The sequence below is a fragment of the Bos grunniens genome, chromosome 8 (genome assembly GCF_055505025.1).
Source record: "Bos grunniens cultivar Pamir isolate PY7600 chromosome 8, Bosgru_T2T1.0, whole genome shotgun sequence".
Taxonomy (NCBI): domain Eukaryota; kingdom Metazoa; phylum Chordata; class Mammalia; order Artiodactyla; family Bovidae; genus Bos; species Bos grunniens.
The window spans coordinates 21,004,559-21,148,737 of NC_141172.1; the positions used below are offsets into that span (position 1 = coordinate 21,004,559).

Sequence of the window (144,179 nt, forward strand, 5' to 3'; positions counted from 1 at the left end):
AGCACTAGTTCTTAAGAGAAAGTAAAAGCAGACAAATGAGATAGAATCTTGTGTTGGGGCTAAACATACATTCTTCTGGGGATGTATTGTTTTGAATGAAAAGGCCTAGATTGCTTTGAACTCATATTAGACAGTGAAAGTTTATTCTGATGTTAGATCTGCAGTATATAATGGATTATATTTTTAAGAAGCTTTGACATTTCTTTCATACATATTAGGACCCATTTCAACTCTAAAATCAATTCAGGTGAAGAGGGTCTTGTAACATAATAAATATACAGTGAATTGCTTATGTGTATATTGCATCTCAATTTTGTTCTTATGGTGATTTGTTCAATTAGTGATAATGTAAGATGATACTGCAGGAACTGGCAACCCACTCCAGTATTCTTGCCTGGAGAATTTCATGGACAGAGGAGCCTGGTGGGCTACAGTCCATGGGGTCGCAGAGTTGGACACATCTGAGTGACTGACACACAAGATGATACTGAGTATTGATTTCACAGACTTTAAGGCATCATGATTAATTTGTTAGAAAATTTGAACTTATCAGGTTTCTTAAAATTATGAGATTTATCAGTTAGAATGCTTACTTTTCCCCAGTGTCATCTTAGTTAAGCTGCATAACCAGGTTGAGCCTCAGTTTTCTTATTAAAATTAGGATTATAGTTTTATAATGTTATTGTGAGGATCGCAAGTGACTGGATCTTGAACTCTGCCTAGAAGAAGGAGCTCTGTGATTAGTTTTTCTTCTTCAAAAGAGATAGTGAGATAAAGTATCAATGTATATTTCAGATGCTAAAAACAGAGTTTTAAAATATTATGTTTTATATAAGCAATAACCACATTTTTATAACTTCAGAGCAAATAGGCTACAACAAATTCATTATTTTTTATACTCCAATTAAGAACAATAGACACTAAAAGGTGTATTATTGTTTTTCTTTTTAAATTAAAGACATGTTCAGCAATCGTGTTCACCCACAATTTCCATGGTTGTGTAAATTGAATAAGCAATGAAAAATTGTTAAGAAAAGGTTTTAAGCAAAGATGTTTCCAAAAGTGAAGCAATGTCTTCAAATGATGTCACAGGATGGCTATTTGTCCACTTAAGTGTAATTTTGTTTTTCTTCCACTCCCAAGTTTAACCTCCTTTTCCCTTATTTCCCCTTTTTACCCAAACCTAATTATAGATTGGGGTGGTTTATGTTAGATAAATAGAAATAATCATAACTTCATTTTAATTTGCCTCTTGATCACTTTGTTAGGGAATCTGATACTAGAATAAAAAATCTTGCTCCTGACCCTATCTTCAAGGTCTAACAAAATGCCTGGCACATGGTAGGCATTCAGAAAAAAGTGATTGAATGTAGGATTGACATGCATCTGGTATGTGCTGGTATGACCAGGTTTATTAAACAGGGATACAGCTCAGAACTAGCAGTGGTGTGCGTGCGTGCCAAGTCGGTTCAGTCGTGTCCGATTCTTTGTGACCCCACGGACTGTAGCCCACCTGGCTCCTGTGTCCATGGATTCTCCAGGCAAGAATACATGTCCTCCTCTAGGGGATCTTCCCAATCCTGGGATCAAGCCCACGTCTCTTAATGTCTCTGACTTTTTCAGATGGGTCCTTAACACTAGCACCACATGGGAAGCCCCCTGAGCTAGCAATAAATAGCTATTACCCTGTGGCCCCTCCAGCGTCCCTCGTATATCCCTGGCCCCTTACCTGTGGACATCCCCTGACCCTGGATTCAGTATTCAGGGAGTGGGATACTTTCTAGGCCTCACTCCCAACCTCTGGTCACCCTCAGCTCTGGTAGGCCAGTGCTTATGTCGCATTGTGATATATCTTTAATATAAATCTTCAATTAAATTAATATTCTATGTGTTGGTTTAACGATATCTACCAGCCTGATGGGCTTCCCTGGTGACTCAGTGGTAAAGAATCTGCCTGCAATTCAGAAGACACAGTTTCTATCCCTGGGTTGGGAAGATTCCCTGGAGGAGGAAATGACAATCCATTTCAGTATTCTTGCCTGGAGAACCCCATGGACAGAGGAGTCTGTGGGCTATAGTCCATGGGGTCACAGAAGAATCAGACACGACTGAGCGACTAAACAATAAAAGCCCTAATATAATAAAAAGTGGGAAAAGTAGGAGGTGGATGAGTGGAGGATTCTGAGGAGGATGAGAGTGAAAAAGGAGGAAAGTTGAAAACAAAGGGAAGGTAGAAGACTCAGGTGACCTAGAAAAGAACCAGGAGGAAACCTAATGTAAGAAGATCCACCTGCAAGGATCTGTTTCACACAGTCACCTTTCTCAGTGCACTCCATCAGTTCAGACCGTCTTCCCAGGATGGTGAGGGAAAGCTCTTTGGAAAGTATATAGTACATGTCTAGAACTGTAATTACTATTTGCAATGCTGACACCATTGTCTGACAAAATATTGTGCCAAACATTTCCCTTCTTTTGCCCTTGGTATTGGCTTACGTTAGGTAAAATAGCATTAGTCAGATTCATATCCAGCCTACATGAAATCCTATTACAGTGTACTCCAAGGCAGGGGGAATCTAAATTGTTTCATTGTGCTTGTATTCCACTGTATTAAATATTGCTGAAAATCTGGTACTTGTGAATCTTTTGGTGTTTTGTTGAAAGGTCTTACACACTAGTTTAGAAAGCCTTAAAGAACTGCTGCTGAATGTGTGAACTGCTTTTGTCTGGATCAGAGCTGAGTTTTGAAAACTTTGCCCTGCTAAACTCCAGAAAAGTGAAAGGAAGTTCAAAGGTCAGAAACGTTTGGGAAGTACAATGTGTGTTAGAATATTCAATTTCTGAGAAGGCATGTATTTTTTTTTAATTAACTTTTTTAACACCAAGTTTCCTCAAACTTGACTCTCGATTTTTTCATGGAACATCTAACATGGGATAGGAAGTTTGAGAAATGCAAATGCTGGCACAGGGTATTCATTTTTGGATCTGTAGAGGATCTGCCATGCATTTGGAGATAGGCCAGGCTGGCAAAACAAAGACAAATATGGCCCAGTGTTGTCCCTGAAAGGCTAGAAGAGGCGATATAAAGCAAATGATCTCACAGAGTTGTTTTGGTTTGTTTTTTAATTGTGGGAAAACAAGAGACAAAGCAACTGAGCAGGAAAGAAGGGAGGTTAGGACCCTGTCTGGAAAATTTTCCTGGTGATAAAAGTTTTGCTGTTGAATATATTTGTGCAAAGGTCAGATATTGGAGATTTATAAAATAGCCAGAAAGAGAATAAGACGATCCTTTCATGCTTCCTCTTCTAAAATAATTTAAAATACACCCCAGCATTATTAATGCCTATTTCAGGATGTTGGATATGTGTTTACATGTCTTCCTTACAACAGGTCACTCTCATTTCAGATAGTTTCATGGAGGGCAAGTAGTGGCCATAAAGATAATCTGCATTTGTTTTCCTTTCACACAAATACACACCCACAATTTGGGTCTCAATTGGACATCTGCTTAGATCCTAGCTCTCTTTGTATGGCTGGACAGGGATTTAATAAATGTGCTGGGTTTCCCTGGTCGTGAACTTGTTTTTTCCTGTATCCAACATGCACACTGGCATGGGCTTTATTAACTAGTCATTCAGTGGATAGGCAGTGGGAATAGACTGGACTCGATGTGGTTCCAAATGTTGCTGGCTTTTTCAGCCTTAAAATCAACTGCCCAAAGACATCCAAACGTCTTTGGTGTGTTTCATACATAGCAAATACACTAGGTGTGCAGCAGCGCCATGACAAATGCTGAAGGGAAATGGTGTGTGTGTGTGTGTCGGTGTGTGTCTGTGTGTGTCTCCCCCAACCCCCGCCTCAGAAAAAGAGATGGTGTGCCCTCCACTCTACCAGTCAATTCATATACATCATTTTCTTTACATTTTACAACAACTGTAACAGGTAGGTATTACAGGGTTTTTGCCATTTTTACTGGCGTGCAAACCGGAGAACAAAGAGGTTGGGGGGTTATCCCAGGTAAGAGGTGGAGTGAGAAATAAAACAGGAGTTGTGCTTCATTCCAAAGCCTAAAAACATTTTCCACTTCATCCACTACAATGCTAGAATAATGGGATGACTAAGACATATTTTGTATTATTCTAAAATAATTCTAATTTAGGGTGCTAAATTGACAAGAGTTATTTTAAGCAAGATGTATTAATACTTTTTTTCCTAATAAAATCAGCATAACATTACTTACATTGTTCCAAATGGTTCTAAACAGAGTTCGTCATTTCTTTACTTTTCTCCTTTTCTCTGATAAATTCGTTCTTTGAAATAATCAATCCACTTCCTTTTGAATAAGGAGAGAATGGGCTAGAATTTAGGGTGGTACTTGGAACTCATCAATGTATGCCCTGTTACTTTTGGGAGACACACACACACACACACAAAGGGACAGGTTTTCCAGAATCTTTAAGTTGACCTTTAATATTTAATGATTTAGAAAGTTTCATCATTGAAAATATTTTGCCTAGACTACTGATTAAAAGACAAAGCACTGAGTCTGAGGTTTCTTTTTATGGTACTGACCATATGCTGTCCATAATGAAACAAAAGGAATGAAAGTTAAAATAAGCTATGTCTCAAATTGATTTTTTTTTAAGGAAAAAACTTAACTTCTGAGGAATGACACAATGAAATAAGATTTAGAGGGAAATAAGATGTACCAATGGTTCTTACGGAGAAGGCAATGGCACCCCACTCCAGTACTCTTGCCTGGAAAATCCCACGGATGGAGGATGCTGGCGGGCTGCAGTCCGTAGGGTCTCGAAGAGTCGGACACGACTGAGCAACTTCACTTTCACTTTTCACTTTTCTGCACTGGAGAAAGAAATGGCAACCCACTCCAGCGTTCTTGCCTGGAGAATCCCAGGGACAGGGGAGCCTGATGGGCTGCCGTCTATGGGGTTGCACAGAGTTGGACATGACTGAAGTGACTTAGCAGCAGTGGTTCTTAATTAGGGGCAGCTCCTTTGAGAATTTGGTGAACACTAACAACTCTCTTTTAGAAAAATAGAAATATACAGTCACATTTTACATTCAGTGCATGTTAGTCCCTGAAACTCACCTATAGACCTGACTTGGAAGCTTTGATGTAGTCCTGAAGACCTTGAAAAATAAACAAACAAAAATATGTCTAGAAAGAAGGGCAAACGTGACATAAGTTCTCAAGATAACTTCGTGTCTCTATTAATCTGTGATTCCAACGGCTCAGTTTTTAATGTTGATCTAAAATCCTTGCCCCAAGAATCTTGTTTCCTATTTGAGACCTTAATAAAAATTCCCAGAGTATTAATGGCCTGAAGACTTCTGCCTTTCTCCTGTAAGAAAAGCCAGGGAACCTAAACCACAGGATTGGAAATGTTTGTATTAACTCCAGAATTTCTGTAGTCCAACATTTTCCAAATATTACTATGTACACACATCATCTGGGGATCTTCTTAAAACATATCATCTGGTTCAGAAGATCTGGGGATGGGATCCAGGATTCTGCAAATTCCCAGGTGATGTTGATACTATTAGTCTATGGGGCACACTTACTGTTAATAGTAAGACTGGTTCTTATCTTTACTGCAAAGCACTTTAGAGCAGCCCCTCCCATCCTCCTGTCTTACATATCTTGAGCTGTCCCATCTCACCACTCAACTAGACCCAAAACCTATACAAAGAGGAAGATGTCACCAGGTGTTACGTAGAGAGAGTAAACTGACTTTTTTCTTTTGTATAAGACCAACAATGATCTGAGTGATCTGAGTTTTGTATTAAATAGTTCTCTATCTACTTCTGTGGTACTTAAGGTTTGTTGTTGTTCAGTCGCTCAGTCATGTCCAACTTTTTGCAACCCCATGGACTGCAGCATGCCAGGCTTCCTTGTCCTTCGCCATCTCCCAGAGCTTGCCCAAACTCACATCCATTGAGTTGGTGATGTCAACCAACCATCTCGTCTTCTGTCGTCCCCTTGTCGTCCCCTTCTCCTCCTGCCTTCAATGTTTCCCAGCCTCGGGGTCTTTTCTAATGAGTCAACCAGGGTGGCCAAAGTGTTTAAGCTTCATCTTCAGCATCAGTCCTTCCAATGAATACTCAGAGTTGATTTCCTTTAGGATTGACTTGATCCGAGATGGATTACAAGTAACGTATATGAATGATTTATCTCTCTAAATGAGAGAAGACTTAAGATTTTCCCTTTAAAATCATTGCTTTCAAGAGAAGAGCAAGAGGTGGAATCAGAGTTACCAAGTACAGAAAATTACACTATCACAATTTAATAACTGATGCCAAGCCCATGCATAATTGTATCATCAATGTGTGTGCTGGAGTTAAGAATCACCATTCTTCTTTATAGATACCACTGCCATCCTTTGAATCTTCAAAATATGAATGAGTCAAAGATAAGCAAGGCCACTGATCAGAAAGATAGATTTATTTCTGAGCCAGAGAGTAACTTCCTGTATGTTAGCAACTGGTGAAAAATTTGTAGCAACTGGAGTTATTATATTTTAAATTAAGAAAAGTTTAGTAATAGTTCCTAAAATGGGGGGGTTGCACAATCCAAGAATATGTCACTTCGTGTTCGAGAGAATGAAAATCGTGACTTTCAATAAATGTTCTCATCAAAAAAATATAAGGATCGTATTCAGTTTATTTTTAATAATATAAATACGTCTTTCACTATCCTACTTTATGTAAGTTAGGTGAAACAAAATTTGTTTTGACTAATTGTTTAAAGAAAATAACACGACCATGCAAAATGATAGTCCAAACTCAGCATAGAATAAAATATATGTCATATAACATTTTCAGCTTGTTTGTTTGTTTTTTGGCCATACCACGTGGCTTGTGGGATCTTAGTTACCTGACCAGGGATCGAAACCAAACCCTTGACAGTGAAAGCCAAGGGTCCTAACCACTGGACAACCAGGCAATTCCCAGCTTGTTTCTGTTTTAACTAGAGTATTTACTTGAAAAGCATGGCATTGTTTCTTTTAGAAATATTCACTTCCCCTGTCTACATGCACCAACGATGATTCCTTCCTGCCTCTCTCTACAGTTAGAACTCTTACCCAGAAAGTTAGCAGGCATGAGATCGCAGGCACAAAAAACTACGATGGAAGACAACAGAAGTATTAAAAACTGTGGAAGAACAAATGGGGAATCACAAATAATTTTCAACCTACTTCAATGTTTTACTTACCATTGTTATATTCTCTTATTTCAATTTTTATTGTAAATTATGGAACATTTCAAAATGTCAGATACCCATATACCCACTATCTAGTTTCAACAGACATTAACTTTTGCAAGTTTGGGCCATTTATGACCGCATTCTGTTACTCCTTGGTTTACTGTGATATTATGTGTTTGTCTCAGGGAAAATAGCTTGTTTGCTGCAAATTGAAGTCTAAATGATAATCCTTTTTCTGTGGGCTTAAGATAGTTTTTGTTTGGGTTGATACTATTTGAGATGAATTATCCTTTCTTTGGCTCTTTTCTAGTCATGGTGCTTTGATACATAAATTTAGTTAAACAATTGTATAATCTTTTCTATAACATTCTGGGCTTATGGAAGTTTAAAAATATGATCGACAAATGAAATGCTTACACTTGCTTATTCAATATCTTTTTCTATTGGATTTACATAAAGTCTTACCTAGTGGAACCCACTTATAATGAAATCTTTTTTCCTTTTTACATATATTTAAAACAGCTATTTGAGTTAGATGATTCTGTGCTTTCCATGATAAAGTTAGTGGGTTTCTTTTTCACTTCAAAAAAGTGCTTTTAGTTTTGAGTTTTCTATGAACAAGTTTCACTATATACATATATATATATAAAACATGTATTATATATATTTAAATATATTTTAAAACACTTAATTGTTCATAAGATTCAAATTCATAATCTTTTCTATCTCAAGGCATATTTTTCATGATTTGCAAAATATCTGACTTTTCCCTTATACTGTGACTATAAATTTTGAAAACTCAGTTTTCAAGAGCTATCAGGAATATTTTAATATAAATAAACTTGTTAATTTTTGTTCTTTATTTCTTGGTCAAGAGGGTCAAGATGGCTTAAGATTTCTGTTCTTTAAAACAGAATTCATGAAATCACCTGTTTTAAGCTGACGTACAAATCAGTTTCTTTGATTCCTATCTGTTTACTACATTACCCATGAAATACTACTGACCTCTCAACTCAAAATACACACGTAAGTGTAGGACATGACAAAAGGCATAAAATATATTTTATTCAATTGTAGTTTATAAAGAAATGTTAAAATTTGAATCTTTCGTATAGCCCTTGAGTTCAAGTGCTCTTGCAAATCTAATTTATGTAATACATAAACTGTTTAAATTGCATTTGACTTATCTTCTATAGTTGACTAAGGAAAGGATCCTTTAGGAAGTGCCAATTCATTAGGGAACATCTGATAAATATTTTTCACTTCGATTGAATGACTTTTTACATGGAGATATATGCCACCATAAATGAAATACCACTATGAGGGAATCAGACTGACCTTTGCCAAAAATTAATTACGTTCTCACACAGAAACAAAATCTCCCCGGACCTCCGCCCCCATCCTATCTAGGTGCAAGACGCCATGCTTGGCTTTCAGAGGATATATAGGTATTCAGAAGTAGATAAGTAGGCCAGTCAGAATTTCCTGCTAGGTCATCTGGCGAATTCTAAGTACCGCTCAGTATTTGCTTGAAAATTTCCGGAGATGAGCAACTTATTACAGCCTTTACCTTCAAGGAATTAAAACCCAAGTGGAAAGGGTTAGGGAAGCATAAATCCCTCTGATTCTAGACGACAGTACTGAAAATGTATACAGAGTACAATAAAAATAACTACTGTGTTTGGAGACGGCCCGCCGCATTTCACAAAGCGCTCTCACCCAAAGGCAAGGCCTATAAAGAGGTTCAGAAAGACCAGGCTGTCCAAAAGGGGGCGAAATCAAATCTGGACGAGGGTGGGCACCTGGAAAAATTGCACGGTGGAGACGGCATCGGAGACGGGCCTCGAGGCACCTACAGCGTTGCGCATAGGGGACAGGCCACTCGGGATGGAAAGCTCCCCGCTTGTTCTAACGGCAGTTACACCAGGGGCCCATTCTACCAGCCAGGTTTTTAGAAGACCCCTGCAAATGCAGGGGTCCGACCTAGGAGGCATTTCCGCTGTGCATTTGGCTAAGTTTGGATTTGACGAGCGCACGGGGGAGCTCGGGCTCGCGCAGGTGGGCACTCTCTCCCTTCCTTAGCTCTCCTGACTCTCCGCGAGACGCTCCCACCCGAAAAAAGCGGCCGCTCCCCCGCAACAGATTCCGGCACCCTGGAGAGGCGCTGCAGTGTAGAGAGACCTGGGTCCGCCCAGCCCCAGGGAGGAGGCGCAGCGCCCAGCTCACGCACCGGGCTCTGGGAGCCGCTTCCCGCCCCCTCCCTCCCACGGCGGCGGCGGCGGCGGCGGCGGCGGCAGCAGCGGCCAGAGAAGGGGGCGGGCGAGGGGCGGAGCCTGGGAGGAGCGGCGACGGCGGCGGCCCGGGCGGCGGCGGCAGGTGTGGACCAGGCGGAGGTGTGGGGTATCCGCTCGCGCCCGCGCTAACGAGAGGCCGGGACTCTGGGGTCTGGGCGACCTCCCTGAAGGTGCTTCGCGTGCCGCTTCGACCCGCGCAGAACTTGGGGCGCGGGCCAGGGACGCTCTGGTCCGCGTCCGGCGCCGAGAGGAGAAAGACGCGCGGACCGAGAGGAGAAGCGGCGACCGGAGTGCGGCGGAGGCTGAGGGGAAGCAGGATGCCGCCCCTGTTTGGGCTCCCTCCTCGCCCCCGCGAGGCCGCGCGGAGCTTCATCGCCCCAGCCCTGCCGGCAGGTAAGCGAGGAACGCGCGGGAAGCCAGGCGAACTCCGAGTTGAGAGGGAGCTTCGGGGCCTGGCACACGGCAGTGCGCGCCCGGGTCCGAGGGCCGCGGGCGCCCGAGCGAGGATGCTGCGGCAGGGTCCGGCGCTTCCCGGGACACCGCGGCCCTGGCTCTGCGCAGAACCGCCGCCTCCTCTCGCCCACATAGCAGGTTGTTTCCCTGGCAGGATCTCCGAAGTCCCAGGTTCTTCGCTCTCTTCCCCTAAACCGCGAAGAAGGAAATATGTGGGTTCAGGGGCGAGTGCGGAGCGAGAGCTTTCAACCAATAATGTTTCACGAGAGCCCAATTGCTATTTAAAATTACTGCCGCTTTACAACTTACGCGGCTTTCCCCTCTTACAGTGAAGAGAAGTTGGGCGTGTGTGTTACATCCCTTCCTGGTAGGATTAGAGTTTGTTTTCGCCACGTACAGGTGGGAAAATGATGCGTTGTAAATCCTGGCGTTTCCAGCAGTACTTCACTCCTGGAAGAGCCAGCGATCCTACAGCGAGACAATGGCTGTCGCGAAAAACATGACAGAGACGTTCGTTTAATGCCGCTTTGGCAGGGGAGAAGTTAAGGAAAACTTGAGCGTAAGTGACCTGTTAACCGGGTTCTTGCGGGACCGTTTTTGTTTCTGCGTAAGTGGTACTAGGACTACGAGTGACCGGTCAAGACCTACACTTGGGTTGGAGTTGAGGCTGTGGTTGAACACCCCTCATCATTTTCTGGAGTCGGGCCTTTCAGCTATGTTCATTGAAATCCAGGCAGCTTTGAAGTGAATTAGGAAAATGATCCTATTTTTTTTCCTCTGGAGTTTATTACCTCTTCATTAAAATGTTTCTCTCATGGACAAAAATATGAACAGTATTCTGCTTTATACTTTCTTCTAAATAAATGTTGCTTGAATCCGTAAAAATTTGATTGGAAATTGACAGCCAAGTTTAGATTTAGTTGTTGTGAAGTTTTGTGTTTGGCTGGGGAAGGGACTGACTTTTAACTTACTATTCAAGCCTAATACTGATTATTTTTTCAAGCCTAATGCTGCTTATTTTTCATGGTCTCCAGACATTAATCCTTAAGTGAAGGCCTTTATCTTGATTTTAAGAGATGGATATAAAAGTAACAGTGGTTTAAGCCCGTGCATAAAAACTATTGCCGCCCCCACTTCTTTTCTTAATTTTTGATAGAGCCTTATGAAAGTTGAACAACTTCCGTAACTTAGGGTGTAAAAAACCGCGTAAGTAGAATTTTAGACCCCGAAATGAAAGTTTTTTATTTGTGTTTATCTTCGTAGAATTATCAGACTTTATGAAATTATCAGCATGTGATGTTTATCTTTATTCATGCCATATTAGGACTTGGTTGTAGATGCGGAAATATTGTCTACATAATAGGTAAATGTGGGGAACCCTCAAGAAGCTCCTTTAAAAAGTACAGTTATTCACTAGGTGAAGTTTTATAGCTCTGAAAAGCCTGCATCAGACACAAAGCTTGGACTGATGATATGAACTGTTGGCTGTTTTTGAAATTTTAAATAGATGATTAAGAAGGGAGGTATAAAATGCTTTATTCTTGAGCATGTTTTTTAAAACCCAAGTGGGAAGAAAAGTTAAAGGTATTGTTTTTGTACAGTGTAATAACTGGATAACTATTTTAGAAGCTCTAGAACGCTTGAGGAAGTAAAATTAAAAGGTAGCGTAAAATTATGTATTTGTACTTTTAGAACTTTAATGAGAATGCATACTTGTAAATCTCAAATCCTCAAGTGAACAGTATTAAACTGAATGAAATAGAATTTTTCTGCATATGATTTTTACTCAGGTTAAAAAATATTTATCTTGATTTGCCTTAAAATTTTTAAGTTATAGTTACATTTTGTCGATAGCTATTTTGGATAATTCCAAGTACTTTAAATCATTTACATTGACAGTTTTCTTTATTAATAGATTTGTAAGATGTCTTTTACTTAGGACATTGATACTTAATGACAGTAGGTGTCATTAATTTTTTATGTAATTTACATTTACATTTTATGTAATTTACATTGCCATGGTTTTTCTACATTTAGTGTATCTAGGTAGTTTTAACATATAAACATCCATGGGGTCCCACCAAATTTAAACTGTAAGAAAGAAATAGATTAAATTCCTGATTACTAGCATTTCAGGAATGAAATCTAGCTTTAAGACCAAATGGCTTTTTGAAGACATTTTAGAATACATATAAAGATATGATTTTTAGAGTTCTTTTCTAGTTCTTTGAAATCTTAAATTAGCAAAAGAATCAATAATTGCATTTTAACAGTTTCTTCCTGTATTTAATAGATTGTTTCCTTAGGAGTAAGCTCCCAAGTGTTTTAAACATTTGTATGAGAACAAGAAAGTCTGTTTTGTGTTGAAACGTATTTCTATAGACTAGGAAAAAAACCAACTTGTTGAGTCTAGAGTAGGTCAGTCTTAAATAAGAAACAATGAAATGTGAACTTTGTATTCTGAAGTGTATTTTCACTTGAGTACTTTAAAATTTTGTCCTTTTTTTAAAAACCTTTGTATAGAAAGTAAACCAGTTATTGCACTGGTGCAGTATAAGCTCCTTAATGTGTTTGCTTTATTCAAGAGTACGGAGACTTTTTTCTCTATATCTTATGTGTGTAGTCCAGGCAATCATCAAAATATTTTTGGTGAGGAATGAAGGGGGCTGGAAATCCAAGTATGATTATGATGTACATGTGTGTTGGTTTGAAGCAAGGAAAGGGTGAAAAAGAAGAGTTTGGGGTCAAAATTTATACACATCAATCAGATTCCCTAGTGCTTTCTTCTTCATTGTCTGATTGACTCTTTAGCCAGTTTGTAGTTACTGAGGCTAAAATACACAGTGGATACCAAAAAATATAAACTGGTTTGAAAATCCTTTCTCATGGCTTGATCAAATATTATCTATATATCACTTTCCAAGCTATTCAACAGTTGAGGACAGTTTATAAATTAAATGTATTATAAAAGTTAAATAATTTCCATTTGAGAGAAATGCCCCTTTTGAGGGACTTTTTAAAATCGCAAATAGCACCAATCCTTTGAGTAAAATAAGAATGGTTATGTTAATTACAAATTATATTTTTAGAAAGGGAAAATGTAATTTTTATTGGCCTTGGGGGCATTCAGTTTGTGGCCCAGTTTCCATTTCTCTATCTGCCCTGCCTCTTACAAAGCATCGGGTACTGAGAGAGGAAAGACTGTGAGGAGAAAATTAATGAAACAAGCTATGTGGGCTGAGCATAGTTCTGCCCTGTAAGCCTGTGTCCGCATGAATTCAGAACCAGAAGAGAAATTCTGAGAGTCAGATTCCCCACTGTCCTCTTACACTGATTCCAGTGGCAGGAAAGGGAGTAGCCATCTTCTGCCATTTACAAAGCCAGCTTCAGATCCACAGCAAATCAAACCCACGAAATCTTTTAGTCTTGTCTAGTTCAGCCCCACTTCCTTGCCAAGGGCATAACAGCTGAAGTTAAAAGACTTACATTCAAACAAGAAAATTAGTGCCATTTGTTTATAGGCAGTAGCCTTGTTCTTACTGCTTTCAACCTTAATTGGAAAGAAAAAAAAACAAAACCCAGAATATTATTTGATTATAAGTTTTCCAGGGTAGTATGCAGGAGACTGTGGCTTAAGAATGCAGTTAGGTTTTTCACTTATCTTGAATTACTTATGGTTTACATTGTAGTTCTCTGGTTTGTGTGTGTGTTGGGGGTGGGGTGGGGGTTACAATTTGAAAGTGGCGAAAAGTACAATAAAATGGTACATTTTAATATAACCGAGATGATATGGCATTGCTCATGTAAAAGCTGTTCCAATACTGCTGAAGTAATTCTCTGTTGGACTTTCTTCCTTGTATTGTAAATGTAAGTTCTTTGCTTAGAAATAATCCTGATTCTGAGAAGAGTAGCAGGAAAGGAAAAGAACTATGTCTAAAAACCAGTGTCATCTGACAATGGACATTTTAAGTTGTCTTTGTCAAATTTCAGGTGGACTTTGGCCTCATTAATAAATTGGATATGTATAAAATACGATAAATCAGCTCGGAAAGGCCTTTATCAGAAACTTGTATGTATGCTTTTCTAGTTGATCTAAATATGACATCCAGTGGTCAGTAAAGGCCAATTATTATTAGACATTTGAGGTGAAACTGTTTTGGAGTTTAAAAGTTGATGCAAGTAAAGAATTGGTCCCCCTTACAAAGCCAAACTGGTAAAATCTTTCTAAAATAAAATAGCCCGAGATTTGTGAATTACAGTGCATGTTTGAGTGAAAATTCAAGTCATAAAACCATTATTAAATAACCTTGTGGAGTTCTGGTAATTTTTTCCTTGTTTAAATCTGACCTTTTACCTATCATCTCGACTTAATTAACTTTAAAAAAAAGTCTCAAGAAACAGTAAGACTAAAGCAATGAAGGGTGTGAGAGCTCTTTGTTGTAAAATCTACCTAGAGTGAATGAAAAGCCTTATAAACTAGCATTTAACTGGCTTTTTACTAGAATGGATTTTCAAGTAACTAACTGGTAATACTGTCACTTGACATTTCCTTTAAATATTCTGTGCTATAACTCAAAACTGATTTCCTTTTTATAGGTAAGAATGGAACTCTATTAAATTTAAAAAAGCAAAAGAAACAATTTATAGCTTACAGCCTGACTTCTAATAGTTTAAAATACTGCTGCTGCTGCATGTTGGCCAGCACCCTAATAATAAGATTCTATGTTGTTTTATTATTTATTTTTGTTTTTTGAATTAGGATTTTTTAATGAAAAGAGTAACATTAATTTCCTTCTTAAGTGAATATCTTTGTGTATTAACTGTCAGTTATAACACCAATAGTTTGAATTGTAATTTGAAGTTAAAAAAATTATAGGTTAGTACCTGGATTGATGTGTGCTAAGTAGCATTTTAATTGCTTCTAATAATTGAATAATTAAAATTTTATTATAGCTTTTTAATATCTGGAAACAAATTACTAGTTTCATACCAAAGAGGAAAAAATATGACATCTTAATCTTTAAATATTAAATTAGCCAAATAATATTTTCTTTCAGTATTGTGGCTTTTCAATCAAAAGTACTAAAAATATCTTTGTCAACAAAAGAAGGCTATATAGAAAGGTAATGAAAAGAAATATAAAATAAGAGACTAACCAACTGGATTTTTTTAACAGTCTGGAGAAATAGCAGTAAATCATATTTATTGATGAAGATGAGCTAAGCTTTTGACAGAAGTCAGTTTCCTTTTAAAATAAATGTATTTAGTACTTGGTAACAGCTCATGTTCTCTTTTCCTTTTTTTATTTAACACATTGTGGCAAAGAGACCAATGATACTAGAAAAGTAATTTATCAATCAGTTAAGAACACTTCTAAAAACATTTTTTTGAAAAGTAAATCTTCCTTCTAAAGATGTTCATTATACTAACCATTAAGTGTTAGCAGAAAATTTTTGCAAAATTTAGTGAAGAATGCATGATATAAGAACTATATATTTCAGAAAAATACATGGATGGCTTTATTAGCTCACCTAAAAATGTAGATTATACTGGGAATATTAGACTATAAATGGAATAGCATAGTTTATTATTGCTTCTTTTATTTCAGAACTCTCATGTTAATCTAGAACTAACACAAAACTTTTCCAGAACTGCCAGGGTTGGGGTTCATCTAGATCTTTTCTCGAAAACAAATATTAAAATGTGTCCAATTCTTCTAATTACCAAAGCAATAATGATGACAATTATAGCTCTCTTTATTAATCATTTTCTGTGTGCCATGTTTTATTCCATGTGCTTTATCTGAATTACCTGCAGTAATCTTCACAACAGCCTTACTGTTGCCAGCCCAATCTGGGCACCATGACTATTCCAGTTTTATAGACAAGAAAACCATGGCCTGGTGAGAATAAAGGGTTCAAACAGCTAATAAAAAGTGTGACTCTGAGATACAAACTAAACTCTTTCCTATGCCACCTCTCTGTTCTTGATTACTGTGCTGTACTTCACAGTTATTAAGCAGAATATTTGTGGAATTCTTGTAAAAAAAAAACCTGGGAGTCATTTGTATAGCAGTTTGAATGTTCTCAGTTATAGCACTTTTTTTCCCTTTACTTTTTAGAACTAGTTCAAAGCCTTTCATGTCCAAGTTTGACAGATGACATAGAAGAGATACAGGTAACAATGTTTGTGACCAAAAGAAATAGGTAGTATCTTTAAAGAACTAAGCCTGACTTTTAGATGACTTGTAAATTTTCTCTGAAAATCATTTCAAAAGCCTGTATAGACAGTTTTTTTGTGGTGGTTTTCTGGAACCGTGACACTGGAATTGCAATATAGTTAAAACCTCTGGAACCCCTAATCCATGAGAGGTGTTCAGTGAATATTTTTTGAAACAATGAATGTAGGGAATGAGTGAAAAGAAGACATTTCTTTGTCCAGGAAAGTTGTAATATGCGTTTGTGTGTTGAACTGTGGTAGACAAGTTGTGGGTAGTTTACCATTAATTGTGCAGCTGGTACTGCACCTTCTTGAACTTCAGTTTCCTCTTTTGGGAAATTGGAGTAATTACATCTTCTTCAGTTATTGTTGTGAACGTTAAGTAAATGATCGTTCACTCTTCTTTATTGTTAAACCTGACCTTTTGTGTGGGTACAAAGCCTATAGGAGATGTGAGGATTGAGGAAAATCTGTCAGAGCCTGCCATAATTAAGGCATGAGTTTAGAGCAGAGTTCCTATAACTGAACCCACCAGAGAAAGAGTAAAGGAATGAGGTGAAAAGTGGGCTTGAGCAGTGGAGGAAGGGACTTGTGTTCCAGTGCTGAATCTTTATAGTATTGACTTGTGGCTTTAGGTAAGCCACCTGAGCTGTTGATGTGTAAACTGCGGGCACACCTCAGGGCTGTCTAAGCGTCTCTGAAGTGTGGTCCATCTTAACAGCTCTGCTTGCAAAGTTTCAAGTGCCTCCTGCCACAGTACCTCTTCTAAGGAACTTACGGGAACTCCCCTTGAGAGAAGACTACCATTCCATATACACAGCCTCCACACCCTCCTGTCTCTCTCTTCCTTGCTTTGTTTTACAGGTTAGCACTACTTGGACCTAAAGCTTTTCCTTTAGCACCATTCTCCATTTCCCTTGGCTTCTTCCACTGCTCTCTATGATGGCAAAAGAGATAGGGACTTGTTAATTTTTTACTTTGTAAAAGTTAAAGATCCTGTACTCCTGAGCAGGATAATTGCAAAGGCCCCTTGTCACACCAGCATTTTGTGGTATCTGAAATTCAGTGTAGGGACACAGGAAAAGAGCAAAAAGATCAGGCTAAAGAGTGGACTGAGTCAATTTGCAGGCTGAACAAAACAAGGATTAAACCACAGAGAAACAAAGAGAACTTTAATAATAAAAAAAGAAAAGAGTTCAGAGGTCAAAACAAAAATGTTAAGGACAAAATTAGACAAATTAAATTTACATGAAAAGAAAGTAAAAATGTAATGGAATTGAATGGAAATTAATGGGAAAGTGACATTTAAATAGTAAAAATAATTAAAACTCTATCTTTTTTTCATCAGAATTCCTATTTTGAGACCCATTGGAGCAGAGTGGTTATAATCCAGAAAAGCAGACCTTTTATGTGCATGGGAAAAAGAGGTTATGAGGCAAATGATATAAAAAAAACATTCTGGGACACTGCCAAATCCAAGCATTTCAAGTGAGATTTTTGACAAAAGAAATTCTAAAGTAAAGCTATTTAAAAGTAGGAAATCATTTTCTGTTTTGTGTCTGAAATGAAAAACAGGGACTACACACACAGATTGAAAGTCACCTGAAATTTAAAATATTAAAAAAAAAAAAAGCCAAACAGACAAGTTTGTCACCAGAGATACTTCAAAAAAATCTTTGGAATCCAAAAGCTAATATAATAGAAACAGTATGACAAGAACAAAAGAAACTTAGAGAAATAATAGCAGATGATGAATTCTGTTTAGGTCAGCGGGAACCAACGTAGCTGCTAGAACCTGTGGTACTTTAGAAAATGATACTGCTTCTGCTGCCAAGTCGCTTCAGTCGTGTCCGACTCTGTGCGACCCCATAGACGGCAGCCCACCAGGCTCCCCGTCCCTGGGATTCTCCAGGCAAGAACACTGGAGTGGGTTGTCATTTCCTTCTCCAATGCATGAAAGTGAAAAGTGAAAGTGAAGTCGCTCAGTCGTGTCCGACTCCTAGCGACCCCATGGACTGCAGCCTTTACTAGTTTATGCATAATCATGTATGAGAGTGAACACAGAGGAAATTAGTGAATGTTACTAGTTACCTGCTCAATCTAGCAGTAACTTAGTTAAGTAGGTTACTGTGGATAGAAGACTCTTTACATTGGTTTTTGCTGTTTCTCTCCTCCACCCCCACTTACAGATACCACTCAGGGGAATGGCTTGGACTTTAATGTTGGGAACCTTGTGTTTGAGTCTCAGCTCAGCACTTAATTTCTGGCTCTGTGATTTGAACAGGTCTTTTAAAAGCTCTCTGCCTCACTTTTTACGTTCGTTAAATTGTGCTGTGTGCTTAGTCGCTTAGTCGTGTCTCTGACTCTTTTCAACCCCATGAACCGAAGCCTGCCAGGCTCCTCTGTCCATGGGGATTCTCCAGGCAAGAATACTGGAGCAGGTTGCCATGCCCTTCTCCAGGAGCTCTTCCCAACCCAGGGATTGAACCTAGGTCTCCTGCATTGCAGGTGGATTTTTTACCATCTGAGCCACCAGGTTAATACTAATCTAATACCTTCCTCACGGGGCTGTGGTGAGAATCAAATGAGCTCATGTATTTTGTAAGTATAATTGGATGATTTACTGTAATAGAGATCTTTCTGAAATTATTTCCAATGAGAAAGTGTAAGTTGCTCAGTTGTGTCCAACTCTTTGCGACTCCATGGACTATACAGTCCATGGAATTCTCCAGGCCAGAATACTGGATTGGGTAGCCTTTCTCTTCTCCAGGGAATCTTCCCAACCCAGGGATCGAGTCCAGGTCTCCCACATTGCAGGTGGATTCTTTACCAACTGAGCCACAGGGGAAGCCCAAGGATACTGGAATGGGTAGCCTATCCCTTCTCTAGGGGATCTTCCCAATCCAGGAATTGAACCGGGTCTCCTGCCTGCACAATGATAACTTTTGATAGTAGTCAAGATGGTAGTGGTGATAAAAAACATTTCCTGAGCACTCCCTGTGCCACAGGCACTGTCCTACATGCTTTACATAATAAGACTCTAACCCTCACAACAACTGCATGAAACGAGTACTGTTATCATCTCCGTTTTACAGATGAGGAGACTGAGGCCAGAGAGGCAGCTGGAGTATAGCAGTTGGGTTGCCCAGATAACCATGTCACCTGTAAACCAAGTTTTCCCAACCTTGGCGCTCTTGACATTTTGACCATATAATTTGTTGTTGTGGGTGCCTGTCCAAGCCTTGTAGAATCTGTAACAGCATCCTGCGCCTTTACTCAATTGTGTCAACCAAAACTGTCTCCAGACATTGCCAAATGTTCCCTAAATTGCTTCCGGTTAGGAACTACTGTTGTAAACTTATAGCAGAAATTACTTTTTCAAATAACCTTCTTAGTAACTCTTACAGTGACTCATGATTGTGATTGGGCAAATTACACATTGTGGATTTTGTGACTTTATCAAGCTGTGTACACTTGTGTGGGGGTGGATGTGAGTTACACTTGACCCATGCTGCTCTCTTCTATTCCCTGTCTTTATACTGCCTCTGATGAGAGCCCAAAGGCTAAAATTGCAATTCTGCCTGTAACTTCTTTTAACTGCCCTACTGCTGCTACTGCTAAGTTGCTTCAGTCGTATCCGACTCTGTGACCCCATAGACGGAAGCCCACCAGGCTCTCTTGTCCCTGGGATTCTCCAGGCAAGAACACTGGAGTGGGTTGCCATTTCCTTCTCCAGCGCATGAAAGTGAAAAGTGAAGGGGAAGTCGCTCAGTCGTGTCCGACTCTTAGCGACCCCATGGACTACAGCCTACCAGGCTCCTCCATCCATGGGATTTTCCAGGCAAGAGTACTGAAGTAACTGCCCTACACACCGCCAAATCATATATTGTTTCCCCTTGCACTTGACCCACATAAACACACACACAGAGTCTGTTTTTTTTTCTCTGTTAGAGGACTTAACACATTTGAATTAGTCTGCAGTAAGAATTTATGTCTGAGCCAAGATTAACAGCTGCCAAAAAAAATATACCCAGCAATGAAAAACTCACAGAGATTCAGTGAAGAAAAAATAATGTTATATGATGAAGTATATGACTAAGGTATTGGGTTTTATTTTTGCGGTATGATAACGTGTTACATTCACATACTTCAAATGGATTCAAGGCTTCTGGTCATTGTTTCTTTGTAACTTAATATGCCATTTTCAGGAGTAGCTGAGGTGTAATAAAAAGAGCAGTGAAATACCTAGGTTTCAGTACTGTCTCTGCCAGACACTTATTGTGTGACCTCACCTCTTTTTTTTACTTTACCCCACAAGTAAGATGGGGTAATGCTATGAAACTGATCATGTTGAAAGGTTGAAGTGAGAGCATAGATGTACCGATATCCAGCCCAGGTCCTGACCTGTCAGTTTTCTCCTTCCTTCCAGGACCAATTTATCAAGGAACTTTGCCATGGTTTTCAACTTTATAATCCATGGTTTACAACTTCAAAAAATTGGTAATTCTTTCATTGTGAACCAGTTGTCTTTGAAAGTAATAGAGATAACATCAACTAGCCTATTGCAGATTACTATTACAAGATGGGATTTGTAAAGAAGGGAGGGTACATACAGTATTCTAAACCACTGAATCATAAAAACTTTACACATAAAGATATAACAAAGTTGCCAAGAGAGGGAGAGAAAAGATTCATAGAGGAACTCTTAGAGCCAAACCTTACCCTCTTAATCCTAGTGACCATTTACTGATTCATCTTTTAGTGGGTATTTGTGTGCCAGTCACAAAGCAAGTGCTAAGTATATGAAGAGAGCAAGTAACTAAAAGAGCTACTCTAGCTCTACACCCTGTCCCTTTGGAACTTAGATAGTGACCGTGTCATGTCTTTGTCCCGACTCCAATTGATATTTGCTGCCTAGAACACGAGTTTGGAAAGAGTCCTGAGACTTGACTCATTGGAAAGAATGCTGTAATCCATTAATATGTCTCCCTCGAACAAGATAAAGGCAGTGGAAGCACAGAATTTAACAGTCCTCTGGCAGAGAGGTTTTTGAAGTGTGGGCCTGATCCCTTTGTGTCTCATGAGATCAATTACGTACGTCACCATAAGGATTATTTAAGAATGGAAGTAGTGAAATAGCAAAGTGCATCGCACACAGTGGTTCTAAGTATTGCTTTGTAAAACTTTTGTTTTTGTAACGTGTCATGTATTGTGTAACAGGTCATGATGTGAAATGCATTTCCCACAGTGGGTCACATAAAAATGTAATTCTCATGGTTTCATGAACGCCTACTCCTTTTTCTCTGTGTTTCATACTAGTTTTATTTTTCTGAAATTACCTCATCTGTTTGATAATGTATGTCTGATTAAAAGCAGAACTCATAGATTCTAGTATTCGTTCTTCAAAACATGGTTTATCCTTTGATTCTACTCTTACTAGACTCTTAGTATTTTGTCTGAGGTGATTAATAATTTTATTTATAGTCAGTTCTGGTGGGACCCAAAATAGCCAAGTAGTTAGAAGCATAGGCCCTGGAATGAAGCTTGCTTAGTAATGTAGATCATGCCACTTTGAAGCTTTGTGAACTGGAGAAGCTACTTGAAACTTGAATTCTGTGACCATCACACATCATACTTACTTTTTACACACATGCAGATCTTGTTTCAGAATTCTTTGGTTACTACTTAGGGAAACATATATGCTCTCCTATTGCATGGCCAGATCATATCACATGGCAAGAATTTGTAGAAACAGCATCAGAGTTAAACTGGAGAAGTAAAAATGCTGCTATTTATCACATACTGAGAGCATGTCCACCATGAATGGTCACAAACTACCAATACCATTTTAGTACTTGAGCCAGCATTTTTTTAGTTCAGTTCAGTCACTCAGTCGTGTCCAACTCTTTGCAACCCCATGAATTGCAGCACGCCAGGCCTCCCTGTCCATCACCAACTCCCGGAGTTCACTCAAACTGACGTCCATCGAGTCGATGATGCCATCCAGCCATCTCATCCTCTGTTGTCCCCTTCTCCTCCTGCCCCCAATCCCTCCCAGCATCAGAGTCTTTTCCAATGAGTCAACTCTTCTCATGAGGTAGCCAAAGTACTGGAGTTTCAGCTTTAGCATCATTCCTTCCAAAGAACACTGGTTCTGTTTAATTCCGAGAGTGGAGGGAGATAAATGGAAGTCTGTATTAAAGATAACAGAATATGGAAGGAAAGTATTTGGAAGCCTTGAGGAAAAAGGATTGAGAACAAGAAGGTAACAAGCAGGCTAATCTGAAAGACCACACTTTGCCTCTCTTCCAATAATAGTTTCAAGCACAAAATCATCACTTGAAAGTCCCACAGTAATGCTTATAGTAAGAGAAAACCCTGCTGCATGGCTTGCCTGCCTACTCCTTGAACAAGAATTAGATATTTAAAACATACTTTTAAAATAAATTCATTGAAAGCACCTGAGCTGGAGCAAGACCGAACTGGGTTTGAATCCTGATTTTGCCATTTCCCAGCTCTTTGGCCCTTGGCAGATCGCTTCAGCCTCTGGAGCCTCAGTTCTATCGCATGTGAAATGGATATAATACCATATTTCACAGGGTGATGATCAAGATTAACTGAGAGTGGTTATGTAAAATTCCAAGCATGCGATGAGTGGCCAAAAAATGTTTTCCCCAACCTCCTACCCTCTCAGAAAAAGTCAGATTTACTCCAGTATTCTTGTCTGGAAAATTCCATGTCCGTGTGAATATGTAGAGATTACAGACAAGAACAATGTTTGAGGACATAGGGCAAAATGTTCCAAAAGAAATTTTAATTGCAAAGTAATTGAGCCTTTGACATCTTTCTGTGCATGGACCGCCGGCTTTGTCACAGTTGTCAGGAAGAGAGGAAAAAGTACTCTGAGGCTGTCCCCTCTACAGCCTGGCTTACTCTCTGTTGTATAGCCTACCACATACTAGATAAGCAAATCGTATCATGCGCGTTTAATGTGAATTTGGCATTTCTTGTAGGTTAAGCGGTCTCACAGATGACTTGTTTTTACTTCTCTGAATTTGTTAACTAAGGAAAATAGACTATCCCCAATCTAGTCCAATAAAAATCTAGTCCATCCAAGCTTTCACATCCTAAGAATCCTGTGATTCTTCCTTTAATTGAATCATAATCTACAGTATCCCTATTAGCTTTTCTTCTAGTTTGTATCTTCAAGACTTTTCAGCTTCCAGTTGGCTTGAGTGGTAACTATACCTATGATTAGTAACAAGAGAAATTATATCGCACTTGACTCTTCTGATCCCTGCCTCCTAAAAATTCTTGTTCTTATATCTCAGTAATTTCTGATGGGCAGGGCTTCTTTTTAAGAAGTCCGCCAAGTGACAAGACACACTTGCCTGTGAGCACAAAAAGATGGTGTATTTGTCAAAACAGGCACTGTTATGCTTGCATTTTATAAAACCTCCTGAGAAAATGCACCTCAGGGAACGGGCGCTTTAAAAAGTCAACGTTCATTCAGCTTCCTGGGAAGGAAGCACCCAAGACCGACCTTGTTTGCCAGGGCAAAATATGCTACACCAGGATTTTTCTCACCGTTCCAGGAATTTTCTACCCTCCATCCATGAATGACTTTGGTGTATATTTTATTTTCTGCTGGCTCCTCTGTAGATCGGTATTAACTTGTCAAACCTTTCAAAGCTTTGCAGGACTTTTAATATGAAAATATTCTGCTTGGTTAGTTATTAGCTTGAAAGACATGGGAATACTAACTTTAGGTTTTGAAATTACCACCCTTAGTATTGTGGAATACTTCATCACCACAGGTAAAATTCTAGTAGGACTGATGGAGGAAGAAAGCGAATGTTATTCCAGTAACACAGAAGATAGCTATTTTATCATCTTCCTGGACTTGGGAATATATTTAGTAATTAAATTCAAATCTGCAGTGTTTTATACTATTTAAATTTATGAATTAATCTAATTTTACTTTTTAAGGGTTGCTAATTCAGAAGCATAATCTTTAATACAGATGATATGAAATTTTTACAGATTTATTAGCAAAATACTGCAGTTATGAGTCCTAAAGGAGTAAATGCTTTTTAAAATTTTATTCACTTAGCCAGCTTCTCTCAGATCATTACAAGCAATGTGCTTTTCACTGAATTTTGGTTATAACTTTAGGAAATGCCTGCTTGGTACAGACAAAAGCAAAGTAAATGCTAATATACAAAAACAACATTTTCTAAGTAGACCTAAAATTTTTAAATGTTTTAAGTTTCTTTAAACCTGTTGACCATCCTTTAAAATCTTTAAAAAAGTTTTTTTTTGGCAGCATCAGAATGAGAGAAGATTTAAACAGTTTGGTTTTTGCTTTTGCCAGAGGGCATTTTATGCTAATCAAGTTAGTAAATTGGAAGGCTATCAGGAGTTTGACAAACTGAATGCAGTGAGACATTTTCTATAGAAATCAAGCCTCACAAGTAATTTTCTACTGATAGGTTTTCTAATGTGCTCAGTCTCAGTAACGCTCACACTTTCTCTGCCAAGGGCCCCTGACCTCCATAAACAGCTATCGTGTACTCACTTTGTAAATCGTATGTGTGCACACACACAAACGCAAGTTGTATGAAGGCTACACAGTGCAAAGGCTTAATGTGCCGAGGTACCGCCAAGAGGGCAGGCATCTAACCTCAACGTCATCACAGTTTATGACTTCCTACAAAGAAATCAATGGGTTCTTCTAAATTATTAGATTTCCACTATTAAATACACGAGGAGTTAATCTTTTGAGAGAGCATTCTTTTAAAGTCTGTTAAAGTGTTAAATATATAATTTATCAAATTTCCACAGCCAGTCTGAATCATGGTGTTTGACAGTTTGACACACAGAGAAAATAGGCTGAATTCTAACACTTGGTTATCTGGGGTAACACAGATGTAGTGCTATGGCTGGGTGGAGGGATCTGCATTGATGATACAGTCCATGTCTCCAGGTTTGGATTAATGGGAGTTGTGGCCTGTGATCACAGGGCCTTGAGAGTCAGAGCTGGGACTTAAATCTGGTCCATTTCCTTCATGCTGCTTTTGGATGCAGTGGTTCTTTCACATCCAAAATAGTGCTTTTAAATGGGCCTCATGCCTGAAAGTTCTGGAGAGCAAAATGTGGTGTGAAAAGTGCATTTTTATTTTGGCCTGACTTTGCATTTACTTGAAAGAAAATACAGACTATATGCTTATATCTGTACCGCCTCCTCACTTTGAGGGATATTGAACTGTGGATTAAAAAAATAATGAAGATGCACCAAAATTATAGAATAGTAGCTCCCTGTGGTTTTATTTTTAAAAAATAATTACTACTTGTGACACATTTTATCTTCAAAGTGCTTGGCAAATATTAATTAACTTTCTAAAAGTTTAAAGGAACTCAAGTCAGCTTGCTTTTTTATAGAGAATATTCCATTGAAGTCAGGTGGCATAAGATTGAGCTATAATTGAGCTGTAATAGAATTATTGAAAGATTCTTAATAGGATGCCTGGGCTTCAAAGACAGAAGATCTAAGTAGAGTAAAGTAATAAACATCTAAGAAAGTAATTTGGTTTGTACTGAAGAAAAACTGAATTTATTCTTTTGGCCAAATAAATTTATGCCCAAGTGAAATCCGCTAATGGGTGAGAGACGGACTGAACTTAACTTGATTCCTGCATTGTCCAGGAGGCTATAGAGTGACCCTTGACCTGATACCTATATTAAACATTTTTAGATTTTGGTCCACATAGGCATATTATTAAATAATTACTTTTTTCATACTTAGGAAGTAGCAAAAATTAATAACCCTAGAATTACCCCATTCTAATAAAAATAAGTGGTCTAAAATGGTTAATATTGGAAAATATTTTAAAAACAACAAATAAAAGTATTTGTCAATTGTTATGATAAATTCTACAAGACCCAGAGTTCAGGACATCCTGTAGTTTTAAAAGAATTTAATTCCTGTGTTGAATTTCCTTGCTTTCGTTGACGGTTTCACCTTTAAGGTGATTATTCCAATATGGCACACATTATTTTCTGATTACTTGCTCCCCATACTGCTTAGATTTACGGCATGTCCCATTCCTACTTGCCCCGTACACACGCACATGCACACTCATACACACGCCGCCGCACCCCCATCTCTGGACAGATATAAGCAGAGAGTTAATATTTAATTCTTGTTAGGAAGAGGGAAGTTCTGTGGTAGATAAATAAATCCAAAACTCTGGACACCATAATTCATCTTAATCCTTTCCATGTAATGAGAGCAACTGATAGAATACAATATGAAAAAAGGGAAGGGAAGATTTCATATAAACAGAACAATATAAAATTAACTAACCTTGAAGGTGTAATTTCAGAGATGTCTAAAATAGCTGTTACTTCTCTGGGCTTTAGTTTTCTTATTTGTGATATCGTCTTGGTTGGGAGGAAAAAAACAAAAAAACAGAACTAACTCAATTCTTGTCATATAGTATGTTTTTCATAAATGTTTACTCCCTGCCCTCAAAGTCAAGATCCTTGCAAGTTTCTATTTTAGGAGAAGGAGCAGAGCTAATTCCCATTAGGTCCTGACTGTTTCATGCCTGGGATCATTTGCATGGACTGTTTTTCTCCTAAAAAAGTTCTATCCTGCCTTATCTGGTTTTTGAACTGTTGTTTAGTCTTCACAGCCCTGCTCAGTGATTACTTCCTCTGTGAAGCTCTCCGTGACCTCCTTCTAGACAAAAGTCATCTCTCCTTTCCCTGCATTCTAAAATCTTCAGCTGTTTTTGTTCTTGCCTGTATTAGTATGATGTGTTATTTTTAGTCTGTCCACCTTCTCCACTTGGTGGTTAGCTCATCAGTGCTGAAGTGTGTCAGTTCTTTAATCTGGTCTATAAAGGTTAAGCAATAAATCTTAGTTGAGATGGAATGAAGTGAAAATGTTCACCATAATCACTAAATGGCTTTAAGATTCAATATAAAATGTAATGTATCAAGTTTTTTTTTTTATACTGTACCCCATTTTTTTAAAAAGTTATTTTGGCTATAATAATTAAATTTATTTGCAAAAATTTTGGAAAAAATATTTTTAAAGAAGAAAATTAAAATAACTTATTATTTCTCTACTCAGATAAACATTATTAACATTTTTTCATATATCCTCACTCTTTGTACTCTAATTTAATTGTATGTAAACACACATGTTTAACCAAAATTGGAATTTTACAGCTTGTACTATTTGTAACTGCTTTCTTTTCTCCAAGTAGTTTGTAATTATCTGCATGTATTAATAACTGTTCTTTGAAGACATGAACCTACTATAATTTGTTGTTGTTGCTGCTGCCGCTGCTAAGTCGCTTCAGTCATGTCCGACTCTGTGCGACTCCATAGATGGCAGCCCACCAGGCTCCCCCGTCCCTGGGATTCTCCAGGCAAGAACACTGGAGTGGGTATAATTTGTTGTTGGCAATACAAATTTTGTCCAATTATTTTTGGTTTGTGTGTTTGCTGTCATAATGCATTCTACAATGAACAGCATTATATACAGGACTCACAAATGTTCAGCTGGTTTGGCTATACTTGCTGAGATACTGAAATATTTCATTAGTGATGAAAAAGTAGTCACTACCCTATCCATCCTGCGTCCCCTTTCTCTTGACCTCTCATGATCTAGTTTAATGCCTCTCCTGGCCAGTAGCAGGCCTCTGGGATACAGATGATATCCATTCTGATTAGTCTTGACTCTGGTATATCTCTTCAAAATAGTTTATAACACCCCTGAATCTTTGCATACATCTCTGATATTGCTTGAAAAATAGGAAAGTGAAAATCTTTGGCCAACAAATATGTCAGGAGCCTGTCTGGAAACAGATCACTCAAATTAGGGTAATTCTTGTTGGGTTCAATAAAGGAATTGTTTAAAAGAGAGGGGGCAGAGTAAGAAGGTCTTGTAAAAACAGAGATGGTTTGCAGTCCTAGACAGGAAGGTGAGGGGTGGGAATAACTGGAACCTGCAAGAAGAGAGCCACTTTGAGAGGACCTCTGTCTTTGCACTAACCTGTGGCTTTGGGCCAAGGTGCACAGTTGATCTGTGGCAGCCTTACAGCGAGCAAGCCAGGGGAATGTATATCCCAGTTTCCCTCTCTTCCTTCCTTCTGATCTCCTTTCAGGGCTCCTCAGTGCTGTCCCCAACAGGAAGTCAGAGGACAGGGGAATTGTTTGGATAGTCTGTTACAGGTCAGCCTGGGCAAGAGGGTAGGGTGGAGAGGTGATTTGGAGAGGTAAACCCAGAAGACAGCTGGACCATGTATAGCCTCTTTATTCCATAATGTAAATTTGTCTCCAGAAAATAGTGATGTTTTAAGGGCCTCAAATGTAGGCTGTAATCTGAGCATGAGTTGATTACATTTACTTTAGATAATCTGAATTGACTCATAAAGGAGTGAAATCTGGTGCAATGGTGGGAGGGAAGAATCAAAGGGATATTATGTACCTGGGAGATGCAGGGAGAGGAAAGACCAGTGAGGTTGAGGGAGCATCTTGAATAAACTCCTCCTGCCCCCAGAGTTGACCTGTGTTCTGCTCTGATTTCTGCCTTCGGTTCCGCCCCCCAGGGGACTCAGATCCTCAGATGATTTGCCTAACATCACCAATCATTATCAGTTCTTTGTGGAGGCATCCCTCTTTTTTTCTCCACTCAGCATCATTGGTTCACCAGCTTGTTAAGCTGACCGTGATGTAACCATCCATCTGTCTTAAAGCCTTCTGTCTGTGGTTCTCTCCCTGCCCGCACATGATAATCACATATGGAGCTTTTATAAATATACCAGTGTTCCAGCCCTATCTCTAGAAAGTCTGATTTATTCACTGTGCTCTGAGGTCCAAGAGTCAGCTTTTTAAAGTTCAAAGGATTCTAGTAAACTGCAAGGACTTGTGAACCCATGTTCTGTTGGAAGCTCTGAAAGCCCTAAAATTCCCAGAAAGGAGAAGAATTTTCTTAGCATCAGTTCCAGGCTTGTACCCTCACTGATCATGAAATGCGGAGGAAATGAAAAGTTAGCTTCTTCTCTGGAAGATTGGAGTCTAATCTTCTGATACAGAAATTGGGACAAAATTGCTCATAGTTATGCTGCTTTTAAGACATTTTGTAAATCAGAAGTTGAGTGATAAAGCTCAGTGCGTGCTGTGTGTTAAGTTGCTTCAGTCACATCTGACTCACTGTGACCCCATGGGCTGTATAGCCCACCAGGTTCCTCTGTCCATGTCTCAACTCTATTGAGAAGCAATTATCTGTGCTTACAAATGTGATAGGAGACAAAGAGTTGTATTTTCACAGGATATATTCATTGATATTCTGTCATATACTCTAAGTGGTTACTATATATGAAAAATAAATGTAGTTCTTAACATTTAAATTTATTGGGAAAATACACATTTTTCCAAGTGCTTGTGGCTTTAATGTTTCTGATATGGCTCAGTAGAATTGTCTTAAGTTACAGAGTAAATTTTTAGTAAGATTTCTAAGGCATAATGTAAATAGAATAGTATTTCTAAAAATAGGCATTTCTTTCAATAAATATGATGAAGGTCTAAATGTGAAACTGTATTTATTATATGAAGACATTTTTGTTATTCATTATCTCATGTGTTAAATGAAGAGCAATGAGTTGTATTTTTGGTTTATGTTTTCTTTTTACCAACTTTTCTTTTGAAATCCTTGTGCCCCTGGGTCTGTTCTAACCATCCCATTGTGTTTGAAAAGTGCCTTGTCACCTGTTTGCTTCTTTTCAGAACAGTCCAGCCTAATTCTTTGTTCAGGTCTTTAAAAAGTCATCGTCCTTGCAGTAGCAGATACTTTGCAATATAGTAAACAGAATAGTTTGCATTTTCTTCTGGATATCAAACACAATAGAAACAAAGTTGAAATTACCTAGTTAAATTGTCCATCCCTTTTAAAGTATTTATAAATTATGTCTCTAGGAGAGAAAGCTAATTGTAGATAAATAAGGCAAAAACTCTTTTCTTTCTGTCTTAAAAGTGTAACGTGTTTGTTTACCTTAGAATGCCACATACTAGTTAATAACTGTCATCAGGAAATGAAATTATTTTGATTTTGCGTTTAAGTTTCTGAGTGAACAGTTATTACAGGCTGACATCAGTAACAAGATATACATAGGTATTTTAGTAAAAATAATTTCTGTAAATATGAGCAGAAACATCATTAGGAATATGTAAGTGGATCTTCACTGTAATAAAAGATAAACATATTTGTAATAATATACCCAGTTCTATGAAAAACAAAAATGTCAAGGGCAAGGACTCCCTCACCATCTAGGGGGTAAGCACTTTTTCCTGTGGTTATATCAGATTACCAAATGCTGGCAGAAAGAGCAGCATAAAAGGCTAGTGATGACAATTAAAGTATGATGTTGCTTCTGTGGCCCAGAGGGCAGCCCCTTCAGTACACAGCCAAGTTCTTTACTGTTTGGACTTGCCTCCTTTTCACTGAAACTAGTCTTGTGTCTTTGGTTCTCCAGGTTTTCTTTTGTTCTCCTTGGTTTTTTTTTTTTCTTTTTTCTTGAACTTATTTGAGTTTTTTATAGACATTTACTGGGAAAATAACATACACTTTAATAAGGTTTTCCAGAACACCTCAAGTTGTTTAGAGGAAATGTCTGAAAATAAACATATTTACTCTGATTCTTGTTTAACACCTATTAATATTTATCTTCCCTAAGTAGGTATTAAAGTGAAAATTTTAGCCCTAAATGAAAAATTGGAGATACGTTTAGCAAAAGGGCAGTACAGCTGGAAAAAGTACAAAGGAAAAACGTATTATATTGTTTTTATTCAAAACAGAACTCCTTTTCATGAATTGGCGTTAGGTTAGAAGGCATCAGTTTTATATATTCTCTATAAAGAGAATAAAAAGGGAATGTTGATGTTACCTTGCAGGGCTTTTAGGAGGATTGGAAATAATCCAATGACATATATAAAAGCTGAGCATGGTGTCCGAATAGAGTAGAAACAAATGACAAGCACTGTTGTTGTTATCACTGCTGTTCTTCCCTACACACTGTTCACCTTGCCACCCACTACCCCAGATTACTTGTGGCCCATGCTATATGACCTTCACTCCAGTCTCCCTGATGTTCAGTTCAGTTCATTTCACTCAGTCGTGTCCGACTCTTTGTGGCCCCATGGACTGCAGCATGCCAGGCTTCCCTGTCCATCACCAACTCCTGGAGCTTGTTCAAACTCATGTCCATTGAGTCGGTGATGCTGACCAACCATCTTCTCCTCTGTCATCCCCTTCTCCTCCTGCCTTCAATCTTTCCCAGCATCAGGATCTTTTCAAATGAGTCAATTCTTTGCATCAGGTGGCCAAAGTATTGGAGTTTCAGCTTCAGCATCAGTCCTTCCAATGAATATTCAGGACTGATTTCCTTTAGGATGGACTGGTTGGATCTCCTTGCAGTCCAAGGGACTCTCAAGAGTGTTCTCCAACACCACAGTTCAAAACATCAATTCTTTGGTACTCAGCTTTCTTTACAGTCCAATTCACATCCATACATGACTACTGGAAAAACCATAGCTTTGACTAGAAGGACCTTTGTTGGCAGAGTAATGTCTGCTTTTTAAAATGCTGTCTAGGTTGGACATAGCTTTTCTTCCAAGGAGCAAGCGTCTTTTAATTTCATGGCTGCAGTCACCATCTTCAGTGATTTTGGAGCCCAACAAGTCTGTCACAGTTTCCATTGTTTCTCCATCTATTTGCCATGAAGTGATGGGACTGGATGCAGTGACTCCTTGATGTACTCAGGCCACATTCCTTCCTAAAGCCCCCTTCTGGAATCCAGCTTTTCTTGGAGCCTTGGTGGTCTCTGGGTCTGAAAACTGCTCTGTCATCATTAGTGGCTTAGGGCATTGGATTTTAATTAGAGCAGAAGTATACACAGATTGGGCCCAGTTTGTCAATCTTCCAGTAGCACCAAAATCACCTGCAAGGGACCATTAAAAACAAAAATGAAGGAACCCTCTGGTGAATATGTGTAATAACTTGGCATTCCTTAGTCTATTCCTTTGTTAGAATAGAGCATTTATCATGACATGCAGCAGCAGCAGTATGGCACTACCTATGCAGTCTTAAGGATGAATTCTGGTTTTCCAGGTAAACCAAGAGGCGAGTTAGGAGGGTGCAAAGAACTGGAGACTTAGCATCTAATGCTCAGCATTCTCCCACACTTATAGATGATGGAGATACTTAAGAGCCCTTGGTTTTTGGTTTACTTGGAAGAGTTTCCTGTAATGTGTTCTTTGTGTCTGACTTTGGTGGTAGTTGGCTCACAGGTAACCATCTAGCATATTTAATATTTTTATTATATTTAGTTGGTATCCCAAAGATGAGTGACAAAGAAGTAGACTGAGTCATTTATAGATTTACTGTGAATCAACTTGGTGGATCATTTCTTTGAGATCAGAATGCTCCCTTTTGGATGGATCCTTTTTTAACTGTGAAGCAGAATGATCATTTAGAAGAATATTTCAGAGACAGATGAAATAATGTGAGCACAGTGGAGCTGGGGGTGTCTCTGACATGCTAGGGAGATAGTGAGATAAATCTAGCTGCAAAAGGAGAGCCATGTTGGTAGGTGGGAAATAAAGCTGGTGAAGTTGGAATTCAGTATGGGAGCACAGATACAGTGCATGGGGGAAGACATGCTGATTCTGGCTATACCATTTACTGGCAATGTGATTATAAACTAGTTACTTAACCTTTCTGAGGTTTAGTTCCCTTATGCATAAAATGGAGATAATTTACTCAACTACTCTTTAGTTTGGAGTTAGGATTTAATCACAGAATAGATGTAAAGTATTTGACACTTAGCATACTCTAAATTCATCCTCCCTTTGGGAAACTCAACATTATAAAGATTTTTTATTGATTTACAATAGTATATTGATTTCAGGTATACAATACAGTGATTCAATATTTTTATAAGATTTTGTTTTTTTAAGATATGCACTATATCAGATTTTTAAGGGCGGGGGCTATCCAATAGTCAAAGGGTTCCCCTTGGCTGGGCTTCTGCAGGTACCCTCTATCACTGGTAAGTCACTCATCCCCATTGTAACTTAGAACTAATCCACATTCTCTGTATTTTCATATTTTCACACATGAAAATAATAGCTCACCCACCATCAGAATGCTCCAGTCTGTTTCTAGAAGTGTTGATAGGTTTGTATGGATCTGTCCCTAGTCTCTTATAACCCCAGCCCCTGTAAGACCAACAGCACACAATTTTAGGTAAATTGGGATTGGGATTGGGACTGGGATTGAGGTAGCAGTCCAAGGCCATGAAATCAAGAAAAAGTAGAATGACTCATGCTCACATAAAGTAATGAACTGTTGTAAAAAAAAAATTTAATAAAGGACATGTTTTAAGGGCTGGGTTAAGGACTGAAATCTTTAGGAAAAGATGCCAGTTATCAGTTCAAGCCAGTGGTTTTACACTGATGTAGACCACAGTGTGGTGGCTTTCACAGTGCTCAAAGGGATAACTGAATCATGACCTTAAACAATTAGATTAAAAAAAATAATTGCAATAAATGAAATTCTAGGAATATGGAGTTAAAGGTGAATATAAGGGAGTAAAGCAAGAGTGCCTACTTCCTGTATGTTCTAAAGTCTCCTTCAATTTTTAGGTCTATGGAAAATTTGTTAAGCAAGAAAGGATTCATCCTTAGTCTCTTAAAACTGATTTCAAATGTGTCACATACACTCTTTATTTCCTTAAGCCTAATTTCCTTTAAAGGTTTAATGTAGTTCAAGAAATTTCCACAGCAGGGCTGTATTTTGTCCTCTAACAAAGACCGAGCATGGCTTTCCTTGAGATTGCTTTGGCCCACAGAAGGTAGATGAACTTTTCTAGTGCAACAGATAACAATTTACCATTCAAGGAACATCAGTCTTGGAGTAATTGATACCACAAATTTCTTTACATTGAAGTTCCAGATGGTGGCTTTATACTGGATTAACTCATGATCTCTGTAATTAGGAGTCTACATTTTTAAAATATTTGTCCTCTTTCAGCATTCCCAATCTCAGTGAAAGTCACCACTTCCCATCAGGAGCACAGACTAGGACTTTGGGTTTTTCTTGGTTCTTCTACTTCGTGAGGCCCTCAAGTCCTCAAGCAAGTTTTCTCTGTTCTGCCTCCCAAGTATAGCTGGGATCTGTGTTCTTATTTCTCCTAATCCAAGCTGACACCATCTCTGACTGGACAACCTTGGTGGCTCATAGCTGGTCCCTGTACATCCATTCTGGCCCCTTCCATCCATTCACCATTAATGAGCAGCCAGAGTCATCTTGACAAATCACAAGTCTGGAAAATAAAGACATAAAAGGTGTTAAAACTTAGAGAAAAAAGACTTATATTTTTAAAACAAGTCTATGCTGTTGCTTCCTTACAGCTCTTTGGCAGTTTCCCATTGCTCTGATAATATAACTTATATTCTTACTATTCTCTTATTCAACAAATACTGACTGACCTTTCTGCTAAAGGCCTTTTATCACATTGTGTTCTGGGTATGCAGAGATAAATGAGACTTGCCTCCTACCCCCAAGGAGCCCATCATCTAGCAAAACAGTGCTCGATCAAAGTTTACTCATTTATTAATAAAAATTCACTGAAATCCTACAATTTACCAGCAGAGTGCTAGAAGGAACTTGGGTGTCAGTTGACTTTGCTATGCCTTTAGTGAAATGAACGATTCGAAGAAACATGGCCTGCACTGCTCTCAGGATAATTTTGACCCAGACACATAATCATTATTTATGTCACCTGTCATCAGACAATAATACTACCTAGCAAACAACCAAAAAAAAGAAAAAATCCAAAAGAGTTCAGCAGAAGTGTTTATTTGCTCTCATATCAGGGATGGTCAGCTAAGCATCTCTGTTCATCTTGGTTGGGCATGCCCACATTGCAGGGTTGGCAGGCTGTTGTCTGATCTAGGCTGCCCTTAGCTGGAACAAGCAGGAAGGCTTTGTTCTATGTTCCTAATTTTTCTGTAGAGCAGCCTAGGTATGTTTTCATGGCTAAGGCTCAATAGAGAGCAAGCAAGGCTAGTCTCACAGTGGTTTTTAAGCTCTGCTTGCATCCTATCTTATTAACGTAACTTGAGTCAGAATGGGTGCTGCAGAGTTACATGGCCAGGATGTGAATACGGGGAGAATTGAGGCCATGATTGTAATCTGTCACAATGCCATGTTTTCTCTTAGTATACTTTGTATGTAGCTTGATCATAGGACTTACCACTAAGTTGAAATATATAAGGTTTTACCCCTCCCCCAACTTGGGAAACTCATTGTGGACAAACACTCTGTCTTTAGCATATAATAGATGCCCAACAAATGTTAAAGTAACAGAATTATTGGTAGATTCACTTTGGGCTATTTATTTAAGATAATTAAACTTTCTCAGCCTCAGCTCAGTCTTTTATAGAGGATAATAATACCTACTACAACGCACCTTTCTGAGGATTAAATAGGGGAAAAATGTAAAAGTGCATACCATTTCCTCAAGAGAGTTTTTTCTTTCCTCCTCCCCACACCTTCCTTTCTCACTGTGTTTATATGAATTTGGAAGAGTAATTGATTTAATCTTGGCCTATTTTATACAAAAAGTTGTAGGATAACGATCCCCCTATTAAAACCATCTTCCATATCTTCTAAAAACTAATTTTGTATAATACACCCACTCCAGTGTTCTTGCCTGGAGAATCCCAGGGACGGGGGAGCCTGGTGGGCTTCCGTCTATGGGTTCACACAGAGTTGGACACGACTGAAGCGACTTAGCAGCAGCAGCAGCATCTCCTAAAGAAGTTTGGTCCCTTGAAAGCTTAAGCCTTTGAATCATTTGCAGTATAAGGAAGAGATAGATTTCTTCTTATTCCCGCAGAGAACTTACACAAAGAGAAAAGGCAGTTTGGAATGGATGGAGGACTATAATGGGTGGGAGGGGTTCTTTAATGGAGAACAAGCCTGGTAGGTGCCACAGTGTGTGTGTGTGTGTGTGTGTGTGTGTGTGTGTGTGTGTGTGTGTGTGTGTGTGTGTGTGTGTATGTGCGTGCGTGTGTGGTGGGAGGGGATGGCAGAGGGGTGAATGAGATCTTCCAGCAGGAAAGCCAGAGACTGGTGAGGAGGGCAAGGAATAAAAACCCAACCCTTACTGCCAGTTCCTCTTTAATTTAGTGGTTACATCTTGGGGGTTGTTTCTGATGCTTGATATAGATATTCAGTTGTGTTTTATTAATATTTCTAAATTTAAAATATATGATTTTTATTTATTTATATTTAGTTACATATTTTTATATAGTCTGGTTTTTATACATCATTATATATGATCATATATAATTAAATATATATAACTATAAATGTATATGTAATTATATATATGCATGACTTTTCCCCAGATGCAGGGCAGACACACATCTGGCTTCTATCAATTGGGGAGTAGCTTTAAACACATCCTGTCAAGTTGTCTGTTCCCAAAAGCAATACCAACACATTCACTGAATGTTATTTTTTCTCCACAGTGATGTTCTTGATTGGACCACAAATTTTTCCATAATACTGTACTTGAAAAATAGGACATTCTAGCTCTTTATACATAATCAGCCCTCCACCTCCAGCCATTTTTAGAAAACTTTTTTTTTTCTTTTAATGAAGCGTTAAGTAGACTGTATTCCAGCTCTGGAAAAGAAAAAAGAAAAAACCACATTGAGTATTAGTTATACAATTTTCTTTTGGTTTCTGTGATTGAGTTGTTCTCATTTTCTATATCTGAGTACTAATTGAAGCTGGTATAGCTAACTGCCTCCTGTCCCCCTCATGTCTGAGACATGCTGGATCTGCTGCCAGAGTGGTTGTAAATCAGTTATTCACAAAATGAAATCAGATTATTCATTTAAATGAATTTAAAGTTAGTTAAAATAGTTTGAAAATTCCATAATTTAAACTTTATTTTGTTAATTTTACTACTGAAAGGTTTAGGAGGTTTAAGGTGTTTTTAAACATTATTTTTATTCTTTTTTTTTTTAGGGGAAAAAACAAACAGGGCCTGCATTTTCTCCGGGGTATTTCATTGACAGTAGTTTTCAGAGTTTAACCTTGACTGCTAAAGGCTATAATCAGGTACCCATAATATTTTTCCTGCTTTCCAGTTGTAACATAATTCATGGTTAGGCTGTATTTTTGCAAGAAATTTGTCTTAAGGTGTATGTGGTGAGGAGGTACCTGTTACCAGTGTTTGATGGAAGCCGTATTCCCTGGATACATCAGAGAAATTAGCAAAAGGACCCAACTTTTTTAAAAGCAGCAGCTTCTTTAACAGGAGAAGGACATGCCCATGTTCTAGACTTTTAAATTATAAATTGAGCAATTATTTGAGAACTTACAAAAGTAAATTTCTTCCTGTTTTAAAAAAATGCAAGTAAATAAGGAAGAGGAACATAGGACAAGTTATTATTTCATCCTATCTTTCCCTTGAAGTGATCTTCATTTAAAGCAGCCTGTGTGAATTCTCAGGTATCTGCTGTATCTGACTGGTACATCAGATAGTTGCTGACATTCAGTTTTCTTTTGCATGTGCAAGATGAATCTGAAGAAGTCACGGGGAATTATTGTTTTCAAATACATTGTGTGTTCCTTCTAAAATGATTAATCTACATCTGTCTCTGAATTATGAATATTAGGAATATTCTTAAACTAAGCTTTGGGGAGAAATTTGATTTAATTAAATCTTCTTGATTCAGTGGTACATTTTATAACCTAATCTATATTGTATTTACCATTAATTTTGAACTAATGTTCTGTGCTTGATGAACCAAAAATTCCTAAATACCTTTACATTAATAGATCATAGTCAACTTGAATTGTAATCTAGAATTTCAGAATTTCAGTTAGTACCTCTTCCACCAGTTCCCTAGCCCCAGGACAATTTTTACAGGGTCTTGTGCAATAGAACCCTCATTACCTCCTGTCCTCCCACTAGAAATGCATACCACAGAGCGCACATGGGTAAGTGAACATATGGGTAAGTGAATGTGTGTTCACTTACCTAGCTTCAGACTTAGGAAACAATAAGCTTTGTTTCTGGCAAATGCAGTAGATATTAATCAAGTTTAAGTGAGCATGATTCTTTCTTAGCTGTACCTTGGTAGCACTGTGCAGCTGAATGTTTTATCTTTACGTGGGTATATCTTAGGTTCATTTTTTGGTAAATAATATTTATTAGAAATGTATATAAAGAAGAAAACTAAATAATGCTGTCACCCGATTACTTTAAAAATAATAAACATTATTTAAAATAATAAAGCATTCACGTACCCTTCAGGAAGAAATTTATATGTACACCCCAGGCTATGTCTGTGATTATGCATACTTTTTCACTTACACAAAAGTTCTTATACACCACATCATTATTTTTATGCTATGATCTTATGTAAGAATGATAAAATACATGATCGTGAGACTGTATCATAATTTATAGTCATAATTTAGCCAATATCAATCATGTTGATGGACATTCAGGTTGTTTATAGTTCTTTGGCTATTAAAATCAGTGTTTCAGTGAACATCTTTGCACATAGAGTGGTGCTTTTGCAAATGCACTCCTGGATTACGTTCCCAGCTGGGAGTTATTGGCTCAGAGGGGCCCTGTTCTTCAGAGCACATAAAGCAGTGAACTATACATCGCATGGTGACAGTTTGTTATTGTTTGAGTACATCTAAGTGGCAGGAATTGACCAATAGAGTTATTAGAGTAAAAAATTAAACTGTACTGAGAGCCACTGGAATGTACCTTGGGCGGTAGATATAGTGGTAATCACCTATAATTAACTGTCATCAACTTTAGACTTTACTGGCTTAAAATTTTTGTCAGAATTCCTCCTCACCACCCCTGTTGTCTCATAAGCAGTCAGTAAATATTCTCAGGGCTCATTTTAGATCAAAGGCCTTGAAAAAAAAGAAACTAAGCCACAACCTTCCTATGCTTGAACTACATCTTCAAAATCGGATGCTCTAAGACTTGTGATGTAATATTCAGAAACCAGTTTGCATTTTCAATTAACAAATGTGCTTTGCCTCCCTCAGGTGGAAGGGAAGATTTTGGAAAAGCAAAACACCGAAGAGTCTTGGTGTTGCTCCTGTAACTTGGAACTGGAGAGGAGGCAAGATGCTGGCATAGCTGTTGAACTGCGAACCTGCTATGCCAACATATTGCCATCTCTCTTGTCCGAAAGCAGCCATGGCCACCTGCATGCCGCTCCCCCATGCAGTGCTCTGGAGGCGTGCCCTTCCCTGGATGTGGGTTGCCAGGATGCAGCCCCACTCACCTCTGTGACCTCACCTGCCATGCTCTGAGTCTCTTCATTTTAGCCTTGCTGGCCTTTCTGGCTGATCTCTGAACACATCCAGGATGTTCCTGCCTCTTCCTCTTCAGTTGGGTCTTAATAAGAACATTACTTCCTCAGGGAAGCCTGCCGTGATCACACTTTTCAACAGCTGTCACATTCCCGTTATCCATCTTGCTTGAGTCCTGCCCTATGTTTTCAAAACATTGATCATTATCTGAAACACATTTGTTGGCTGGTTAAGTGTCTTCATCTCCCTCATTAGACTGTAAGCTCCTTGAGTGTTAGGGACCCTGTGTCTTGATCAACCCCAGTATTCCCAGACCCTGACACATGGTAAGCCCTTAATACATATATTTGAAACTCCATCCTAACTTTCTTTGCAGGAAAGATGTTAATCTCTTCCCATTATGAATGCTTTTGGTAAAACCCTTCCAGGCTTGCAAATCTAACTCCTTAAAACAGTCCCAGCATAGAGTCAGTCCTCCATATTCAGACTGAAATTTGATCGAAAGTTGATTGAACATGCAAATGCAGAGCACTAACTGTATTACATCATTTTATATAAGGGACTTGAGCATCCATGGATTTTGGAATCAGTCCCTGCCCCCCATATACTGAGGGATGACTGTGTCTATCATTGGGTCCATAGACTCATGGAAGTCAGCACATGATAGTGGGGAAAGCATGGGCTTCAAAATAAAACTTATGTTCGAATCTCACCACTGGTGTTCTTGGACAGTCATTTAACCTTTGAACTAGAATTTTCTCAATTGTAAATTGAAGATAATATTACTAACCCTTCAGGATTCCTAAGACAAAGAAATGAGATGTTTTAGCCAGATGATTCTTTCTTTGTGTCTAAAAAGTGACTGTCTAAAACTCCTGAGGTATGTGTAGTAGTTGTAGTAGACACCCAACACATTTTATTTTACTACCAAGAAAAGTTAACTTTTCTCTAGCTAGAAACAGGTGGTCAGCCATGGGATGTGTGGAAGTGTTCTGCCAAAACACATGAGCTTTTCTCTTGAGAGACAGAGGTTCTGAAAGGCCAAGGAATTCATTGTCCAGTGTCTCAGATTCTTCTCCTCTGTGGTTTGCTTCTCACTCCTCTAACTTCTTGTATTTCTAGAGTTGCTCATTGGCTGTGGATCTCTTTTAAAAGCAACTTTTACTGATTCACTTAACAGAATAAAAATATGTGATAAATGCTGCTTGATGATCCTGTTTTTAAGCATTGAAGTTTTAGTAAAAAAAAGTTCTGCTTTTAATAAACTTAATTTTATTTTGATTTTGATGCTTTTCCAAGAAATAAAATAACAGTTACTTCTTGTGACTTATTTATCGTTACTCTTGGTATTATAACTACAACATCCAGAAAGTGTTTATTATACATTTTTGTCTTGCCACCTCAGAGTATATTAATCTCAGCTGTGAATTTAACAAAAATATACAAAGTATGGCAATTTTAGTTTACAGGTCTTGTAAAAGTTCTGTTGATACCTGAGGATGATTAGAGACATTTTATAAATTCAGTATGATAAGTAACTTAAGTAATATTATGGTACCTTCCTAACCTGAACTATGTACGGATTTATCATCTCAGTATTGATGGTTTGTGTATGTATCACCTTTTTTTGTTCTTTGAATTCTTCAAGTTATCAGCCAGAAATAAATGCACAGAGCAGCCAGCCCTCAAGGGTCATTATGTAAGCTAATATTGCCCATGACTTTTTTTACCCCCAAACTTAGAATGTTTACTTACACTGCACCTGGAATAAAAATAGATACGATGGATGACTATCCATTCATTCTTTTAAGAATCTGCACAATAGCCGTAGCTAAAATCAGAGATACACCTCACCTTATTCATTCTTTATCTTGCTAGTAAAGAAAATGGATGCAGAATCAATAGGCTAGGACATTCTGTCTATTCTAGAACTGCTGTTGTATAATACTTTTTTTTTAACCCGTAACTTAGTTCTCAAAACTTGTTTTGTGAGCTTGTTTGGGCTGTTTCTACCTTTCTCAGAGTTCTGTTATACTCATCTACATCCATTGAAAGATATCCACTACCCCCTTGATGTCTTGATGAGCTGGATCTATGATGGAAATGAACCCTAAGTTCACTGAGATGACTCCTTAACATCTTAGTGTGTTTTACTGTAATTCGATAAACACCCAAACTGTGATTGATTTTAAGAGATCATGGGGGGAAAAACAAAACTTGAGCTCTAGGAATATCAAAATGAGAGGCTAAAAAATTAATTTTCTTAAGTATCCAATATCTCCTCAAGTCAGTGGTTTTTAAACTTTAGTGTTGTATTATCAATCACTAGGAGAGCTTGTTTAAAAAAAAAAAAAAAAAAACATGTCCCAAACCATCCCCTGGACATTCTGATTGAATAAGTCTTGATTGAGACTCAGGAATCTTCATTTTTAACAAGCACCTTTTCTTGATGCAGTTTGACAGTGTACCATATTTCAAGAACATTTGTCTTAAATAAATCCTGAACCACAGGGCAGATTTTTTAAAATCATATGCAATTTCCAGTATGGAACTTGGGCATGGTCATGAAAGCAGGCTGCTTTCCCACTGCATCTGTGCTTATGGAAAACTGGAGCAGTGTTTTGTAATTGTGCTTCATACCCTGAGGTTTCTTATATAAACAGGCCATATAACTGCATACAGGAGCACCATCAGCTGCAGATGTGCTTCTGTGGGCTTGTTTTTAACTTCAATTATTTTTTCTCTGCTGGATCACATTACAGTTTCCAAAATGTTTTTTTCTTTTCTAATTGACTTGATATTGACCAAAATCCTATGCCTCTAACTATACATTCTTCTTAAGATTTCTGTTAAATTGCAAATGATATGTGAGCTCCTGGAGGCTAGAAACTAAGTCTGATTATGCAGAAGGGAAATTTTCAACATTTATAGGACTTCTATGGTGGTAATCTTTCTATAAACTAAAGGATTACATCTTAATTGACCTATTTCTTTGGTTCAGACTTTTGTGGACTTTTTTTTAAAATGGAGACCTCTTTTTCTCTCTGAGACAATATGGTGTAATAGAAAGAACTTCATAATATGCAAAAAGAACTAGGTTCTAATCCCAGTTCTGTTATTTTCTAACTGTATACATGAATTTGGACAAATCATTTGATCTGTTAGCTTATTTGTAAATTGGGGTAATTGTAGAAGACGATATGCTACACTAGAAAGAAAAAAGAAAAATACAGCTACAAACTAAGCATGTAGGCAAGTTGGAAGACAGTCTACAAAAAATAGTTGGAGATTTTCAGTAGTAATTTACACTTTGTTAAGTGTTTGGTTGCTTTATGTTGTTACTGTCCAATTTAAAAATCACCTAAAAATTGTGATTTTGAATTAAAAGGCAGAAGTTTGTTCTCATTTAATCTGAATCACTTATTTGCTAATTCCAATCAAAAAAGAAAAAAAGGTGATATTGTAGTTAGTTTTATCTTGAAGATCCAGCTTCTCTTATCGTGTTTTAATACTGGTTTATTTTACTGGCCTTCAAATAATGATAATAATAATTCTATGACTCCTATACATTTCTCTTATCTCATTGGCTTATTATGAAGTTCAAATTATGAAACTGCTTCAGAAATGGGATGAAGTCGTATGAAGTCCTAAGATACTGTTTATAAATTCTTTCCAACCTTCCCTTTCTCCCTTTATCCATGTAAAAGTTTGCTTTTGGAATGATTGAAATTTTAATAAAATTGAAACATTTTATTATGAACCTGGCTATAGCATTTTAAATCATAGGGTTCTCATTATTTGTCAGTATATCTATAGCAGCAGAACTAACAGCTCTGCTCATCTGGGAATGCGGAGGCAAAAAGACACCTAGAGCGTCCATTGCAGTGGTTTTCCTGTTCTGGCCACACATGTCTCCAAACAGACCAGAGTACCACTTTTAGTTTCACTGAGACTTTGATCATGTGTTTTATTCTCATACAAAGATTTTATGTACTTATTTAATGTATATTAGAAAAATACATGTTAGAGTTTCCTTTTGAAAGTAAATTTGTTTTAATGTTTTAAGAGTTTTAAAATGTTATATTTATGATAAGTGTATATAGCAAAGATTGTGGAAGCACTGCCTACATACCTAGATTTTGAAAAATGGGAGTGTGGGTAAGCAAAAACCTGCTCTGGAGCAGCAGGGGAGAACTTTATGGATTGCCTGAGATGTTTCCTAAAGTCTCCTCAAAGCGTGGTCCAAACTGAGAAATGTATGTGTTATTCATAGATGAAGAAAATTTTAGTTTTGAGTTTGAGTTTTGAGTTAATAGACTTTGCCAGTGCATTGCATATATGATTGTATAATTAGTTACTGTCAAGAACTACTAATATTTCCCTGATCTAAAGATAATACATGTTGTGTCTTTGAAAGCAAAGCCCAATTGGTAACTTATTTAAATTATATGCAGAGTACATCATGAGAAATGCTGGGCTGGATGAAGCACAAGCTGGAATCAATATTGCTGGGAGAAATATCAGTAACCTCAGATATGCAGATAACACTACCCTTACGGCAGAAAGCAAAGAACTAAAGAGCCTCTTGATGAAAGTGAAAGAGGAGAGTGGAAAAGTTGGCTTAACGCTCAACATTCAGAAAACTAAGATCATGGCATCCGGTCCCATCATTTCATGGCAAATAGATGGAGAAACAGTGGAAACAGTGGCAAGCTTTATTTTGGGGGGGCTCCAAAATCACTGCAATGGTGACTGCAGCCATGAAATTAAGACACTTAATCCTTGGAAGAAAAGTTATGACCAACCTAGACAGCATATTAAAAAGCAGAGACATTACTTTGCCAACAAAAGTCAGTCTAGTCAAAGCTATGGTTTTTCCAGTGGTCATGTATGGATGTGAGAGTTGGACTATAAAGAAAGCTGAGCATCAAAGAACTGATGCTGTTGAACTGTGGTGTTGGAGAAGACTCTTGAGAGTCCCTTGGACTGCAAGGAGATCCAACCAGTCCATCCTAAAGGAAATCAGTCCTGAATATTCATTGGAAGGACTGAAGTTGAAACTCCAAATACTTTGGCCACCTGATGCTAAGAACTGACACATTTGAAAAGAGCCTGATGCTGGGAAGGATAGAAGGTGGAAAGAGAAGGGGATGATAGAGGATGAGATCATTGGATGGTATCATGGACTCGATGGACATGAGTTTGAGTAAGCTCTGGGAGTTGGTGATGGACAGGGAAGCCTGGTGTGCTGCAGTCCATGAGGTCACAAAGAGTTGGACATGACTGAGTGACTGAACTGAATTGAAGAAAGTCCATTTATACGTTGAATATCCAATTGAGCAAATATTTGAGGCTAAGTGTGTGGTCTTTTTTTAGATAAAAGGATCCTTAGTGTCCAAAGGTGGCAGTTTCCATTGACAGAGCAGGCACATCACCTGTGTTTATGCAACAAAAGCAGATGCCCTTTCTTAAGTAGTCTAGAGAGCCTTCAAAGTCTTAAATTGGAAGATGCCACTGAGAGATTGGCCTTACACTGCCTGTGTATGTCATGAGAATTGCAAATCAGAAAATGTCAGCAAAGATAATTTGCTAAATTTCAGATTAAAATTCTAGAGGTCCAAAAAGATGTGTCCTGAGGAGATCATCAAGCGTGTGTGAGGAAACAAAACTAGGATGGCATTACAGGAAGATGGGAAGCAGGCCACCTTCATAGCATTTTTTGGAAATATGTTCTATCTAATTGCTGAAAAATGAATGACTTGACATGCTGATTCCAAATTAATTACCTGGCTTTTAAAAGAATTTATAGAAGAGCACTTGGAATTTCTGTGACCAAGATGGTATCTGCCTGTGTTTTCTCACCTGCCTTTTCACTTGCAAATCTTTCCTGATTTCTAAAACTGTGTAAGGGATCCATATAGTAGACTTCGGTGACTAACCGTTAAAAAATAGGTTGACTCTATTGCTGTATTGTGGGGAGAGAGGTGAGGAGAAAGAGAAAGGAGGTAATTTGAGGAAGATCAGTTTCTAATCTTAGAAGAATCAGCACTTCAGAATGAAAAAGAAAAAAATGAAGGTAAAAATTTAACTGGTAACAAGGCCACAGACTGAAAACTTAAACCATTTTTAAAAAGAATACAGTTAGTTTACAATGTTGTGTTAGTTTTAGGTGTATAGCAAAGTGATTCATTTTATCTGTGTATATATAATCAGTTTTATATATTTTTTTATCAAATTCTTTTCCATTATAGGTTATTACAAGATTGTTTCCTGTGCCATTGTAGGTCTTTTTGTTCATTATTTTATATATAGTAGTGTGAGTCTGATAATACCAAACTCCTAATTTATTCCCCACCCTCTCCCCACTATACCGTTTTGAAAAAGCAAGAGAGTTCCAGAAAAACATCTATTTTTGCTTTATTGATTATGCCAAAGCCTTTGACTGTGTGGGTCACAATAAACTGTGGGAAATTCTTAAAGAGATGGGAATACCAGACCACCTGACCTGCCTCCTGAGAAATCTGTATGCAAGTCAGGAAGCAACAGAACTGGACATGGAACAACAGACTGGTTCCAAATAGGAAAAGGAGTACATCAAGGCTGTATATTGTCACCCTGCTTATTTAACTTATATGCAGAGTACATCATGAGAAACGCTGGGCTGGAGGAAGCACAAGCTGGAATCAAGATTGCCGGGAGAAATATCAATAACCTCAGATATGGCAGAAAGTGAAGAAGAACTAAAGAGACTCTTGATGAAAGTGAAAGAGGAGAGTGAAAAAATTGGCTTAAAGCTCAACATTCAGAAAACTAAGATCATGGCATCCGGTCCCATCACTTTATGGGAAATAGATGGGGAAACAGTGGAAACAGTGTCAGAAATTTTTTTTGGGGGGGAGGGGCTCCAAAATCACTGCAGATGGTGATTGCAGCCATGAAATTAAAAGATGCTTACTCCTTGGAAGGAAAGTTATGACCAACCTAGACAGCATGTTAAAAAGCAGAGACATTACTTTGCCATTAAAGTCCATCTAGTCAAGGCTATGGTTTTTCCAGTGGTCATGTATGGATGTGAGAGTTGGACTATAAAGAAAGCTGAGCACAGAAGAATTGATGCTTTTGAACTGTGGTGTTGGAGAAAACTCTTGAGAGTCCCTTGGACTGCAAGGAGATCCAACCAGTCCATCCTAAAGGAGATCAGTCCTGGGTGTTCATTGGAAGGACTGATGTTGAAGCTGAAATTCTAATACTTTGGCCACCTGATGCGAAGAGGTGACTCATTGGAAAAGACCCTGATGCTGGGAAAGATTGAAGGTGGGAGGAGAAGGGGATGACAGAGGATAAGATGGTTGTATGGCATCACCGTCGATGTACATGGGTTTGGGTGGACTCTGGGAGTTGGTGATGGACAAGGAGGCCTGGCGTGCTGTGGTTCATGGGGTCGCAAAGAGTCGGACATGACTGAGCAACTGAACTGAAGCATAAATTTGTTTCCTATCTAAATCTATTTCTGGAAAACCCATCTTTTATAATTAAAATCACTAGCGTCTATAGATGAATAGTTTCCCTAAATTTAATGATTCTGCATCACTGCCTTCAGTGACTGTAAAAACTCTAGCAGTTTTTTGAGAATTATAGAAGTCTGGTGCTCAACCTTCTGTGTCTTGGCCTAGACTTCCTCAGTTTTTTATTTATCATTTAATACTTATTAAGCACATATCATGTACCAGATACATAGTCAGTACCTTCCCATGGCTTACAGTTTAAGGAAAGAGATAAGCCGTTACAAAGTTTGATTATTATGTGTGCTTAGTCACTCAGTCATGTCTGACTCTTTGTGAGCCCTTGGACTGTAGCCTGCCATTTCCTCTGTCCATGAGGATTCTCCAGACAAAAATACTGGAGGGGTTGCCACGCCCTCCTCCAGGGGATCTTCCCAACCCAGGGATCGAACCCAGGTCTCCCGCATTGCAGGATTCTTTACTGTCTGAGCCACCAGGGAAGCGCAAGAATACTGGAGTGCCCAACCCAGGAATCGAACCAGAGTCTCCTGCATTGTTGGCAGATTCTTTACTAGCTGAGCTACCAGGGAAACTGATAGGATAGTACTTTTTTGCATATGGAAACATGACAGGGGAACCTGATTTAGATAGAAAATGATCAAAGAATTACATTCCAAGGTAGAGGTGTTGTAAGTTTAGTCAGAGACTCCTAAGGGTGCTTTGTGAAGGGAGAATGCCTGTGTTACTTCTGTATATGTCTTCACAGTACCTAGTAGAAAACCTTACACATACAGTACGTTTGATGAATCTGCCATGATGGTTGTATAATGTACAAAGTACTTCCAAGGGATCAGCTTTTATTAAGTTATAAAACATACACATGGAAACACTACAGTTGCTGCAGGCCATCTGCTCACTGAGAGCTCATTTCCTTGCCCAGGCATTTGGGGAGTGCTTTATTATATAAGCTACTGCTGTGGTTAAGCTCTACTGATTTCAAAGGTCAGAGTCTCAGGTTACCTCAGGGAGAAGGGGTCCAGTGTAAGGATTCATGACTGCAACTAGACAGTGTCAAGAGTCAAAGCAGCTATAAGGGAATGCCCATTTCTTCACCTGTTGTTTCCTATGTGTGTGTTGCTCATGGCTTCCTCGTTCTCTCTGAAAGTCTACTCCCATTTTCTTCTTCAGTGCACTTTTCTCAGTTCAGTCAGTTCAGTTGCTCAGTCATGTCTGACTCTTTGCAACCCCATGGACTGTAGCACGCCAGGCCTCCCTGTCCATTGCCTACTCCCGGAGCTTACCCAGACTCATATCCATTGAGTCAGTGATGCCATCCAACCATCTCATCTTCTGTCCTCCCCTTCTCCTCTCCTCCTGCCTTCAATCTTTCCTAGCATCAGGGTCTTTTCCATTGAGTCAGTTCTTCTCATTAAGTGGCCAAAGTATTGGAGTTTCAGCTTCAGCATCAGTCCTTCCAATGAATAATCAGGACTGATTTCCTTTAGGATGGACTGGTTGGATCTCCTTGCAGTGCAAGGGACTCTTCAAGAGTCTTCTCCAACACTTCTCTAATTACTCATTTCTCTCTCTCTCATAGCTTTGGTTTAGAAGGAGCTGCTATGTGAGTGCCGCCACCTGCTCCTACAGACTGTCTGCACCACAACCGTTTAGCTTCACCTCCCACTGTTAATTGTAACAGGGTCTCCAGGTATCCCAGTTCTAATTCCCAAGAGCGAGAAGCTGATGGGTTCAGCTCTCCTTTTGTACCTGACCACATCACAGGGTTCTAGTGGAGCCACTTCTTGTGTCACGTACCACCTCTGCGTGGCTACCTAGGACATAGACATTGTGGGCAGAGGGTCTCTTCATAAAGGGTGTGAGGAATGTCTGCTTACACTCAACAAATGCCAGGACTGAATATTAATATATCTACATATGCTTAAAAGTTTAGAATTATTTTCCTACTGTAATATATCCTAATCACACACTAACAGAAACACTAAAATAATTTTATTGGTTAAAAAATATATCCCCAATTCTTGGCTTTCCCTTCCTCTATTTCTCCTCTATGTCATAATGAACTTTGTTCATCAAACCACCCATTTATGGGACTTCTTCACACACTTGCAAGATTTAAGTATGCAGATACTCCAAAAAGTCTTAACCCTTAAAGATTCCTTGTCTTTCCTTTTCCTCGTCTTTTCATGATATAACCCACATCAATTCCCATTTTCTGGTGTTTGTCCTCTGTCTTACCATCCTTCATCATTGCTGTCAAGAATTTTGAATAAACTCTGAAGTACATGTGAGACTGGAACTCTTCATGTTCTACTTTAGATTAGATCTTTTAATGCTAAACTCAAAAATAATGTTCAGTGATTGAGTTAAGGAAATCATAGGAAGAAAAGGCTTTTCTAGATTAAAGAAGTCAAGTCTAATATCTTGTGAATTTCCAAAACCTTTCAACCTTGATTTAATTCTGAAGTTATGTAATACAGAGTATTACATACATATCAGCAAATGATAGGCCCCATAGAAAAATAGCCTGTTTCTAATTTAATCTCATCTTCCACTTTTCTTCATGTGCTGAAAACATCCTTTTATGGCTATAGCCAGAAAGAGTTTAGCATTCCTTTAATTTTTTTAAGCATTAATGGACTGAGATTTTAAAATAGTAATCAAGTAGTGTGCTGATATGCAAAGGCTTCTATGGCATTTCTCTTGCGTTTAGCTAATATTTGTAATTCCTTGTTAATGCATGTTGGTTTAAGGGTTTATTCTTCAGTTCCTCTTAAAAGATGGCAAAATTACAAGAGAATCTGAAAGCTAACAACTTAATTTTTCTCTCAGGAATGCCAAGAGGAGTGACAATTTAGAAAAACACTGATGTAAAAATCAAAACCAGTCTCTAAGCAATCAAATGAAGAGTAGATATCACTGCTGTTATTGACAGGCAGTCAGTAAATATTTGTTAAAGTGACAATTTTCATTAAGTAGGTCGTATCAAACCCTCACTGTCTAGATTTTGAAAAAGTAACAAGTACTTAAAAAACAAGTTCCTTTTAGGAGGAACATCAAGAGTAATTAAGGACAGCACTGCCTTCCAGAAAAGTATCAAAATTAACTGTGTAGTACTTGCTGAAACGTCATCCTTTGAAAAGATGGCCAAGGGTATCAACATTGCCTAAAGGGCCGGCTCTTCTTTCCCACAGACAACAGCCAGAGTCCTCATTTTGTTTGAAGCACAGAAAGATGCCTGGGTACCTTTCTCTTTATTTATTTAAGCTCAGTGGTCTTAGTCTATTGTTTTCTAATGCCTTTAAGGGAGAAAACATGTAGGAGTCATGGTGTTATTATAAGAACTTCATGAATTATTGCTATAACAACCTTTATATGTTATGGACAAATCAGAAACCACCTTGAGATATCAAGATAAATTGCTGCCCACACTACTGGTTTAAGACCAATTTATGATGAAGATGCTTACAATTTAGAAAACTGTTCATTAACTTACTGTATATGCATTGAGAAATGCTTGCCATTATTTCATTTTAGCAGTAGATCATCTAGCTTTAACTTGCAAAATCTTTGTTCTATTGAGTCCAAGAACCAGTGGTCTTCTTTATCTTGAAAATAAAAGTGAAAGTCACTCACTTGTGTTCAACTCTTTGCAACCCCATGGACTGTAGCCTTCCAGGCCCCTCTCTCCATAGAATTTCTCCAGGTCAGAATGTTGGAGTGGGTAGCTGTTCCCTTCTCCAGGGGATCTTCCCAACCCAGGGATCGAACCCAGGTCTCCCATGTTGCAGGTGGATTCCTTACCATCTGAGCCATTAGGGAAGTCCTTAATTATTAATAATTTTAAAATTAATAAGTCTAATATAAAATGTTTAGGCTTTCAGAAAATTGAGTGCTTTTCTTGTTTAGAAGAGTGGTTGTGCCTATACTTAGTGAATTACAAAATGCTTTGTACCTATTGCCCTTCTTCATGCCCTTGGTCTCCTGCCTTATTTCTCCCCCACCATACATATCTGCACTTTTTCTTTTCACATCAGTGTGTGATTTTCTAATTATGGCTGAGTAGACATGAATTAGAGATGGAAAAGTTCAATTTTACTAAAATTAAAATTAAGCACTATAGTTTTTAGCCTCGTACCCTTCTTTGGGGATTAAAAAAAGCAATATTTTTCTTAAACTGTGTGGGATGGTAATGTGAAAATACAAAAAATGTGGCCATGAGCTATGATTCAAAATTATATGTTTTTTAAAAGTCCATGTAACAAATATAATGTGTTTCCTTGGTTTCTGAAATTCCTCCAAATAACCTCAGAGTTATAGTAGTACAATACATTATATTCAACTCTCTATCCCAGTAACAGCTGACTGGCAGTATTTCATAGTGTCCATTTTCCCCCTTCTTATGATCGAAGAAGGCAGTGGCACCCCACTCCAGTACTCTTGCTTGGAAAATCCCATAGACGGAGGAGCCTGTTAGGCTGCAATCCATGGGGTCGCTAAGAGTCGGACACGACTGAGCGACTTCACTTTCACTTTTCACTTTCATGCATTGGAGAAGGAAATGGCAACCCACTCCAGTGTTCTTGCCTGGAGGGTCCCAGGGAGGGAGCCTGGTGGGCTGCCGTCTGTGGGGTCACACAGAGTCAGACACGACTGAAGTGACTTAGCATAGTGTATGATATAAGATGCTTTCTTTTAAAATGCTGTTTTCTGCCTTGTACATGGTATTATGAGTCCTGAGAAGAAAATCTAAAAAAGAGGGGATATATATATAAACATTTTAGCTGATTCACTTTGCTGTACAACAGAAACTAACACAACATTGCAAAGCAACTATAGTCCAATAAAATTTAATTTTAAAAATTGAAAAAATATATTGATGAAAAAAATTGAAAAAAATATACTGATGCATACTAAAAAAAAAAAAATCCTAAGGATGTCAGAAACTGGTGTAACTAAACCATTTGGAAAGTATCAGTACACCGCCAGCAGGGGAGTCAGTTCATTTCAGGGTGATCTTAGTCTTGTTCTGACTTTCAGGATGGGTGAGATGAGCAGGAAGAGTCTCCATTTATATTCCCAAGGCTAATGAATGGTTTCATTTTATGACCTGGCTGTATTTGCTACCCAGTCACAGTGACAAAGAGGACATTTGTTTCTGAGTCTGAAGACTTTTTATAAAACCTTTATTTATACCCCAAAGGGGAGAACTGTCGCCACACAAGATACTTATCAAAGACCCTGTCATTGTTCAAGTTCGCTCCACCCACGCCTCAGTTGCTACCTGTTGTTGGCTGTGTGTTACCATTTCTAAGGCATCTCATCTTGAATTCCCAGAGGGGCCACTCTGGGGAAGCAGTCTCCCCATTTTACATCTTTAGAATGACCTTCCTCATCTTGCATTCACATGTGACCCAAGGCCGCACAGATTAGGTTTCCTGACTTAGTAGGTTGCTTCCCTGGTGGCTCAGCTAGTAAACAATCCACCTGCAATGCAGTGAAGTTTGACAGTGATAGATGGATCAAACTGAGGTGCCCTCAGGAAGTTGATTATGAAGATAAATTGACCCAATGTTAATAAGAATTTAAGCCTAGAAAATTGACATTGAATTTAAGTAAATCTGTTCAGTGTTTCTGCCTCCATGTTCTTCTAGGCATAGATTTTCAGCCTTCATAAAGAACTTTGCAAATCTACTACTACACCTTTAGTGAGATTTTTAAGTTACAATATCTTGTCTTAGTTTTTAGTTTATTTATTTAGAGGAGCACATTGTTTACTTGAGACAACACTTCTTATCTTAGCCTACAAAGAGTATTTTTACTAAATTCAGGTGAACTTGTGTTCCTGGCATGGCAATTTATAGACCACTTAGATACCCTACCAACTCATTGGTCTTTTGACAATACTCTCACCAATCTAAGAATTTCCTGGAACCACTTTCGGTCATAACCTCTGCAATCATCATCCTTCCAGTCCTATACCAAAAGAAATGTATGACTAGATGGTTAGACTACATTACTCGACAAACTCATTGATCTCTGGGCCAGGTAGGCACCAGTCTTCATTATCTGCTTTTGGATTGGCTATATAAGGTAGCAGTATTGATTTTAGACAACTCTGTCTCTTGATAGTTGCTTAGAGCCTTGAAGAAATGTAGGCTAGGTTAAGAAGTCAAACGGCAAATGTTCCAACTCGAGTATTTTATAGTCTCCTGGTTTATTTTTCTCTTTGCTCTACAAAGGAGTGAAGCCGACCAAGGTCTTCTCGAGACTCTGAGATTAATGAACCCCAAATGTGATAAAGCTCTGTGAGGTTACAGTGGCTTCTCTGGTGTTTGTCTCTTTTAATCCTTCAAATGTTGCTTCAGGAAAGGAAGAATTGATAAGCCTAAACTGAGATATTTGACATCAGAGGCCAGTGATATGGAATCTTAGTTCAGTTTCGATCTGAGGAAGAATTCATAATATTAGGTAAATATGAACTGAAGGGGGAAGAGGACTTCAGAAGGGCAAGAAATAAGTAAATATTAAATTGCTAATACTAGGCAATTCATGTATGTTACCTTATTTTAACTCTTATAACTTCCATGTTATTATTAGCATGCCAGTTTAACAAAAATGGAGACTTACTAAGGTTAACTAACTCTCCACGTACTGCACCTCTAGAGTGCTGGATTTCAGAAGCAGATTTCAGGGTGGGGCCTGACTCCATTATTTCTCTGACTCATTAACTCATTATTCGTCTAGGTATGGGTCATAGTTTCCTATTTCCTTATATGTGCAGTATTTTTAGTTGAATGCCAGACATTGTGATTTTATATTTTAGTATGCTGGATTTTTATGTATTTCTTGTAAGCATCTTGGATTTTGCTCTGTCAGGCAGTCATATTGATTGCAGATGAGTTTGGTTTTTTCTAGTCTTATTCTTAAGCTCTCTTGAGAGGTCTAGAGTAGTCTTTACTTTAGGACTAATTTAGTTCCACATATAAAAAGTGGCTCTTTAATGGGTCTCTAATAGAATGCCTGATGTATTCTCCTATGTGGCTGGTGGAAACTTCAATGATTTCCAATCCTGCATATGCTCTTTAGCTTAAAAGTTCATGGTAATTATTTTCTTCTGAGGATTTTACTGTTTGTGCTTCATAAGGTTTTACCTAACATATATACACATTATAACACCCAAAGGCTCAAGAATATACCTCTCAAATTTTAGATAGTTTGAGTGGCTACTGTGCCCTGTATTTTCTCTGGTGGCTACTGTGCCCTGCAAATTCTAGCTATGTTGAGCGCTACAAACTCTGATCTCTCTTTCTTCAATTCAGATTGTCCAGGGAGGTTTCTCCTCCCTGCAGTCTAGTCTAGAAATTGCCTCCAAGCAAAAAGCGTCATTTGTTTCTCATCTCAAGGATCACAGTCTTCCACTACCTGTTATCCAATGACCAAAAATTGTTGTTGCCTGTGTTTTGTCTAGTTTTCTAGTTGTTTATGATGGGAGGGTAATTCTTGACCCTATTATTTCCTCATAACAGGGAGTACAAGTCCATGGGGTTGGAAATGTTATTTAATTCTTTAAATCAAAAGTATTTTTTCTTTTTCATTTTTAAGTGGAGATAAGACCTCCCTCTCGAGCATATTATAAAAATTAGAATTTTTCTTTTTTAATTATATATACTTTTTAAATTTTTTTCCCATTATATATTATTATAAGATACTGAGTTCCCTGTGCTGTACAGCATGTCCTTGTTATTTACCTGTTTTATGTAGTGTGTATATGTTAATCCCAAAATCCTAAACAAAATTTAGAAATAATAATAATGCATTTTCTTAGTGATATACAGCATTTGTATTTAATATATCTTTGAACATCCTTGTTTGTACAATGGGGATAATAATAATACTTCATAGAATAGTGTGGATTAAATGAATTAATATTGGTAGTTTGCCTAGAACAATGTCTCCCTCAAAGTAAGAGGTATAATTGTTAGTTAAGTAAATGATTTTGAACAATTGTGGGTATGTTGCCTAGTACTGGAAAGAAAATTGTCTTACTGTTAATCAGCAGTGAACCCACTTGGCAGTCAGAGAAAATACAAGCCATTTCTTTACTTTTCCCTTTGAGATACTTTTCAGTCCATAGAGACCATCTTGGACAGCTGTCCAGGGTCCCATCCCATTCATTGCCCCCCTTCATTTTCCCTCAGGTTAAACCTCTCTTCCCTTCCCTGCCTAATTTCCTGGTTCACTTCTGGCCACAAGATGAAATGTCCTCAAGATTATGCCTCATACTTGCCTTTTTAAAGCTTTTCTCTTTGAAGAGCTTTGGGTACCTTTTACTGTCTATTTTATAAAAGCTTGGGTCATTTAATTTGCCAGAACAAACATAGGACAAATTTCTCTCGTTATCTGGACCACTTCTCATAACTTTGATGTGTTATAATACTAAGAGATTCTCTTCATATTATTTTACTAAAAAATCCTGCTGAGGTTTGAAAGGGAGAGAAAGGAAGAAGATTAAAGACTGACTACATAAAGCTTTTTCAGAAGTGTTTCCTAGACAGTGTATATTCAGTAAGCAATGGCTATTATTTGGATATTGCCTTATATATGGACACACAAGTAACAATGTTATCTAACCAAGTATTCAAACTAGAGAAAATCAGAAGTCAGTTGTGAAATAGGATCAGAGGGTTTTAAGAGAACTGTCCCACTCCTGAACTTGATCACTTAGGTATATAGTCCATACTCACCTATTATCAGTTCCAGGGCCCAGCACTTCCACTACTCTTACTAATATCTTGAAATTATTTCGTTGTCATTCAGTGGAATATCACCTGGCAAAACCCCAATCTTGGGTGGACTGTGGACTTTCTCTGCTTCTGCTCAAAGCAAGGTAAAATTGATGCCATTATTAACTTAGGTTCAGCAGTCTACCTAGTGTAATAGTCAGCTAATGGGATGTGTGTATGTACACAGTGACATGCACATTTGGAGGCTAGCAGATCCAAAATCTGTACAGTGGGCTGTACAAGGCAAGTTGCTCATTCAATTCAAGTCACTGTGGAATTCTTTCTTGCTTGGAGGAGATTTATTTTTTGTTTTATTTGGACCTCTGGCTGATTAGATGAGGCCCATCCACAATATGAAGGACAGTCTATTGATTTAAGTCTCATCCAGAAACTCTCTCACAGAAACATCAAGGATAATGTTTGCCAAGTATCTAAATTCTGTTGCCCAGCAAAGTTAACACATAAATGACCATCACACCAGGTCAATATTACTCTCGTACCTGATCAGCCGTCTCTTCCTCACATTCTTTGCTATCACAACCCTAAATCTTGTTCCTTCTCTTAAACCTAGAATACTTCTCCTTCTTTTATTGAATTAAAAACACTTACACATCCAATTTTTAATTGAATCCCTACTATATTCTGAGCTAGAAATATAATGTGCCAGACTTTTTCAATGTAAGCAAAACAAAGACTTGGCTAATCTTACAGACCATGATGAGAACAATGAATGGGGCTATAAGAGCATGTATATGGTGTGTTCATGCTCAGTTGTATCTGACTCTTTTCAACCACGTGGACTGTAGCCCACCAGTCTCCCCTGTCATTGGATTCTCCAGGCAAGTATACCAGAATGGATTGCCATTTCCTTCAGGGGATCTTCCCGACCCAGGGATCAAATCCATGTCTCTTGTGTCTCCTGCGGAGAAGGCAGTGGCACCCCACTCCAGTACTGTTGCTTGGAAAATCCCATGGATGGAGGAGCCTGGTAGGCTGCAGTCCATGGGGTCGCTAAGAGTCGGACACGACTGAGCAACTTCACTTTCACTTTCCATTTTCATACATTGGAGAAGGAAATGGCAACCCACTCCAGTGTTCTTGCCTGGAGAATCCCATGGACGGAGAAGCCTGGTAGGCTGCAGTCCATGGGGTCGCACAGAGTCAGACATGACTGAAGCGACTTAGCAGCAGCAGCAGCAAGCAGCAGCAGTGTCTCCTGTGTTGACAGCCAGATTCTTTATCGCTAGCGCCATCTGGGAGGCATATAAGTTCAGAGAAGAGGGGTTGGAAAATAAGAGGAACTTTTGAAGGCAGAAGAAATAGCATGTGCCAAGGCAAATATTGATCCCAAGGATGGCCCTTCAAGTGATCTAACCTCCCACTTCACCGAGAAACCAAATAGAAACCATCAGAATAAAATTCTGAACTTCCTTTTCCACACCTGCACACCTGTGTCAATGCCTATTCTTTCCTCTTTCCTTCCTGCTAAAGACCAAGCATGCCTTGAGTTCCATTTCCTCTCTCTCTCTACTGACTTCTTCCAGCCAACCACTAGTCTCTCACTTTAAAAACAAGTCAAAAGTTAGAAATTAACAAAACTGTTCAAGATTTAACATCCTACTCCTGCTTGCACTCTTATTTTTCTCCTCCCTGGAGTGACCAAATGTTTGTTGGCATTGCTTACATTGTTTTTCCATTTCTTAAAACCATTGAAATCTGGCTCCCACCCAGAATACCCTATTGAAAAATTCTGTTTATCAAAGTCACTGGTGACTTCCAAGGCATTAACTCCAACATATGCTTTCAAGTACTTTATTTTGCTTATCCAGTCTGCAGCATTGGACACTGTTAGACTGTCCTTCTTTCCTGAAAAATGGCTTTTCCTTCTACCAGTGTAGTAGTCACTCTAGTTCCCTCATGGTGTCCTCTTTTACTCACTTCTTAAATACTGGTTCTCTGCAGGGGCTGCTTCCTCTGTTCATTCTATGTACGGAAGTTCTATAACCAAGAGGTCAGTAGATAGGAACAAAAGATGCTCCCAACTGATCTTATTCTGATCTAAACTCTTATTTTATATTATACTATATAATTTGATTATTGTTTTCTCCCTCCTCAGCCATCCTAATCCAATTAAACCACATTCTGATGATCTTTATCCCTGCCTCACTGAATAATAGGTCTAAAGCAGTGATAGGAAGATAAGCAATCAATAAAAATGTGTTAAATAAATTAGTATTGTGAGGAACAGTACATGTTATGTAATCGACATTTACTGAAAAATCATCCATGGAAGATAGACAGCATCTTATTTGCAGCTGTGATTAATAGCTTGGGGTCTGCTTGGAGAGCTATGTTGAAAGCAGTTACCTAGGGATCAGTGGAAAAGAGTGCTATAATCTATTAATCATGTCTAATACAAATACCATATTAATATTATTGAGCACAGACCATGTGCCATACATTGAGACAAGCACATTAATTGGATTATATCAATTAGATCTTACAAAAGCTCCATCAGATCAGATCAGATCAGATCAGTCGCTCAGTCGTGTCCTACTCTTTGCAACCCCGTGAATCGCAGCACCCCAGGCCTCCCTGTCCATCACCAACTCCCAGAGTTCCTCAGACTCACGTCCATCGAGTCAGTGATGCCATCTAGCCATCTCATCCTCTGTTGTCCCCTTCTCCTCTTGCCCCCAATCCCTTCCAGCATCAGAGTCTTTTCCAATGAGTCAACTCTTCGCATGAGGTGGCCAAAGTACTGGAGTTTCAGCTTCAGCATCATTCCTTCCAAAGAAATCCCAGGGCTGATCTTCAGAATGGACTGGTTGGATCTCCTTGCAGTCCAAGGGACTCTCAAGAGTCTTCTCCAACACCACAGTTCAAAAGCATCAATTCTTCGGCGCTCAGCCTTCTTCACAGTCCAACTCTCACATCCATACATGACCACAGGAAAAACCATAGCCTTGACTAGACGAACCTTTGTTGGCAAAGTAATGTCTGCTTTTGAATATGCTATCTAGGTTGGTCATAACTTTCTTTCCAAGGAGTAAGCGTCTTTTAATTTCATGGCTGAAGTCACCATCTGCAGTGATTTTGGAGCCCAGAAAAATAAAGTCTGACACTGTTTCCACTGTTTCTCCATCTATTTGGGATGCCATTATGACAGTTATCTTTACATTAATGTAACTGAGACACAGAAATGCTAATAGCTTGCCCAAGACCAACCAGCAGACAAATTAGATAAAGTTGGGATTAAATCTAATATGCCACATTTTAGAGTTCATGGGCTAAAACATCATGCTATATTGATATATTCATAGTGGGGAGTGTAGCCTTTTTTTGCCCTGCATTTTTGCCATTCTTGGCTTAAATTAAACTATGAAAAGGTGAATAAAGAACAGTAAAGGTGACGATAGTGTGTAAAAAGAAGGATACTTTCCCCTATGATGCCTCAGTTACCACATTTCAAAAATGGGTTATTTAAGCTGGGGCTTCCCTGATAGCTCAGTTGGTAAAGAGTCTGCCTGCAATGCAGGAGACCCCAGTTTGATCCAGTTTCTTTTCGTTACTTTCATTCTGTAGCAGTTCTTTGATCTTTTTGACTTGTTTTGTTTTGTGCAGTGTTCCTCAGTTTGAGTTTAAGTAATGGTGCTTCATGATTAAAGTTATTTACACTTGGCAGTAAGAGTGCAAAGGGGATGTTGTGTTGTTTGAGTTGCATCTTTTCTGGTCATCTATGATTTCAGTTTGTCCCATTTGGGGTTCACATTGATCCTGTGAATGAGGTTGCCGCTACTGTGCTTTTCCACTGTAAAGTTATTCTTTCACTTTTTAAAACTAGTAAGTATTTACATAATTATGTGAGGTAATGGACATGTTCGTTAGCTTGAGTGTCATAATCATTTCATGATGTACATGTGTATTAAAACTTCACATTGTATACCTTAAATCTATACAACTTTTACAAATAAAGAATAAAATTTTGTAGTACAGTACTTTGAAACTTTTTCCATTGGAAACTTTGCTTTTCTCACCCAGCTCAGCCTGTGACTTTTCAAAGCAGCTGCCCTCCCCACTCCCTGAAGATACTCAGTCTTCTCAGGCTCCAACATCTCATACCAGGTAATCTCTCTGTTTGGAGACATGCCCCACCCTCTTTGAACTCTGCCATCCCACCATGGGATCTGGACCACCAGGGGTCCCTGCCCCCTTCCAGGGCAATGCTTCCTTTTTTCTACCCATTTTTTGGCTTCAGAACGAGTTTTTTTCAGGAACAGAAAGGGAAGCAGAGATTACATGCTATTTAAGGTGATTTCCAACTCCCGCATTCAACAATAGATAAAGTAATATTGTTAATTTAATTTGCAAGTTTATGCTCAGAAAATAGGAGTAGAGCAGGGGTCCCCAGCCTGCAGGCTAAGGACCGGTACCTGCTGTCAGAGGAGCAGTGGCATTAGATTAGAAATAAAGTGCACAATTTTCCATTCTTGTGGTGAGAATGGTCTTACTAAAACCACTTAAGAATCCATTAACTATTACATTCAAATAGTACAAAGTCTCTGAAAAAGCTGTTTGATCCTCACAGTATTAAGCATAATAATGACTGAGTAGCTTGTGAATCCCATAACTACATGTGAAAATGAGGGTGGGGGGAACATTTCTTTTTGCTTTATCACAGGATTCTCTTCATATGTGTTCATATTCTAATATTACATATACTAATAATTTCCTTCCTTATTGCTTCACAATAAACTATTTCCAAAAATTAAAAAAAAAGAGCATAATAAATGTAATGCACTTGAATCTTCCTTAAACTATCCCCTCTATACCTGGTCTGTGGAAAAATTGTCTTCCAGGAAATCAGTCCCTGGTTCCAAAAAGTTTGGGGACTGATGAGGAATCACTGGGACAAATGACCTTTCCTGAAATCATCACTGAAACCAGAGCAAAGTGAGCCAGTAAGTAGTTTGGATCAGGGCTGCATGTATCATGTTGAGTCTGGTCACAAGAACCAAGAGTAGGCAGAGAAGTCAGGATGTGTTTACCCATAGTCCCCAGAAAAGAGAGGGGTGATGGCAGTGAATATGCAGAAAGTAATAAATGTCCATTAGAGTAATCAAAGCAAAACAGAGGGAAATATTTAACACTAACCAGTAAGTATCTCAATATAAGTTAGAGTGATTAGTAAGCTTATGCATTATGGGAACAATTCAGTTGGTCAAAGCAATAATGTGTTGTTGACCACAGTTATTAGACTACTAGATGCTGCAAACTGTATTTCTCTTGAAAACAGTGCAAGTTGATATTAGGCTATAAGTAATTGATCTTATACTGCCATTCTGTGGTTTAAATACCTTCCTTACTAATGAACTGTTTTGGTGCATTTTTAACTCAGAGAGGTAGTCAGGATTCTAATTACAGCATAAATTTTTTTATTTTTTAGGCTCATCTGTATTGGAGGATAGTAGCTTTACAGTGTTGTGTTAGTTTCTACTGTACAGCAAAATGAATCAGCTATACATATACATATACCCTCTCCCTTTTGGACTGCCTTCCCATTCAGGTCACCACAGTGCATTAAGTAGAGTTCCCTGTGCTATACAATATGTTCTGATTCACGGTCTGTTTTATACGTAGTATCAGTAGTACACCTGTCAATCCAGTCTCCCACTTACGCCCCCTCACTTTTCCCCTTGGTATCCATACATTTGTTCTCTGTGTCTGTGTCTCTATTTCTGCTCTGCAAATAATATCATCTATATTATTTTTCTAGATTCCACATATATGCATTACTATACTATATTTTATTTTCTCTTTCTGACTTCATTCTGTATGACATTCTCTGTGTCCATCCACATCTCTACGAATGACCCAATTTCATCCCTTTTTATGGCTGAGTAATATTCCATTGTATATATGTACCACATCTTCTTTATCCATTCCACTGTGGCTGGACATGTAGGTTGTTTCCATGTCCTGGCTATTGTAAATAATGCTGCAGTGAACACTGGGGTGCATGTATCTTTTTGAATTATGGTTTTCTCTGGGTATATGGTCAGTTGTGGAACTTATGGGTTATATGGTAGTTCTATTTTTAGTTTAAGGTATGTCCATACTGTTTTCCATAGTGACTGTATCAATTTACATTCCAGAAACAGTGCATGAGGGTTCCCTTTTCTCCACACTTTCTCCAGCATGTATCATTGGCAGGTTTTTTGATGCTGGCCATTCTGACCAATGTGAGGAGATACCTTATTGTATTTTTATTTATATTTCTCTAATAGTAATGTTGAGCATATTTTCATGTGTTTATTGGCCATCTGTATGTTTTCTTCGGAGAAATGTCACATTAGATCTTCAATTTATGGAAAACATGAATAAACAGAAACATACATTCAGATGATAAACTAAGAAGTCACTCACAAAGCCTATTTTTGTCACAACTACTCAAGTCTCCAGTTAGAGCATGAAAGTGTTATATGTGATACATAATTGAATGGGCACAGTTGTGCTCCCATAAAACTTTATTTATGAAAACAAGTAGCAAACTGGATTTGACCCATGGGTTGTAGTTTGCTAGCTTCTAATTTAGATCATTAATGTTGAGAGAACTTCAACTTCCAGGCATGATAGATGACTCAATGCACCCTCCCACTTTAAACAACTGAAAAACAAAATAAAACATATGATACAATACAATAGCTTTCAGATATTGAGTAACAGGAAACATAGAATAATGATCCTTGAGAAAAAGGAAATAAATATAGTTAGCTTACTATGTAGAAAAATTGCTCCTGCTTACTATGTAGAAAATTTCTAGGCTGCAGCATGAGGAGGAGGAGGAGGAGAAAACCCAAACGTATCAGTGATCTCATTGAGTTGATTGTCAGAGTTTGAAATTCAGAGAGGAAGAAAATATAGATGAACTTGAAGTTATAGCCATTGAACTATCAAAAACAAAAGAGAAAAAGACTAAATGAACAAAACATCATTGGCCCATATGATACTACTGAATGGTCTGACATATCCACAACAGAGTCCTAAAAAAAGATGAAAAATGTTGGGAAAAGTAAGGTCTAAAACTTATCTGATTTTGATGAAAATTATAGAAGCACAGATTCAAGAAACTCCCAAGTAGAAGACACAAGAAGAAAATTACCTCAAGGCACATCATAATCAAATTGCTGAAAATAATTACAGAGAGAAAATCTTAAAAGCTGTCAGAGAACAAGGAGAAACATTATGTACAGGGGAATAAAATTAAGAATGATAGCAATCTTCTCTTCAGAAATAATACAAACCAAAAGACAGTGGGACAATACCTTTAATACAGTTCTGAAAGGGAAAAAAGCCTGTCATTTTAAAATTCTATACCTAGTAAAAAGTGTTTTAAAAATGAAAAAAATGTTTCAGACAAACAAAAGCCAAGAGAATTTATTGCTAGTCAAACTGAAATACAAGACACATTAAAGGAAGTTATTCAAGAAGAAAGAAAGTAATACCGCATAGAAATTTAGATCTATAAGAAGGAATGAAGGACAAAAAACAAGGTCATCATGCATAGCACAGGGAACTATATTTCAGTATCCTGTGATAAACCATAATGAAAAAGAATAAAAAAGATTGTATGCATTTGTACAACTTAATCACTTTGCTATACAGCAGAAGTTAACACAGCATTCTAAATCAACTATACTTCAATAAAAATTTTTTAAAAAAGAATGAAGACCACTAGAAATGGTATCTGTGTAGGTAAATGTGTGATAATGGTAGGTATGGCTGGTTAGATAGTGAATATGTGAGTAAATATAGAAAACAGATTTCCAAAATCTCTCTACTATTACAAGTACAATGTAATTGACTAATTTAAAGGACCAATATCAATGCATTTGAGGTTTAAAACATATGAAAATGTCTGACAACAATAGTACAAAGGGTTTAAGGGAGGAGATATAGTGACATCAGACCCTTTCAGAAGCCCAGAGCAACTCAGCTCAAAAGAGCCACAAGAAGATAAAAATGTTTCATTTTTAATTCTTCTGTTCTATCTATAAAAATATTTTACCATAACTATGAATCCCTAGGAAGAATGTGGCTGATTTAGTATTTGTTAAGTGGAAGTCAACAAATATGTATTAGTTATTTATCACAATTTAGGCACCATGTTGTTGCTACTGTTTGATCGCTAAGCTGTGTCTGACTCTTTTGTGACCCTGTGAACTGTAGCCTTCCAGTCTCCTCTGTCCATGGAATTTCCCAGGTAAGAATACTGAAGTGGGTTGCCATTTCCTTCTCCAGGGGCTTTTCCCAACCCAGGGATCAAACCCACGAATCCTGCATTGGCAGGTGGATTCTTTACCACTAAGCCACCAGGGGAACCCTTAGGCACCATACTATATTTTTATTTATAATATTTTATCTGCTAATCCTTAAAACTTTTATAAATTAGAGATTAAAAAGCTGAGGCAGATAGAGATTAAGTAATTTTCACAAAGTCACACAACCAGCAGATGGTAGAGAGAATATTCCATTCCAGGTCTTTGTGACTTCAAAATCCAAATTCCATAATTCAGCTGATAATACGTGACAAATTTCTTCTTTTTCTCTACCATTTCCTTAAGCACTTGGCTTCTGTAGCAGCCAGTGGGAAGGAACAGAGCCCTTTGGCCACTGAGTCACTTTATAAAGTTACTAGTTGCCCTGGATGTGAAAACATGAATGAAGTATTGAGACATTTGTCATCCTGATGACACCAGCAAGCAGAGAAACACAAGGTACAGATGTCAAATAACTAATAACTGTAATGGAATTACTAGGTAATTTTTGATCCTGTGAAGAGTTTAAAAACTTTTCAAAGAGGACATGATTTACAGAACAATATTCAGTGCAAACTATACATGGCTTGGATGTTAAGTTTATAGTCATGGGCACAAAGTTTAACATGACATAACTACCTTTGAATGGTTTCTACTCTGTCCAGTTCAGTGTGAAGTTTTCTTTTCTTGCCAATTCCCACTCCTTGACATCAGCTTAAAGCCTGTTTACCTTGTTAGCTCAGATAAGACATTTCTGTAATTTGACTCTCATGGACCTGGATCTGAAAGTTCAAATTCCACAGCACCCAAAATGTTTGAAACCTTTTGATTGATGTAGTTGAACTTTTGAACAGGAAAAGATTCCTCCATGGACCATGTTGACTTAATTTATTAAGATCAGAATGACTAAATGACACCAACATATAATTGAGCTGGTGGATAATGAGGCCACGCATGTTTATATTCTTTTTCCAGCACTTGTGATCTCACTCAGTGACCTGCAAAAAAAAAAAAAAAAAGGTCAAATATGAGATGTAACATCTTGTATTACTTTGTGGTAGAGCACATTGTCAGTCCAAGACAACATGGGTTTATTAAGCTCCTACTGTAGTTGTATAGCAGAGAAGGCAATGGCACCCCACTCCAGTACTCTTGCCTGGAAAATCCCATGGATGGAGGAGCCTGGTGGGCTGCAGTCCATGGGGTCGCTAAGAGTCGGACACGACTAAGCGACTTCACTTTCACTTTTCACTTTCATGCATTGGAGAAGGAAGTGGCAACCCACTCCAGTGTTCTTGCCTGGAGAATCCCAGGGACGGGGGAGCCTGGTGGGCTGCCGTCTATGGGGTCGCACAGAGTCGGACACGACTGAAGTGACTTAGCAGCAGTAGCAGCATAGTTGTATAGACAGTAAAAATAGGAGTGTTTATTACACATTCATAAGAGGTCTTAATGTTAGAAGGTTGTAAGACAATTAAATAAATAACCATTTATAAGACAGACCAAGAAAAGTGTCTTAAAAGGTGCAAAGTTCTGTGAGGATGCAGAGAAGAGATTATAGCTCCCTGGGAGCAGTCTAGGCCCTAAAGGAGAAGTAGTCCTTAGTCCTTGGACAGACAGGTACTGGGAATGAAGGAGGCAACAAGTGATGTTTTAGAGAAAGAAAATATTACTAAACATACACACACAAGTCTGGACAATCCCATGGACAGAGGAGCCTGGCAGGCTACAACCCATAGAGTCACAAAGAGTCAGACACGACTGAAGCAACTGAGTGTGCACACATATACCACATTTGGAGCAACAGTGAGAGATAAGATTGGAACGGTTGATTGGGGGTTTATTCTGAAGAATTTAGAATATGGAACTGGAGACTTCCTGGTGGTACAGTGAATAAGAATCCGCTTGTCTGCCAATGCAGGGGACACAGGTTCAATTCCTGATCTGGGGAAGTTCCACATGCCGTGGGGCAACTAAACCCCTGCGCCACAACTACTGAGCTCACGTGCTGTGACTGCTGGACCCAGGTGCTGCATCTTGTAAAGCCTGTGTACCTAGAGCCCGTGCTCTATAACAAGAGAAGCCACCACAGTGAGAACCCCATGCACCACAACCAAGAGTAGCCCCAACTTACCTCACCTAGAGAAAGCTGCATGCAGCAACAAAGGCCAGCACAATCAAAAATTAATTAATTTAAAAGGTAGTTGTTAAAAAAAGAATACGGAACTTGTAATTCAAGAAGCATTACTGATGTAAACTAGCCACATTGGTTTTCCTTAGTTATTGGTACCCTAGGGAATATAGACTAATCAACTGCTCCCAAACTCTTTCCACATATGATGTGATGATTTATAATGTTTACATAGCATTTCATTATGCGGATTTCCCAACATTTATTTAACCATTCCACTATTGTTGGACCTATATGGTGTCTGTAATGTTCTGCAGTTGCAATAATTTTATAACAATCTTCTTTTGCTAATATTTTCCTTTTTATATTACTTCCATAGGCTAGAATCTTAGATATTGAACTGCTTGGCTAATACACAAAGCAATTTAAGATTGCTGATACATATCTTAAGGTTAATCTGCTCAAGCATTTATGCAAAGATACAGTTCTACTTGAGGTTTAAAATTTAGTAGTGTAAAAAGGAGACAACAGACCCAAAATGGAATTACTTATGCTAAACTCCATGCCAGTAAACCAAGACTTAATATTTAACTTAATTGCAATTTCAACACCCCAGGAATGTAACCTTTAACCAGTCAACCTAGAATTACCTGGTTAGCAGTAGTGAAGTAATCTGCATATAGGCACCTCCATCCCCCTTAGGAAGGCAACTTTGCCTGAAACAGTACTTTTTTTGTTAATAATTTTCGTTTTTCTGCCCCCTTTCTACTTTAAAAACCTTTCCTTTGCTATAGCTCGGTGGAACCAATTTGACCTTTAAATTTACTCAGTTAAATTTTTCTTGTTTAATTTTTGCCTGTGTTATGGCTTCCCAGGTGGTGGTGGTGGTAAAGAACCCACCAGCCAATGCAGCAGATGTAAGAGATCTGGGTTCCATCCCTGGGTCAGAGGTCTCCTGGAGGAGGGCATGGCAACCCACTCCAGTATTCTTGCCTAGAGATTTCCATGGACAAGAGGAACATGGCGGGCCCCAGTCTAGGGTCGCAAAAAGTCGGACATGACTGAAGTGACTTAGCACACCTGCACATACACCATATAGGTGCTGCTAAGTCTCTGATAAACATAACTCCATGAAAGACCATTCCTTTAAAAAGAAAAACTTACTCTCAATAAAAGAACTTTAATAAGCTTGACTAAATATTTAGAAAGCATATTGTGTTGAGTGAAACTTTATGTATAATAAATAATGAGAGTAATAGAAGATCATTTTGCATGACTGGTCTGTTATTGTCTCAAGGAACACATGCAGAGAAAACAAATTCTTTTGATTACTTCCTCAAATAAACCAACACAATGGAAAGTGGAAGAAATGTCCCGTAAACCTTGTGAAAAGGGAACCAGAAAGCTTAACATGTAAACTTGGAGAAATGACAACATTAGAAAACAAAACTACAAAAGAGAACACTTTCCAGAATAGTCTAAGATGTACAAAACAAATAATCACTAGAGTCTGGGCTTTATCCAGTCTGCACAGAGATAAGTGGAATATTTGACCTTCACCATGATTAACAAGGCTTTCTTTGAAATTGTGTTGGTTCTGTTGGCTTCTTCCACTGTTTGCTCCCAAGAGCTGAAACTGGTTCTTTGCCAGCAAAGGAGAGTGAACCAAGAGAGTTTAAAACTTTTGAATAAACTGCAGACCTCGTCAGTTCAGCAGTGTCTACCACACAGGAAACACTTCCTGCTTCCCCAGAAGTCTGTGAATCCTCACCAGTATCAGAAAGGACAAGTACTGGCCATTCTTCATGAGATGCTTCAACAGATCTTCAGCCTCTTCAGGGCAATTGTATCTCTGGATGGTTGGGAGGAAAGTCACACAGAAAAGTTCCTTGTTGAACTTCATCAACAGCTGGAATACCTAGAAGCACTCATGAGACTGCAAGCAAAGCAGAAAAGTGACACCTTGGGCAGTGAGAACCTTAGATTACAGGTTAAAATGTATTTCCAAAGGATCCATGATTACCTGGAAAGCCAGGACTATAGCAGCTGTGCCTGGACTATTGTCCAAGTGGAAATCAACCGGTGTCTGTTCTTGGTATTCCGACTCACAAGAAAGCTGAGTGAACAGGGCATGGAAACTTGACCCATGTGAAGGAACAGCCGACTGCAGGCTTTAAAAGCATAGCACGGAGGGGTAGTGGGATTTCTCCAGGCACTATTATTTTCTTTTTGTTTTAAAGTAGTACTGTTCTTTGGTTTTGTGTGTTTGTGTGTGTGTGTGTGTGTGTGTATCTTTGCTTTAAAGATGATGCACATTGACTACAGTTGTTTTTATTTTGTAATGTCACTTTGTATTTTCTGTCCATCTGAAATTTTCATGAATTGAAGTGAATCATTAATATTTCATAATTTTCTTCAAATTAGTATATTTTCATAAAAACTGGCCAAGTAGATATAATGAACTTTATCTTCACTGTAATACTTTGCTTATCATTGAATATTCATCCCAGTGATTTCTTTTTTTTAATTAATTTGTATTGGAGTATAATTGCTTTAAAATGTTGTGTTAGCTTCTGCTGTACAGCAAAGTGAATGAACCATATGTATACATATATTCCTCTTTTTTAGATTTCCTTCCCATTTAGGTCACCACGGAGCATTGAGTAGAGTTCCCTGTGCTATATAGTAGATTCTTGTTAGTTATCTATTTTATACATGAAAGTGAAAGTGTTAGTTGCTCAGTTGTGTCCAACTCTTTGCAACCCCATGGACTGTAGCCCACCAGGCTCCTTTGTCCATGGAATTCTCCAGGCAAGAATATTGGAGTGGGTAGCCATTCCCTTCTCCAGGGGATCTTCTTGACCCAAGGATCAAACCCAGGTCTCCTGCATTGTAGGCACATTCTTTACCATCTGATCCACCTCCCTTTCCCTATTGATATCCATATATTTATTCTCTCTGTCTGTGTCTCTATTTCTGTTGTGCACATAAGTTCATCTGTATCATTTTCTAGATTCCATATATAGGTGACAATTATATAATATTTGTCTTGTCTTTCTGACTTATTCCACTCTATATGACAGTCTCTAGGTCCATCTATGTCTCCACAAGTGGCACAATTTCATTCCTTTTTCTGGCTGAGTAGTAATATTATGTAATTATATATATAATGAAATATTATCCTCTTTATCCATTCCTCTGCTGATGGACAGTTAAGTTGCTTCTATGTCCTGCTATTGTAAATAGTGCTACAGTGAACATTGGGGTGCATGTATTTTTTTGAATTATAGTTTTCTCCAGTTATATGCCTGGGAGTGGGATTGCTGAGCCATATGGTAATTCTGTTTTTAATTTTTGAAGGCACTTCCATACTGTTCCCCATAGTCTCTGTGTCAGCTTACACCCCACCAACAGTGTAAAAGCTTTCTCTTTTCTCCATACTCTGTCTAGGATTCATTATTTGTAGGTTTTTTGATGATGGCTAGTCTGACTGGTAGGAGGTGATACCACACTATAGTTTTGATTCCTCTATTTAGTGAATGTTGAGCATCTTTTCATGTGTTTGTTAGCCATCTGTATGTCTTTGTTATCCATCTGTATGTCTCCATTCATGTTTTGATTTTTTTTTTTTTTTTTTTTTTTGCTACTGAGCTGCATGAGCTGTTTGTATATTTTTGATATTAATACCTTGTCATTTGCTTCATTTGTAAATACTTTCTCCCATTCTGAGTGCTGTCCAGTGATTTCTTTATTTGCCAGAAATTGATAGCAACAATGAGAAATATTAGGAATAATTTATCTTGCAAGTTCTGAAAATAACTGATTATTTGTTATAGGCAACACAATAGAAGTAAGGCCAAAGGACATGAATAAGCAGTTTGCAGAGGAAAAAATAAATGCATGAAAAGAGGTTCAACCTCAAACATAACAATTAAAAATAGAAATTAAAAGTGAATAATACGCCATTTACAACCGATCAGATAGATGAGACTGAATTCGATTTTTAAAACACTGTCATGGAGACTTTGGAGGAGGGATGCTCTTATAATTTTCCAGAGCACCAGAAACTGGCACAGTCACTGTGGAGGCAAATTGGTGAACTCTGTTAAAATCACAGATGCATGTATACCTTTATTCATCAAGTGCAGGTCTGCAATGTGTCCTGTAAAAACACTTGCATCCATGTGAAGTGACTTACATACAGCGTTATTCATTGCAACATTATATATAATATCAAAAGACAGGAAAACACCCAAATCCTTCCAGTTAGAGACAGTTAAGGCATATTCACACAAAGGAAAACTATTCAGCTGGAGGAAAGAATGAGGTGCTGTTACCATACTGGGGGGGGGGGGGGGAACATAAAAATAGGCAAGATGCAGACTGTATATAAAATGCTGCATTTGAGATTAAAATGTAATACAAATTTTTTATATTTGACCTTATGTATGAATAAATCACAAATATACAAGCAATAAATTACAGTGATGATAACCTATATTTTGTGGGGTAGGTTGGGGAGAGAAACTAAGGGAGGAGGACAGGGTAGAAGAGGCTTTACCACATATTTTTATATTTTGATTTTTAGTCATTTGAAAGGTAAAAATTAAAATAATAAAATATATCTAACAAGTCACAGTTATCAGAAATATACATGGAGGAGTCCTGTTGGTCAAAGGAAGTGTTAGGTGAGGGCTAGAAGAAACAGGAATGAGCCAGCCTGCCCTTGGGTTGGCCCGGAGCAAGGGCTGGGTGGGAGGAGAGCTGGAAAGAAGGGTACCAATGTCAAAGGAGAGGAGATGCTGATAAGGAAGGGCTTCCAGCTCTTCCACCCAGGAGCTCCCCAAAATCATCATGGAACAAATGTGAGGCTGGAGAAACTGAAGGTCACTAAGGCTTGGTGACTTTTCCACAGTCATCAATGTGAGACGCATAGCTGTGGCCCAGAAATTTGGTGCTCATTCTATCACTTTATGGCATGCTCTGCCTCAGGTTCATTGTATAATTCTAGTTAAAAGTCATCGCTGGCTGTAAAAGCCTGCTGAGGAGCATATTCCTTTTCAGTTTAATTAATGTGTGTTAACTGTTGGCCAGTGCTTCCAGATTTGGCTTGAAAGGAACGCAGAAGAACCAGATAGGATCCTGAGACCTAGGCAGGGTCAGCTGCAGCAGTGGCAGAGGGCGAGGAAGCAGAGGCTGGGCAGTCAGGACAAAGTCTGTCAGCTTCACATTTCAGCCCAGGTACCTTCAAGTTCACGCAGAGATAGGGAAGTGGAGAAAGGAGAAGTATTTATCAATTCAACTGTCCTTACAGGTTATTTGCTTCTCATGTCTATAGAATTTTTGTTGTTTTCTTTAAACCAGGAACTTTTTCAAAACCAAACCCATTTTTTAACATGTTATTCAATTCTCCAGTTAATCTTGCAAGGTAGTTTCTGATATGATCTTCTTTCCTCAGGTGAGAACAAGACTTTAAAAGTCAAGTATGTAACTGACTCAAAGTAATGTAGCAAGCCACGGAGTGAGCAAATGCCAGAGTAAAGACTGCCTCTCAAGTCTGCCTGACTCAAAGCTTGCATTGTATTCTAGACACTACAGACCTGAACAGCATTGTATAATATTACTGGCAAATATAAAGATGACAATAATGATAATAATTTGCTTTTGGATTTCCTTATTCAAGTTCCCATACTCTCAAAATCTTGAATTACTTGATTACAGTGTATCTTCACCCCTAGACATTTCTTTTCTCAGAACTAAGGTGAACAGAACACTTCTCCATGTGGAAGCTGCCAAGTGGAAACTTACAGCAGATAATATTTAGAAGCCAAAACCAATACTTTACATACTAATGTTTCCCCAGACATTTAGCTTAAGTTGACATCCTGCTTATATGACTGCCTTAGCTGCCTAATACAAACTAATCATGAGAAACGCTGGGCTGGAAGAAGCACAAGCTGGAATCAAGATTGCCGGGAGAAATATCAATAACCTCAGATATGTGGATGGCACCACCCTTATGGCAGAAAGTGAAGAGGAACTAAAAAGCCTCTTGATGAAAGTGAAAGAGGAGAGTGAAAAAGTTGGCTTAAAGCTCAACATTCAGAAAACGAAGATCATGGCATCCGGTCCCATCACTTCATGGGAAATAGATGGGGAAACAGTGGAAACAGTGTCAGAATTTATTTTTGGGGGGCTCCAAAATCACTGCAGATGGTGATTGCAGCCATGAAATTAAAAGACGCTTACTCCTTGGAAGGAAAGTTGTGACCAACCTAGATAGCATATTCAAAAGCAGACATTACTTTGCCAAAAAGGTCCGTCTAGTCAAGGCTATGGTTTTTCCAGTGGTCATGTATGAATGTGAGAGTTGGACTGTGAAGAAAGCTGAGCGCCGGAGAATTGGTGCTTTTGAACTGTGGTGCTGGAGAAGACTCCTGAGAGTCCCTTGGACTGCAAGGAGATCCAACCAGTCCATTCTGAAGGAGATCAGTCCTGGGTGTTTGGAAGGAATGATGCTAAAGCTGAAACTCCAGTACTTTGGCTACCTCATGCGAAGAGTTGACTCATTGGAAAAGACTCTGATGCTGGGAGGGATTGGGGGCAGGAGGAGAAGGGGACGACAGAGGATGAGATGGCTGGATGGCATCACCGACTCGATGGACGTGAGTTTGAGTGAACTCTGGGAGTTGGTGATGGACAGGGAGGCATGGTGTGCTTCAGTTCATGGGGTCGCAAAGAGTTGGACATGACTGAGTGACTGAACTGAACTGAAATACATGTACCATTTTAAAACTTTAAATCCAAAGTTCTAAGTTTAGAGATACTAAGAAAGAGAAATACTTTAAAAAACTAGATACCCTTCTAGCAATACATGAGTGAGCTCAGAGTAAAGGTAAGTTCATTCATTCGGTGAGTCATCTGAATTATCATTGTTACATCTACATGTCCTGAGCTAAATAGATTACTAAATCAAATAAAAATGGGTTACACAGTAATAAGTACAGTATCATCATATTTTTTACGAATATGTGTGAAAAATGTCTGAAAAGAAATTACACTAAAATGTTCATAGCAGTGCCATCTGGGTGATATAATTTACGTTCTCTTCAGTTCAGTTCAGTCGCTCAGTCGCGTCCGACTTTTTGTGACCCCATGAATTGCAACACGCCAACACTTTTCTAATTAAATAGTTCTCTCATAAATATGGATTCATTTTAGATCCAGGACAAATAAAGTTATTTTATTTTTGAGATTTAAACAAAGAACAATAGGAAATTCCCAGGTTGTCCAGTGGTTAGGACTCTGCACTTCCACTGCAGGGGGTATGAGTTCAGTCCCTAATTGGGGAACTAAGGATACTAAGATCCAAAATGCCATGTGGTGTGGACAGAAGATAAGTTAATTAGTTAATTGAAATAATTAAATTAAAAAAAAAGAAGTTGGCCCCTTATAGAGATTTGGCTTAGAATACTCATCACATGCAGTAAATTAAACAACACCTCCAGCACATCAGAATCATGTGAAGGACTTGTTGAAACATAGATCACATGGCTCCATCCCCACTGTTTCTGATTCAATAGGTCTGTGGTGGGGACTGAGTATTGGCATTTCTAACAATTCCTAGATGAAGCTGATGCTGTTGATCCTGTGACTGCACATTATTAACCACATTCCTATTTCTTGATGGCCATGGTAGACTTTTAACAGATAAAGGCTTGTTCTCCTTGAAATTCCTGACCTCACGTTTTCCTGCAGTACCTGGAGAGAAGTGAGCATCCTATAGATGGTAAGGTAGTTGGTAGATGGTAGTTGATAAGGATGGTTTTTTTGTCATTACCTTTTCACAGCAGCAGATTAGATAGTCTTTTTCTCTCTTAAAGAAGGTGTATATAGAGACTTCAGTACCCCAGTTACACCCTATAGCAATAACTGCCTTTTAAGGAAAATGGTACAAACCAAATTTCTTTCTGTAAGAGTTTCTGATTCTCATGCCTGTGGTTGAATGAAATAAAAACGACAACTATAGCAGTCACTACAGTTGGACAAAGAATATGCTGCAGACACAAAGGAAACCAAACTTCTAAAAGATAGAGGATTCCAAGGTGAAAGATGGCAAGTGGTTCAGTAATCTCTGTTGAGGTGTGTAGATGTTTGGTAAATAAAGAGATTTGGGGTTCATTCCTGGAATTGCTTTTGGCATTTAGCCCAAGTTTTCTCTCCCTTCCTGAGGTCTGCCTGTATTCAGTGACTGGTTGATGTGGAGGTATAAAGGCTCAGACCCCTCAGTCCACCTCTGAAGGGTCATCTAACCTTCAGAGCTCCTCACTATAATCGGCCAAGGCCACTTTGTGACTGCATGGCAACTCAGCATTCCCTGTCTCCATCCTCCTGGTTTTTCTTCCCTGAAGTGTTGATCCCAGAGTACTCCCTAGTAAACTCCTTGCATGGTAAATTGTGTCTGAAAGTCTGCTTTCTCAGCACCTGACCTCCAATGGCATAACATATAGAACTTCCCTTTAGGGCCATAGGAAACCCAAACTCACATTCTGTTTCCTTGACTTGGTGCATATTCTTTTCCTAATATGTGTTAATGTCTCATTCTTGGTATTCATGACTCACTTAAAACTTTTTCCTTCACTGAAAGCCCTTATAGTCTGATTTCTCGGAATCTATCTGTTCCTCTCCAGATCACAACTTTTACCGTGTCCCAAACTACATTTTAGTGTAATCAGTTACTTCTCTTTCTTCCAACTGGAGTGTGAACAATTAACGCTTCACAGCAGGCAAATGAAATCTTATCTCTTTACCTGAGCACATAACAGGGTCAATCTAAATATTGAATGGATAAAGAAATTTAAAATATAGTATTAAAAGAAAGAAGGAATATATCAATACCATATTGTTATGGGCAGTTCTATATGTAAGGGGATTCTGTCTAGAGATAAGACTCAGCGGTAAAGAATCTGTCTGCAATGTAGGAGACCCAGGTTCGATCACTAGTCAGGAAGTTCCTTGGAGGAGAACATAGCAACCCACTCCAGTACTCTTGCCTGGAGAATCCCATGGACAGAGGAGCCTGGCAAGCTATAGTCCATAAGGTTGCACAGAGTTGGACACAACTGAAGTGACTCAACAGCAGCTAAGGGGTAAAGTTTTTCATTTTTGTTTTTCAATTTCTCTACTTTTCCTAGATGGGGTATTGGATAAACTGCTTCTTGGAGTAAGAAATGAAGTATCTATCTTTCTCTGTTGAAAGGGTGGTTTCTGTCCTTGTATATTTAGGGCACAGTAAAGTAATGGCACGATATGTAAGGCAGAAATCCAGGTAGGAGCCTCTCTTCTGATTGCTCTGGTCTTCTTAGACAATCCTTTTCTGAATTCACCCTTTATGGGCCTTTGGCCCTGTCGATCTCGTGATGGTTAGTCATGCTTTCAATTGCCAAGTAATATAGAAACCACTGGTACCAGCTTGAAGTTATTGTTCAGTTTATAGAAGGCTTAATATGTTGGAAAAATTATGAAAACAATACATGCAAATGGTGTAAATGGTTCAGTTTTATAGTTGTTGTATAACACTTTTTCCCATTGTTCTTTTCAAAAGCTAGCTTGTTATTGTCCCAAATGAGGGGCTGCTGGATCGGTTTTTCTGCCAACTATTAGTGAAGACTTGATGGCAATTTTCCTCATCTCTTTGGATTGTATACTTAAACATTATGGGTAGACAGTAAATAGCCAGCATGTAATGAGTATTTAGAGACAAATAGCCACAGTCACATTACAAGTATGCAGGGAAAGGATCATAATGCAAAAACAGTCCCATGGATTTTCATTAGATGGAAGAGGAATCCAGTTTCTTAGAAGTATGGAAACCTGTTCAGCTAAGTTCTTATCACTGAAGGAGGAGACTATGTACTTTTGGTAAGGGTGGAGCAAGGTTTGAGTAAAGCAAAAGGCAGGTTCCCTTGACTCATAAATCATGTAACTTTTTCTGTGTAAGAGAGCTAAGTGCACATTGTTTTAGTAAAATTTATTCCAAGTAAAGTTTCAGTATAAGCATTGTACTAAACAAGGCATAGATCCCTGGGGAAATTTATTTATTTGTTCTCAATAACAGATTCATTTGGTTTCATGTCAGATGAATAAGGTGATCATAAATCTGATCAAAACAGTTAATTTGAGAGCATTAAGAACCGAAGTCTTAGCTAGTGTATTATTCCATATAGCCGACATTTTAAAGTAACATCTTCTAATCTATTCTCATTGCTTAGGAGGGAGGAACTGGTGGAGAAGAAAAAGAACGGGTGGAACTTGGAAAGAAATAAGCATAGTTCCAGAGCAAATTGTGTAGTTATAGGAAAAATACCTTAAAGGACCCATTTGTGTCTAGTAGAAAGACTAGAGATCTCTTCAAGGAAATTAGAGATACCAAGGGGACATTTCATGCAAAGATGGGCTGAATAAGGACAAAAATGTTATGGACCTAACAGAAGCAGAAGATATTAAGAAGAGGTGGCAAGAATACACAGAAGAATACGATCTTCATGACCCAGATAATCACGATGGTGTGATCACTCACCTAGAGCCAGACATCCTGGAATGTGAAGTCAAGTGGGCCTTAGGAAGCATCACTACAAACAAAGCTAGTGGAGGTGATGGAATTCCAGTTGAGCTATTTCAAATCCTAAAAGATGATGCTGTGAAAGTGCTGCACTCAATATGTCAGCAATTTTGGAAAACTCAGCAGTTGCCACAGGACTGGAAAAGGTCAGTGTTCATTCCAATCCCAAAGAAAGGGAATACCAAAGCCTTTGACTGTGTGGATCACAATAAACTGTGGAAAATTCTGAAGGAGATGGGATACCAGACCACGTGACCTGCCTTTTGAGAAACCTGTATGCAGGTCAGGAAGCAACATTTAGAACCGGACATGGAACAACAGACTGGTTCCAAATAGGAAAATGAGTACGTCAAGGCTGTATATTGTCACCCTGCTTATTTAACTTATATGCAGAGTACATCATGAGAAATGCTGGGCTGGAAGAAGCACAAGCTGGAATCAAGATTGCCAGGAGAAATATCAATAACCTCAGATATGCAGATGACAACACCCTTACGGCAGAAAGTGAAGAAGAACTAAAGAGCCTCTTGATGAAAGTGAAAGAGGAGAGTGAAAAATTTGGCTTAAAGCTCAACATTCAGAAAACTAACATCATGGCATCTGGTCCCATCACTTCCTGGCAGATAGATGGGGAAACAGTGGAAACAGCAACTGGACTTATTTTTCTGGGCTCCAAAATCACTGCAGATGGTGATTGCAGCCAAGTAATTAAAAGACGCTTACTCCTTGGAAGGAAGGTTATGATGAACCTAGACAGCATATTAAAAGCAGAGACATTACTTTGCCAACAGAGGTCCATCTAGTCAAGGCTATCATTTTTCCAGTAGTCATGTATGGATATGAGAGTTGGACTGTGAAGAAAGCTGAGCGCCAAAGAATTGATGCTTTTAAACTGTGGTGTTGGAGAAGACTCTTGAGAGTCCCTCAGACTGCAAGGAGATCCAAGCAGTCCATCCTAAAGGAGATCAGTCCTGGGTGTTCATTGGAAGGACTGATGTTGAAGCTGAGACTCCAGTACTTTGGCCACCTGATGCCAAGAGTTGACTCATTTGAAAAGACCCTAATGCTGGTAAAGATTGAGGGCAGGAGGAGAAGGGGATGACAGAGGATGAGATGGTTGGATGGCATCACAGACTCAACAGACATGAGTTTGGGTAAACTCTGGGAGTTGGTGATGGACAGGGAGGCCTGGCATGCTGCAGTTCATGGGGGTCACAAAGAGTTGGACATGACTGAGCAACTGAACTGAAGAAAAGGAAGGGAGAGAGAACACACTCTTGTGGGTAGGATAGCGTTCAGGAGCTAAAATAAATGAGAAAAATGTCCCCAAAATGCCTCTAGCTAGGTAGATTTCTACCATAGATTGAAATTAGAAGGACAAAGAGATGAGTTTGGACATATCAAGGATTCAATTGTACCGTTCTATAGAGAAAAATCTGATAAAGAACAAAATAGCTTGCTGATGGTTGGGATAAGAGCTGACACCTATACACAGTAGAAACATAAACTTTTTCAAATATCAGTAATTAATTTGGTAAAAATTACCAACATTTTTGAACCACTGGACTCACCAAATGCAGTTCTAGGTACTTATATTCCCTACTCAAATGGGAATACAAATTTATTTTTTGCAGCCCTACTTATATGAAGGGTAATTGTAGTCACATGTGCTATTATAGAGGATTTGGTTAAGTAAATACTGACCCCTTCATACTGTGGAATACTACACAGCAATTAAATTCTTCTAGGTAAAGAGTATTCAAGCTCATTCATAACATGTTGAATGATATTAAATGGATTACACTGGAAAACTGATGTCTCATTATTTCTAGGGAGTAGGATTTGAGGGAATGGAGGGTAAGAAATGAGACCTTTAAACTCCCTTTTAATTTTTGGAACCTACGTACCATTCCATTTTTTTTCTTCTTAGCTATGTGCTTAAAATTGACTCTTTTAAATTGTGTCCAGTATTTCCATTTTTCTGAAGAAAAGGAAGTTTGTCTTAGCTCAGTCTCCCAGAGTTGGTACTGGAAGATGATGACTCCAGCCTTTGTATCACCAGGGACAGTATGGAGGAACCAAACCACTTCACTAGACTCTGTTAAAAGACAAAGATGGGACAGACAGAATTTTGGATAAAAATCATATTTTTCTGATAATATATAAATAGAAAATTTTAATATATGTTTCTCATTTAATGAATGAAAACATTGATGTAACTTTAAGAGTAAGTAACTGATTCCTGAATTCTAATGTCTTCTTTGCTATATGGCTTTTCACAGTAGTTTATGGATGAATAAAGTACATCCTGATTGTTTTCTCCAGCACTATTCTAGATCTTATATCTATGTATCTGCGCCTCTTGGTATAAACTTATTTTCGCTTTAGTGCAAATATTTTCACTAAAAAGGACTCCTAAAACTCAGTATCTTGCTTTAAACTTACCTTTAACACTTCCAGCAATTGTTGAATAAGTTACAGCAGAAATTTCTGTACATGTATCTATTTCAATCAGAAAGATTTCTCTTAGATAAAATTAACATGAAATAAAAACTTCTAGGATGCAATTTAGGGAAGAAAGACAATTGAGAAAAGGACTTCTGGTACAGAATTAGCCAACAGAGTATGAACCTACAATGAAACTCCACTAAGGACACATTTTGGATGGATCAGAACAATCCCATGCCAATGCCAAAGACAATCATGATGTTGTCAGACCAGCCAGGTTAAAAAAACCTCCAAAGATTATGAACTTACTTGCATTTCTAGCTTATTTATGTCTGTATCTTTCTTACATATTTTTTAAATATGTATTTCAGTATCAAGAAGAAAATGAGAATCTTCATATTTTGTGAAACCACACTTCACAAAAGAGAATCTCCAAATGATCAGTAAACTTGAAAAAATATGATCAACATCATGACTGCTTATGGGATGCAAATTAAAGCCAAAATGTCATACCACAGCACACACACCAGAATCGCTAAAACTAAAAATATTAAATTAAAAAAGTAAAAAGTAAAAAAAATAAAAAGTAAAAAGACATACAATTGTTGATGATGGAAGTATAAACCACTAAAACTTTTGGAAAGTGCTTGGTACTATCTATAAAGATAAACATGTAAACGCACACCCTGTGACAAAGCCACTCCACCCACCCCTGGTCATATATCCACATATGTCATATATCCACAGAAATTTCTGTGTCATATATCCACAGAAATTATTGCTTAGATCCACCAAAAGAAAAGTCCAAATATGCTAACAGAAGCTTTCCTCATAGTAGTCCCAACACATGCCAAAGAAACAAAGCTAAACTACATTAATAATAGAATTGACACATATATTTTGATCTATTCCAACAACATAGTGCATAATAGTAACAATTATTGATACACAAAACAATATGGATGATTTCACAGACATAATATTGAGCAAAAGCACTAGACACAGATAAAGTATTTTAACATTATTTTCATTTATAAGAAGTTCAGAAACTGGCAAAGCCAATCCATGGTGATAGAGGAGTGAAGAGTGGCTAGATTTATGGTGGAGTGTTCATTAACAGAGCTCAAAGTTAATCTTACTTTTGCCTTGGAAACTGTATTTTCTACTTGTTGTAATAATTTTGCATCCTTGTATTTGCTTCATATATTTTTAACTTGTTATTATTCCACCACAGTGTTAAATACTAGAAGGGAAGGTAGGCATCGTTTTTTTTAACCTAATTTTTAGCAAGAATACAGGCATATTTTCTTTTATTGTGCTTTGTAGATAATTGCATTTTTTATGAATGAAAGTCTGTGACAACCCTGCATTGAACAAGTATATCAGCACCATTTTTCAAACTTTGTATCTATGTCACATTTTGGTAAGTCTCATGATATTTCAGATTTTTTAATTATTATGATATTAGTTATGGTGATCTACAATCAGTGATCTTTGATGTTACGATTACCAAAAGATTACTACTCACTGAAGGCTCAGATGATGGTTAGCATTTTTTAGCAATAAGATATTTTTTAATTCAGGTATGGCATTTTTTTTAGCATAATGTTGCACACTTAATAGACTACAGTATAATGTAAATAGAACTTAGATGCACTGGAAAATAAAAAAGTTTGTGTGACTCACTTTATTGCAATATTAGCTTTATTGCAGTAGTCTGAAACTGAACTTGCAAATCTCTGAGGTATACCTGTATTCCACCTTATCATTTCTCCTGTTTATAAAGAAACCCGATTGATATTATTCTCATGTTTCTGTTATTTCGCACTAGTTTGGGGTTTTAAAAGATGATGCATATATTACTAATTTCTTTTTTAATAAATATCACATCAAAATATTTTAGGTGAAAGTTTATTTTTTTCATATTAAATACTGATGAATAGATTGTTTTGAATTGTTCCCAGTAGTTGGATCAAAAATCCACATTACTGATTGCCTTATCGATTGTGGTAACTAACTTAGAAAAAAACTGTACAAAAATCTTCCATGTACCATCCTATTGAAATAAATCAAGTATGTTTACAGAAATCTAGAATAAATAATGCAAAATGAAGAGGAAAAGGTAAGGTTTAAAATTGGGGTGTCAGCCTAACATCAGTCCTGTGTGGTTATTTACTATCTAATCTGACAGTATCAGACATCCAATATCATTATTTTCTGAAAGAAGTGGAACTTTTTCCATTCTGATTTTAATAACTTAGCTTTGTCCTCTGGTGTCTGTTTGCTAAGAAGCATATTTGAATGGATAACCACTGGTAAAAAATGTGTTAATTGTATTCCCTAAAGCTGAGTATAACATTGTGTTATGTTAGCTAACCAAATACACTAAGACATGAATACCTGCAGTTAATTGATTTGTTTTCATTGACTCAATGAGCAAGTGCCTTCTGTGACTAATGTTATTCTGCCCTCTACTGTTTCAAATTGAAATCATGGTTTTTCCAGTGGTCGTGTATGGATGTGAGAGTTGGACTGTGAGGAAAGCTGAGCGCTGAAGAATTGATGCTTTTGAACTGTGGTGTTGGAGAAGACTCTTGAGAGTCCCTCGGACAGCAAGGAGATCCAACCAGTCCATTCTAAAGGAGATCAGCCCTGGTTGTTTTTTGGAAGGGATGATGCTAAAGCTGAAACTCCAGTACTTTGGCCACCTCGTACGAAGAGTTGACTCATTGGAAAAGACCCTGATGCTGGGAGGGATTGGGGGCAGCAGGAGAAGGGGACGACAGAGGATGAGATGGCTGGACGACATCACCAACTCGATGGACATGAGTTTGAGCGAACTCCGGGAGTTGGTAATGGACAGGGAGGCCTGGTGTGCTGCGATTCATGGGGTTGCAAAGAGTCGGGCACGACTGAGCGACTGAACTGAACTGAACTGATACATTTCAGGTGGAGAAGAAAATGGCAACCCACTCCAGTATTCTTGCCTGGAGAATCCCATGGACAGAGGAGCCTGGCAGGGTACAGTCCATGGGGTTGCAAGAGTCGGACACGACTTAGCGACTAAACCACCAACAATACATTCCAGGAAAACAGCTTCAAGGTAGAATTTTTATGAAATTTTCCTCTTAAAAAGAAAACAAGCAAAAAATAAAACAATATAGAAAACTTAATGTGTATCCATCATCAGGTAATCAGCAGAAATATTTTGACTCATATAAGATTTCAGATTTACATTGTTTAGCACATTATGTCATTTAAAAGGTTTCAAAGCTATAACATTTCAACTCAGTTTTAAGCTTTCACAACCAATAGTTTCAACAATAGAGTTCAATGATAGCTTCTCTGTGCCATTTTCTGAGCGGAGTAACTTATCTTCACACCTTAATAAACATTTCTCAAAGCCATAAAAAATAATAGAACATATAACATATTCAGACATTAAAAATAGCTGACAAAGTCTTAATATTCTAGGTGCTCTTTATACACTGTTTCCTTGTAGACACTAGGATTTTTGCTACTGTAACCCAGTAGCTTTCAACACACAAACAAAAACAAAGGCACACACATGAATCCCCCAACACACACACATGTATAACCATTCACCCATATTTGAATGATACTGACTGGCTGCTAGACCAACTAAACCAAATTCTCCCAATACTCACACCTGTTTCCAGCCAGGTTATTTGTTGACTGTCTGAATCGACAGGTGGAACTGACTGCATTTCCCCCACTCTCCAGTCATTATCTCTGCAGGATGTTTTCCTGTTCTAACATTTCTGCTTGGGATGGATGTGGCTATAAACACATATGCTTTTTAATGGTGCTTTCTAAACTGCAGCTGCCTGCACATATTTCCAGCTTTCTTTTATAGATATAAACAAAGGCATTAGTTTAGATACAAGGCAATATCAGAACAGGATCAATATACAGTGGAGGAGCATTCCTGGGATCTGTGACTCAAGCACTGCTGCTTTATTATTGCAGTCTCCTTTCTTAGTTCTTGTCTATAAAAGCACATCCAGCTCTTTATTGGTCCATATCCTCAAATTTGTTACCTAAAAGTGTGGACTTAATCATTCTTTGACTTACGTCATGTGTCCAGAGATTCTCCCTCACCCCAAGAAAAGATACCTCACTGAGATTCAGCCCAAAATCAACCAGGGAAATACAGGTATTCTTTGTTTCCAGCATAGATCTCACACAGAAAAACATCAACTTGATTGCAGTTTTTGTGTGCATTAAAAACTGAACACATGAGAACATTACATTTGAGAAATTGCATGTATGTTTACAAAATAAAATTTTATACATGGTAATGAAAACACTTTGTTCTGTGAGATATAAATACCATATACAAAATAAATACATGGTAACTGATTTAAACCTGTCAGGCTTAAATCACTGAGTATAATTCATATTTCTCTGCTTTTAAGGTCACCATTGCTGATTCTAGACTTCAGTTTTCAGCTGGTAAAGCAACTTCTAAAATACATGAAAACCTGAACTTTGTAAGAATTATTTTGCCACTGTTTTGTGAAAGCTTAGTTCTCTTTCTTTTTTTTCCCCTTGATTTTACAAATTTGTTAATGAAGAGAAAGTATCTGTTGATTTTCCACTGCATTAATTTCTTAAACATGGAGCTCTGTATCCTTCCCCCTTTACAGAAAGGTTCGTTCCTTGAAAGTAGATCTTCACAGCCAGTTTTGAATCCTCACTTCTAGCAAGTTCTCTTCTAAATTGCTCTCTTGTCTCAAACACATCTCCAGCTGTTCCAGATAGTGATGATGTCCAATGTGGAATTTCCCCAAGAGGGTCTTATCCCAAACATCCTGGGCCTCTGTATTGAAGATGCTGCAGAGATATCTCAGGGAAGACAGCAGGGTGTGGGCTTTCCTGAAACTGCCCAGCATCCACTGGATCCCAGATATCAGTCAGGCCTGTTTTCCAGAAATTAAAGATTCAAAGCACTTTTTTGTTGTTGTTGTTGGAGAAACATTAAGATATGCCACTTGTCCCTACTACCATGTGTGACACCTCACTACTCAGGCAAAATTTGGGGCTGTTTTTGTGTAGACTTGTGAGCTATGTTGGTGTTGCACCTGCTGTATTTACTGCATTTCTGTGTGTTGGTGGATTTCAGGAGTGTCTTGATCTCTGCAGAAGCAGACATGGCAGATGGGGAGGATTGAGTTGTGGCCACGTTCCTAATCGCACACCTGCCTCTCCCTGACAGTGCCCCGTGATCCCCCACAGAAGCTCATGGTCACCCTAGCTGCAACCCTGTCTTCCTTCATCCTTTCCACATTTGACCACATGTGTCTTGAGCTGCTGAAGTCCTGAGCTTGGGCAGGACCCGTGTACAGCTGGCTGGCAGCTCAGTACAGGCAGCCGCTCAGTCACCCCTAGTTCTGCTTCAACCCAGCTTCTTGGTTCTCCAATAATTTAGAACCTACAAGTTAATAACATCTGACCATTAAACAGGATATGACTACAAAGGTTTTAGGGCAAGGTGACAGTACGAAATTAACTGGGAGAAGTTTTTCCATTAAATAGAATTTAAAATTTAAATTTAAAAAAGAAAAGTATACATATATATGCATACCAACCAGCCAAATGGGTGGGTCATTTGTGAGGTATGTATGACTCTTTAAGTCTCAGACTATGAATTTCTGCCATCATTTCTTAAATTTGAATTTATGTGACCACTAAACTCTCTTGCTCTGTTCTATTTTCCTGGCTAATGTTATAACTTTCCCATATATTATTTAATAAAAGTTCTTAGCCTTAGGTTTTGGGAGAAAGAATCTTTGATTCCATTTCTTTCTTTCATTTTTATTGAACGTCTCTTCTTTGTTAGTTCCGTTCAGTCACTCAGTCAGGTCCTGACTCTTTGTGACCCCAAGGGCTGCAGCACACCAGGTTTCCTGTCCATCACCAGCTTCCGGAGCTTACTCAAACTCATGTCCATTGAGTCGGTGATGCCATCCAACCATCTCATCCTCTGTCGTCCCCTTCTCCTCCCACCTTCAATCTTTCCCAGCATCAGGGTCTTTTCCAATGAGTCACTTCTTCGTATCAGGTGGCCAAAGTACTGGAGTTTCAACTTCAGCATCAGTCCTTCCAATGAATATTCAGGACTGATTTCCTTTACGATGGACTGGTTGAATCTCCTTGGAGTCCAAGGGACTCTCAAAAGTCTTCTCCAACACCATAGTTCTAAAGCATCAATTCTTTGGCGCTCAGCTTTCTTCTGGCGCTCAGCTTTCAGCACTCAATTAGCCATTTGGGGATCCACAAATGTTTGTGATTCTCATTAAGCCAATGTTCTTAACCTTAGAACAATTATAAAACTAAGAAATAATGCAAGCAACAATATTTAAAAACAGAAAGGAATATTTGACTTTGACTTCCTCAGTCAGAAGCATTAAATGAGTTTTAAAGTAGCTGTAATAAAACTGTGTAGTAGTGAGTAAAGTTCAGTAACCATATTAATAAAGCAAAAAAAAAAATCAAAAATTGCCATATTATCAGAATTAGTTAGATGCTGATCATTAGCTAAAGATTTATGCAAAAGACATACCTCTTGTTAATGAGAAAAGAAATGATATTTCAATAAAATATCCCAGAAAACTTGCCTGACACTCGAACAAAAAGCAATTTAGATTCTCATATCATAGATCAAAAAAGGAAAAAAAAAGTTAATGAAATACTGAATTTAATATAAAAACAGATGAATAAGAAAGGGCACCAAATACATACCAGTTCAAAAGAGGAATGAATGTGACTAGGGAGAGGCTTGATTCTATGTCCTAAACAGCGCTTGGCAAAATATACAAGAGACTGTCTAGTTATGTGTACACAGGAGAAATGAAAAACACATATCCATCAAAAGAAAGTGGCTATAACATAGAGAAAATGTATATGTCAATGATTAGAGATTAAATTACCAATATAAAACTAAAGGAAGTAGCAGATAAAATGAAGCTTGATTGTAAAACTTGATTGAACAAAGAATTTAAATTAGCAGGCAAATGGTTTACTGTTGAAATTCACTACAAAGTGACTAATTAGAACAATGCTAAATTAATTTTTATCCAAAAAAGCAATGTGTCAAGTATCTAAATAAGCAATTGTTTAAATCAAATAAGTCATATATTTAAAATGTTTTCTGGCAATTCATCCATCCTTCGAAAATTATTCTTAGAAAACATGAGAAAAATGTGCACAAGCATTTTAACCCATAATCTCCGCAATGTGCCATCTTGTTTCACTGCTCCACTTCACAAACAAAATTTCATTTTCTATACAGTGTTCCTAATTCTCATTCTTGTGTTTCCTTTTCAGCCTACTCCCATCTGGTTCCTGCCCCATTAATTCTGCTAAACCAGATCCTGCTAAGGTCACCAGTGGTGTATGTTTCAGGTCCGCTGGGACAGGTCAGTCCTCACCCACCCTGTAGGCCCCACCGTGTCTTTGAAACACACTCCTTCCCTTCAGTAGTCTCTCCCCTGTTCATCCTTATGTCATTCTCACTGCACTGCCCCCTATCTCAGTACCTGTTGCAGACTGTCCTCTGCTTGACCCTTAGTACTGAGGGTATGAAGGATTAGGTGTAGGTCCTCTTCTCATTGTCCATTCTATTTATAAGTGACCACTCATCCCCATGCCCTCATTACCAGGCACACAGTAAACAATTTAAAACTAATAATAATTTAAAACTTTGTGGGAAGCCCCACAGCCAGATGAGTCCAAAAATTACCCATGTAGTCTTGCCCCCAAAAGTGTCCCCAAAGTATTGATGGAAGAAAGAAAAAAAAAAATTACTTAACATACAGGAAAAGAAAATGACAACCCATTCCAGTTTTCTTCCCTGGAGAATTCCATGAACCAAGGAGCCTGGCGGATACAGTCCATTTCAGTTCAGTTGCTCAGTCATGTCTGACTCTTTACGACCCCATGGACTGCACTACGCCAGGCCTCCCTGTCCATCACCAACTCCAAGAATTGACTCAAACTTATGTCCATTGAATTGGTGATTCCATCCAACCATCTCATCCCCTTCTCCTCCCGCCTTCAATCTATCCCAGCATCAGGGTCTTTTCCAAAGAGTCACTTCTTCACATCAGGTGGCCAAAGTATTGGAGTCTCAGCTTTAGCATCAGTCCTTCCAATGAATATTCAGGACTGATTTCCTTTAGATTGGACTGGCTGGATCTCCTTGCAGTCCAAGGGACTCTCAAGAGTTGTCTCCAACAGCCCAGTTCAAAAGCATCAATTCTTTGGTGCTCAGCTTTCTTTATATAAGGTCTAACTATCACATCCATACTTGACCTCTGGAAAAACCATAGCCTTGACTAGATGGACTTTTGTTGCCAAAGTAATGTCCCTGCTTTTTGAGATGCTGTCTAGGTTGGTCATAAGTGACGAAATGTGGTCGACTGGAGAAGGGAGTGGCAAACCACTTCAGTATTCTTCCCTTGAGAACCCCATGAACAGTATACAAAGGGTATAGTCCACGGAGTCACAAAAGAGTCATACTCAAATGAGCAACTGACATGTGTTTCACCTAGAAATTAGAGATCTCTGAGCATGTCAATTCCCAGGCAGATTGATAAGAAGTCTGGGGTCCCCAAGGATGAGAGAGGGGTTTGGGACTCTCCAGGTGGAGGTAGGGTTCTGAAGTTCTCAAGGAAGAGAAAAGAACAAACTTTTTTTCTACATTGCTGTGTCTTAGTCAATAGAACAGTGTATCTTGCTTGAGGACATGTTTCTCCTTAACAAGAACCTTTGATTTATCTGAAGATGTATGTTATTGGAGTGGGTCTGGTAAGATCTTTCTATTATTAGTTCTAATCTCATTATCTTAAAATGTATTTGGTAGGAGTGGGTCTAGTAAGATCTTTAAACCTTGAGACATTCTTTTGATTTATTGTAATAACCAATTAAAAAAGTATATAGCTCCCTCGCTAAGGCTAGCGAGTGGGGCACTCTCTGTCCCCCTTCTGATGCCTATGTCAGAAGCTTTCTCTCTTTTTATACTTTAATAAAACTCTGCTATACAAAAGCTCTTGAGTGATCAGCATGGTCGCTGCTTCCGGAGCTAAATCTTCGGAGATCAGGAATCCGACATTGTTCACCATAAGCTATCAGCTCTCCCATCCCTTAATTGGACAGAAGCAATCTAAAGATGCAGTCTGTAACCTGAAGCAGAGATTTGAGAGATCTAGTCTATATTGAAGCCCTTCCCTGCTACTTGATCAGTGTACACACACACACACACACACACACACACACACACACACACACTCGCTCTCTCTTCCTGGTTTACTTCCTCAATTACTGTAGTTCATTACCTTACTAGTTGTCAATTCTACCCAAGTAGGTACACTCCAGGATATTGGTTGCCAACAATTGTATTTTCTGAAATAGCCTTATTTGTGTCTGTGTTCTCTCTTACTACTGGGTCAAGGTGGAAGGTGAATGCAAGTGCAGTTATTATTCAAAGGGGACATTGAGAGTTTTCTCCTGAAGTCAAGCAACGAACAACGTACTGTTTAGGAAAGAGTTAATGCGCCTTCAAACAGGAGCTATTTCCTCTGATTCCCCTTGCATTTCCCTACCCAGAATGCCAAGGTCAAGGCTCCAAGGGTGTTAAAGTAGGTAAAGTAAATGATGAATGTGTAACTGTTAGGTAGGTAGAATAGGGAAAAGGAGTCCAAAATGCCAGTGGCTAAAAGACAAGGAAGGTAAAAGGAAGGTCCAAGGACCAGAGTGAAGACTTCAGACAGAACAAACAGCACTCCTTGCTAAGCCCAATTTGCATAGGGTAGGCCCAGGTGGAGGGAAAAAACATATAAAAGGAGGAGCCAAAGCACACACTCTCTGTCTGTCCCGCATGCGTGCGCTCTGTCTCTCTCTGTCTCTCTCTCTCTCTCACGTGCATGCACGCATGCTCTCTCTCTCTCTCTCGCTCTCTCTCTCTCTCCCTCTCCCTCCCTCCCTCCCTCCATCCCTCCCTCCCCACGCACTCCTCCACTCTCCTCTCTTCCAGTCTTTGGGTTGGCATGCCCTCACACTTCGAGGATGGATTAAAAACATATAAAAGGAGCCAAAGTGCATAAAAGGAGGAGCCAAAGAGCTCTCTCTCTCCTGCGTGCGTGTGCTCTATCTCTTTCTCTCTCTCCCCCTCTCTGTGCACTCCTCCACTCTCTTCTCTTCAAGTCTTTGGGTTGGCATGCCCTCATACTTCAAGGATGGATTAAAAACATATAAAAGGAGGAGCCAAAGCGCTCTTGCTCTCTCTTTCCCACATGCATGTGCTCTCTCTCTCTCTCAGTCTCTCTCTACCTCCCCGTGCACTCCTCTACTCTCTTCTCTTCGAGTCTTTGGGTTGGCATGCCCTCACACTTCGAGGATGGATTATCTTGCTATCTTCTAAATAAAATAGAGCTGTAACACTGATTTGCCTAAGAGCTCTAACACGGTTTGTCCAAGACCCGAGAGCTGTGACGTGCCGAGGGCTTTAATGTCCGTTGCTCCAAATCTTTGTTGTGATGAGACAAAGAACTGAGGAACATACATTTGCGTGACATCTATGGTGCCGTGACTCGGATATAACCTGGCTGAAACAACCTCCACGTGGAAGAGGCCAAGCACAGCAGGAGCCCAACTCAGCAAAGCTCCCGCGCTAGAAGCAGAAGGCGAAGAAACCCAGTGCAGGGGAAGGCCCATCGTGCTGGAAACCAGGACAGCAAAAAACGAACTCAGCAGAAAGCTCACACAGCCCAGTCTCAGATTCCAGAAGACCTCCAGTTAAGGTAAGAGGTCATCACTCCTGTGGCTGGTGGGACCTTTACAATCTCTCGTTTCTTGTTTCCTCGAACCTCCCACGAACAGGTGGGCGGCAGGGGGCACAATTGAGGGACTCTGGAGAGGCTACTCCTCAGCATGTCCCAAAGGCGCTATCTGCTGAGCCCCAGTAGCTGTTAGCAAGCCGGTGGGGGTTCTTCTGTCCTTTCTCTGTGCCAAGGATCAGACCAATGAAACTGTGAACACCGGGCAGATATTTAGCAAATTTTCTGGCGGGCTATGAAGGGGATTCCTTGGCACGTTTCTCCCACTGCTTTTTCCTCATGTCCTTCAGCTCTCTCCCGGGACTCAAGCCCAGCCAAAACTAATGAAACTCAGGCTCTGATGTCTCATTGCAAAAATTCATTGACAAAGCGATAAGAAGTGGATTTGTTAGGATCCAGAGAGAAGCCCCTCTTCAGGGTGTAAACCATTGCCGAGGGCAAAGGCTGGGGCCATGGAATTAGGGCTGGCTAGGTTTTGTGAGGGGATGGAATTCATATGCTAATGAGTGAGAGGATCATCCCAGCCATGGGGGAACCACCTACTCCTCCCTTTTTTGACCTTGTGCCTCAGAGCTGTCCTGCCACCTCTGGGTGTGTGTGTTGGCTTATAGATTGGGGATTAAGGTTTACTTGAATTTGACTTGTCATCTTGGACCCAGTTCAGTTCAGTCTCTCAGTCGTGTCCGACTCTTTGCGACCCCATGAATCGCAGCACACCAGGCCTCCCTGTCCATCACCAACTCCAGGAGTTCACTCACACTCATGTCCATGGAGTCAGTGATGCCATCCAGCCATCTCATCCTCTGTCGTCCCCTTCTCCTCCTGCCCCCAATCCCTCCCAACATCAGAGTCTTTTCCAATGAGTCAACTCTTCGCATGTGGTGGCCAAAGTACTGGAGTTTCAGCTTTAGCATCATTCCTTCCAAAGAAATCCCAGGGCTGATCTCCTTCAGAATGGACTGGTTGGATCTCCTTGCAGTCCAAGGGACTCTCAAGAGTCTTCCCCAACACCATAGTTCAAAAGCATCGGTTCTTTGGCACTCAGCTTTCTTCACAGTCCAACTCTCACATCCATACATGACCACTGGAAAAACCATAGCCTTGACTAGACGAACCTTTGTTGGCAAAGTGATGTCTCTGCTTTTGAATATGCTATCTAGGTTGGTCACAACTTTCCTTCCAAGGAGTAAGCGTCTTTTAATTTCATGGCTGCAATCACCATCTGCAGTGATTTTGGAGCCCCAAAAAATAAAGTCTGACACTGTTTCCACTGTTTCCCCATCTATTTCCCATGAAGTGATGGGACCGATGCCATGATCTTCGTTTTCTGAATGTTGAGCTTTAAGCCAACTTTTTCACTCTCCTCTTTCACCTTCATCAAGAGGCTTTTTAGTTCCTCTTCACTTTCTGCCATAAGGGTGGTGTCATCTGCATATCTGAGGTTATTGATATTTCTCCCAGGATTCTTGATTCCAGCTTGTGCTTCTTCCAGCCCAGCATTTCTCATGATGTACTCTGCATATACGTTAAATAAACAGGGTGACAATATACAGCCTTGACGTACTCTTTTTCCTATTTGGAACCAGTCTGTTATTCCATGTCCAGTTCTAACTGTTGCTTCCTGACCTGCATACAAATTTCTCAAGAGGCAGGTCAGGTGGCCTGGTATTCCCATCTCTTTCAGAATTTTCCGCAGTTTATTGTGATCCATACAGTCAAAGGCTTTGGCATAGTCAATAACCAGTTGATTTTAATTGGTTTACATTATACCCTTGTGCTATGTCATTCTTTCAAAGGTTGTGCTCTGACCCCTTCCCTCCTGTTTCATGCTCTTTTCCTGAGCCCCATCCAGACCCACAAGGTTGCCTCTACAATCTTCTGAAGAGACAAACAGAAAATAGCTGGCCTTAGGAGGGAAATACTCTATAATATCCAACCCCCTAATCCTACTCAATACTGGTCACACTGGAGATCTTGGGGACGCCCAACTCCAGTCCGGGGGTCCCAGGAGGTCATCACGCCTTGACCTGCCTAGGGATCTGGTCCTTGAAAGGTTGTCATGCCTCAACCTGTTTGGGGATCTGCCAGTCCCAGGAGTCCCAGGAGGTCGTCACGCCTCGACCTGCCCGGGGATTTGAGCTCTAGGAGGCTGTCACGCCTCAGCCTGCCTGGGTATCTGCACCCTGACCCGGGGATGCCTGGCACTCAGGTTGCAACAGTTCTGGGTAGGATAAGCTTCAGAAAGACTCACCCCTAAGGAAGTCTACCTATGGAAACAGAAAGAAGCCTATTACTTGTGGGACTGTGCCCAGTCTCAGCAATAACTCAGGAGCCCAATTAGAACCCCATTGCTTTCTGGAAAGGCTAAAAGAGGCACTCCAAAAGTTTACCAATCTGGGCTTGGACTCTTACAAGGGACAAGTGATTTTAAAGGACAAATTCCTGTCCCAGTGTGCATCAGATATCAGAATTAAGTTACAACAGCTGCAAAAGCAGGACCCTGCTGCCTCTTTAGATGAGATGGTCCAGACAGCCACGAATACCTTTTATAACAGAGAACAAGAGAAGGAGAGAAAGAAAGAGACAAGGCATGCCCAGATGCTGGCCACCCTCCTGAGAAGCCCTATGGCAAACCCCGAGTCCTTGAAGGACAAGGCACGATCTGTAGACAGGTGGGGCATTGGGCCAAAAAGTGTCCAAACCATGACAAGTCTCCTAGAATGGCTTGCCACAAATGCCATCAACTGGGACATTGGGCGGCACTCTGCCCCTGGGACCCAAGAGCCTCAAGGTCAAGCACCAAGCCTACCCTCACGATGGTTCAAGAGGACTGAAGCAGCCCGCTCCAGCCAGCCCACCTGTCATGGATACCATCATGGAGCTGGAGCCAAGGGCGCAACTGGATGTGTCAGGTAGGTCCGAGAATTTCTTAGTTGACACAGCGGCTACCTACTCTGTCTTGATCTCCTACTCTGGAGCCTTCTCCTCCCAAACCTGGACCATTCACCATTCACTTGAAGATTCACCCAAGCACTTCTTTGTTGCTTGGATGGACAAATATTTTCCCACCAGTTTCTGGTGGCCCCTGAGTGTCCTACTTCCTTATTGGGAAGAGATATACTCACTAAACTGGGGACCACCCTTGTGATGGGAAGTTTTTCAGCCCCTAGAGCTCTACAACTCCTGGTTACTACTGAAGAACCCATTACACCTTCAATAGAGAGGGACCAAAAACTATGGGAAGACAAAATTAACCCCCAGGTGTGGGACCAGGGGATTCCTGGACAAGCCCACTAAGCTGAACCGGTCATCATTGTCCTCCAAGATCCCACTTGGTTTCCTAACTGGAAACAATATCCTCTCAAAAGAGAGGCTTGGGAGGGACTATAGCCTATAATAAATAAATTCCTTGCTTGTGGGCTATTGGTTTGCCATGTAACACCCCAATCCTCTCCGTAAAGAAAAAAGACGGAACCTGGCGAGTGGTTCAAGATCTCCGGATCATAAATGAAGCTGTTGTCCCCCTCCATCCCACAGTACCCAATCCCTATGTAATCTTGGGAGAAATCCCACACAGTGCCAAGTGGTTTACAGTCTTGGATCTCAAAGATGCATTTTTTTTGCATACCACTGGCTAAAGAATCCCAATACCTTTTTGCCTTTGAGTGGGAGGCCCCAGGAGAAAAACACCAACAGATGACTTGGACAGTATTACCTCAGGGGTTCAGAGATAGCCCCCACCTGTTTGGACAGGCCCTTAGCCGGGATCTCCTAGATCTGGACCTGGGACCTAATGGGAAACTATTACAATACGTAGATGACCTACTAATCTGTTCTCCAGATGAGAAAAGTGTCAACAACATGCAATTGTCTAAACTTCTTGGCAGAAAGGGGATATAAAGTCTCCCGTGCTAAGGCACAGATGATCAAGACAAAGGTCACTTACCTGGGAGTTCAGATTACACACAGGTCCAGGAGGCTGTCCTCTCATCGGGTACAAGGAATCCTCCAGTTGCCCTCCCCCACATCTCGAAAACAATTGCGAGCTTTCCTGGGGCTAACTGGATATTGTAGAATCTGGATACCCAACTATAGTTTAATTGCCAAGCCCTTATAGGAAAGCTTAAAGGGACGGGATGATTCAATCCCACTGATGTGAGGAACTCCTCAAAAGAAGGCAGAGGCTACACTAAAACAGGCCTTAACTCAGGCACCTGCCTTGAGATTGCCAGACCCAGAAAAAGCATTCCAACTTTATGTCCATGAAAGAGAGGGAATAAATAGCCTTGGGAGTGTTAACTCAAAGGTTGGGATCTGAGCCCCAGCCAGTAGCTTACTTATCCAAGAGGCTGGATCCAACTACCCAAGGCTGGCCCCCCTGCCTTCGAAATCTTGCAGCTATTGCAATCATGATAGAAGATGCTTTAAAACTTTCCTTTGGGGGCAAACTATTTTTACCAGCCACCAAGTAAAACAACTCCTAAATGGGAGAGGCCATTTATGGATGTCTGATCAAAAAATCCTCAGATATCAAGTAATACTGATGGAAAATCCAGGCCTCACTATATCCCCTTGTGAGGTTCTTAACCCAGCCACCCTCCTCCCTACCCCTGAGGGCCCTCTCCCCTTTCACTCTTGTCTAGAAACCTTGGACTGGGCAAAACCCCGAGAGGGATTGTCAGAAGATTCTCTGACCAATCCTGAGGAAATCTGGTACAGTGATGGAAGCAGCTTTGTCTTGGATGGAAAAAGAAGAGCCAGGTATGCAGTAGTCTCCAATTTTGAGACCATAGAGGCTAAGCCTCTGCCACCAGGTACTTCAGCCCAATTAGCTGAGCTCATAGCCCTGACTCGAGCTTTAGAGCTGGAAAGAGGAAAAAGAATAGCCATTTACACTGACTCCAAGTATGCCCTTTCTGGTGCTACATGCACATGCGGCTATTTGGAAAGAAAGGGGCCACTTGACCACCCCGAGTGTCCCCAATCAAATATGGTGATCAGATTCTTCGACTCTTGGAGGCAGTTCATCTGCCCACTGAGGTTTCAGTCTCCCACTGTAAAGGACACCAAAAAGGGAACACGGAAGTGGCACGAGGGAACCAAGCAGCTGATCAGGCAGCTAGGAGAGCAGCATTACAGAACCATGACCTAATAGGGATTGCCAACTTAGTTCCACAGACTAATTTGCCAGAAACTCCTTCATATACTGAAGGTGAGATTCTTAAAACTAAGAGCGAGGGCTTTCAAGAAGATCATATGGGGTGGTTCCAAAAGGAGGGACTCCTTTTTCTGCCTGGGAACCTCCAATGGAAGTTGGTTAACTCCTTACATGCCACTACTCATTTAGGAGAAAAGGCCCTCCAAAGAGTACTAGAAAGGTCCTTCAGAGGAACAGGCTTCCAAACAACTATAACACAGGTTGTTCCTCTTGTCCCACTTGCCAATTAAACAACCCCCAAGGAGCTCGAAGACCCCAGCTGGCCCAGCCCATCCAACGACGTGGGGCCTACCCAGGAGAGGACTGGCAGATGGACTTCACCCAGATGCCAGTTTCTCAAGGGTATAAATACCTATTAGTTATGATAGATACATTCACAGAATGGATTGAAGGCTTTCCCACCTGGACTGAGAAGGCTGAGGACGTGATAAAAAAAACTGCTCCATGAAATCATTCCAAGATTTGGTCTGCCCAGGTCATTACAAAGTGACAATGGGACATCGTTTACTTCTAAGGTCACCCAAGGGGTCTCGAAAGCATTGGGCATTACTTAATATCTCCATTGTGCCTGGAGGCCTCAATCTTCAGGAAAAGTAGAAAGAGCCAATCAATTCTTAAAATGAGTGATAAAAAAGATAACCCAGGAGACCTCCCTGGGATGGAAGGAGGCTTTACCAATAGCTCTCCACCGCACCCGCATTGCCCCTAAGGAACAGGTTGGTCTTAGTCCTTATGAGATGCTATATGGGAGACCTTTTGTTTATGTCAATGACCTCTTCCTAGATCCAGAGGTTCAGACCCTCCAGTCTTATACCATGGCCATTGGGCAATTCCAACAGGATATACGCTTGTGGCGTATGAACCAGGACCCAAAAGATTCTAAAGAGTCACCACTATGTGCTCCAGGAACTCAAGTCCTAATTAAAGTCTGGAAAGATGGGTCTCCAAAGGCTCAACTCCAGCCCACATGGAAGGGCCCCTACCCTGTAGTACTTTCTACCCCCATAGCAGTCAAGGTACCAGGACATGACTCCTGGATTCACTACGCATGAGTCAAGCTGTGGAAGAAAACAGAAAAGGACACTCAATACACCTGTGAGCCCCTGGGAGATCTCAGATACCTATTCAGGACTACCAATGAGTGTCATTCTAATGAACACCCCCAAAATCTGGTTTATGGGGATAAGATTTCTCAGGATAACTCTAAAGAGCTAACACAGCTTGACAGAGACTGTACTCCAAAACAGACAGGAGATAGATCTTCTGATCCCTGAACAAGGAGGGACTTGAGCCATCCTGGCTATGTGAATTTAGAACTGACTAATGTCCCTACTAGTCCTTGTTATTGCTATATTGATGATACTTATGATTATTCCATGTACTGTCAATTGTCTAACCTGTTTTGTCTCTGCTGAGGTCAACCAGCTACAACATGTGGTGCCAGTTCAACAAAGATATAAAACTACAGCTGACCAAGGGAAATGTCACACACCCTTGGACACCGCTATAGGACTCTGAGGATTGAGACTGGCAAGAGGGGGAGTCCCAATATCCCTCGCCATCCCAGTTCAGCAGGAAGTATCCAGAAAGACCTCAACACCGCTTTTCCCAAAGAATTGGGCCTCCCATCTCTTGAGGTGGGAATGTTAGGTAGGTAGAATAGGGAACAGGAGTCCAAAATGGTGGAGCTAAAAGACAAGGAAGGTCAAAGGAAGGTCCGAGGACCAGAGTGAAGACTTCAGGTAGAACAAACAGCACTCCTGGCTAAGCCCAATTTGCATAGGGCAGGCCCAGGTGGAGGAAAAAACATATAAAAGGAGGAGCCAAAGCATGCACGCGCACGCGCGCGCGCGCGCTCTCTCTCTCTCTCTCTCTCTCTCCCTCCCTCCCTCCCCGTGCACTCCTCCACTCTCTTCTCTTCGAGTCTTTGGGTTGGCATTCCCTCACACTTCGAGGATGGATTCTCCTGCTATCTTCTAAATAAAATAGAGCTGTAACACTGATTTGCCTAAAAGCTATAACATGGTTTGTCCAAGACCCGAGAGCTGTGACGCACAGAGGGCTTTAATGTCTGTCGCTCCAATTCTTTGTTGTGACGAGACAAAGAACTGAGGAACATACACTCGTGTGACACAACCTTGGCCAGATGAGCAACCTGGAAGTGAAAAATACATCCTGACCTTTCTCTCCACGCAGCTTCCTTAGGCCAAGACATGTCCTGCCTGAAGCTGGGAATATTTTCCTCTCTAAAATACGAAAGCTAAGGAAGCAGGCTTTTTCAAGTTTTTGGTTCAGTTCTTGCAAGGGAAGATCCTCCCCTAGCTCTGAAGAAAATGCAAATAAGAATACAGACTTCTGCCTAGAAGAGCAAGAAGCCTGTTCTACAGACTTGATCAGTGTCCTAGTCCATCTGGGCCGGTAGGTGGCACGCTTCCACTGTAATTATTTTTAGTAGCCTCAAGAGGAAAAGGGATCCTGCTTTCTAGTCCATTTTGGCCAAGGCTGTTGTTACAGTATTGTAACAAGGACATTCTCTCATTCCCAAAAGTATTCATCTCAAGAAAAACAATAACCTCTTACATAAGAGTTTCTGAAAAGCCTAGAACTTTGACTCAAACTTTTAAGTGGTGGCTTTGCACTGTCAGGGCTTCCCTTGTGGCTCAGACAGTAAAGAATCTGCCTCCAATGTGGGAGACCCAGGTTTGATCCCTGGGTGGGGAAGATCCCCTGGAGAAGGAAATGACAATCCACTCCAGTATTCTGCCTGGAGAATCCCATGGACAGAGGACCATGGTGTGGCAAAGAGTCGGCACAACTAAGTGACTACGCTTTGCAATCTTAAGGAGAAATCGGTAGCCAGAACCACAAAGAAACAGGAAAGAACTGTATGAATGGCTGGTGCAGGGGAAGGACCAGTGAATCTGGAGAGCGTACTGGGAATTGCTACGTTGTGAGGAAGTACCGGCATACTTTGTTTTATCCCATTTTCCAGATAATTGCATTCTTTACACATTGAAGGCTTGTGACAACCCCGTGTCAGGCAAGTCTATCAATGCCATTTTAAATAGCCCTTGCATACTCTGTGTCTCTGTGTCCCACTGCAGTAATTCTCAGGATAGTTCAAACCTTCACCGGCAAAAAACTCTGAAGGCCCAGATGCTCATTGGTGATTTTTCACTATTAAGTATGTATGGTTAGGCCATTCAGGATGACTGTTCTCTTACTCTCTGTACATCCCCTTCCCCACCAGTACACCCTATGCACATGACTGGCTTTTCTCTGTACTTGTCCCAGGGCCCAGATTTGATCTCTTTTGTCAAAGGGGTGGTGAGGGGCGTGTGCCTCTACTGCTTTCCATGATAATTAATGAGCCCACATGATCTCAGTCCCCCAATGATCAGCAATCTCTCCCCCATCTCCCTCTCCTCCTTCCCCATTCCCTACTTCCCCACTCTCTACTCCCCACCCCTCCATTGCTCTCAGAATGAAGCCTTTCACCATGTATTAATACTTTCCACCCTCAGTGCATCACACATGGTGGGGTGTTGCTCCAGGACCTTGCTTCAGACATGTAAGTGCCTACCATCCATTAAACAATCCCTGCCTCTGTTCTTGATGGCAGATTCTTTCTTTGGTCCTGAAGCTGGGCAAAAGCCTGCAGGGTACAACCAACAATCGGTGGAAGGCAGGAAACAGCAGAAACTCCTGTGAGTGCCAAGATACAGGATCGGGAAAGGAAAGTTATTGAGGGCATACACTAGCATGTGGGGCCCAAAAGTTGCTGGGTCATCCTGAGGTGGCTGTCCACTAACCAAGGGGGCCCAAAAGTTGCTGGCTATAATCCCAAAACTGTAGGGTATTTCTGAGGTGGCCATCCGCTACCATACGGTGCCCAAGAATTGCAGGGGGAATCTCAGAAGCAACAGGGAAATCCCTGGCTGGCTGTCCACTAGGACATGGGGCTTTGAGTGGCTGTCCTTGTTGAATGGGGGCTGCCTAAAGATCTAGAGGACAATGGCCTCTGCCAGCTCTGATACTGTATCAAAGTGAGCCTTTTGTAATTGGTTAAGCCAGCTTTCTGGAAGGAATTGGTATTTCTCTTGTGCCTTTGCCATATAAGTGATCTACCTGGCTCTCTGGAACGTTAATGGTCTCTGATCTCTAAGAGTAAGGAGAAAAAAGAGCTTTTAGGTAAACTCTATAGAAATAATTATATTTAGGTAACGTCTGTCTAAAATAGTCTCCCCAGATTTTGATGACTTGAAACTAAGTAAAGAGAAATCATTGACTTTCTGTACTGTGTGCTTGGTTGTGGCAGCCTCTTTGGGACCCATGGGCTATAGCCCTCCAGGTTCTTCTGTCCATGGAGATTCTCCAGACAAGAATACTGGAGTGGGTAGCCCAGCCCCCCTCCAGGGGATCATACTAACCCAGGTCTCCTGCATTGCAGGCAGATTCTTTAGCAACTGAACCACCAGGGAAGCCCAAGAAAACAGGAGTGGGTAGGTAGCCTATCCCATCTTCAGGGGATCTTCCTGACCAAGGAATTGAATCGGGGTCTCCTGCTCAGCAGGTGGATTCTTTACCAGCTGAGCACCAGGGAAGCCTTGCAGGCAGCTTAGAAAGATATATAGTATTATTTGTCTTTCCAGCATCATATGTACCTAACGCTTCCCAAGTGAGAACATTCTTTCCTTTACTTCACTTTGAAGGCTTTAGTATAATTGAAATAAAATAATACTGTTTTTTATGTCCTCTTCTCTGTAAGACTGAGAGTTTCCATGCAGTAGGAACTACATTTGCTTTATTCACTTGTATTCCTTGGTGACACAGTATGTCACTTAGGTGCTCAACATATATGTATAATATGAATGGAATGAATAAAAAAATGTAATCACGCATTGTTTAATAAAATATTAAATGGAGGATTGGATTTAATTTTTGAGTAAGGAAATTCATTTTCTTTCATAAGAATTTAATAAATAGAACAAAGTACAAAATTAATAACATGAAATGGTAAACATGTTTTAGAAATTTTAATATGATATATTAATATTGATGTATAGATGAATTGGAAAAGACTCTGATGCTGGGAGGGATAGGGGGCAGGAGGAGAAGGGGACGACAGAGGATGAGATGGCTGGATGGCATCACTGACTCGATGGAAGTGAGTCTCAGTGAACTCCGGGAGTTGGTGATGGACAGGGAGGCCTGGCGTGCTGCGATTCATGGGGTTGCAAAGAGTCGGACACGACTGAGCGACTGATCTGATCTGATCTCATAGATGAATTGTAATTTTACAAATATTTTAAGTATGTTAGCTGCAAAAAGGAATAAGTAAATCAGCAACGGATAACATCAGGGCAGGCATGACTTTAGGACTCATGCCCCTACAGCTGAATACTTTTATATCTACTTGCTTATTAGTACTGACAAAGTATCGGCTAAAGTAATTCAATGAATTTGGTGGCCAAAGCAGAAATCAGTCGACTGAAATGAACACAGGTGAGTGTACGAGGGTGATGTGGCATCTTAGTCGTTGAGAGTCATCTCAAGCTGAGTTCAGATCTCCATCCATCTTTCTTAACCTTTTTTACAAGCTGCTTGATGAAGACAGGGCTCCATCATCTCCACTCTGACGATTTCCCAGGTGCAGTCACTGTATTCTTTCTCTTTCAGGTAGACATGGATTCCGTGGAAGTACCTCTTCAAGACCAGAGTGGGGCCCATTCTTCCCAGGGCAGAGTCTTCCTCTCCTGTCACCTGCCCCTGGCAGGCATCCAGGTCGTCCACCTGCTGTTGCAGTCCAGTGCGGAGCTGCTCCAGAAGGGCAGTGTCCCAGGCAGCAAAGAAGCACTCTGTGTGGAAGAGGGTGAAGCTCTGCTGGAGCATCTCATGGAGCACAGAGATGGCCTGGGCCTCCTGGAGCTGGTCACCCTCCACCATCTGCTGGGGAAAACCGAAGCCTTTTCTGTTCTACAGACAGGAGTGAGGGGAGAGTCTGCTCATTTGGCCCAGGAGCCTGAGGTTTTGCTTGAAACGTGGTTCTGAGAGAGATCACAGCCCAGAGATCCTCCCGGGCCGTAGCTGATCAGCACCAGGGTTATCAGTAGAGAGAGTGTGAAATCCATGGGGAAGATGAGGTTGCTGCTTGGCTGGCTGAGATGGCATATGGTGGAACTCTGGAGGTAGGGTGTCTAATGATAATCTTTCTAAGCAAGGCTTTTAATTAGGGAACACAGTACTCATTGTCTGAAAATTTCTGTCTCACTTCCCCTGTGTGTTTTCATTTAGATATTTTCTATCTGACCTAGAAAAAGTACTCAAGCTAAACTCTTAATTTTTATGGTAGAAAGTTAACTTTCCCAATAAAGTTTGGATTTATCAATGCAAATCTATGTCAGTTAAATGAGAAATTAAAGAAAGGCTGAAATTATGTAAGTATGTAAAGACTTATAGAGGTATACATACTTATTATGTACACATGTAAGTATAATATATATACACATTCCTTTTTTGTGTGCTGTGTCTAAACAAAATTTTTCCTTGATTCTTAAGTGCATTTTCCCCCCCTTATCTTACTCATAGGAATTCAGAGTCACTCAGGCCATATTGGTTTCTGTAGTTTGTTTTCTGTTTCACAGAGCAGAGGCTTGTAATTAAGAGTGAATGAACTACTCAGTTGTTCTGTTCTTTTGAGAACATTCATTCAGGTTCCTGAGATTACATTTCACTGGGGCCACAAGATCTTGAGGAGTGGAGTATCTCCTGCCATATCAGTAAACTAGGATGACACAGTCCTCAAGAGTTTCCAGCCCTCCAGGGCGCTCAGGAAGGGGGAATACACCTGTGGGCTGACGGCTACCAAATTGCAGCTACTCCCTAAGGTGAGCCCAAGGCAACTCAGGAAGTGAAAAAATGCAAGATGCAAGAAAATGCAAGGAAAGATGCCCCAGGAGAGCTGAGATTCAGGAAAGGAATGTTTTCAGTGAGCCCAGACACTTGCCTCTTCCCATACAAAGGAAAAGTGCTAAATTCCTTAACTTGAGATAGCTGGTTTTCTTTAATTCACAAAACTACTTTGATGTTCAGACTACCTCCCTTTTTTTGCAAACTCCTTTATACCATGACTCTTCCCCTCAGCTCCTTGGAGCAATTCCCTCAGGGTGACTTGAGATACTGTCTTCTGAATTCCCACTAAATAAAGCATAACTGTCAACTTTTAGGTTGTCACTATTTCTTTATTTTTTAAATTAACTTATTTAATTGGAAGCTAATTACTTTACAATATTGTGGTGGTTTTTGCCAAACATTGACATGAATCACCCATGGATGTACATGTGTCCCCCGTCTTGAACCCCCCTCCCGCCTCCCTCCCTGTCCCATCCCTCAGTGTGGTCCCAGCGCACCAGGCCTGAGCACCTTGTCCCATTCATTGCACCTGGACTGGTGATCTACTTCACATATGGTAAATTACGTATTTCAATGCTATTCTCTCAAATTATCCCACCCTCACCTTCTCACACGGAGTCCAAAATTCTGTTCTTTACATCTGTGTCTCTTTTGCTGTCTCACATATAGGGTCATCGTTACCATGTTTCTAAATTCCATATATATGCGTTAATATTACTGTATTGGTGTTTTTCTTTCTGACTTACTTCACTGTGTATAATAGGCTCCAGATCAACAGTCAGGAACAATAAACAAGACATGAGGGTTTCTTTCAACCTGCTTTTTATGGTAGATCTATTGGAGAAGGAAATGGCAACCCACTCTAGTATTCTTGCCTGGAAAATCCCGTATATGGAAGAGCCTAGTAGGCTACAGTCCATGGGGTTGCAAAGAGTAGGACACGACTGAGAGACTTCACTTTCACCTTCATAGTTTTGCACAGGCTGTGCCAATATCCCCACCAGGAATCCTGCTTCTTTTCTGGTGCATGTAGGTCTGAAGATTCTAATTCCAAGATAATTAATTGTCTTTCCAGCACCACCTCACTCACAAGGTGGTTATCACCTCCAGTAGCACTTTTCCTCTGGAATGACAGTGTTCTCAACCCAACCTCTCTGGGCCTCACCCGTGAGGGCAGGCTAACCACATCCTGAGAACTTCAGAATTCTACTGTGGAGGGACTTGTCTCTTTGTTTGCAAAATCATTCATCTTCCAGGATCCCCACCCTCTCCCAGTGCATGTTTGTGTGAAGTAGGGGAGTTCTCAGTGATGACCTCCTCTTCTCCTGATCCATGTCCCCAGGTATCAAGTGTCAGCAGCCCTCAGATGCTGAGACCTAAAGTGTGGAGATCTAAGTAGGTGGAGGCATTATCCAATGGCAATTGTTACACCTTTGGTAGACAATTTTTATTTTGCCACTATAGCTTTTATCGCTCAATTCTTTTACTTAAAGTGTTCAAGATTTGTTTTGCTCAGAATTTCTGAGTTGGCTATATGGAATTCATTGATGGTGTTATGTATTAATGAAAGCTTCTATCACAGAAATCAGTGCCCTTCAGTTGTTCATTCAGTCTACCTCCTTCTGTTGGGCTGACTTGTTGATCCATCTCTGTCTTGTGCTCAGAATGTAGAGCAGTGAGGCCCAGGCTGTGTCAGGGAGAAATAGCCTTGTTTCTTTACTTACTCATGATGTTTTGTTTTAAATTTAAAGAACATCAAAAAAAAAAAAAAAAAAAAACATTTAAGAACTTATTTTTGCATATTGATTTACTGACCAGTTTGTCTCTCCTACTGCGTTCCTAAACATTTCATCCTAGGGTTAATACATAAGGAAGGAAAAGAATGGCAGAGGGGCCTCACCATATTTTCTGTAATTTTCAACACTAGAGATTGTTTTGTTTTTCATGTCAGCTTTCCTGGAAGGCAAAACTTGATGGTTGTTTGTGGACAAAAATAAAACAAAAATAATTTTGAATGTCATGAAAGAGAATATAGGCAAATGTCTTTTTTGCTGACAGTATGGCAAGTGTAAGTTGAAGAAAGATCAATGAAAAAATGGAAGGAATCATAATATTTGAAAGTTGTCAAACAGTCTCAAAGACAGTCATGTGCACGTGCTAAGTCGCTTCAGTCATGTCTGACTCTTTGTGACCCTGTGGACAGGCTCCCCTGTCCATGGGATTCTCCAGGCAAGAATACCTGAGTGGGTTGCTATTTCCTCCTCCAGTTATCTTCCCGACCCAGGGGTTAAACCGTGGACTCTTATGTCTCCTGGATTGGCAGGCGAGTTCTTTACCACTGATGTCACCTGGGAAGCCTCCACAAAGATGGCCAGGTGAGACCAAAAATTGTACATGTATTCTTGCCCCCAAAAGGGACCCTAAAGTGTTGAAGGAAGAAAGAAATGGAACAAAACTTATTCAAGAAATGAATTAGAGCACCCTCTCATTTGTCATTTGGAGAGAAGCAAACTAAAGACAAGCCTGTAAATTGAGGCAGAGATTTGATAGACTAGGCTAAATTGAAGCCCTTCCCCACGCACTGAGCAAACACACGGGCACACACGCAGGCATACCCATGCACACATGCATGCACACACTCATGGACACATCCTTGTTAATTCCTGAATTAAAATTGGATTACCTTAATAGTTCTCAATTCTACCCAAATAGGAACACCCCAGGCTATTCGTTGCCAACAGTTGTCTTCTCTGAAATCCCTTTGTTTGTGGCTGTGTTCTATTTTACAATGAGACAATGTGCAAGGGATGCCAGTGCAGTTATTATCAAAGGGAATAATAAATCTAAAGCAAGGCTTTAAATAGGGAAGACAGGACTCAGTGTCATGAATTTTCTCTCTCACATCCATTTTGTGTTTTCATTTAGACACTTTCTATTGACCCAGAAAATGTAATCAATCTATTCTTATAATTTTAACAATAAGTGTTTTATTTTCCCACTAAACTTTGGATTTGTCACCCCAAATGGTTATCAAATAAATGAGAACTAATTAAAGGCTGAGGTTATGTAGGGATGTAAAGACTTATACACATGTACATACTTATGTACACATTTTAATACATATAAAGATTCCTTTTCTTTGTGTCAAGAACAAAATTTTTCTTGGACTTTGAACTGCATTTTTCTCTCCTTACATTATACATAGGAAGTCAGAGTCCCTCATCCCCTATAGGTTTCTGTATGTTGTTTTCTGTTTTAATCAGAGCAGAGGCTTGTAATTATGAGTGCATGAACTAATCAGTTGTTTCTGCTCTTTTGAGGACTTTCATTCAGGTTCCTGAGGTTACATTTCACTGGGACCACAGGTCATGAGAAATGGAGTGTTTCTTGCCATATCAGTAAACCAGGATGACAAAGTCATCAGTTTCCAGCCCTCTAGGGTGCTCAGGAAGGAGGAATATACCCCTGGTCTGACAGCTTTCAGATTGGAGCCACTCCCTAAGGTGAGCCCAAGGGAACTCAGGATGTGAAAAATGCAAGGCTCATGGCCCCAGGATAGGTGAGATGCATGAAAAGAATGATTTCAGTGAGCACACACTCTTGCATCTTCCCATACATAGCAAAGTGCTAAATTCCTTTGCTTGAGATATCTGGTTTTCTCTACTTCACAAAAATACTTTTGAAGACTACCTGCTGGTACTTGCAAACTTATATACAACCTGGCTCCCCATCTCCCCCTCTCTCCCCACCAACCTCCTTGGAGCACTTCTCTCAGGGTGACTTGAAATACTGTCTCCTGAATTCCCACCAAATAAAACATAACTCTCAACATTTAGGTTGTGGCACTTTTCTTCAAGTCGATAGCAATAACATACTAAACATCACTGTTTCTTTCCACCGTTTTTTTATTGTAGATCTATAGTCCTCAACGGGCTGTGCTAATACGCCCACCAGGAATCCTGTTTCTTTCCCATGCACTTAAATGTGAAGATTCTAAACCAAGATAATTATATTTCCAACACTGCCTCACTCACAAGGTAGTTTTCACTTCTAATAGCACGATTCATCTGAATGACAGTGTCCTTCGCCCAAACTCTCCTGCACTCACTCGTGAGGGCAGGCTTACTACATCCTGAGAAGTTCAGGATCTACTATGGAGGGGCCTGTCTCTTTCTCTGCAAAATCATTCATCTTCCAGGATCCCCACCCTCTCCCTGGAGTGTTTCTGTGAAGGACCTGAGTTCTCAGTGGTGACCTCCTCTTCTGACCTGTGTCCCCAGGTATCAAGGGTCAAGGGTCAGCAGCTAAGATGCTGAGAGCTAAAGTATGTTTTTGTCCACATGTGTGTGTGTTAGTCGCTCAGTTGTGTCTGATTCTTTGCATCCCTATGGACTGTAGTCCGCCAGACTCTTATGTCTATGGGATTTTCCAGGTAAGAATACTACTTAGGTGGAGGCATTATCCAATTGCAATAGTTACACCTTTAGTAGGCAATTTTTATTTTGCCACTGCAGCTTCTATCATTCAAACCTTCTATTTAAACTGTTGAACATTTGTTTTCCTCAGAATTTCTGAGTTGGCTATAGGGAATTCAGAAGTGGTGTTATATATTATTAGAAACTTGTATGACAGAAATCAGTGATCTTCAGTTGTTTATGCAGTACATCCAAATGTTGGGCTGACTTGTGTATCCATCTCTGTTTTGTGCTGAGAATGCGGAGCCATGAGGCCAGGCTGTGTCAGGGAGAAATAGCCTTATTTCTTTACTTACTCATGATGTTTGGTTTTAAATTTAAATAACAATAAAAGATTTATGAACTTATAATTCTATAGTGATTTGCTGGTTGATGTTTGTCTCTCTCCTCCTAGCTTACGTTCCATTTCATCCTAGGGTTAATACAAAGGGAAATAAAAGCATGGCAGAGGGGTTTCACCTCATTTTCTGTGATTTTCAAGACTTTGGATATTTTGTCATTCATCTGGTAGGCTGCAGTCCATGGGGTCGCTAGAGTCGGACATGACTGAGCGATTTCACTTTCACTTTTCACTTTCATGCACTGGAGAAGGAAATGGCAACCCAGTCCAGTGTTCCTGCCTGTAGAATACCAGGGACGGGAGAGCCTGGTGGGCTGCCGTCTATGGGGTCACACAGAGTTGGACACGACTGAAGCAACTTAGCAGCAGCAGCACCAGCAGGAAGCAAAAAACAGTAGTTATTTGTGGGCAAAAATAAAACATATATATATCTGAACATCATGAAAGTGAAGAAAGATAAGTGACATTTCTGCTGCCAAAATGGCAAAGTGCAAGGTAAATCTAAAAAAAACTCAGCCAAAGAGTGGAAGAATCGTAATATTTAAAGGATGTTAAACCGTCACAAAGACAAGCATGTGTGTGTGCAAATGTGCTTCAGTCATGTCTGACAGCCTCCCTTGTCCATGGGACTCTCCAGACAAGAATACTAGAGTGGGTTGCCATTTCCTCCTCCAGGGGAATCTTCCAGAGCCAGGGATGAAACCCAGGTCTCTTATGTCTCCTGCAGTGGCAGGTGGGTTCTTTAACACCAGTGCCACCTGGGAAACCCCACAAAGACAGCTAGATAAGTCCAAAAATTATCCACGTAGTCTTGCCCCCCAAAGTGTTCCCAAAGTGTTGAAAGAAGAGAGAAAATAACTCAAAACTTACTTCATATACAGGAGAAGGAAATGACAACCCAGTCTAGTTTTCTTGCCTGGAGAATTCCATGGACTGGGAGCCTGTGGGGTACAGTCCATTTCAGTTCAGTCGCTCAGAGGTGTCTGACTCTTGTGACCCCATGGACTGTAGCATGCCAGGCCTCCCTTTCCATCACCAATTCCCAGAGCTTACTCAAACTCATGTCCATTGAGTCGGTGAAGTCATCCAGCAATCTCATCATCTGTCATCCTCTTCTCCTCCTGCCTTCGATGTTTCCCAGCATCAGGATGTTTTCAAAGCATCAGTTCTTCGCATCAGGTAACCAAAGTATTGGAGTTTCAGCTTCAGCATCAGTCCTTCCAATGAATATTCAGGACGGATTTCCTTTAGGATGGACTGGTTGGATCTCTTTGCATTCAGTGGGACTCTCAAGAGTCTTCTCCAACACCACAGTGAAAAGCATCAATTCTTCAGTGCTCAGCTTTCTTTATGGTCCAACTCTCACATCCATACGTGACTACTGGAAAAGCCATAGCCTGGACCTTTGTTGGCATAGTGATGCCTCTGCTTTTAAATATGCTGTCTTTGTTGGTTGTAAGTGACAAATGTGGTCCACTGGAGAAGGCAATGGCAAACCACTTCAGTATTCTTGCCTTGAGAATCACATGAACAGTATGAAAAGGATACAGTCCATGGAGTTGCAACTGGGTTGTACTCAACTGAGCAACTGACATGTATTTAATCTAGAAATTAGAGATGTCTGAGAGTGTCAGTTCCTAGGCAGATTGATAAGAAGTCTGGGGACCCCAAGGAGGAGAGAGAGGTCTGGGGCCCTCCAGAAGGATATAGGGTTTGGAGTTCTCAAGGAGGAGAAGAAAAACTTTTTTTTTCCACATTGCTTTGTCTTAGTCAATAGAACAATGTATCTTGCTCGAGGACATGTTTCTCCTTAACAACAACCTGCTGACTTATCTTAAGATGTATATTATGGGAGTGGGTGTGGTAAAATCTTTCTATTGTTAGTTCTAATCCCATTATCTTAAAATGTATATTGTGGGAGTGGATCTAGTAAGATCTGTAAACCTTGAGACATTCTCTTGATTTACTGTAATAACCAATTAAAAAGTATATAGCTCCCTTGCTAAGGCTAGTGAGTGGGGCTCTGTCCATCCCCCTTCTGGTGTCTATGTCAGAAGCTTTCTCTGTCCCTTTTTATGGTTTAATAAAACCCTGCTATACAAAAGCTCTTGAGTGATCAAGCCTGGTCCCCGGTCCCAAAGCTAAATCTTCTTTGGAGATCAGGAATCCAACATCCTTTACTGTAAGCTGTCAGCCCTCTCATCCATTAATTGCAGAGAAGCAATCTAAAGATGAAGTCTGTAACCTGAAGCAGAGATCTGAGAGATCTAGTCTATATTGAAGCCCTTCCCTGCTGCTTGATCAGTAAACCCATACACACACACTGTCTCTCTCTCCCTCTTCCAGGTTAATTTCCTCATTTACAGTATGCCATTACCTTACTAGTTCTCAATTGGACTCAAGTAGGTTCTCCCCAGGTTATTGGTTGCCAACAATTGTATTCTCTGAAATCCCCTTATTGTGTATGTGTGCTCTCTTATAGACTTTCCTGATGGATCAGATGGTAAAGGCATCTGCCTACAATGCAGTAGACGCAGGTTCGATACCTGGGATGGGAAGATCCCCTGGAGAAGGAAATGGCAACCCCCTCCAGTATTCTGCCTGGAGAATCCCATGGACAGAGGAGCCTGGTAGGCTACAGTCCATGAGGTCGCACAAGTCGGACACGACTGAGTGACTTCTTTCTCTTACTATTCAGTCAAAGTGGAAGGGATGCAAGTGCAGTTATTATTCAAAGGGACATTGAGAATTTTCAACTGAAGTCAAGGAACTGACAATGTACGTTTTAGGAAAGAGTTAATGCACCTTCAAACAGGAGCTATTTCCGCTGATTTCCCTTGTATTTTCCTAGCCAGAATGCCATGGTCAAGGCTCAAGGGTGTTAAAGTAGGTAAAGTAAATGATGAACGTGCAACCTTGGCCAGATAAGCAGCCTGGAAGCGAGAAACACATCCTGACCTTTCTCTCCATGCAGCTTCCTTAGGCCAAGACATGTCCTGCCTGAAGCTGGGAGTATTTTCCTCTCTAAAATACGAAAGTTTAGGAAGCAGGCTTTTTCAAGTTATTGGTGTCAGTTCTTTCCAGGAAAGGTCCTCCTTGAGCTCTTATAACAAGGACATTCATTCCCAAAAATATTCATCTCAAGAAAAACAATAACCACTTAAAAGTTTCTTAAAAGCCTAGAACTTTGCCTCAAACTTGTAAGTGGTAGCTTTGCACTGTCAGGGCTTCCCTTGTGGCTCAGACAGTAAAGAATCTGCCTCTAATGTAGGAGACCCAGGTTTGATCCCTGGGTGGGGAAGGCTCACTGGAGAAGGAAATGGCAATCCACTCCAGTATTCTGCCTGGAGAATCCCATGGACAGAGGAGCCTGGTGGGCTGTGGTTCATGGGGTGGCAAAGAGTCGGCACGACTGAGTGACTATGCTTTGCACTCGTAAGGGAAAATCGGTGGCCAGAACCACAAACAGGAAAGAGCTGTATGAATGGCTGGTGCAGGGGAAGGACCAGTGAATCTGGGGAGCATACTGGGAATTGCCACACTGTGAGGAAGTACTGGCATACTTTGTTTTATCCCATTTCCCAGATAATTGCATTTTTAACACATTGAAGGTTTCTGACAACCCCGTGTCAAGCAAGTCTATCAATGCCACTTTCAACAGCCTTTGCACACTCACTGTCTTTGTGCCACACTGCAGTAATTCTCAGGATAGTTCAAATGTTCACCAACAAAACAATTTGAAGGTCCAGTTGATCAATGGTGAAATTTAGCAGTAAAGTATTTTTTAAATTAAGGTATATATGTATGGTCAGGCCACTCAGGATGACTGTTCTCTTACTCTCTGTACATCCCCTGCCCCAGCAGTACACCCTATGCACATGACTGGCTTTTCTCTATACTTGTCCCAGGCCCCAAATTTGATCTTTTTTATCAAAGGGGTGGTGAGGAGCGTGTCCCTCTACTGCTTTCCATGATAACTAATGAGCCCACCTGATCTCACCCCTAGGACCAGCACTCTCCTCACCCACGTGCCTCTCCCTCTTTCCCCATTCCCCACTTCCCCACCCTCTACTCCCCACCCCTCCATTGCTTTCAGAATGAAGTCTGTCACCATGTATTAGTACTTCCCACACCCAGTGCACCACTCATGGTGGGGTTGTTGCTCCAGGACCTTGCTTCAGACATGTGAGCGCCTCCCATCCATTAAAGTATCCCTGTCTCTGTTCTTGACGGGAGATTCTTTCTTTGGTCTCGAAGCTGGGCAAATATAGCTCTTGTAAGCCTGCAGGGTACAACCCAACAATTGGTGACAGGCAGGATTGGGAGAAACTCCTGTGAGTGCCAAGATAAAGGATGGGGGGATGGAAAGTTATTGGGGGCATCCACTAGCATGTGGGGCCCAAAAGTTGCTGGATGATCCTGAGGTGGCTGTCCACTAACCGAGGGGGCCCAAAAGTTGCTGGCTGTAATCCCCAAGCTGTAGGGTACTCCTGAGGTGGCCATCCACTACCATATGGTGCCCAAGAATTGCAGAGGGAATCCCAGCAGCAGCAGGGAAATCCCTGGGTGGCTGTCCACTAGGACATGCAGCCTTTCAGGGGCTGTCCTTGTTGAATGGGGGCTGCCCAGAGATCTGGAGAACAATGGCCTCTGTTAGCTCTGCTACTGTTTCAAAGTGAGCCTTTTGTAATTGGTTAAGCCAGCTTTCTGGAAGGAATTGGTATTTCTCTTGTGCCTTTGCCATGTAAATGATCTACCTGGGCTCTCTGGAACTAATCATCTGTGATTTTTAAGAGTAAGGAGAAAAAAGTGCTTTTAGGTAAACTATAGATATAATTATGTTTAGGTAACATCTATCTAAGAACGTCACCCTGGATTTTGGTAACTTGAAACTAAGTTAAGAGAACTCATTGCCTTTCTGTGCCGTGTGCCTCATTGTGTTGCACTCTTTGGGAACCCATGGGCTACAGCCTTCCAGGCTCCTCTGGCCATGGGGATTTTCCAGACAAGAATACTGGAGTGGGTTGCTTAACCCTCCTCCAGGGGATCTTGCCAACCCAGGTCTCCGGCATTGCACACAGATTCTTTACCAACTCAACCACCAGGGAAGCCCAAGAATACTTGAGTGGTTAGATAGCCCATCCCTTCTAAAAGGGATCTTCCTGAACCAGGAATCGAACAGGGGTCTTCAGTTCTGCAGGCGCATTCTTTACTAGCTGAGTTACCAGGGAAGCCCTGAGGCAGTTTAGAAAGATATATAATATTATTTGTCTTTTCAGCATCATTTGGACCTAAAACCTCCTGTGTGAGGACATTCTTTTCCTTTACTTCTCTTTGCAGTCCTTAGTATAATTGAAATAAAATAATACTGTTTTTATGTCCTCTTCTCTGAAAGACTGAGAGTTTCCATGCAGTAGGAACTACATTTGCTTTATTCACTTGTATTCCTTGGTGAGAATTACACAGTCTGTCACGTAGGTACTCAATGTATATGCATAATATGAATGGAATGAATGAATAAACAAATGTAACCACCCATTCTTTAATAAAGTTTTAATAATAATAATAATAATAAAGTTTTTGAGTAAAGAAACTCATTTTCTTTGATTTAATAAATAGAACAAAGGACAAATTTAATAACACAAAATGGTAAACATGTTTTAGAAATTTTAATAGATGTACAAATGAAATGTAACTTTACAAATTTCCTAATATTTTAAGTATGTTAGATGCAAGAAGGAATACATAAATCAACAACAGATAACATCAGGGCAGGCATCACTTAAGGACTCATGCCCCTACAGCTGAGTACTTTTATATCTACTTGCTTATTACTGCTGACAAAGTATCAGTTAAAGTAATTCAATGAATTCGGTGGCTGAAGCAGAAATCAGAGTCCTCTGAAATGAACACAGGTGAGTGTACGAAGGTGATGTGGCATCTTAGTCAGCGAGAGTCATCTCAAAGTGAGTTCAGATCTCCACCCATCTTTCTTAACCTTTTTTGCAAGGTGGTTGATGAAGAGAGGGTTCTCATCATCTCCACTCTGATGATTTCCCAGGCACAGTCACTGTATTCTTTTTCTTTCAGGTAGACATGGATGCCCTGGAAGTACTTCTTCACAGTCAGAATAGGGCCCATCCTTCCCATGTCAGAGTCCTTCTCTCCCATCACTGGGCCCAGGCAGGCGTCCAGGTCCTCCAGCTGCTGTTGGAGCCCAGTGCAGAGCTGCTCCAGGAGGGTGGTGTTCCAGGCAGCAGACGAGTGCTCTATGTGGAAGAGGTTGAAGCACTGCTGGAGCATCTCGTGGAGCACAGAGATAGCCTGATCCTTCTGGAGCTGGTTGCCCTCCACCATCTCCTGAGGAAGACCAAACTCTTTTCTGTCCTGCAGACAGGGATGAGGAGAGAGTCTGTTCATTCGGGCCAGGAGCCTGAGGTTCTCCCTGGCACCTAGCATGTGGTCCTCAGACAGGTAACAACCCAGAGATCCTCCCAGGCCGTAGCTGACCAGCACCAGGGCCATCAGTAGAGAGAGCACGAAGGCCATGGGGAAGATGTGGCTGCTGCTGGGCTGGCTGAGATGGGGTCTGGGTGAACCTTCAGGTAGGTTCTCTGATGATGATCGTTCTAAGCAAGGCTTTTAAATAGGGAAGACGGTACTCATTATCCGAAAATTTCTCTCTCACTTCCTGTTTGTGTTTTCAGTTTGATATTTTCTGTTTGACCTAGGAAATGTAGTCAATCTAAACTCTTAATTTTTACAGTAGAAGTTTAATTTTCCCAATAAAATTTGGGTTTGTCAATGTAAATGTATATCAATTAAATGAGAAACTAAATAAAGGCTGAAGTTATGTAAGTATGCAAAGACTTATAGATGTGTACATAGTTATTATGTACAAATTTAGGTATAATATATATAAACATTCCTTTTGTTTATCTTATCTCAGGAATATAATTTTCCGTTGATTCTTAACTGCATTTTTCCCTCCTTATCTTACACATAGGAATGCAGAGTCACTCAGGCCATATTGATGTTTGTATTTTCTTTTCTGTCTCACAGAGGATAAGCTTGTAATTAAGGGTGAATGAACTACTCAGTTGTTTCTGTTCTTTTGAGAACATTCATTCAGGTTCCTGAGATTACATTTCACTGGGGCCACAAGATCACGAGAGTGGAGTATTTCCCGCCATATCAGTAAACCAGGATGACACAGTCATCAAGAGTTTCCAGCCCTCCAGGGCGCTCAGGGAGGGGGAATACACCTGTGGGCTCAGTTCAGTTCAGTCTCTCAGTTGTGTCCCAATTTTGTGACCCCATGAATTGCAGCACACTAGGCCTCCTTGTCCATCACCAACTCCCAGAGTTCACCCAACCTCACGTGCATCAAGTCGGTGATGCCATCCAGCCATCTCATCCTCTGTTGTCCCCTTTTCCTCCTGCTCCCAATCCCTCCCAGCATCAGAGTCTTTTCCAGTGAGTCAACTCTTCACATGTGGTGGCCAAAGTATTGGAGTTTCAGCTTTGGCATCAGTCCTTCCAAAGAACACCCAAGACTGATCTCCTTTAGGATGGACTTGGATCTCCTTGTAGTCCAAGAAACTCTCAAGAGTCTTCTCCAACACCGCAGTTCAAAAGCATCAATTCTTTGGCGCTCAGCTTTCTTCACAATCCAACACTCAAATCCATACGTGACCACAGGAAAAACCATAGCCTTGACTAGACGGACTTTTATTGGCCAAGTAATGTCTCTGCTTTTTACTATGCTATCTGGGTTGGTCATAACTTTCCTTCCAAGGAGTAAGCGTCTTTTAATTTCATGGCTGCAATCACCATCTGCAGTGATTTTGGAGCCCCCAAAAAATAAAGTCTGACACTGTTTCCCCATCTATTTCCCATGAAGTGATGGGACCAGATGCCATGATCTTCGTTTTCTGAATGTTGAGCTTTAAGCCAACGTTTTCACTCTCCTCTTCACTTTCATCAAGAGGCTTTTTAGTTCCTCTTCACTTTCTGCCATAAGGGTTGGTGTCATCTGCATATCTGAGGTTATTGATATTTCTCCCAGGATTCTTGAATCCAGCTTGTGCTTCTTCCAGCCCAGCATTTCTCACGCTGTCCTCTGCATATAAGATAAATAAGCAGGGTGACAACATACAGCCTTGATGTACTCCTTTTCCTATTTGGAACCAGTCTGTTGTTCCATGTCCAGTTCTAACTGTTGCTTCCTGACCTGCATATAGGTTTCTAAAGAGGCAGGTCAGGTGGTCTAGGTTTCCCATCTCTTTCAGAATATTCTAGAGTTTATTGTGATCCACACAGTCAAAGGCTTTGTCATAGTCAATAAAGCAGAAATAGATTGTTTTTCTGGAACTCTCTTCCTTTTTCCATGATGGGAATTTGATTGTTGGCCATTTGATCTCTGGTTCCTCTGCCTTTTCAACAGCTACCAAATTGCAGCTACTCCCTAAGGTGAGCCCAAGGCAACTCAGGAAGTGAAAAAATGCAAGATGCAAGAAAATGCAAGGAAAGGTGCCCCAGGAGAGCTGAGATTGAGGAAAGGAATGTTTTCAGTGAGCCCAGACACTTGCCTCTTCCCATACAAAGGAAAAGTGCTAAATTCCTTAACTTGAGATAGCTGGTTTTCTTTAATTCACAAAACTACTTTGATGTTCAGACTACCTCCCCTTTCTTGCAAACTCCTATATAACCTGACTCTTCCCCTCTCCTCCTTGGAGCAGTCTCTCAGGGTGAATTGATATACTGCCTGCCGAATTCCCATCAAATAAAGCATAACTTTCAACTTTTAGGTTGTCATTATTTCTTTATGTTTTTTAAATTAACTTATTTATTTTAATTGGAGGCTACTTACTTTACAATATTGTAGTGGGTTTTGCCATACACTGACATGAATCACCCATGGGCGTACATGTGTCCCCCATCCTGAACACCCCTCCTGCCACCCTCCCTGTCCCATTCCCTCAGTGTGGTCCCAGCGCACCAACCCTGAGCGCCGTGTCACATTCATAACACCGGGACTGGCGATCTACGTCACATACGGTATATTACATATTTCAATGCTATTCTCTCAAATCATCCCACCCTCACCTTCTCACACGGAGTCCAAAATTCTGTTCCTTGCATCTATGTCTCTTTTGTTGTTTTTCTTTCTGACATACTTCACTGTGTATAATAGGCTCCAGATCAACAGTCAGGAACAATATACAAGACATGACGGTTTCTTTCAACCTGCTTTTTATGGTAGATCTATTGGAGAAGAAAATGGCAACCCACTCTAGTATTCTTGCCTAGAAAAGCCCATGTACGGAGGAACCTAGTAGGCTACAGTCCTTGGAGTTGCAAAGAGTCGGACATGACTGAGAGACTTCACTTTCACTTTTATAGTCTTGCACAGGCTGTGCCAATATCCCCACCAGGAACCCTGCTTCTTTTCTGGTGCATGTAGGTCTGAAGATTCTAATTCCAAGATAATTAATTGCCTTTCCAGCACCACCTCACTCACAAGGTGGTTATCACCTCTAATAGCACTTTTCCTCTGGAATGACAGTGTCCTCAACCAAACTCTCTGGGTCTCACCCATGAGGGCAGGCTAACTGCATCCTGAGAACTTCAGAATTCTACTGTGGAGGGACTTGTCTCTTTGTTTGCAAAATCATTCATCTTCCAGCATCCCCACCCTCTCCCATGCAGTGTTTGTGTGAAGGAGGGGAGTTCTCAGTGATGACCTCCTCTTCTCCTGATCCATGTCCCCAGGTATCAAGTGTCAGCAGCCCTCAAATGCTGAGAGATAAAGTGCGGAGAGCTAAGTACGTGGAGGCATTATCCAATGGCAATTGTTACACCTTTGGTAGACAATTTTTATTTGGCCACTACAGCTTTTATCGTTCAAGTCTTTTACTTAAAGTGTTCAAGATTTGTTTTGCTCAGAATTTCTGCGTCGGGTATAGGGAATTCAGTGATGATGTAATGTAATATCAAAAGCTTCTGTCACAGAAATCAGTGCCCTTCGGTTGTTCATTCAGTCTACATCTTTCTGTTGGGCTGTCTTGTTGATCCATCTCTGTCTCGTGCTCAGAATGCAGAGCAGTGAGGCCCAGGCTGTGTCAGGGAGACATAGCCTTGTTTCTATACTTATTCTTGATGTTTTGTTTTAAATTTAAAGAACAGCAAAAAAAATTTAAGAACTTATTTTCTGCATATTGATTTACTGGCCAGTTTGTCTCTCTCCTGCTGTGTTCCTTTACATTTCATCCTAGGGTTAATGAAAAAGGAAGGAAAAGAATGGCAGAGGGCGTCACCATATTTTCTGTGATTTTTAAGATGAGAGATTTTTTGTTTCTCATGTCAACTTTCCTGAAAGACAAAACTTGATGGCTGTTTGTGGACAAAAATAAAACAAATATAACTTTGAAGTCCATGAAAGAGAATATAGACAAATGCCTTTTTTGCTGACGCTATGGCAAAGTGTAAGTTAAATCTAAAGAAGGTCAACCAAAAAATGGAAGGAATCATAATATTTGAAAGTTGTCCAACAGTCTCAAAGACAGCCATGTGCACGTGCTAAGTCACTTCTGTCACGTCTGTCTGCCCATGGGATTCTCCAGGCAAGAATACTGGAGTGGGTTACCGTTTCCTCTTCCAGGGAATCTTCCTGACCCAGGCATCAAACCCTGGTCTTTATGTCTCCTGGTTTGGCAGGCAGGTTCTTTACCACTGGTGTCACTTGGGAAGCCTCCACAAAGATGGCCAGGTGAGACCAAAAATTGTACATGTAGTCGTGCCCCCAAAAGGGGCCCCAAATGCTGAAGGAAGAAGAAAAGGAACAAAACTTCTTTCACATATGAATTAGAGAGCCCTCTCATTTGTCAGTTGGAGAGAAGCAATGTAAAGACAAGTCTGTAAATTGAGGCAGAGATTTGATAGATCTAGGCTAAACTGAAGCCCTTCCCCACTGTCTAAGCAAACGCGCACACACACACACATGCACGCACACACACGCACATACACATCGTGGTTAATTCCTGAATTACAATTAGATTTCTTTAATAGTTCTCAATTCTGCCTAAATAGACACATCCCAGGCTATTGGTTGGCAACAGTTGTGTTCTCTGAAATCCCTTTATTTGTGTCTGTGTTCTCTCTTACTCCCGAGGATAATGGAAGGGATGAAAGTGCAGTTATTATTCAAAGGGAATAGTAAACTTAAAGCAAGGCTTTCAATAGGGAAGACAGTACTCATTTTCAGAAGTTTTCTGAAAATGTTTTCTCACGTCCATTTTGTGTTTTCATTTAGACATTTTCTATTTGACCCAGAAAATGTAATGAATCTATAGTTTTAATTTTTACAATAGAAGTTCAGTTTTCCCCTTAAACCTTGGATTTGTCACTCCAAATGGATATCATATACATGAGAAATTAAATAAAGGCTGACATTATCTAGGTATGTAAAGACTTACACACATGTACATACTTATGTACACGTTTTAAAATATGTAAAGATTCCTTTTGTTTGTGTCAGGAACAAAATTTTTCCTTGACTCTGAACTGCATTTTTTCTCTCCTTACCTTGTACATAGGAGGTCAGAGTCCCTCAGCCCCTATAGGTGTCTGTATTTTGTTTTCTGTTTTAATCAGAGCAGAAGCTTGTGAGTATTAGTGCATGAGCTAATCGGGTGTTTCTGTTCTTTTGAGAACATTCATTCAGGTTCCTGAGGTTTCATTTCACGGGACCACAGGTCATGAGGAATGGGGTGTTTCCCACCATATCAGTAAACCAGGATGACACAGTCATCAGAGTTTCCAGCTGCACTGGCAACCCACTCCAGTACTCTTGCCTGGAAAATCCCAGGGATGGAGGAGCCTGGTGGGCTGCAGCCCATAGGGTCGCTAGGAGTCGGACACGACTGAGCGATGTCACTTTCACCTTTCACTTTCATGCCTTGGAGATGGAAATGGCAACCCACTTCAGTGTTCGTGCCTGGAGAATCCCAGGGACGGAGGAGCCTGGTGGGCTGCTGTCTATGGGGTCACACAGAGTCAGACACGACTAAAGCGACTTAGCATGCTGCTCAGGAAGGAGGAATATACCCCTGGTCTGACAGCTATCAGATTGGAGCCACTCCCTAAGATGAACCCAAGGGAACTCAGGATGTGAAAAATGGAAGGCTCATGGCCCCAGGATAGGTGAGATGCATGAACAGAATAATTTCAGTGAACTCAGACTCTTGCACCTTCACATACAGAGCAAAGTGCTAATTTCTTACCTTGAGATATCTGGTTTTCTCTACTTCACAAAAATACCTTTGAGGTTCAAGCTACCTGCCCATTCTTGCAAACTTCTATATAACCTGGCCTCTACCCCCAATTCCTTGGAGCACTTCTCTCTGGGTGACTTGAAATACTCTCCCCTGAATTCCTACCAAATAAAACGTAACTCTCAACTTTTAGGTTGTGACTTTTTTCTTCAAGTTGACAGTCAGGAATAATATACTAGACATCTCTGTTTCTTTCCACCTTTTTTTTTTTTTATGGTAGATCTATAGTCCTCTACAGACTGTGTCACTACCCCCACCAGGAATCCTAGTTCTTTCTAGTGCACTTAAATGTGAAGATTCTAAACAAAGATAATTGTATTTCCAACACTGCCTCACTCACAAGGTATAGTTTTCACCTCTAATAGCACTTTTCATCTGGAATGACAGTGTCCTCAGCCCAAACTCTCTGGGACTCACTCGTGTGGGCAGGCTTACCACATCCTGAACTTCAGAATTCTACTGTGGAGGGGGCTTGTCTCTTTGTTTGCAAAATCATTCATTTTCCAGGGTCCCTACTCTCTCCCTAGAGTGTTCCTGTGAAGGACCCAAGTTCTCAGTGATGACCTCTTCTGACCTGTGTCCCCAGGTATCAAGGGTCAGCAGCCCTCCGATACTGAGAGATAAAGTGTGTTTCTGTTTATGTAGGTGGAGGCATGATCCAATTGCCACAGTTACACCTTTAGTAGACAATTTTTATTTTGCCACTACAGCTTTTATCGCTCAACTCTTTTACTTAAAGTGTTGAACATTTGTTTATCTGAGAATTTCTGAGTTGGCTATAGGGAATTCAGTGATGGTGTTATGTATTAATAGAAGCATAAAAGTGATGGAAAAAAGTGACCTTTACTTGTTCATGCGGTACATCCATCTGTTGGGCTGACTTGTCTATCCATCTCTGTCTCATGCTCAGAATGCAGAGCCATGAGGCCCAGGCTGTGTCAGGGAGAAATAGCTTTGTTTCTTTACAAACTCATGATGTTTCATTTTAAATTTAAATAACAACAAAAGATTTAGGACTTATATTTTACATAGTGATTTGCTGGTCGGTGTTTGCTTCTCTCCTCCTGGGTTGCGTTCCATTTCATCCTCGGGTTAATACAAAGGGAAATAAAAGAATGGCAGAGGGGCTTCACCTCATTTTCTGTGATCTTCAAGACTTGAGATATTTTGTTTCTCCTTTCAACTTACTTAGAAAGGAAAACGATAGTTGTTTGTGGAGAAAATAAAACATTTGTATATCTGAACATAAAGCATATGTATATGTGTCATGGAAGTGAAAAAAGACAAGTGACTTTTCAGCTGACAAAATAGCAACATGTAAGTTAAATCTAAAAAAGCTCAGCCAAACAGTGGAAGAATCATAGGATTTGAAGGATGTTAAACAGTCACAAGACAGGCATCTGTGCGTGCTGAGTTGCTTCAGTCATGTCTGACTCTTTGAGACCCAGTGGACAGCCTCCCCCGTCCATGGGATTCTTCATGCAAGAGTACTGGAGTGGGTTGCCATTTCCTCCTCCAGAGGATCTTCATGACCCAGGGATCAAACCCAGGTCTCTTATGTCTCTTGCAGTGGCAGGTGAGTTCTTTAGCACCAGTGCCACCTGGGGAGCCCCCACAAAGACAGCCAGATGAGTCCAAAAATTATCCACGTAGTCTTGCCCGAAAATTGTCCCCAGAGTGTTGAAGAAAGAAAAAAAAAAGAACAAAAGTTACTTAACATACAGGAGAAGGAAATGACAATCCGCTCCAGTTTTCTTGTCTGAAGAATTCCATGAAAGGAAGAGCTTAGCGGGTACAGTCCCTTTCGGTTCAGTCACTCAGTCGTGTCTGACTCACTGCGACCCCATGGACTGCAGCACGCCAGGCCTCCCTGTCCATCACCAACTCCAAGAATTGACTCAAACTCATGTCCATGGAATCGGTGATGCCATCCAACTATCTCATCCTCTGTCATCCCCTTCTCCTCCCGCCTTCAATCTTTCCCAGCATCGGGATCTTTTCCAAGGAGTCAGTTCTTCGCATCAGGTGGCCAAAGTATTGGAGTTTCAGCTTCAGCATCAGTCCTTCCAATGAATATTCAGGATTGATTTCTTTAGGTTAAACTGGCTGAATCTCCTTGCAGTCCAAGGGACTCTCAAGAGTTTTCTCCAATAGCCCAGTTCAAAAGCATCAATTCTTTGGCACTCAGCTTTCTTTATGGTCTAACTATCACATCCATACTTAACCTCTGGAAAAACCATAGCCTTGACTAGACAGACTTTTGTTGCCAAAGTAATGTCCCTGCTGTTTGAAATGCTCTCTAGGTTGGTCATAAGTGACGAAATGTGGTCCACTGGAGAAGGAGTGGCAAACCACCTCAATATTCTTGCCTTGAGAAAAAACTTTCCCTTTGTATAATCCAAGGAGTTGCAAGAGAGTCATACTCAAATGAGCAACTGACATGTGTTTCACCTAGAAATTAAAGGTCTCTGAACGTGTCAATTCCCAGGCAGATTGATAAGAAGTCTGGGGTCCCCACGGACGAGAGAGCGGTTTGGGGCTCTCCAGGTGGAGATAGGGTTCTGGAGTTCTCAAGGAGAAGAAAAGAACAAACTTTTTTTCTACATTGCTGTGTCTTAGTCAATAGAACAGTGTATCTTGCTCTAGGATATGTTTCTCTGTAACTAGAACCTTGTAATTTATCTTAAGATGTATGTTATTGGAGTGGGTCTGGTAAGATCTTTCTATTGTTAGTTCTAATCTCATTATCTTAAAATATATTTGGTGGGAGTTTGTCTAGTAAGATCTTTAAACTTTGAGACATTCTTTTGATGTATTGTAATAAGCAATTAAAAAAGTATATAGCTCCCTCGCTAAGGCTAGGGAGTGGGGCACTCTCCATCCCCCTTCTGATGTCTATGTCAGAAGCTTTCTCTCTTTTTATACTTTAATGAAACTCTGCTATACAAAAGCTCTTGAGTGATCAGCATGGTCGCTGCTTCCGGAGCTAAATCTTCAGAGATCAGGAATCCTACATTCTTCACCATAAGCTATCAGCTCTCCCATCCCTTAATTGGAGAGAAGCAATCTAAAGATGCAGTCTGTAACCTGAAGCAGAGATTTGAGAGATCTAGTCTATATTGAAGCCATTCCCTGCTACTTGATCAGTACACACACACACACACACACACACACACACTCACACACTCACACACTCACACTCTCGCTCTCTCTTCCTGGTTTACTTCCTCAATTACTGTAGTTCATTACCTTACTAGTTCTCAATTCTACCCAAGTAGCTACACCCCAGGTCATTGGTTACCAATGACTGTATTTTCTGAAATAGCCTCATTTGTGTCTGTGTTCTCTCTTACTACTGAGTCAAGGTGGAAAGTGGATGCAAGTGCAATTATTATTCAAAGGGACATTGAGAGTTTTCTCCAGAAGTCAAGCAAAGAACAATGTACTGTTTAGGAATGAGTTAATGCGCCTTCAAACAGGAGCTATTTCCTCTGATTCCCCTTGCATTTCCCTACCTAGAATGCCATGGTGAAGGCTCCAAGGGTGTTAAAGTAGGTAAAGCAAATGATGAATGTGCAACCTTGGCCATATGAGCAGCCTGGAAGCGAGAAACACGTCCTGACCTTTCTCTGCACGCAGCTTCCTTAGGCCAAGACATGTCCTGCCTGAAGCTGGGAGTATTTTCCTCTCTAAAATACGAAAGCTAAGGAAGCAGGCTTTTTCAAGTTATTGGTTCAGTTATTTCCAGAAAAAATAATCTTCCCCTATTTCTGAAGAAAATGCTAATAAGAAGGCAGACTTCTGCCTAGAAGAACAAGAAGCCTGTTCTACAGACTTGATCAGTGTCCTAGTCCATCTGGGCCGGTAGGTGGCACGCTTCCCCCGTAATTATTTTTAGTACCCTCAAGAGGAAAAGGGATCCTGCTTTCTAGTCCATTTTGGCCAAGGCTGTTGTTACAGTATTGTAACAAGGACATTCTCTCATTCCCAAAAGTATTCATCTCAAGAAAAACAATAACCTCTTACATAAGAGTTTCTGAAAAGCCTAGAACTTTGACTCAAACTTTTAAGTGGTGGCTTTGCACTGTCAGGGCTTCCCCTGTGGCTCAGACAGTAAAGAATCTGCCTCCAATGTGGGAGACCCAGGTTTGATCCCTGGGTGGGGAAGATCCCCTGGAGAAGGAAATGGCAATCCACTCCAGTATTCTGCCTGGAGAATCCCATGGACAGAGGAGCCTGGTGGGCTATGGTTCATGGGGTGGCAAAGAGTGGGCACGACTGTGATACTATGCTTTGCACTCTTAAGGGGAAATCGGTAGCCAGAAGCAGAAAGAAACAGGAAAGAGCTGTATGAATGGCTGGTGCAGGGGAAGGACCAGTGAATCTGGAGAGTATACTGGGAATTGCCACATTGTGAGGAAGTAGCGGCATCCTTTGTTTTATCCCATTTCCCAGATAATTGCATTTTTAACACACTGAAAGTTTGTGACAACCCCGTGTCAGGCAAGTCTATCAATGCCATTTTCAAAAGCCCTTGCACACTCACTGTCTTTGTGCCACACTGCAGTAATTCTCAGGATAGTTCAAACCTTTACCAGCAAAAAACTCTGAAGGCCCAGATGATCACTGGTGATTTTTCGCAATAAATTATGTATGGTCAGGCCACTCAGGATGACTGTTTTCTTACTATCTGTACATCCCCTGCCCCACAGTACACCCTATGCACATGACTGGCTTTTCTCTGCACTTGTCCCAGTCCCCAGATTTGATCTCTTTTGTCAAAGGGGTGGTGAGGGACGTGTCCCTCTACTGGTTTCCATGATAACTAATGGGCCCAACTGATCTCACCCCTAGGACCAGCACTCTCCTCCCACATGTGCCTCTCCCTCCTTCCCCATTCCCTACTTCCCCACCCTCTACTCCCCACCCCTCCATTGCTCTCAGAATGAAGCCTGTCACCATGTATTAGTACTTCCCACCCCCAGTGCACCACACATGGTGGGGTGTTGCTCCAGCACCTTGCTTCACATCCTGGGGCAGCACATGTAAGTGCCTCCCATCCATTAAACCATCCCTGCCTCTGTTCTTGATGGCAGATTCTTTCTTTGGTCTCAAAGCTGGGCAAACACAGGTCTTGTAAGCCTGCAGGGTACAACCCAACAATCGGTGGCAGCCAGGAGACGGCAGAAACTCCTGTGAGTGCCCAGAGACAGGATGGGGAAAGGAAAGTTATTAGGGGCATCCAGTAGCACGTGGGGCCCAAAAGTTGCTGGGTGATCCTGAGATGGCTGTACACTAACCGAGGGGGCCCAAAAGTTGCTGGCTGCAATCCCCAAGCTGTAAGGTACTCCTGAGGTGGCCATCCACTACCATACGGTGCCCAAGAATTGCAGGGGGAATCCCAGAAGCAACAGGGAAATCCCTGGGTGGCTGTCCACTAGGATGTGGGGCCTTTGGGTGGCTGTCCTCATTGAATGGGAGCTGCCCAGAGGTCTGGAGAACAATGGCCTCTGCTAGCTCTGCTACTGTATCAAAGTGAGCCTTTTATAATTGGTTAAGCCAGCTTTCTGGAAGGAATTGGTATTTCTCTTGTGCCTTTGCCATGTAAGTGTTCTACCTGGCTCTCTGGAACTTTAATGTTCTCTGATCTCTTAAAGTAAGGGAAAAAAAGAGCTTTTAGGTAAACTTTAGAAATAATTATGTTTTAGGTAACATCTATCTAAAATAGTCTCCCCAGGTTTTGGTAACTTGAAACTAAGTAAAGAGAATTCATTGACTTCTGTACTGTGTGGCTCGTTGTGGCGGCCTCTTTGGGACCTCGTGGGCTATAGCCCTCCAGGCTCCTCTGTGCATGGGGATTCTCCAGACTAGAATACTGTAGTGGGTAGCCCAGCCCTCTTCCAGGGGATCATCCCAACCTAAGTCTCCTACATTGCAGGCAGATTCTTTAGCGACTGAACCACCAGGGAAGCCCAAGAATACAGGAGTGGGTAGGTAGCCTATCCCTTCCTCAGGCAATCTTCTGACCCAGGAATTGAACCAGGGTCTCCTGCTCTGCAGGTGGATTCTTTACCAGCTGAGCTATCAGGGAAGCCCTGCAGGCAGCTTAGAAAGATATATAATATTATTTGTCATTCCAGTATCATATGTACCTAATGCTTCCCATGTGAGAACATTCTTTCCTTTACTTCTCTTTGCAGTCTTTAGTATAATTGAAATAAAATAATACTGTTTTTATGTCCTCTTCTCTGTAAGACTGAGAGTTTCCATGCAGTAGGAACTACATTTGCTTTATTCACTTGTATTCCTTGGTGAGAATTACACAGTCTGTCACTTAGGGACTCAATATATATGGATAATATGAATGGAATGACTGAATAAAAAAATGTAACCATGCATTGTTTGATAAAATGTTAAATGGAGGTTTGGATTTAATTTTTGAGTAAAGAAACTCATTTTCTTTCATAAGAATTTAATAAATAGAACAAAGTACAAAATTAATAACATGAAATGGTAAACATGTTTTAGAAATTTTAATATGATGTATAGAGGAATTGTAATTTTAGAAATATTTTAAGTATATTAGGTGCAGAAAGGAATAAGTAAATCAGCAACGATAACATCAGGGCCGGCATGACTTTAGGACTCATGCCCCTACAGCTAAATACTTTTATATCTACTTTTTATTACTACTGACAAAGTATTGGCTAAAGTAATACAATGAATTTGGTGGCTAAAGCAGAAATCAGTCAACTGAAATGAACACAGGTGAGTGTACGAGGGTGATGTTGCATCTTTGTCGGTGAGAGTCATCTCAAGCGGAGTTGAGATCTCCATCCATCTTTCTTAACCTTTTTTACAAGCTGCTTGATGAAGTGAGGGCTCCATCATCTCCACTCTTGACGATTTCCCAGGTGCAGTCACTGTATCTTTCTCTTTCAGGTAGACATGGATTCCGTGGAGGTACCTCTTCAAGGGCAGAGTGAGGCTTATCCTTCCCAGGGCAGAGTAGTCTTCCTGTGCCACCACCTGACCCAGGCAGGCCTCAAGGTCATCCAGTTGCTGTTGGAGTCCAAGCGGAGCTGCTCCAGGAGGGTGGTGTTCCAGGCAGCAGATGAGCACTCTGTGTGGAAGAGGTTGAAGCTCTGCTGGAGCATCTCGTGGAGCACAGAAATGGCCTGGGCCTCCTGGAGCTGGTCACCCTCCACCATCTGCTGGGGAAAACCGAAGCCTTTTCTGTCCTACAGACAGGAGTGAGGGGAGAGTCTGCTCATTCCGGCCAGGAGGCTGAGGTTCTGCCTGCCAACAAGCACGTGGTTCTGAGACAGATCACAGCCCAGAGATCCTCCCGGGCTGTAGCTGACCAGCACCAGGGCCATCAGTAGAGAGAGCACGAAATCCATGGGGAAGATGAGGCTGCTGCTGGGCTGGCTGAGATGGCGTCTTGTGCAACCTTGGAGGTAGGGTGTCTGATGATAATCTTTCTAAGCAAGGCTTTTAAGTAGGGAAGACAGTACTCATTGTCTTAAATTTCTGTCTCACTTGCCCTGTGTGTTTTCATTTAGAATATTTTCTATCTGACCTAGAAAATGTAGTCAATCTAAACTCTTAATTTTTATGGTAGAAGGTTAATTTTCCCAATAAAATTTGGATTTGTCAAAGCAAATGTATATCAGTTAAATGAGAAATTAAAGAAAGGCTGAAATTATGTAAGTATGTAAAGACTTATAGAGGTATACATACTTATGTATACATTTAAGTATAATATATATAAACATTCCTTTTGTTCGTGCTATGTCAAAACAAAATTTTTCCTTGATTCTTAAGTGCATTTCCCCCCCTCCCCTTATTTTACTCATAGGAATTCAGAGTCACTCGGGCCATATTGGTTTCTGTAGTTTGTTTTCTGTTTCACAGAGCAGAGGCTTGTAATTAAGAGTGAATGAACTACTCAGTTGTTCTGTTCTTTTGAGAACATTCATTCAGGTTCCTGAGATTACATTTCACTGGGGCCACAAGATCTTGAGGAGTGGAATATCTCCTGCCATATCAGTAAACTAGGATGACACAGTCCTCAAGAGTTTCCAGCCCTCCAGGGCGCTCAGGAAGGGGGAATACACCTGTGGGCTGACAGCTACCAAATTGCAGCTACTCCCTAAGGTGAGCCCAAGGCAACTCAGGAAGTGAAAAAATGCAAGATGCAAGAAAATGCAAGGAAAGATGCCCCAGAAGAGCTGAGATTCAGGAAAGGAATGTTGTCAGTGAGCCCAGACACTTGCCTCCTCCCATACAAAGGAAAAGTGCTAAATTCCTTAACTTGAGATAGCTGGTTTTCTTTAATTCACAAAACTACTTTGATGTTCAGACTACCTCCCCTTTCTTGCAAACCCCTATATAACCTGTCTCTTCCCCTCAGCTCCTTGGAGCAATTCCCTCAGGGTGACTTGAGATACTGTCTTCTGAATTCCCACTAAATAAAGCGTAACTGTCAACTTTTAGGTTGTCACTATTTCTTTATTTTTTAAATTAACTTATTTAATTGGAAGCTAATTACTTTACAATATTGTAGTGGTTTTTGTCATACATTGACATGAATCACCCATGGATGTACATGTGTCCCCATCCTGAACTCCCCTCCCACCTCCCTCCCTGTCCCATCCCTCAGTGTGGTCCCAGCGCACCAGCCCTGAGCGCTGTGTCCCATTCATTGCACCTGGACTGGTGATCTACTTCACATATGGTAAATTACATATTTCAACGCTATTCTCTCAAATTATCCCACCCTCACCTTCTCACACGGAGTCCAAAATTCTGTTCTTTACATCTGTGTCTCTTTTGCTGTCTCACATATAGGGTCATCGTTACCATGTTTCTAAATTCCATATATATGCGTTAATATACTGTGTTGGTGTTTTTCTTTCTGACTTACTTCACTGTGTATAATAGGCTCCAGATCAACAGTCAGGAACAATAAACAAGACATGATGGTTTCTTTCAACCTGCTTTTTATGGTAGATCTATTGGAGAAAGAAATGGCAACCTACTCTAGCATTCTTGCCTAGAAAAGCCCATGTACGGAGGAACCTAGTAGGCTACAGTCCTTGGGATTGCAAAGAGTCAGACATGACTGAGAGACTTCCCTTTCACTTTTATAGTCTTGCACTGGCTGTGCCAATATCCCCACCAGGAACCCTGCTTCTTTTCTGGTGCATGTAGGTCTGAAGATTCTAATTCCAAGATAATTAATTGTCTTTCCAGCACCACCTCACTCACAAGGTGGTTATCACCTCCAGTAGCACTTTTCCTCTGGAATGACAGTGTCCTCAACCCAACCTCTCTGGGCCTCACCCGTGAGGGCTGGCTAACCACATCCTGAGAACTTCAGAATTCTACTGTGGAAGGACTTGTCTCTTTGTTTGCAAAATCATTCATCTTCCAGGATCCCCACCCTCTCCCAGTGCATGTTTGTGTGAAGGAGGGGAGTTCTCAGTGATGACCTCCTTTTCTTCTGCTCCGTGTCCCCAGGTATCAAGTGTTAGCAGCCCTCAGATGCTGAGACCTAAAGTGTGGAGATCTAAGTAGGTGGAGGCATTATCCAATGGCAATTGTTACACCTCTGGTAGACAATTTTTATTTTGCCACTATAGCTTTTATCGTTCAATTCTTTTACTTAAAGTGTTCAAGATTTGTTTTGCTCAGAATTTCTGAGTTGGCTATATGGAATTAATTGATGGTGTTATGTAGTGTTGAAAGCTTCTGTCACAGAAATCAGTGCCCTTCAGTTGTTCATTCAGTCTACCTCCTTCTGTTGGGCTGACTTTTCGATGCATCTCTGTCTTGTGGTCAGAATGCAGAGCAGTGAGGCCCAGGCTGTGTCAGGGAGAAATAGCCTTGTTTCTTTACTTACTCATGATGTTTTGTTTTATATTTAAAGAACAGCAAGAAAACATTTAAGAACTTATTTTTTGCATATTGATTTCCTGGCTAGTTTGTCTCTCCTACTGCATTCCTAAACATTTCATCCTAGGGTTAATACAAAAGGAAGGAAAAGAATGGCAGAGGGGCCTCACCATATTTTCTGTGATTTTCAACACTAGAGATTGTTTTGTTTTTCATGTCAACTTTCCTGGAAGGCAAAACTTGATAGTTGTTTGTGGACAAAAATAAAACAAAAATAATTTTGAATGTCATGAAAGAGAATATAGACAAATGTCTTTTTTGCTGACAGTATGGCAAGTGTAAGTTGAAGAAAGGTCAACGAAAAAATGGAAGGAAACATAATATTTGAAAGTTGTCAAACAGTCTCAAAGACAGCCATGTGCGTGTGCTAAGTTGCTTCAGTCATGTCTGACTCTTTGTGACCCTGTGGACAGGCTCCCCTGTCCATGGGATTCTCCAGGCAAGAATACCTGAGTGGGTTGCTATTTCCTCCTCCAATTATCTTCCCGACCCAGGGGTTAAACCGTGGACTCTTATGTCTCCTGGATTGGCAGGCAAGTTCTTTACCACTGATGTCACCTGGGAAGCCTCCACAAAGATGGCCAGGTGAGACCAAAAATTGTATATGTATTCTTGCCCCCAAAAGGGGCCCCAAAGTGTTGAAGGAAGAAAGAAATGGAATAAAACTTATTCAAGAAACGAATTAGAGCACCCTCTCATTTGTCATTTGGAGAGAAGCAAACTAAAGACAAGCCTGTAAATTAGGCAGAGATTTGATAGATCTAGGCTAAATTGAAACCCTCCCGACTCGTTGAGCAAACACATGTGCACACATGCAGGCATACCCATGCACACATGCACGCATACACGCATGGACACATCCTTGTTAATTCCTGAATTAAAATTGGATTACCTTAATAGTTCTCAATTCTACCCAAATAGGAACACCCCAGGCTATTCGTTGCCAACAGTTGTCTTCTCTGAAATCCCTTTGTTTGTGGCTGTGTTCTATTTTACAATGAGACAATGTGCAAGGGATGCCAGTGCAGTTATTATCAAAGGGAATAATAAATCTAAAGCAAGGCTTTAAATAGGGAAGACAGGACTCAGTGTCATGAATTTTCTCTCTCACATCCATTTTGTGTTTTCATTTAGACACTTTCTATTTGACCCAGAAAATGTAATCAATCTATTCTTATAATTTTAACAATAAGTGTTTTGTTTTCCCACTAAACTTTGGATTTGTCACTCCAAATGGATATCAAATAAATAAGAAACTAGTTAAAGGCTGAGGTTATGAAGGGATGTAAAGACTTATACACATGTACATACTTATGTACACATTTTAATACATATAAGGATTCCTTTTCTTTGTGTCAAGAAGAAAATTTTTCCTGGACTCTGTACTGCATTTTTCTCTCCTTACCTTATACATAGGAGGTCAGAGTCCCTCAGCCCCTCTAGATTTCTGTATTTTGTTTACTGTTTTAATCAGAGCAGAGGCTTGTAATTATGAGTGCATGAGCTAATCAGTTGTTTCTGCTCTTTTGAGGACATTCATTCAGGTTCCTGAGGTTACATTTCACTGGGACCACAGGTCATGAGAAATGGAGTGTTTCCTGCCATATCAGTAAACCAGGATGACAAAGTCATCAGTTTCCAGCCCTCCAGGGTGCTCAGGAAGGAGGAATATACCCCTGGTCTGACAGCTATCAGATTGGAGCCACTCCCTAAGGTGAGCCCAAGGGAACTCAGGATGTGAAAAATGCAAGGCTCATGGCCCCAGGATAGGTGAGATGCATGAAAAGAATGATTTCAGTGAGCACACACTCTTGCATCTTCCCATACATAGCAAAGTGCTAAATTCCTTTACTTGAGATATCTGGTTTTCTCTACTTCACAAAAATACTTTTGAGGTTCAGACTACCTGCCCGTACTGCAAACTTCTATACAACCTGACTCCCCCTCTCCCCCCACCCCCCAGCTCCTTGGAGCACTTCTCTCAGGGTGACTTGAAATACTGTCTCCTGAATTCCCACCAAATAAAACATAACTCTCAACATTTAGGTTGTGGCACTTTTCTTCAAGTTGATAGTCAGCAATAACATACTAGACATCACTGTTTCTTTCCACCATTTTTTTATACTAGATCTATAGTCCAATGGCAACCCACTCCAGTACTCTTGCCTGGCAAATCCTGTGGACAGAGGAGCCTGGTAGGTTGCAGTCCATGGGGTCCCTAGGAGTCGGACACGACTGAGCAACTTCACTTTCACTTTTCACTTTTATGTACTGGAGAAGGAAATGGCAACCCACTCCAGTGTTCTTGCCTGGAGAATCCTAGGGATGTCAGAGCCTGGTGGGCTGCCGTCTATGAGGTTGCACAGTGTTGGACACGACTGAAGCGACTTAGCAGCAGCAGCAGCATAGTCCTCGACAGGCTGTGCTAATACCCTGACCAGGAATCCTGTTTCTTTCCTGTGCACTTAAATGTGAAGATTCTAAACCAAGATAACAAATTATATTTCCAACACTGCCTCACTCACAAGGTAGTTTTCACCTCTAATAGCATGATTCGTCTGAATGACAGTGTCCTTCACCCAAACTCTCTGACACTCACTCGTGAGGGTAGGCTTACCTCATCCTGAGAAGTTCAGGATCTACTATGGAGGGGCCTGTCTCTTTCTCTGCAAAATCATTCATCTTCCAGGATCCCCACCCTCTCCCTGGAGTGTTTCTGTGAAGGACCCGAGTTCTCAGTGGTGACCTCCTCTTCTGACCTGTGTCCCCTGGTATCAAGGGTCAGCAACCAAGATGCTGAGAGCTAAAGTGTGTTTTTGTCTGTGTGTGTGTGTTAGTCGCTCAGTTGTGTCTGATTCTTTGCGTCCCTATGGACTGTAGTCCTCCAGACTCTTATGTCTATGGGATTTTCCAGGTAAGAATACTACTTAGGTGGAGGCATTATCCAATTGTAATAGTTACATCTTTAGTAGGCAATTTCTATTTTGCCACTACAGCTTCTATTATTCAAACCTTTATTTAAACTGTTGAACATTTGTTTTCCTCAGAATTTCTGAGTTGGCTATAGGGAATTCAGAGGTGGTGTTATACATTCTTAGAAGCTTGTATCACAGAAACCAGTGACCTTTAGTTGTTCATGGGGTACATCCGAATGGGCTGACTTGTGTATCCATCTCTGTTTTGTGCTGAGAATGTGGACCCATGAGGCCAGGCTGTGTCAGGGAGAAATAGCCTTGCTTCATTACTTACTCATGATGTTTGGTTTTAAATTTAAATAACAACAAAAGATTTAAGAACTTATAATTCTATAGTGATTTGCTGGTCGATGTTTGTCTCTCTCCTCCTGGCTTACGTTCCATTTCATCCTAGGGTTAATACAAAGGGAAATAAAAGAATGGCAGAGGGGCTTCACCGCATTTTCTGTGATTTTCAAGACTGGATATTTTGTCTCTCATTTGATCTTGCCTAGAAAGCAAAACAGTAGTGTTTGTGGGCAAAATAAAACATATATATATATATATATATATATATATATATATATATCTCTCTCTCTCTCTCTCTCTGAATGTCATGAAAGTGAAGAAAGATAAGTGACATTTCTGCTGACAAATGGCAAAGTGCAAGTTAAATCTAAAAAAAGCTCAGCCAAACAGTGGAAGAATTGTAGTATTTAAAGGATGTTAAACAGTCACAAAGACAAGCTGGTGTGCGAGCAAAGTCGCTTCAGTCATGTCTGACTCTTTAGGACCCAGTGAACATCCTCCCTTGTCTATGGGATTCTCCAGGCAAGAATACTGGAGTGGGTTTCCATTTCCTTCTCCAGGGGATCTTCCCGACCCAGGGATCAAACCCAGGTCTCTTATGTCTCCTGCAGTGGCAGGTGGGTTCTTTAGCACCAGTGCCACCTGGGAAGCCCCACAAAGACAGCCAGATGAGTCCAAAAATATCCACGTAGTCTTGCCCCCCAAAGTGTCCCCAAAGTGTTGAAGGAAGAGAGAAAATAACTCAAAACTTACTTAATATACAGGAGAAGGAAATGACAATCCACTCCAGTTTTCTTGCCTGGAGAATTCCATGGACCGAGAGCCTGTGGGGTACAGTCCATTTCAGTTCAGTTGCTCAGACGTGTCTTAGTCTTGTAACCCCATGGACTGTAGCACGCCAGGCCTCCCTGTCCATCCCCAACTCCCAGAACTTACTCAAACTCATGTCCATTGAGTCGGTAAAGTCATCCAGCCATCTCATCTTCTGTCACCCCCTTCTTGTCCCACCTTTGATGTTCCCCAGCATCAGGATGTTTTCAAAGCATCAGTTCTTCACATCAGGTAGCCAAAGTATTGGAGTTTCAGCTTCAGCATCAGTCCTTCCAATGAATATTCAGGACAGATTTCCTTTAGGATGGACTGGTTGGATCTCTTTGCATTCAGTGAGACTCTCAAGAGTCTTCTCCAACACCACAGTTGAAAAGCATCGATTCTTCAGTGCTCAGCTTTCTTTATGGTCCAACTCTCACATCCATACGTGACTACTGGAGAAACCATAGCCTTGACTAGATGGACCTTTGTTGACATAGTGATGCCTCTGCTTTTTAATATGCTGTCTAGGTTGGTTGTAAGTGACAAATGTGGTCCACTGGAGAAGGGAATGGCAAACCACTTCAGTATTCTTGCCTTGAGAATCACATGAACAGTATGAAAAGGATACAGTCCATGGAGTTGCAACTGGGTTGTACTCAACTGAGCAACTGACATGTATTTAACCTAGAAATTAGAGCTGTCTGAGAGTGTCAGTTCCTAGGCAGATTGATAAGAAGTCTGGGGTCCCCAAGGACGAGAGAGGGGTCTGGCACTCTCCAGGAGGATATAGGGTCTGGAGTTCTCAAGGAGGAGAAAAAAATAAACTTTTTTTCATGATCGCTTTGTCTTAGTTAATAGAACAAGGTATCTTGCTCGAGGATGTGTTTCTCCTTAGCAAGAACCTGCTGACTTATCTTGAGATGTACATTATAGGAGTGGGTGTGATAAGATCTTTCTATTGTTAGTTCTCATCCCATTATCTTAAAATGTATATTGTGGGAGTGGATCTAGTAAGATTTGTAAACCTTGAGACTTTCTTTTCATTTATTGTAATAACCAATTAAAAAAGTATATAGCTCCCTCACTAAGGCTAGTGAGCGGGGCTCTGTCCGTCCCCCTTCTGATGTCTATGTCAGAAGCTTTCTCTGTCCCTTTTTATGCTTTAATAAAACCCTGCTATACAAAAGCTCTTGAGTGATCAAGCCTGGTCCCCGGTCCCAAAGCTAAATCTTCTTTTGAGATCAGATATCCGACATCCTTTACGGTAAGCTGTCAGCCCTCTCATCCATTAATTGCAGAGAAGCAATCTAAAGATGAAGTCTGTAACCTGAAGCAGAGATTTGAGAGATCTAGTCTATATTGAAGCCCTTCCCCGCTGCTTGATCAGTAAACCCATACACACACTCTCTCTCTCTCTTCCAGGTTAACTTCCTCATTTACAGTATGCCATTACCTTACTAGTTCTCAATTGGACTCAAGTAGGTACACCACAGGTTATGGTTGGCAACAATTGTATTCTCTGAAATCCCCTTATTTGTTTCTGTTTGGTCTCTTATAGACTTCCCTGATGGCTCAGATGGTAAAGGCATCTGCCTACAATGTAGGAGATACCGGTTTGATACCTGGGATGGGAAGATCCCCTGGAGAAGGAAATGGCAACCCACTCCAGTATTCTGCTTGGAGAATCCCATGGACAGAGGAGCCTCGGAGGCTACAGTCCATGAGATCACATAAGTCGGACACGACTGAGTGACTTCTCTCTCATACTACTGACTCAAGGTGGAAAGGATGCAAGTGCAGTTATTATTCAAAGGGACATTGAGAATTTTCAACTGAAGTCAAGGAACTGACAATGTACATTTTAGGAAAGAGTTAATGCACCTTCAAACAGGAGCTATTTCCGCTGATTTCCCTTGTATTTTCCTAGCCAGAATGCCATGGTCAAGGCTCAAGGGTGTTAAAGTAGGTAAAGCAAATGATGAACGTGCAACCTTGGCCAGATAAGCAGCCTGGAAGCGAGAAACACATCCTGACCTTTCTCTCCATGCAGCTTCCTTAGGCCAAGACATGTCCTACCTGAAGCTGGGAGTATTTTCCTCTCTAAAATACAAAAGCTTAGGAAGCAGGCTTTTTCAAGTTATTGGTGTCAGTTCTTTCCAGGAAAGGTCCTCCTTGAGCTCTTGTAACAAGGACATTCATTCCCCAAAATATTCATCTCAAGAAAAACAATAACCACTTATTTAACAGTTTCTTAAAAGCCTAGAACTTTGCCTCAAACTTGTAAGTGGTAGCTTTGCACTGTCAGGGCTTCCCTTGTGGCTCAGACAGTAAAGAATCTGCCTCCAATGTGGGAGACCCAGGTTTGATCCCTGGGTGGGGAAGGTTCCCTGGAGAAGGAAATGGCAATCCACTCCAGTATTCTGCCTGGAGAATCCCATGGACAGAGGAGCCTGGTGGGCTGTGGTTCATGGGGTGGCAAAGAGTTGGCACGACTGAGTGACTATGCTTTGCACTCATAAGGGAAAATCGGTGGCCAGAACCACAAACAGGAAAGAGCTGTATGAATGGCTGGTGCAGGGGAAGGACCAGTGAATCTGGGGAGCATACTGGGAATTGCCACACTGTGAGGAAGTACTGGCATACTTTGTTTTATCCCATTTCCCAGTAATTGCATTTTTTATACATTGAAGGTTTCTGACAACCCCGTGTCAAGCAAGTCTATCAATGCCACTTTCAACAGCCCTTGCACACTCACTGTCTTTGTGCCACACTGCAGTAATTCTCAGGATAGTTCAAATGTTCACCAACAAAACATTTTGAAGGTCCAGTTGATCAATGGTGAAATTTAGCAGTAAAGTATTTTTTAAATTAAGGTATATATGTATGGTCAGGCCACTCAGGATGACTGTTCTCTTACTCTCTGTACATCCCCTGCCCCACCAGTACACCCTATGCACATGACTGGCTTTTCTCTGTACCTGTCCCAGGCCCCAAATTTGATCTTTTTTATCAAAGGGTGGTGAGGAGCGTGTCCCTCTACTGCTTTCCATGATAACTAATGAGCCCACCTGATCTCACCCCTAGGACCAGCACTCTCCTCACCCACGTGCCTCTCCCTCTTTCCCCATTCCCCACTTCCCCACCCTCTACTCCCCACCCCTCCATTGCTCTCAGAATGAAGCCTGTCACCATGTATTAGTACTTCCCACCCCCAGTGCACCACTCATGGTGGGGTTGTTGCTCCAGGACCTTGCTTCAGACATGTGAGCGCCTCCAATCCATTAAAGTATCCCTGTCTCTGTTCTTGACGGGAGATTCTTTCTTTGGTCTCGAAGCTGGGCAAATATAGCTCTTGTAGGCCTGCAGGGTACAACCCAACAATTGGTGACAGGCAGGATTGGGAGAAACTCCTGTGAGTGCCAAGATAAAGGATGGGGGGATGGAAAGTTATTGGGGGCATCCACTAGCATGTGGGGCCCAAAAGTTGCTGGATGATCCTGAGGTGGCTGTCCACTAACCGAGGGGGCCCAAAAGTTGCTGGCTGTAATCCCCAAGCTGTAGGGTACTCCTGAGGTGGCCATCCACTACCATATGGTGCCCAAGAATTGCAGAGGAAATCCCAGCAGCAGCAGGGAAATCCCTGGGTGGCTGTCCACTAGGACATGCAGCCTTTCAGGGGCTGTCCTTGTTGAATGGGGGCTGCCCAGAGATCTGGAGAACAATGGCCTCTGCTAGCTCTGCTACTGTTTCAAAGTGAGCCTTTTGTAATTGGTTAAGCCAGCTTTCTGGAAGGAATTGGTATTTCTCTTGTGCCTTTGCCATGTAAATGATCTACCTGGGCTCTCTGGAACTAATCATCTGTGATTTTTAAGAGTAAGGAGAAAAAAGTGCTTTTAGGTAAACTATAGATATAATTATGTTTAGGTAACATCTATCTAAGAACGTCACCCTGGATTTTGGTAACTTGAAACTAAGTTAAGAGAACTCATTGCCTTTCTGTGCCGTGTGCCTCATTGTGTTGCACTCTTTGGGAACCCATGGGCTACAGCCCTCCAGGCTCCTCTGGCCATGGGGATTTTCCAGACAAGAATACTGGAGTGGGTTGCTTAACCCTCCTCCAGGGGATCTTGCCAACCCAGGTCTCCGGCATTGCACACAGATTCTTTACCAACTGAACCACCAGGGAAGCCCAAGAATACTTGAGTGGTTAGATAGCCCATCCCTTCTAAAAGGGATCTTCCTGAACCAGGAATCGAACAGGGGTCTTCAGTTCTGCAGGCGCATTCTTTACTAGCTGAGTTACCAGGGTAGCCCTGAGGCAGTTTAGAAAAATATATAATATTATTTGTCTTTTCAGCATCATTTGGACCTAAAACCTCCTGTGTGAGGACATTCTTTTCCTTTACTTCTCTTTGCAGTCCTTAGTATAATTGAAATAAAATAATACTGTTTTTATGTCCTCTTCTCTGAAAGACTGAGAGTTTCCATGCAGTAGGAACTACATTTGCTTTATTCACTTGTATTCCTTGGTGAGAATTACACAGTCTGTCATGTAGGTACTCAATGTATATGCATAATATGAATGGAATGAATGAATAAACAAATGTAACCACCCATTCTTTAATAAAGTTTTAATAATAATAATAATAATAAAGTTTTTGAGTAAAGAAACTCATTTTCTTTGATTTAATAAATAGAACAAAGGACAAATTTAATAACACAAAATGGTAAACATGTTTTAGAAATTTTAATAGATGTACAAATGAAATGTAACTTTACAAATATCCTAATATTTTAAGTATGTTAGATGCAAGAAGGAATACATAAATCAACAACAGATAACATCAGGGCAGGCATCACTTAAGGACTCATGCCCCTACAGCTGAGTACTTTTATATCTACTTGCTTATTACTGCTGACAAAGTATCAGTTAAAGTAATTCAATGAATTCGGTGGCTGAAGCAGAAATCAGAGTCTTCTGAAATGAACACAGGTGAGTGTACGAAGGTGATGTGGCATCTTAGTCAGCGAGAGTCATCTCAAAGTGAGTTCAGATCTCCACCCATCTTTCTTAACCTTTTTTGCAAGGTGGTTGATGAAGAGAGGGCTCTCATCATCTCCACTCTGATGATTTCCCAGGCGCAGTCACTGTATTCCTTTTCTTTCAGGTAGACATGGATGTCCTGGAAGTACTTCTTCACAGTCAGAATGGGGCCCATCCTTCCCATGTCAGAGTCCTTCTCTCCCATCACTGGGCCCAGGCAGGCGTCCAGGTCCTCCAGCTGCTGTTGGAGCCCAGTGCAGAGCTGCTCCAGGAGGGTGGTGTTCCAGGCAGCAGACGAGTGCTCTATGTGGAAGAGGTTGAAGCACTGCTGGAGCATCTCGTGGAGCACAGAGATAGCCTGATCCTTCTGGAGCTGGTTGCCCTCCACCATCTCCTGAGGAAGACCAAAGTCTTTTCTGTCCTGCAGACAGGGATGAGGAGAGAGTCTGTTCATTCGGGCCAGGAGCCTGAGGTTCTCCCTGGCACCTAGCATGTGGTCCTCAGACAGGTAACAACCCAGAGATCGTCCCGGGCCGTAGCTGACCAGCACCAGGGCCATCAGTAGAGAGAGCACGAAGGCCATGGGGAAGATGTGGCTGCTGCTGGGCTGGCTGAGATGGGGTCTGGGTGAACCTTCAGGTAGGTTCTCTGATGATGATCGTTCTAAGCAAGGCTTTTAAATAGGGAAGACGGTACTCATTATCCGAAAATTTCTCTCTCACTTTCTGTTTGTGTTTTCAGTTAGATATTATCTATTTGACCTAGGAAATGTAGTCAATCTAAACTCTTAATTTTTACAGTAGAAGTTTAATTTTCCCAATAAAATTTGGGTTTGTCAATGTAAATGTATATCAATTAAATGAGAAACTAAATAAAGGCTGAAGTTATGTAAGTATGCAAAGACTTATAGATGTGTACATAGTTATTATGTACAAATTTAGGTATAATATATATAAACATTCCTTTTGTTTATCTTATGTCAGGAATATAATTTTCCGTTGATTCTTAACTGCATTTTTCCCTCCTTATCTTACACATAGGAATGCAGAGTCACTCAGGCCATATTGATGTTTGTATTTTCTTTTCTGTCTCACAGAGGATAAGCTTGTAATTAAGGGTGAATGAACTACTCAGTTGTTTCTGTTCTTTTGAGAACATTCATTCAGGTTCCTGAGATTACATTTCACTGGGGCCACAAGATCACGAGAGTGGAGTATTTCCCGCCATATCAGTAAACCAGGATGACACAGTCATCAAGAGTTTCCAGCCCTCCAGGGCGCTCAGGGAGGGGGAATACACCTGTGGGCTCAGTTCAGTTCAGTCTCTCAGTTGTGTCCCAATTTTGTGACCCCATGAATTGCAGCACACTAGGCCTCCTTGTCCATCACCAACTCCCAGAGTTCACCCAACCTCACGTGCATCAAGTCGGTGATGCCATCCAGCCATCTCATCCTCTGTTGTCCCCTTTTCCTCCTGCTCCCAATCCCTCCCAGCATCAGAGTCTTTTCCAGTGAGTCAACTCTTCACATGTGGTGGCCAAAGTATTGGAGTTTCAGCTTTGGCATCAGTCCTTCCAAAGAACACCCAAGACTGATCTCCTTTAGGATGGACTTGGATCTCCTTGTAGTCCAAGAAACTCTCAAGAGTCTTCTCCAACACCGCAGTTCAAAAGCATCAATTCTTTGGCGCTCAGCTTTCTTCACAATCCAACACTCAAATCCATACATGACCACAGGAAAAACCATAGCCTTGACTAGACGGACTTTTATTGGCCAAGTAATGTCTCTGCTTTTTACTATGCTATCTGGGTTGGTCATAACTTTCCTTCCAAGGAGTAAGCGTCTTTTAATTTCATGGCTGCAATCACCATCTGCAGTGATTTTGGAGCCCCCAAAAAATAAAGTCTGACACTGTTTCCCCATCTATTTCCCATGAAGTGATGGGACCAGATGCCATGATCTTCGTTTTCTGAATGTTGAGCTTTAAGCCAACGTTTTCACTCTCCTCTTCACTTTCATCAAGAGGCTTTTTAGTTCCTCTTCACTTTCTGCCATAAGGGTTGGTGTCATCTGCATATCTGAGGTTATTGATATTTCTCCCAGGATTCTTGAATCCAGCTTGTGCTTCTTCCAGCCCAGCATTTCTCACGCTGTCCTCTGCATATAAGATAAATAAGCAGGGTGACAACATACAGCCTTGATGTACTCCTTTTCCTATTTGGAACCAGTCTGTTGTTCCATGTCCAGTTCTAACTGTTGCTTTCTGACCTGCATATAGGTTTCTAAAGAGGCAGTTCAGGTGGTCTAGTTTTCCCATCTCTTTCAGAATATTCTAGAGTTTATTGTGATCCACACAGTCAAAGGCTTTGTCATAGTCAATAAAGCAGAAATAGATTGTTTTTCTGGAGCTCTCTTCCTTTTTCCATGATGGGAATTTGATTGTTGGCCATTTGATCTCTGGTTCCTCTGCCTTTTCAACAGCTACCAAATTGCAGCTACTCCCTAAGGTGAGCCCAAGGCAACTCAGGAAGTGAAAAAATGCAAGATGCAAGAAAATGCAAGGAAAGGTGCCCCAGGAGAGCTGAGATTGAGGAAAGGAATGTTTTCAGTGAGCCCAGACACTTGCCTCTTCCCATACAAAGGAAAAGTGCTAAATTCCTTAACTTGAGATAGCTGGTTTTCTTTAATTCGCAAAACTGCTTTGATGTTCAGACTACCTCCCCTTTCTTGCAAACTCCTATATAACCTGACTCTTCCCCTCTCCTCCTTGGAGCAATCTCTCAGGGTGAATTGATATACTGCCTGCCGAATTCCCATCAAATAAAGCATAACTTTCAACTTTTAGGTTGTCATTATTTCTTTATGTTTTTTAAATTAACTTATTTATTTTAATTGGAGGCTACTTACTTTACAATATTGTAGTGGGTTTTGCCATACACTGACATGAATCACCCATGGGCGTACATGTGTCCCCCATCCTGAACACCCCTCCTGCCACCCTCCCTGTCCCATTCCCTCAGTGTGGTCCCAGCGCACCAACCCTGAGCGCCGTGTCACATTCATAACACCGGACTGGCGATCTACGTCACATACGGTATATTACATATTTCAATGCTATTCTCTCAAATCATCCCACCCTCACCTTCTCACACGGAGTCCAAAATTCTGTTCCTTGCATCTATGTCTCTTTTGTTGTTTTTCTTTCTGACTTACTTCACTGTGTATAATAGGCTCCAGATCAACAGTCAGGAACAATATACAAGACATGACGGTTTCTTTCAACCTGCTTTTTATGGTAGATCTATTGGAGAAGAAAATGGCAACCCACTCTAGTATTCTTGCCTAGAAAAGCCCATGTACGGAGGAACCTAGTAGGCTACAGTCCTTGGAGTTGCAAAGAGTCGGACATGACTGAGAGACTTCACTTTCACTTTTATAGTCTTGCACAGGCTGTGCCAATATCCCCACCAGGAACCCTGCTTCTTTTCTGGTGCATGTAGGTCTGAAGATTCTAATTCCAAGATAATTAATTGCCTTTCCAGCACCACCTCACTCACAAGGTGGTTATCACCTCTAGTAGCACTTTTCCTCTGGAATGACAGTGTCCTCAACCAAACTCTCTGGGTCTCACCCATGAGGGCAGGCTAACTGCATCCTGAGAACTTCAGAATTCTACTGTGGAGGGACTTGTCTCTTTGTTTGCAAAATCATTCATCTTCCAGCATCCCCACCCTCTCCCATGCAGTGTTTGTGTGAAGGAGGGGAGTTCTCAGTGATGACCTCCTCTTCTCCTGATCCATGTCCCCAGGTATCAAGTGTCAGCAGCCCTCAAATGCTGAGAGATAAATTGCGGAGAGCTAAGTACGTGGAGGCATTGTCCAATGGTAATTGTTACACCTTCGGTAGACAATTTTTATTTGGCCACTACAGCTTTTATCGTTCAAGTCTTTTACTTAAAGTGTTCAAGATTTGTTTTGCTCAGAATTTCTGCGTTGGGTATAGGGGATTCAGTGATGATGTAATGTAATATCAAAAGCTTCTGTCACAGAAATCAGTGCCCTTTGGTTGTTCATTCAGTCTACATCTTTCTGTTGGGCTGTCATGTTGATCCATCTCTGTCTCGTGCTCAGAATGCAGAGCAGTGAGGCCCAGGCTGTGTCAGGGAGACATAGCCTTGTTTCTATACTTATTCTTGATGCTTTGTTTTAAATTTAAAGAACAGCAAAAAAAATTTAAGAACTTATTTTCTGCATATTGATTTACTGGCCAGTTTGTCTCTCTCCTGCTGTGTTCCTTTACATTTCATCCTAGGGTTAATGAAAAAGGAAGGAAAAGAATGGCAGAGGGCGTCACCATATTTTCTGTGATTTTTAAGATGAGAGATTTTTTGTTTCTCATGTCAACTTTCCTGAAAGACAAAACTTGATGGCTGTTTGTGGACAAAAATAAAACAAATATAACTTTGAAGTCCATGAAAGAGAATATAGACAAATGCCTTTTTTGCTGACGCTATGGCAAAGTGTAAGTTAAATCTAAAGAAGGTCAACCAAAAAATGGAAGGAATCATAATATTTGAAAGTTGTCCAACAGTCTCAAAGACAGCCATGTGCACGTGCTAAGTCGCTTCTGTCACGTCTGTCTGCCCATGGGATTCTCCAGGCAAGAATACTGGAGTGGGTTACCATTTCCTCTTCCAGGGAATCTTCCTGACCCAGGCATCAAACCCTGGTCTTTATGTCTCCTGGATTGGCAGGCAGGTTCTTTACCACTGGTGTCACTTGGGAAGCCTCCACAAAGATGGCCAGGTGAGACCAAAAATTGTACATGTAGTCGTGCCCCCAAAAGGGGCCCCAAATGCTGAAGGAAGAAGAAAAGGAACAAAACTTCTTTCACATATGAATTAGAGAGCCCTCTCATTTGTCAGTTGGAGAGAAGCAATGTAAAGACAAGTCTGTAAATTGAGGCAGAGATTTGATAGATCTAGGCTAAACTGAAGCCCTTCCCCACTGTCTAAGCAAACGCGCACACACACACACACACACGCACACACACGCACATACACATCATGGTTAATTCCTGAATTACAATTAGATTTCTTTAATAGTTCTCAATTCTGCCTAAATAGACACATCCCAGGCTATTGGTTGGCAACAGTTGTGTTCTCTGAAATCCCTTTATTTGTGTCTGTGTTCTCTCTTACTCCCGAGGATAATGGAAGGGATGCAAGTGCAGTTATTATTCAAAGGGAATAGTAAACTTAAAGCAAGGCTTTCAATAGGGAAGACAGTACTCATTTTCAGAAGTTTTCTGAAAATGTTTTCTCACGTCCATTTTGTTTTCATTTAGACATTTTCTATTTGACCCAGAAAATGTAATGAATCTATAGTTTTAATTTTTACAATAGAAGTTCAGTTTTCCCCTTAAACCTTGGATTTGTCACTCCAAATGGATATCATATACATGAGAAACTAAATAAAGGCTGACATTATCTAGGGATGTAAAGACGTAT

At 40.4% G+C, this 144,179-nt stretch overlaps 5 protein-coding genes and 2 pseudogenes across 5 annotated transcripts; 3 read left to right on the forward strand and 4 right to left on the reverse strand.

The window, feature by feature from the left end:
* Window positions 1-8,868: 8,868 nt before the first annotated feature.
* LOC147366739 (uncharacterized) lies at window positions 8,869-87,547 on the forward strand. The gene is made up of 3 exons (XM_086414637.1): window positions 8,869-9,169; window positions 9,325-9,909; window positions 86,803-87,547. The coding sequence occupies exons 1-3, from the start codon at window positions 8,869-8,871 to the stop codon at window positions 87,066-87,068; spliced, it is 1,152 nt and encodes a 383-aa protein (XP_086270763.1). The 3' UTR covers window positions 87,069-87,547.
* IFNE (interferon epsilon) lies at window positions 66,382-68,893 on the forward strand. The gene has a single exon (XM_086414277.1). It carries the CDS (start codon window positions 67,945-67,947, stop codon window positions 68,524-68,526), a length of 582 nt encoding a protein of 193 aa, XP_086270403.1. The 5' UTR covers window positions 66,382-67,944; the 3' UTR covers window positions 68,527-68,893.
* A 5,367-nt stretch (window positions 87,548-92,914) lies between the features above and the next one.
* LOC147366741 (uncharacterized) lies at window positions 92,915-95,783 on the forward strand. The gene is made up of 2 exons (XM_086414275.1): window positions 92,915-93,223; window positions 94,955-95,783. Exons 1-2 carry the CDS (start codon window positions 93,046-93,048, stop codon window positions 95,461-95,463), a joined length of 687 nt encoding a protein of 228 aa, XP_086270401.1. The 5' UTR covers window positions 92,915-93,045; the 3' UTR covers window positions 95,464-95,783.
* Window positions 95,784-101,080: 5,297 nt separating this feature from the next.
* On the reverse strand, window positions 101,081-101,726 carry LOC147366742 (interferon tau-like; annotated as a pseudogene).
* Window positions 101,727-112,904: 11,178 nt separating this feature from the next.
* LOC147366743 (interferon tau-3-like) lies at window positions 112,905-114,711 on the reverse strand. The gene has a single exon (XM_086414276.1). It carries the CDS (start codon window positions 113,803-113,805, stop codon window positions 113,218-113,220), a length of 588 nt encoding a protein of 195 aa, XP_086270402.1. The 5' UTR covers window positions 113,806-114,711; the 3' UTR covers window positions 112,905-113,217.
* An 11,543-nt stretch (window positions 114,712-126,254) lies between these two features.
* Window positions 126,255-126,994, reverse strand: LOC147366744 (interferon tau-like; annotated as a pseudogene).
* An 11,600-nt stretch (window positions 126,995-138,594) lies between these two features.
* On the reverse strand, window positions 138,595-140,185 carry LOC147366745 (interferon tau-3). Its single transcript, XM_086414278.1, has one exon. The coding sequence runs from the start codon at window positions 139,252-139,254 to the stop codon at window positions 138,667-138,669; it is 588 nt and encodes a 195-aa protein (XP_086270404.1). The 5' UTR covers window positions 139,255-140,185; the 3' UTR covers window positions 138,595-138,666.
* Window positions 140,186-144,179: the final 3,994 nt, after the last annotated feature.

Bases quoted from the DNA above. Each gene is read 5' to 3' on its own strand.
- LOC147366745 (XM_086414278.1), bottom strand. From the start codon at position 139,254: ATGGCCTTCGTGCTCTCTCTACTGATGGCCCTGGTGCTGGTCAGCTAC.
- LOC147366741 (XM_086414275.1), top strand. From the start codon at position 93,046: ATGCCATCAACTGGGACATTGGGCGGCACTCTGCCCCTGGGACCCAAG. The intron at 93,224-94,954 runs GTAGGTCCGAGA...ACTCTTGTCTAG, and splicing joins GGCGCAACTGGATGTGTCAG to AAACCTTGGACTGGGCAAAA.
- IFNE (XM_086414277.1), top strand. From the start codon at position 67,945: ATGATTAACAAGGCTTTCTTTGAAATTGTGTTGGTTCTGTTGGCTTCT.
- LOC147366743 (XM_086414276.1), bottom strand. From the start codon at position 113,805: ATGGCCTTCGTGCTCTCTCTACTGATGGCCCTGGTGCTGGTCAGCTAC.
- LOC147366739 (XM_086414637.1), top strand. From the start codon at position 8,869: ATGTATACAGAGTACAATAAAAATAACTACTGTGTTTGGAGACGGCCC. The intron at 9,170-9,324 runs GTTTTTAGAAGA...ACTCTCCGCGAG, and splicing joins GGGCCCATTCTACCAGCCAG to ACGCTCCCACCCGAAAAAAG. The intron at 9,910-86,802 runs GTAAGCGAGGAA...TTTCCTTTTCAG, and splicing joins CGCCCCAGCCCTGCCGGCAG to CCTACTCCCATCTGGTTCCT.